Genomic DNA, 114919 nt, shown 5'->3' with positions numbered 1-114919 from the left:
TTATGAAGAAACAGAATCAGCTAAAATAAATTAGGCCAAAAGTAGTGCCCTGCTAGTGGGAGACTGGGCCGGAGTAAGTCCACTTCAGCTTAAAGGGGGTCTGCAGTGGAGCACTGGAGGATTGGTGTACCTTGGCGTTGGCAATTTGTGCATATGCACTGGGATCTATTATTGCTGACAGTACAAACTCAACTAGCACAATGGTGTTGGACCCTCCCCCAGATGTCTTATAGGGGCAGGACGCTGGTCGTAAATAATCTGGTGACCTCCAGCCTGTGATAGAAGTGCATCGGTTTGGAGCCATCACAGCTGCTCAAGCAGGTACAAGGGGCCATTGTGAACGTCTTTTGGGATGGTATGAACTGGCCGAGACGTAGTGGGCTTTACTTACCACTGGATTGGGGGTTGATGTCAAGGACTTGTGGATTTTGCGAGTCAGGTTGCTGCTTTCCATTCACAAACAATACAGAAACTGTTATATTCACATGGACAGCACCAATGGACATTTTTAGCTCATTTTTTTCTTAACCAAGTTGGATAGACAGGGCTGGAGAAAAACATAGTGCGAAGTGTCAACATTTCAAAGTTACCAAACTTTTACAAAACTTTACAAAGTGCTGTGTTTGCTGTTGGTCAAAAGGGATTTTGAAAATACTTCCGTGATTTGGGTATTGGAAGAACCTTTGCTATTAAAATCCTCACATCAGCTCTTCTTGGGGATTATCACAGCATGTTGCTTACAATCTTGTATGGTGGGTGCCACTTTACCAAAATGAGGCATTTACTTGATTTGGACAGATTTGTTTGGAAGGATGCAGCAAAGATAGCAGAGGAGACAGGAAAAAATCCATTTGAAACAAAAGATTTGCCCTTCCAGTGACTTCATTGTCCTTACACTTGTGGTGTCTGCAGCAGGTGAATGGCTTACTGTCCATAAGTAACCTGTTGGACCTGCAAGTGCAGTTTGTGACGGAAGGGGCAGCTGTACAGAATATGACAGTCAACCATCAGACTCAACTGAAGACGTTTCCAGATACACCTTGGAGAGACAAACTTACTGTTCCAGAGAGAGCAAAGCCGGCCTGGAGGTCTCGATACAGGCCACCATTGGCGCACTTGGTGGGGGGATCTGCAGTGGAGGCTGTTGCATGGCATTTTAGCGGTGAACTCCATTTTAGTCCTGGGGTTGCTGAATAATTGTTCCTTTTGTGGTGTGAGGCAGACTGTGTTTCATTGCTTTATGTTTTGAATGAGGCCTCAGCCTCTTTTTTTCAATCAGAAAGATTGGGGGTTGAATATAATGAGGGGGGTTCTTGTTTGGGCGAAAGGTAATAAAAAAGAAAAGGGAACAATGTGCACCTCGTATTATGGACAAACCCGCAATAATCAGATCAGTGGGTCTGGTCACCAGGATACAGTTGGATTCTTCAAAAAGCTACGTGAAAGCAGAATCACAGTAGATTTTAATTTTTATAAATCTACAAAGGATATGGAAAAGTTTAGGTATGTTTGGTGTGTAAATAATGTATTATGTGAATGTGATGATGATGAGTTACACTTGATGTTATAATATATATACAGCGGGAGAAATAAGTATTGAATGCGTCAACATTTTTCTCAGTAAATATATTACTAATGGGGCTATTGACATGAACTTTTCACCAGATGTCGATTACAACCCAAGAAATCCACACATACAAAGAAATCAGAACAAACAAGTCCATAAATTACGTGCAATAAAGTGGAATGACACAGGGAATAAGTATTGAACATGCTTACTTAAATGTATTTATTTAATACTTGGCAGAAAAGCCTTTGTTGGTAGCGACAGCTTCAAGACACCTCCTGTATGGAGAAACGAGTTGCTTGCATTGCTCAGGTGTGATTTTGGCCCATTCTTCCACACAAACTGTCATCAAATCTTGAAGGGTCCGGAGGCCTCTTCTATGAACACTGACCTTCAGTTGTTTCCATAGATTTTCATTTGGATTCAAGTCGGGTGATTGACTGGGCCATTCCAGCAGTTTTTTTTTTTTCTCTGAAACCAACTGTAAGTTTGCTTGGCTGTGTGTTTGGGATCCTTGTCTTGTTGAAATGTCCACCCTCGTTTCATCTTCTGAATCCTGGTAGATGGCAGGAGATTCTTATCAAGAATGTCCCGGTACATTTCTCCATTCATCCTTTCTTCAGTTCTACACTGTTGGTATGGTATTTTTGGGGTGATGCGCAGTGCCACTTCTCCTCCAAACATGGTGTGTGCAATGACATCCAACAAGTTCAATTTTGGTCTCATCTGACCAGACTCTCTTCACCCAGTATTTCATTGGCTTGTTCCAAATGTTGTGCAGCAAACTTTAAATGAGCTTCAACATGCTGATTCTTCAGCAGTGGAGTCTGGCGCTGCGAGCGTGCATAGAGGCCATGGCGGTTGAGTGTATTGTTTGTTTTCTTTGAAACTGTACCTGCTAATTGCAGGTCTTTCTGAAGCTCTCCATGAAAGGTCCTTGGCTCTTGGATGACTCTTCTGATTGTTCCTTTGACTCCTCTGTCAAAAATCTTGCGAGGAGCACTTGGTCGTGGCCGTTTTATGGTAAACTGATGTTCTTTCCATTTCTGGATTATGGTCCCAACGGTGCTCACTGGAAAATTCAGAAGTTTAGAAATACGTCTGTAACCAAAGCCATCAATATGTTTCGCAACAGTAAGGTTGCGAGGCTCTTGAGAGGGCTCTTTGTTTTTACTCAGCATGAGATGCTTCTTGTGTACACCTTGGTAATGAGAAACCTTTTTACAGCCCATCATTTAGGACTAAACCAACTGATATTCATTTGCGCTGATAGGGGGATATCAGGATTGCTTTCTAAACACTACTGGCAGATCTCTACTGCTTTCTTGGCTTTCCATTCCTTTTTCCACCTCCTTTCCTTTATGTGTTCAATACTTATTCCCTGTGTCATTCCACTTTATTACACATAATTTATGGGCTTATTTGTTTTGCTTTCTTTGTATATGAGGATTACTTGGGTTGTTAGTGACATCTGGAGAAAATTTCAGGTCAATAGCCCATTTAGTAATATATTTACTGAGAAACACGTTGACACGTTCAATACTTATTTTCCCTGCTGTATATTTTTTTTTCTTCCCCGACTAATGCTTAATTAATTAGAGTACTTTAGGGCATGTTTTTCTTGAAAATGGAAAATTGAAAGAGACTATTTTTGTGTTTTCTGTCAAAAACATTAACACAGCTTTTACGAATCCCACCCCAAATCACATATGACAGAGACATGTGCATGGCATGGTTGCTTAAATTTCAACTGGTCTTAGGTGGGGAAGTCTAACCTAGTGCTTGAATAAAAGTGTAAACACTCCACTCTCTTCTGCTTTTCTTTTTTTGGTGCTTCACTTTGTCACCTGGTGTTACATACATAAGAGGAATGGGAGAAGACAACCTCTGTCAGTGACCATAGGGTGCAGATGCAGATTGCAGCATCGTCTTTGTAACACGTTGGTTAAGCGTAAACTGGAGATCTGGGCCACTCTTTTCAGGTCAATGTCATAAAGACACTGAAAGTGAGAAAATGATTCACTTTAGGAAACTGCCAGTTGACAGGGACCACTCATGTATTTGGCCAGGAGCAAATTTTAGCAAATGGCCTATTACTAGCAAAGTGCAGAATGGCCAATTTTAAATAAGTGAGGTCTGGAACAGCAAGTTAACTAAAGCACAATGGAGAGGCTGTCCAGATGGGTACAACACAGTGCTGCATAAACAGCCTGTACTGGCAGGCAGCAGAATGGCCCATTTGTAATGGGGGGCACCAACCGACCAACCCATAATTAAAGAGCCTTACTGAGCCACTTGTAACAACTAATTGCTAATCAGTTTATCCAGGCAATCCGCACAATGTCCATTTTGTAATGACTAATTGCAATACTGAGGCTCTGATAAACTTTGTTTTGGCAGAGTACTGACTGACCACCTTGCCCCAACGATAAGTAAGCACAGCAAACAGTTTGCAATAGCAGTGTCCTAACATGAGGCTGAAAGGTTGGGAGGAACAAGATGCTGGAGGAAATCTAAAGTAGAGTGCTGACCAGTGGAAAAGCTCCTCCTAAGACAAGTGAAATGAGATCAAGACCACTACTGCAGACCTTTAAGGCCTTCAGACTTCAAAAACGAGGCTGCTGTGCCATGCCAGGACCAGGGCTTGACCGGATTTTGAATTTGATTTGAATTTATTTATTACAAATAAAATACAAGGGGGAGTCATGTTAAAGTTAGAAAATGGGATTTATTAGAAAATGGAACAAACCTTCTCAATGTCATCTCCATCCTTCTCAACACACTTGTGCCACCTGCCTGGAAGTGCCAGAACATAAAAGGTTCGGCCTTGTCCTCACAATCACTCATGCACCCGAGGTATTACATGCCAAGGGGTACCACAGTCAATAGGGCAAGTTACAGGGACTTGCTGGAGACCAATGTGAAGCCTGCTATTCGATCCAGGCGGTGGGGACTGCTGTCTCAAGGAGACCTTTTGCTGCAAGACAATGAACACAAACTGCTAAGAACACCAAGGCCTGTCTGGAGAAACTGAAGTTTGAGGCATTGCCACATTCTCCTTATTCGCCAGATCTGGCACCGTGTGATTTCCATCTTTTTGGACCTCTAGAAATACATCTGGGTGGTCGCGGGGACAAGACAAAACCTTTTATTCTGCAGGAATCCAGGCAGGTGGTGCAAGTGCATTGAGAAGGGTGGAGACATCAGTTCTGTTAAGGTTTGTTCCTTTTTCTAATAAATCCCATTTTCTAACTTTAGCTTGACTCCCCCCTCCCTTGTACTAGTCTAAAACTGTGGTTTTGCTGTAACAAAATAAACAAAAAAAGAAAAGGAGTATGAGCATCACTCCCATAAAACCCTGACTGCTTCCATCAACAAATTTGCAGCTACTCCGCCCAGTGCATTGTGTCCATTTTAAAATAAGCTTCCCTTCACAGTTACAAATACTGGAGCCTCCAGCGCATCATCACACATTCCGAAAGTGCTTCATAAGAAATCTGAAAGGAAATTAGAAAGAATTCATAGTTATACTCAGGGAAGACCAGTAGATGGCACATCTGGTTAGGAGAATATCAGATAGACAGAGCACAGAATAAATCTGGTTAAGAAGCTGTCAAGAAGCATCAGAACAGGGCATGTTTGGCTAAGAGGCTATTAGACTACCAGAACAAGGTTTCCTCTTATTAAGGGGTTCTTAGGAAGTACCAGCAGAGGGCACATCTGGTTAAGGAGCCTTCAAGAAGCATCAGTACAGGGAATATCAGAGTAAGAGCAGGTGTAGCCTCTGGCTAGGAGGATATCACAAAGGACATGCAAAGGGGAAATTTAGTTACAGGGCTATCGGTTAGCATCATGTGGAGTGTGTGCCTATCAGATACCAGCAGAGGATTCGACTGGTTAACAGCCTATCAGTGAGAAGCAGTACAGGGTGTCTTCTGGTTAAGAAACAATCAAAGAGCAACAGGAAAGGGGCTGTCATGAAATACTACTACAGGGTATGTCTAGTTAAGGAGCTATTGAGAACCATCAATCAAAGTGGTAATCAAAGTACCAGTAGAGGGCACCTCTGGTTAAGGGGTTATTATCTAATACCAGTAGAGGGTGTCACTGGTGAAGAGGCTTAACAGAGCACCAGTAGAAGGCAGCTTTAGTTAAGGGGCTATCAGGGAGTACCATCAGTGGGCATTCTCTGGTTAAGGAGCTATCAAGAAGCATCAGTAGAAGGCTTATCTAATTAAGAGGAAAACAAAGTACTAATAGAGGGCACCCCTGTTTAAGGGGTTATAATGGAGTACCAGTAGAGGGGATTTCTGGTTAAGAGGCTATCAAAGAGTACCACCAGAGGGTATCTCTGGTTAAGAAGCTATTATGAAGCATCAGTAGAGGGCTTTTCTTGTTACGCAGCTATCAGAGAGTACCAGTAGAGGGAACCTCTGGTTAAGGGGCTATTATCCAATACCAATAGAGGGCGCCACTGGTGCAAAGGCTTAATAGAGTACCAGGAGAGGGCAACTTTAGTTAAGGGGCTATCAGGGAGTACCATCAGAGGACATCTCTGGTTTGGAGCTATCAAGAAGCATCAGTAGAGGGCTTATCTAGTTAAGAGGCAAACAAAGTACTAATAGAGGGCATCTCTGGTTAAGGGGTTATAATGGAGTACCAGTAGAGGGCGTCTCCAGTTAAGAGGCTATCAAAGAGGGTGTCTCTGGTTAATGAGCTATGATGAAGCAGCAGTACAGGGCTTGTCTTGTTAAGCAGCTATTAGAGAGTACCAGCAGAGGGCGTCTCTGGTTAAGGAGCTATCAAGCAACATAAGTAGAGGGTTTATCTAATTAAGAGGCAAACAAAGTACTAATAGAGGGTACCTCTGGTTAAGGGGTTATAATGAGAGTACCAGTAGAGGGCACCTCCAGTTAAGAGGCTATCAAGGGTGTCTCTGGTTAGTGTAAGGGGTTATTATGAAATACCAGTAAGAGGATGTCTATGTTTATGGGACAAGGCCACTTGGTGGGTTGTCAGAAGGGGCTATCAAAGAGCACCAGCAGAGTGCAGCTTTAGTTGAGGTGCTTTCAGGGAGTACCACCTGAGGACACCCCTAGTTAAGGAGCTATCAAGAAGTACCAGAAGCTGGAATGTGTAGTTAACATGCTCAAGGAGTACCAGGTAAGGGCTTATTACGGAGTACCAGCAGAGGGTACCTTTGGTTAACGGACTAGGCTCCTCGGCAGCTTGTCACATAAAGTAGCCTGAAGCCTTTTGTTAATTTGCAGTTCACTAGCGCTTTACCTTTCTGTTAGCAAATGGCCTCGTCTCTTCATAATGAGGCCTACAGTCCGCTATCGCTTGTTGTCCCTGCAAGACTGAGCCGCACAAGACTGCAGCTTGATAAGTCGTTGGTTCATGGCCTGCAAAAAGGTGGGGTCCACTTTCTTCACAATGTTGTCTATCTGATGTGGGTCAGAGGTCACGTTATACACCTCCACAAAGTCCTGTGCGCAAAAAAAGAAGAGGATGTGTTAAGGTTGTAATTCTAGCAAGACACAAGCAGGCGCAGAAAAAAAGAGACCAAATTGCAGTCACCAAGCCTACACCTGAGCATCAAGATCTCTGCAGACAGAGTGGCAGAGTGGGGTGGTTTCCTAAAATGCATTGAAAACATATTGGGCACTGACTAGATCATCTTATTCAGACAATTACCTCTTGATCAGCAAACTCACAGTACTGCAGGCTGGCTTCGGCCAAGGTGCGCACACAGGCATACGTGTTGTTGAAGGCGTCTTCGCACACACAGTCTGGGAAGCATTGCTAAACAGAACAGAAAAAGACCAGGTGAGCAACACCTCAAAATATCACATCCAAGGGCAATGGCCCCCTACACCACCACTGGACTAAAGCCATCTCTTCAACTGAGTTTTTTCGCAAGCCCAATTCAAGTGGTGAAGCTCCCTCACCTTCTACCATCCATCCATTCATTATTACATACCTATTTATCTAAATCAGGGTCGTTCTGACATTAAGGAGCTAACCATGAACAGAATATGACGGTTCAACACATGGCACACCTCCACACTTCTGCACGTCTGTTTAATCCTGGTATGAGATGCCAGCCCAAGGTGGTCTCTTTGTTATGGAAGGCCTGTGTGAATGGGAGAGCACAGCCAGCTGCCTTGGTAGGTGGGAGCTGGCATTCTTTAAGCCGGAGTGGCCAGACTTAAATGCAGGAGAGAGAAAAATCTTTGGAGATCTAGCATGATAACTAATGTTGGGTCATTACAGTATTAACACCAGGCCAACCAAGCTTAGAACTGTATAAAGTACAATTGTTTCATTTACTAAAACTCTTCTTATCAAAGTAAAACCATCTTCCATAATTATGAGGTGTTTTTCATTAACTATCCTGTGGTGAGGTTGATGCATGACACTGTAGATCTTGCGATAACAAACTAGTCCATAATTACTTGGGCACAATTACAAGTCAGCACACTGTATGTTCCGGTGGCTTCCCCATTTTGACTCAATTGTCTTCATCAGCTGCTGCTTGGAACTGCAAAACTGGTTTAGCAATCACAAGCTCCTGTGCAATTAAGTGAGCTGTGAAGCCTTTCACTTTAGTCTTCCTTATTTCACTTTTAGATGGAAAGTCAAGATTGCATGAATTATATCGTGCATGTCACTTAATTCCCCTTCTTCAACAGAGCAATACTAACATGGAAAAAATGGAAAAGCTAAATCACATTCCCACTTTTTGTCAAAGAGTAATAATCATAAACCAAACTTTATAACACAGTTTAGTAGAATCACAGTAATATAAGCATAACTTTACACTCACTTAACCATTATGTACGCACCTGCAGGGCACTGCGCATTAGCATGCTATTGTGAAGTTTTATTTGTACTGACATGACAAATACATTTTGACAGAAATGAAAAAAAAAATGGCAGCGACCAATCAAACAATTGGCTGGTATGCCATAATCAACCAGGCACTTTTGCTATAAGCAGCTGGAGGCATCATGGGGACAAAAAAAAAAAAAATCAGAGAGTATTCTAGGTAAATGCCACATGTTCTGCACTGCCACCTCCAAGAGGCAAACATCTTTTCTTCATTTCATATAAGACCTTTCTATAGTGGATACCACTGTATATTAAAATCACTTATAGTTAGAGTTCTGGCAAGTGAAGTGATTTGCTAAGGATCACAAAGTGAGACTGAAGTGGAAACTAAACCGGCAACTATGTGCTTCAAAGTAAGCCGCATCACCTACTTGACCACACTTGATTACTCCTATCCATCCATTATCCAACCCACGTAGCCCATTTCAAAGATGTGGGGGTCAGTGCTTGTCCAGGCAACAAGCCAGAAACAAAATCCTGAATAGGATGTCAGTCCATTCTGGTGCCCACCCACAAACACTCAAAGGGGGCAAAATTAGAGCTGCCAATCAACCTGACATGGGATGCAAACCAGACATTCCTGGAGGAGCCCAAGTGGGCATGGAGAAATTAGGGACCAGATTGGGAACTGAACCCAGAACTTTTGTGTTGTTAGGCACAAGTATTAACTACTGTGGCCAAAACATGTGGGACACTGCAGAAACCAGGTGGGGGAACAACACACCCCCTGTGGGATGTGCTCTATAAAAACTGTAGCCCTTCTGAAAGCATCACCAGACAACATGCCCACAGTGGACAGATAAGATAAGGGAGCACTGGAATCATCAGATGGAAAGATTCTCTCATCTGCTTGGACAACAGCACAGAGCTCACTGCCCAGGAGAGGGCAGACGGCCAGTAGGCCGAGGTCTCCAGGACTGTGGCTTTGTTTTCGACTTTCTCTTTTACAATTTGTTGTCAGTGGGCCATAGTTCATCAGCTAAGTATAGGAACAGATCTTGTTGGTTTCTGTTTATGTTTAATAGGTTTCTTAATTTTTGTTCTTCATGTGTTTTAACAAATCTGCATTTCTATGTGTACCACTTCTGTAATTTTATAACCATATACTTGTATTTTAAATGAGAATTATTCCCAGGTTTTTGTGCCAGCAATCAGTGAAGAGCGCGATACAAAAAATAAGTTGTATTGTATTGTAGAAGAGTTTACTTGATAAATTCTGTTTGGTCCAAAACTTGGTGAGGTGGACTACCAGAACACAAAGAGTGAATGTTAATGGCTGTTTTTTGATGGGCTTCACACATCCATGGGGTCACCCCAGGGCTGCCGTCTGTCTCCTCTTCTGCATATGCTATACGTAACTGACTGCAGGGATTCACACAAGGACAGACAGTTCCTGAAATCTGCATTCAGTACGTTAACACGCACACACATAATCAGGTCAAGGTGAATAATCCGATTAAGGCAGAAACCTGGCTTCTTCCATAATCTGCATTTACATGTGCAGGTTACCTTCTGGAATTCTCCTTTGTCAAAATGCGCCAATGTCATTAAACTGTGCAAAAAGGCGTTAAACCTCATCATCGGCCACCCTGAATTCGAAAATAAGTATGACACCTGTGATTGTTCAACTCAAGAATTTTAGATCTCAGCCTATCCCAGTCACTAGTGGTGCTCCCCGAAGGCTCTGTTTTGGGCCCTCTTTTGTTTATCATCTATCTTCTACTCCTTGGCAATATCTTTAGGAAATCTGGCATTCAGTTTCATTGCTATGCAGATGCCTCCCGACTATATTTATCTACCAAGTCCAATTCTGCCCTTCCTCCCCTAATTCTTTCTGGCTGCCTTTCTGAAATAAAAACCTGGTTCTCTTCTAATTTTTTCAAACTGAACACTTAGAAAACGGAGCTTCTCCTCATTGGCACTAAATCTGCTCTCGCCAAACTTGAGAGGTTTTTCCTTGACAATTGATGGTTCTTTAGTTTTTCCTTCCCCTCAGGTTAAGAACTTGGGGGTCATCCTCGACAGTACTCTGTCTTTTAATGCTCATATCAACTAGAAGTCAAGCAAAATGATACCTTTTATTGGCTAACTAAAAACATTACAATATGCAAGCTTTCGAGGCAACTCAGGCCCCTGAGCTGTACATCTTACCTTTATAACCTCTTGTGTTCTTTTATGTCAGATAAGTCACCTAGTAACAGAGTGAGCCACACGCACATACTGTACCTATACACTCTGAAAGAAACTCCTCACTATCCGAGGATTCAGTTCCCACAGATTCACTTATCCACTATTATAAAAGTGTCACCCATTTTATGACACCGTTTTTGTGTCTATTTGAGGCCATGTGGAGTAAAAAAAAAAAAAAATTCAGTGAGGACAGCCATGCAGCAGCGACATGTGAGATTGAGCAATAACAGGTCCGAGATGCACTAAGATGTCCAGGGCAGCACGTGTGCCAAGTTGAAAGGATCAAAGAGTGTCTAACCCGGTACCAAGAGATGTGAACAAACCGTTGAACCCCATTCGTGAAGGGGACCAGATCATGCCAGTTAAGTGTGGGTCATTAAGTTAAGTTCACACTGATGAAGTCCCTGCCCATTGTACAAACGGGATGATTTAGTGTGGTGGCCTCTGCAGAGCGTCAAGAAGACGACTGAACTTGACTATCTAGAGAAGTAAACGTTTTAAAAAGGGTATTTGCAAGCTGAAGAAAGGTCATTACTGAGCCTTGAGGGTGCAATAGCAGAGGAGCGGCATGCCCTCCCTTACCCTGTCTCCCTGTCCTAGTCATGACCCGGCTCGCTGGGGAGGGTCAACGAGATGGGACCCAAGGTAGGTCATGTTTTGATGAGCTTAGTTGATTTTCGGTACTACTTGTGGTAACGGGTAGCAAAAGTGCATTGTGTATAGGGTCCATGAGAACTGAACCGTTGTTTTCCAATAGGATCAATGCTTCAGTATTTACAGTTTCTGTTTCCACTGGTATGCAGACCCTACAGATAAGAAGACTTCCCTCTGTGCATACAAATGCACTGATGACCATCAGTTTAGGCTCACAAACCACAGTAGCATGCTGATTATTAGCTATTACTACTGGACTGGATGAATGGAGTTGACAGCAGGGTCTAATGGTCAGCTTCAAGTCATTTAGTAACCCACCATTACCCACAGAAGTTACCATGGATGAGTCAGTGGTTTTGTTTAGTGGTCATGAATCAAAATCATCTTGTTCTAAGAATCAGGTGCTGATTGCATGGCAGGAGGCCAGTTTCTCTGGTGGTGGAGAATCAAAGCCATCTTGCGTTTAGGTCAAGTACTCATCAGATGGCATTAGGTCAACCTGGGCTGTATTGATCATGAATTCCTTTATATTATGCTTTTCATTTGCACAATATGTGCAACAAGGAAGCTAGGCAGGCGGCAAGACCATTTTGAAAGGATGTTGTAAAAAATGAGTTCCATCCTTTTATCCATTTTTAGAGTTGCTCAGTGTCATGGGGGGACCTATCCCAACAAATTAAAGGCAGGAACTGACAATGGATGAGACGCGTCTTCATCACTGAGCTCACTCACACACACACACGCAGCTACTGTAAGTTCCCACTCATATAGGGCTAACCCAATTTACCTGACATGCAAGTTGTTATGATTGCTGGGCTCACATGAAACTCAAAATAGGGTTTCTCCAAAACCAGGCCTCAAGCATTTCTAACTTGTTTAGCGCTATGGGAGCTCACCCATATTTAAAAAAGCTGTCATAATACTCACAGAGACCCCAGGACCAAGTGCAGGGCAGTCAGGATCCTTCTCTTCATTCCCTTCACCAGAGTACTCCACCAAGAAGTCAGACCGCCATGTGTTGTTTGTTTGGGGTGCAGTCTGTTGGGAAACAAGACTTCAGGCTTATGGAACTAGAAGAGTGGACATTTACAGTTAGAGGCATAACATAACAAGTGAGAAATAGCACTGCGGCCCCTTTACTCCTTCATTAATTTGAAAGTGCAATCAAAGAGGACAGTGTAATAAAATTCAATGGAGTCACTAATTTGACATTATTCTTTAAATGAAAAAAAACTACAGTTATGTGAAAAAATAAGTACACCCCTTTGAAACGGATGACTTTTCAAAATATTTGAACAAGCAAATAGTAGATCTTCACCTTTTCAATAAAATATTCAACAAAAATACCTATGGATGTAAATACTCCCTTGGTCTCACAAGCTGGCTTGGAAGCATTTAGCAGAAATGACTTCTTGTAGACCCTTTGCATAATTGCCCACCACTCCCTGACGTCAACTCTACATATGCAAAACCCCTTCAGCTGTAAGGTGTTTGTGGGTTTTCTTGTACATACTGCCCATTTCAAATCCCACCACATTTAAATGGTAGTCAAATCAGGGCTTTGACTACACCAGTTCATCACCCGCTGTTTCTTTTTTATTTTTGGAGCAATTCCATGGTGGATTTGCTAGTGTAGTTCATATCATTATGGTGTTGAAAATTCTCTTTCCGGTTTAACTTCAACTTTCAGAAAGATGGCCTCACATTCTGCTCAAGCACACTTTGATATGATGCACAGTTTGATCAGCAAAGCAACTCCAAACAAGAACATTTTGACCATCATGCTTCACTGTTAGCATGAGGTTCTTCTTTTGAAATTCTGTCTTTGATTTGTCCCAAACATTTCCACTACTACTGTGGCCAAACAGCTCTATCTTTGATTCATCTGTCCATAGCAAATTGTCCCAGAAGGTCCGGCCTTCAATCAAAACTGCAGTCTTGTTCTGATGATCTTTTTGGACAGCAAAGGTTTTTTCCTAACACACCTCACATGCAGGTCACATTTGTGAAATCTCTTTCCAATTGTAGATCCATGCACTTTAATAACCAACGTGTGCAGCTCTTGCAATGAAATTCTGGGGTTCTTGGAAACTTCTTTAGTATTAAACTAACAGTTCTTGGGCTAAATTTGCTGGGACAGCCAATCCTGAACAAATTAGCAGTTACCTGAAATCTACGTCACTTGAAGATGATGTTCTTTACAGTGGGATGATTGATTTCAAATAAATTAGTGGCCTTTTTAATTCCTCTGCCAGACTCATAGGCTTCCACAACCTTCTTTCTGAAGGCCTTAGAGAGCTCTTCTGATTTTGGAATGAGGACAGAACACACATCAATAGCAAAAAGAACACCAGACACTCGATATATGTGGTTTAATTAAGACATATTCCCTAAGGGGGTTCTAATCATTGGCACCGATTCTCATTTTATGAATCTGACTTAATTTTTCCACATGACAATTATGAGAAAACACACCCATAGCAATTTTATGTTTCATTTGTTCTAGTATATGATCTTTATCTGTAGGCACTGTTTGCATGACAATATATGGTCTGCCAGTTGAAATACAGTAGAGTCTCGCTTATCCGACATAAACGGGCCGACAGAATGTCGGATAAGCGAAAATGTTGGATAATGCCAGGTGTTAAGAAAAAGCCTATTAAACGTCAAACTGTGTTATAATTTTACACAACCTAATAATCATGTTTTACAACAAAACAACTGTTAACTGAAAAAATGCACTTACAGTTACAGAATTGTCTGAAGTTAAATACAGTATATACTGTACTTAAAAAGTTCAGTCCTGTGATGATTTAAAGACATTTTTGATCGTAGTCTGCTTTCCTCACGAGTGCCGTTTCTTCACTGTCAAGTCTCGCCATCTTTGCAGCATCATTACGTTGATTCCTGTAGCTTCTTCTTGTTGCTAAATTTAATTAATTTCAGTTTCTAGAGCCTTAACTCTGTCACTCATATAGTCAACATCCGTACGAGCGTATACTGTTTACTACAGCATTGTGACTGCGCGTGTGTGTGTTTGTGCTGTGACGTGCGAGTCCCCGTCTTGCACCCGAAAACTCGAAGCTCAGTACTTTTAGCAACACCAGCTTTATTAAGCTTGAAACAGCAACAGCGCGGTTATTTATTGTAGCGGGATCTTTCATTCTCCTATACACAGACACAGCAGTCAGACAGGGTCGGGGGGAACGTAATACTGTGGCCTGCGTATTTATGTTCCTTGTATCACCCATCGACGGCAGGCACTTATCGCATGTCCGCGATCTTTTCGGATTGGATTTTAAGGCGAACTTCTACAGCGCTGGGAGACTGCGATTGCTTTGGGACACTCTTCCGTGTGTTGTCCCGTTGGGTGGAATCCCACAAGAGTTTAGAAACTCATTTACACCAGCCATGATTCTTTTCAAAGGTAAAGTGCAGGTTAATTTGCTTTATGTATTTTTACTTTATATTTTGTATTAATCATTATTATATGAATAGTTTTGGGTTGTGGAACGAATCATCCGAGTTTCCATTATTTCTTATGGGGAAATTCGCATTGATATACTGTACGAGTGCTTTGGACTGCGAGCATACTGTATTTCCAGAACAAATTATGCTCACAAACCGAGGTTCCACTGTAATTAGCTGTGGTAGAGTAGGGAGCAACAAAAAATAGACTACGCGCACGCTCGCAACTTGCAATTCTTGTTGCTGATTAATTCATTTTTTTATTTTTGTTTTTGCGGTGGGACGTTGGATAATACGGAATGTTGGATAAGCGAGACTCTACTGTATGTTTAAAAAAACGTACTTTTTCACGAGACCATATGTAGCAATTTTGACTTTTGCTGTCTTTTTCTGACCACATTTCTACTATATCTCGTTCACGCAGATTCACGCTGTACATCTGCAAGATCACACCTTATCTGACAGAGTATGCAACACAACTTCTGATCCAGGCTTTGGTCTTGTCACTTCTACGCCACTGCAACTCACTTCTGGCAGGAGTACCCCCATGTGCTATCACATCACTACAGAGGGTCATTGATGCAGTGGTCCGTCTTGTATTTACCCAGCCGAGATGGACACATGTCACTACTCGCTTCAGGTCGCTACATTGTAGCAACATACATTAAGTTCAAATCCCTGATGCTTGCCTATATGGTAGTCAATGGGTCAGCACCGGAGTATATGGAGACAATGGTGAGGTGGTATACTCAGGTCTGCCAAGGAATAGCGTCTGGTGATGCATGGTATCAAGTCCCAATCCAGAATCTTTTTTCCAGTGTTTTTCCTAGTTGGTGGAATGGGCTGCACACCTCCATCTGTACTGCTGACTCCATCAATGTATTTAAGAATCAAATCAAAACCCATCTGTTCTAAGAATATCTGTCTAACTCAGTGAAAGGCAACCTTTTTCGAGTTGTGGCGCACTAAGTCCAAATATTTTCTTATGCGCCGCACCTGAGGGACTGCCCATAACTAAAGTCGTGACGACACAATCTATGGACAATCGACAATAAAAACAGTTAATTTTACAAGTTTGAAAGACATTTTATTAATAAAGGAATCAAAGGATAAATCTTAAATTTAATTAATGTGAACGTTGAGATTTAATTAATGTGAACGTTGAGATTGCTTTTCAGCACATATGAGATTGAAATGCGAGGATCAATTTTCGAAAGACAGATGCGCATTTCCTTGTCGATCATTTGAAGTCTCTGGCGTTTCTTAGACTTCATTTCAGAAACACTAGCAATTTTAAATGTTTTACAAAGGTTTTTGCGGCGCACTGGTGGCGCACCGGTTGCCTGACTCTTGTCTAACTGAAAAGAAGAAGAAAAAAAAAAAAAAAACCTGCTCTGTGATCTTTCATATTGTTGGCTGATTTGTGGTTACATTACTTTTATTGACTTTATCGAGTGTTAATCTAGGATTGTAAATTTAGTGTCAATCATCTTTAGTTAACTGTTCTACCACAACTGCTGAACAAACAGGTCTTAGCCTAATGTTCCTCTTTTCTTCTTCAATCATTAAAATATTCTCCTGCCAAAGAGAAAAGTTAAGCTTTTTATCTTCTGTAATGCTCACCAGCAGTGGTAGGAATGACTGGCCATCCATGGTGGTGTTAGAAACAGCCAGACCAGCTATTTCCAGGAAAGTAGGTCCGAGGTCAATGTTGAGGATTGGTTGCTGGAAAGAGAAATAAAAAAACAATTACAAAAATAAGTTAGGGTAATAAATAGTTATGGGTTCTTGATCAGCTTAGATGAGGATGACCATAAGCATGAAGGAAAGCTGCGAACACAACAGCAAATCCAACACAAGCAACAAGGCTGTGAACACCTGCACCAAAAAAGCTAAAACTGGCCACCATAAGAGCACATCATATTTGACAAATGGGAAGTGGTTTGCTCACACATGCTACCCCACGTGGGTTCATTAGCTGTCATCATTTGTGTCCTTGTTTCATAGTTTTTACCATGTGTTGGTTTATTATTTATTTTCAAACGATTCACCGTTAGCTTTGTTTACTTCTGGCTGCAGCTAGTTCACACCACTGCATGGCAGCAGTTGCCGCAGAAAGTGGTCCCAGATGTTATGTGTGCCAAGTCATTTCTGCGACGGTATAAAGATCGGTGCGACAGAATCATTTGATCGATTCTGAATAACCACCTTGTTTGCTTTCTTTCTTTCTTTCCTTCTTTGATTTCATGGCTCCTGATGGTTTGCTTTTATTATTTGATTATAATTCTTGGCTATAAATTGGTTTTGAAGCTCTCCTATCGAGGTCTTCTGGTTACAGTCCCTTGCCTGTTTTAACGACTCCTCTTCTGGTCATTCCATTCAGTGCTATCTTAACACAAGCGACTTGGCCCTGCCTGAGTGTGTGTGTGTGTGTGTGTGTGTGTGTACTCTCTGTGGTGAACTGGCATCCTGTCCAAGGTGGATTCCTGTCTTGTGCCCGATGTTACTTATTAACTATGTTGACAGAAATAAAGGAAGCAGACGGGCATACAATTGAAATAAATGAAGCAGAAATGACAAAGTTAACTAATAATTACTTAGTCAGGGGGACATGGTGGTAGCTGTGCCTGATGTTACTTGTTAACTATAGGCCTGAACCAAATTAACTTCATTCTGGACCAAAATCTTTAAATGCCTTTCAGACAGCCTTGGTGTCACAATCCCTCCTAATCCACTAACAGCTGTGTTTGGTGGGCTCACAGAGGGGCTTAAAGTGGAGAAGTACAAACAAACTGTAATTGTCTTTACTTCACTATTGTCACATAGACTTATCTTGCTCAACTTGAGAAATCCTAACTCACCTATTCTAAGTCAGTGGGTAATTGATGTTATATACTATTTGAAACTGGAAAAAATGCAATTCGCACTTACAGGACCTGTACAAAACTTTTTTAAAACCTGGCAAGATCTAATCAATAACATTTTAGAATAAGCATTTAAATTGAAGAGGCAGGTTCTCTCCCCTCTTTTTACTCCATTCATCTTTATTCATTTATTAATTTATGTATTCACTTATTTTTACAAGCTTTAAGTTTTACTCTGCTGGCCTAGCTCTCTTTCTCAGGGATGGGGATTGATTTGTTTCAAACATTTTTTTTGTTAAACTTGAGTTATTTGTATGGAATGCTATTTGATTTTAATCTTCTTCTTTCAGCTGCTACTGTTAGGGGTTGCCACAGCAGATCATCTTCTTCCATATCTTTCTGTCCTCTGCATCTTGTTCTGTTACACCCATCACCTGCATGTCCTCTCTCACCACATCCACAAACCTTCTCTTAGGTCTTCCTCTTTCCCTCTTCGCTGGCAGCTCTATCCTTAGCATTCTTCTCCCAATATACCCAGCATCTCTCCTCTTCACATGACCAAACCAACGCAATCTCGCCTCTCTGACTTTGTCTCCCAACCGTCCAACTTGAGCTGACCCTCTAATGTACTCATTTCTAATCCTATCCATCCTTGTCACACCTAGTGAAAATCTGGGCACCTTTAACTCTGCCACCTCCAGCTCTAACTCCTGCTCTCTGGTCAGTGCCACCGTCTCCAACCCATATAATATAGCTGGTCTCACTACGTCCAGTAGACTTTCCCTTTCACTCTTGCTGATAGGAAGCAGATGGGCATACAATTGAAATAAATGAAGCAAAAATGACAAGATTAGCTAATAAGTACTCAGGCAGGGGGGTGTGGTGGTCACTGGCATTGGACTTAAAACCCCATGCATGCAGGTTCAGTTCTAGCATGTATATGCAGGTCACTTCCACAATACATGCCATCTTCTAACATGCATAATCCAGAGCAGGGTCAAATAGGATTGAGATATTCCCAGCTAGCAATGGGAGCAAGGAAGGAACAAACCCTGAACACGGCACCAGTCCATCATGGGGCAAACAGTCACACCCGCACTAGGACCAATTTAGCATTATCAATTCACCTAACCTGCAAGCCAGTGGGAGGAAACCAGAGCAACCAGAAGAAACCCATGCAGCCATGGGGAGAACATGCAAATTCCACACAGGGAGGACTCAGGATGTGAACCCTGGTCTCCCTACTGCAAGGCAATACAAATCAACTTATTTTTTTTTTCTATGGCGCTTTTCACTGAGTGCAGGCGCAGAGCAATGTGAACACTTCTCAGCTAAGCTACAGATTATGCCAATTACTAAATGCAGAACTGGTAAACATACAGTCATGGCCGAAATTATTGACACTCCTGGAATTTTCCCAGAAAATGCACCATTTTCCCAGAAAATTGTTGCAATTACAAATGTTTTGGTATACACATGTTTATTTCCTTTATGTGCATTGGAACAACACAAAAAAACAGAGAAAAAAAGCCAAATCTGACATCATTTCATAGAAAACTCAAAAACCGGGCTGGACAAAATTATTGGCACCCTCAACTTAACATTTGCTGGCACGCCCTTTGGAAAAAATAAAAATCAAGCGCTGCTTATAACCATCAACAAGCTTGTTACACTTCTCAACTGGAATTTCCGACCACTCTTCTTTTGCAAACTGCTCAAGGTCTCTCAGATTTGGAAAACGCCTTCTCTCAACAGCTATTTTGAGATCTCTCCATAAGCGTTCAATCGGATTTAGAACCGGACTCATTACTGGCCACTTCAGAACTCTCCAGTGCTTTGTCTTCAACCATTTCTGACAATCTGATGATTGTCCAGCCTGCGTTCCATCCATGGCCTGCCATCTAGGCCGGCAGTTTTCACTTCAGTAACTCTATGCTACCTTTCAGCTTGTATTTAATTCCTTAAAAGCAGCTGCACCATGATTAGGGTGGTCTGGGGACATTATGACTACTGCATATAGTGGAAGACTTTCAAACATTGCTTTCAGCTTGTCGTTAATGGTGGGGAATCCAGTCGATAAACAAGGGCCGAAAATAAATAAGCTGGGATCTACTAATGAAAAAACAACTGTAAAGAGTACCGACACCCCTTCAGCCGTCACGCTGCAATGACAAACGCTAGGAGCTTCATACTTGTTTTGATTTGTGACAGGTTTCATTATGCAGTGCATTTCAATTCAAATAAACCAAAATTTCACGATGAAGTCTGTGATGGACTGGCACTGGCTTTTTACCATGTGTTAGAAATTATTACTTTAGAAGAGAATAATTTCCCACCTTAACTTATTTATGTATGGATTTATTTGTAATAGGACGTGAGCTTTTCATATTATTTGCTTGTTGTACTTGCACCATTTACAGATATTGCTTTTACAATTTCATTGTAATGGTACAAGACAATAAAGGCTCCGGAGCACTAAACTAGATCAAATGGGTTTGACAATGGATAAATAAATGAAGACCAGCGGCAATAATGTTCTGGCACAATTATGACTGAAAAGTACGAGGGGGAGTCAAGCTAAAGTTATAAAATGAGATTTATCAGAAGATGGACCGAACCTTAACAAAACTGATAAGTGTCATTTCTCAATGCCGCTGTGCCACCTTCCTGGAAGTGCCTGGATTCCAGCAGAATAAAAGGTTTTGTCTTTTCCTCACAACCACTTGTGCACTGCTTTCTTCATGTTGTCATCTATCTTGAAAAGATGACCATCCAGATGTTTTACAGTGGCCCAAAGAGATGGAAATCACATGGTACCAAATCTGATGAATAAGAAGGATGTGGCAAAATCTCAAACTTCAGTTTCTCCATACAGGCCTTGGTGTTCTTAGCAGTGTGTCATTGTCGTGCAGCAAAAGGACTCCTTGAGACAGCAGTCCCCACCTCTTGGATCAAACAGCAGGCTTCACATTGGTCTCCAGCAAGTCACAGCAACTTGCCCTAATGACTGCAGTACCCATCAGCATGTAATAACTCAGATGCACAAGTAGTTGCGAGGACAAGACAAAACCTTTTATTCTGCTGGCACTTCCAGGCAGGTGGTGCAAGTGCATTGTGAAGGGTGGAGGCCACATTGAGAAATGACATGATCAGTTTTGGTAAGGTTCGTTCCATTTTCTAACTTTAGCTTGAATCCCCCTCGTACTTTCTTGGGACATCCACCATACAGGGCCAAGCATTCCATTTGTTTGATCTGCCATTTTGGACACATTTTTATTATGTCAAAGTGTGTTAAACAGGACCAAGTGCATTGAGATGTGAGTTCGCTAGAAAATTCTGTAATGTTGTATGTTTAATTCATCATTTGCTTAGAAGCTTAACTTTTCCATTGTATCTTGTGATTAAATTATTATATAAATAAATACATTTTCTTCTTCCCACTTTAAAAGTACCCATGAAAGATAATCCCAAAAAAAAAAAAAAACCATTAATGACTGAATGAACATGTCATACCTGGAGCTTTTGCTTGGGTTTGATCCCAGGGCCACGCACTAGCAAAGGAATTCGAATGTCAAACTCGTACAATTGCCGTTTATCAATGGGGAGAGAGAACTGACCTGAAGCAACAAAGAAGAGGTTAATTGAACAGGAGGTGTGCAGCTCAGCAGTTCCTCAACACCTCAGGCAGATGTGCTGTAACTTCACTTTTCATGGAAGGTAATGCTCACCCTAGCTCCAACCCACCTAGTGTCCACATACCTGTGTGATAGCCATTGTCAGAGGTATAAAAAATGTAGGTGTCATCCAGCTCTTTTGTGTCATTCAGTTTCATGACAATCTTCTCAACCAGGTCATCCACTGAGAGCAAAGTCTGCCACCTAAAGAAAGGGAGACCAGAGTATCATCTGATGAGGACAACTACAACAGATTGAAATATCAACATAGAAGACAGAATAAGAACGTAATTGCATCACCATTTATTAGTACTAACCAGCAAATGTAATTCAGTTATCTAAGTCTATCCGCCTCACTGAATTCAGCCTTACAAGTCACTTGAGCCTCTTTTCCATCTAGCACAATATACTGTAAGAATCCATCCTGGATACTGAATACATTCCAGCAAAACCAATGGTGTCATTTTCTTTATTCTCACTCGAGCTCCTACTAGTCATGATTTGGCTGGCAACTTTAATTTTTTCTGTTTGTTCTGTGGTCTATCATTTTTTTATATTACCTTCAGAGTTTCAAAGACCAAGGAATTCTTTAGGTAAATCTATTTTTTATTTTAATGATACTGAAATGAATTACTTTCACCAGTCTGTTGTTTTCTTATGGGTGCTGGCATTTATTTTGACGGTGGCTATGCACTTATCAGGCAAGATGATCAGGAGTGTGTGACATGTGATATTAGTCATGTGACTGTTCAAAGATCTGTCCAACTTTGAGATTTCAGATTCCTCTTAAGAAAAACTTTTAACAATCATTCTTATTAGATTATTCTGGTTCTGAGTTTGACTACATGCAACACCTACTCAATTTGGCTCTGTTTACGTGCCCCCTTTAAACTATGAAATCACGCATGGGATCCCGACTTCAATATTTGATTCGCATCCTGTACTATATGTATTTTATGTCTTCACAGTTTCGGCCTTTGGCTGGTCATTTTGACTTCTGATTTCTTTTTCATTTAAAACTGTTTTAACCCAGTGCAGGTAGCACACTGCTCTGCCCAGCTATAGGCAAAGGTTTTAAGTGTGCCACTGTGATCTGTGAGGTTTACTGCAACCACATTATTTTATATAAGATTTTTTTTATTCCAAAGAATAGCTACATATACCAGCTGACAGGGTGAAACTGGCTTGGAAAATGGACAGAAACAAGTGCAAGACAATCCAGGCAGGTTATTTTAAAATGCTGACATTTTCTGATATATGGCCACAGAGACCAATGGCTATTGTCTGTAGAAGCCATGAGAACGGATGAAGATGTTATTTGGGCACAGACCAAAAGTAACATGTATGGCTCTGCTGGCAGTTGCACAAATCTGACAAGAATTCTATGCATATGTAAATATGTGAGTGGTTATAACGAAGAGGATCCATCATGAAGCCAGAAGCCAACCAATGATGCTCCCCACCTTGCTAGACCGACTCGTATAGCTGTCATTATCCCCCACTGAAGACTGACTCTACATTTCATTGACTTCTCTCTGGCCTAAATATGTATGTATAAATTAATTATACACTGTAATCTTTGGTGCGGGAATTACAATTTAAAGCAATTTAAATACATCCTGCATATCTCATTTTGTACTCGTACCATATTTCTCTTGTCTGCTTATTGATTACAAAAGGGATGGGTACTGCCTCTAGTCTGTTCTGCATCAAGAAAGAGTGCCCCCTGCTGGATACACCTGTAGGGGAAATTTCCTGAGAAATCCCATTACAAAATTATTGGTATACACAATTTACAGATGTCAATTGACTACATGTCTCTTTCAGGAGCCCCCAGATAAGCTGCAAGTTGATGGTTGTGGAGACGCTAAAAGGTTGTGCCTGGTTTGATTGCGCAGAGTTCTTGTGTTATTTTAGGTTTTGTTTTGCATTTTTTCAAAATGGCGAATATAAAGTTTCCAGTTCGGTGCTTATTTGTTACTTCTAAATTCATTTTGGCATAATTCAAAAATATTCATGACTCATATTTATCACAATGTGCAACCATTTTGTTTTTTCATGGAGACATTTTAGGAGACTTTGTTTGCAGTTGCTGACTTGGTTGCTATCATGTGACAACCAGAATTGTGTGACTTGTGACATCACCTCTGTCACAATCTGACTTGTGATATAAATTTTTTCTAAATGGCCTTTGCCCTCAAAAAATGATCTGATTATGGTTTTTGGAATCTCTGAGGCCTAGGAACATACTGGTTATGTTTATTTCTTGACTTCATTTGTGTTTTTAGAAATGATTCACATTCTCGCAAGGCACTATCTTGTTTTCCTTTTGGGTGTCACCACTTTGGGGTAGTTTTGTTGACACATGATACAACAATGTTAGTCTGGGCAACCAGGGGTGTGCAATGTTTGACCTTATTATAGTGACAGGATAGCACTGTACACTACTTAGTCACTCAAGACTGGATTCACGAAAGAACGGAACCTTTAGTGTCATTTCTTATTATTAGTTTTAAGTTTAGTAGTTACAACAACTTTTTCTGCTCTGTGATTACGATTTCTGTCTCGTGTTTCTGGGCTCTAATTATGTCTTCCATTTTTTGGCTTACAACTTACAGCTCTGTACTTTGACTACAGTTCTGACCACATCTTCAGAGCTTAGTTTAATTATTGTCTTCCTGGTTATTTACAGCCCTTGCTTGAATTCTGGCTATTCCATGCTATGTTCTGATTCCGTCCTCTCTCAAAACTGCGATTGCCTTGCACAAACAGTACAATCATTTCAACAACAGCATTGTACATTTCCAGGTTGTTTGTGAATGTGGATACTTAAAAAAAGTATGTGTTTGTAGAAGAATTGAGGGATTAGACTATTGTTAGTACCAATGGATTCTGAATTTGGATTAGTGTTTCTACTGCCTTGAAGCAGACGTGTCTGTGAAGAACCGGGGGTTAAACGTAAGTGAAAATTTCTGACAAGTTTATTAACCAGAGATCAAACTGAACTTTGGGCAACACCCAACACAAAACCTGAAAATCAAAGTTTGAGAAAACAATACTTAACTAGCGAAGCCGCCGTAGCATACGGCGGTGTAAGAATAGGACCGGAAAAATGGTGAGAAAGGAATTCAGTATAACAAAGGCTTAGGAAACCATCGTCGCAGTATAACGAAAATAGCCAGGAGCGAAACCAATGCCAATGGTCGAGAGAGTACCTTCCTGTAGCAGGCTATGGAAAACATAGACATATATAGATAGACGCCGCATTCACAGTGTTGCCCAGTCGACATGATAAGTCAGCACGTCCGTTATATTGCGAGTGGTTAAAAGTGCCATTTAAACTAATACAGGTAGACGTGGAAACCGGGTACATACAACAGATTTTGCCGAATTGTTTACATGCAATTATTTATATTCATTTATACACTAATAATGTCAATTATTAAATAATAATAATTATTATTATTAAATAGTTCCTCCCGTATAAGTAAAATTTCTCGGACTGCTTTCTTCCATCTCCAAAACATTTCCAGACTTTGTCCTGTTCTTACGCAACACAGTACTAAAGTATTGGTTAATACCCCATTCACCGGCTCTTTTATCTGGAACATGTTGTAAATCTTTGTGCCAGCCAATGTCTCTGTAAGGAAATAAAAGTGGGTAAACCATAGGATTGTAATTCATATTGAGTGTGGAAATCAGTCTACAGGAGTTGGCTATGGGACAGATGCAAATGTTCCTTTCGCAGGTGGTTCGCCATCTTCTCCGACGAAAATCGCTGCAACATTGGTGTGACATGTCAGGGCATTGTAGCGTTGTAAATTCCGGCCAGGGTTTTCCTCGAAAAGCTTTCGTACAGCTGCTGTTGGATTGGACTGAGAGATTTAAGCTTGCTGCAGATGCTTGGCGAGAAATGCCGTGTCGGCAGCGTGTGGGCGGGACCAGTTTTGAGGGTGGATATGGGAGGAGAGCTAAAGTTGGCGGGCGGGGCTCTGTCATGCGTATCCCATGACTTGGTAGGAGGGCTAGAGTTGTTGGGCGGGGCTCTGTCGAGCATATCCCATGGTCTTAGAGTTGGCGGGAGTGGCTCTGCCCTTAGTGAATTATATTATATTATATTATATATATATATATATATATATATATATATATATATATATATATATATATATGACTAGCAAAACACCCGCGTTTCGCAGTGGCGAAGTACTGCATTAAAATTTTTATTAAGAAGAAAAGTAAACCTTTTTAAACTGAGGGAAAATATGCTAATAATTATTTGTGATCTCTTTGTATACCATGTTGTCAGTTCGGCTCTCCGGTTGTATCATGACCAAGCTGTGCACTGAACTTATTCTTAAGGATGCAATGTACAGTTGGCCATGTGAACAGTAATCTTGTCTCAAATCTCACAGCTTGGATTGCTGCTGTCATAATCGGTTTGAGTTTCACGGTTTGTTTCAATTACAACAGTATTTGCAGGATTTGTTGTGTTGAAGTGACATTTGGCATCTGTCAAGGGTTGTAAGCAGACAACCGGTTTCATCGATAAAATCACATCCAGCTTTTGAGAGTTTAAACATTCATAAACATCAAAATGTCCACTACTGAAATCGTCACCTGTGAATCTAAGATGTTTAAGAGGCATTGGTGGTTGTCGAAAGGTGTAAAATATTTGGCCATTTCGGTACACTTGAATAGCAACAACCGAAAAATTCAGTGGCAGCCATCAACTCACATGCAGAACTATAGGTGAAGGGCTTAAGCATTTCACTCTTATAGTGCTCCTGTGTAGTATAATTATCTCCTGTACTGTCATCAGTCCACACCTTAAACCTGTCCCAGTCATTCAATACATAAGACACAATGTTCCTCCAGATATCAAGAGTGAGCCTGATATGGCCGTGCAATATGATCATCTCATTAGACATGGTAATGGGGATTGGAATGATAAAGGAAATGGGTACCTGAACAATGTAAAGTAAGTGTAAAATACCTACACAATAACTATAATTGTAATAAACAAACAATAAAACAGCGGAGAAGCGGTGGATTAAACAAAAAGGCTGTAGTTATCAGTAGGGAGACGTGAATCCCGTGGCGAAGCAAGGAAGGGAATGTAGAGACCGGAGTGACGGACGGTCTTATATAGGCAGGTAGCCAACAACGTGGGAGGCGTTGGGATGGGGGACCCAACGCCACCTCACACGGCGACCGAGCTGCAGGCTATGGACGTATATATGTACCTAAGTAGGATTCAGTTAGCGTTGGGAAACCCATGTACCAAATTTCTTGAAAATGGGCTCATAAGTAACAAAGACTATTGAAAAGTTCAATATGGCGACCGAAAGTGGCAACATACCACCGAAATAAGTACTACATTGGTTTCGGTTAGCTCATGGAAGCCGCCTACCAAATTTCGAGAAGATGGGGCCATAAATAAGAAAGTTCAACATGGCAAACATTGTCAACCGTTATGACCGTTACGTGTAGAATTTCGAAATGAAACCTGCTTAACTTTTGTAAGTAAGCTGTAAGGAATGAGCATGCCAAATTTCAGTCTTCTACCTACACGGGAAGTTGGAGAATTAGTGATGTTGGAAAATTCAATATGGCGGCTGACAGTGGCATCATACCACCGAAATAAGTACGTACATCGTTTTTTGTTAGCGCAGGGAAGCCACCTACCAAATTTCATGAAGATGGGGTCAGCCTTCTACCTTCACGGGAAGTTTGAAAATTGGTGACGTTGGAAAGTTCAATATGGCGGCCGACAGTGGCGTCATACCATCGAAATAAGTAAGTACAGCGGTTTCGTTTAGCGCAGGGAAGCCGCCTACCAAATTTCGTGAAGATGGTGCCATAAATAAGAAAGTTCAACATGGCGGACGTTGTCGACCGTTATTACCGTTACGTGTAGAATTTCGAAATGAAACCTGCTTAACTTTTGTAAATATGCTGTAAGGAATAAGCCTGCCAAATTTCAGCTTTCTACCTAAATGGGAAGTTGGAGAATTAGTGATGAGTCAGTGAGTGAGTGAGTGAGTGAGTCAGTGAGGGCTTTGCCTTTTATTATTATAGATTGTGTTGTCAGGAACACTACCACAGAAATTTGTTTTGTTACTTGGTTGATTAGTATGCACAAAAATGTACCTTTATATTGTCTATAAAGTAAAAATGAAAGTGCAGGGGCTATGATAAACAAACAATGTTGAAATGATGCAAAAAGAATTCGCCTATAGCAAATACATTTTTCTTTATGAAATTGTTAAGAAATTAAGGTGAGTGAAGGATCTCTGTTTTACCTTCCAGCCGAGATACCAGAACTATGAACAGATCTGTACAACTGATTAATATAATTTTAACTTTCTCTGTTTGTAGTTCAGATCTGGTGGTGGATTATTTTTCAACAATAACCCAAACACGCTTACTGCAACTAAATAATACAATTTATTCATAACATAATGATAACAGATGGCGGACAAATTCAAGTATATATAGATATCTTCTTCTTTTGGCTGCTCCCATTAGGGGTCACCACATCTTTTTCCATATCTTCCTGTCCTCTAAATCTTCCTTTTTTATACCAATCACCTGCATCCATAAACCTTCTCTTAGGCCTTCCTCTTTTTCTCTTACCTGGCAGCTCTATCTTTAGTATCCTTTTACCAATACACCCAGCATCTCTCCTCTGCACATGTCCAAACCAAAGCAATCTTGCCTCGCTGACTTTGTCTTCCTACTGTCCAACTTGAGCTGACCCTCTAATGTACTCATTTCTAATCCTGTCTATCCTCATCACACCCAATGCAAATCTTAGCATCTTTAACTCTGCCACCTCCAGCTCTGTCTCCTGTGCCACCGTCTCCAACCCATATAACAAAGCAGGCCTCACTACCGTCCTGTAGACCTTCCCTTTCACTCTTGCCGATATCCATCTGTCACAAATCACTCCTGACACTCTTCTCCACCCATTCCACCCTGCCGGCACTCTCTTTTTCACCTCTCTTCTACAATCCCCATTACTCTGTACTGTTGATACCAAGTATTTAAACTCATCTGCCTTCGCTAATTCTACTCCCTGCATCCTCACCATTCCACTGACCTTCCTCTAATTCACACACGTATTCTGTATTGTTTCTACTGACCTTCATTCCTCTCCTCTCTAGAGCTATATATAGATATCTATGTACTGCATATAGATAAATATACAGACAACACAAAACATAACACTAGCTTATTCTCTCCTACAGAAAAAGACACATAACTTATGAATTGTGATCTTTCAATCCTTGTGGTCAAGATGGATACGTTCTGTAGTTATTAAGGTTGTAGTGTCTGTACCATAATTGTAGCACTGATTTGCTAAGTGCACGTCTACACTGGTTTAAACCGCATCACCAGCTCCTGTGTATGTGTAGAATATGCTGCTCTGAACCTTCCTACTACATTTAGGATGAGAAACTTATAACAGCTAAAAATGAATTCTTCACAAAGGTTATTACTTTTCAGTTACAGTGATACCAATAGCATAACACATTAGCTGTCTTTATGCTAACTACTAAATTACAATTAATAGTGCATGGAATCAAAGTAGGAGTACTTATGGATTGGCTCCTGTTGATTCTGTGAGTAGGTAATGCTTTGTTCCTTCCAAGTCGGCTTTCTGCAGCACACATGGAAGGACGCTCAGTGCGCTTTTTCATCCTTTCTTTGCCTAGTCACACCTTGTGCTTGTGGGCAGTACTGCAGTTTTCTCTTTGAGGTTTTACACATATTGTCCTCTTTTGCTAGCTTACAATTTATGTCTGCTGGGTAGTCAATGGTCAGTCAACTCCCATCTTTAGCAAGATCAATGTGTGGCATTTACGTACAATCCCTCTCTTTTGCTTGTGCAACTTGCTACACGTAAGTAAGGTTTGGACATGTGGCACCCTCATCTAAGTCCAATACAGACAAGTCTGCTACTCTTTCAGTAAAGCACCAAGTTACCCTTTGGTGTAAAAAGAATCGCTCCAGCCTTTGTTATGACGACACCCCAGGCAATGGGGTTCCTGCTAATGAGAAGAAGTTACAGCCAGGCTGAGAGCATCGAGCATGTCGAGAGAGCACAGATCCGGTGTTGGCAATGGATGATAAAGGAAAGAATGAACATCTTGCCATTAGTCTCTTGAGTGCACATTAATTCCAACTTTTGGTTGATAACTGGTGCATAGTTTTGTCCTACAATTTTGCCAATTATTGGGTTATGGCTCTTTATTTACTGACCAAGTGTTTTGATGGTGCATCACTGTGACTTATTTGTGTGTCACTTTGTCTGTGATTGATGAATCTTAGCTGATGAGAGCCAGAAACTGCATTCCAAGGAGGTCCAGTGGAAAGAAACTTGACACTTGAGTTGATGTGACACTTGAGTGTCTGGCAGCTGCTTTTTAAACAAAAGTCTTGTGTGTCAAACCAAACCAAAATGGGTAATGGCAGTCTGTCCTACAGCTCTAAAACCTAATTTGGGAATCAAAAAGCACCCCAAAACATGCTTGAAAATAACAATAAATTTAATTTGAAACATGAAAGTGTTATGGCGAAGGTGCACATTTGCTTGACTTTCTGTTTTTAATCTTTTGATTCGGCTAACTATTATGATTTTGCCTTTCCCATCCCTTAGTCCTTTTCCATTTATTATATAAAATAAAAAAAAAAAATAGTACAGAAAGGTGAAGAGTGCTGTATCCCAGGTGGGCATTTTGGGCAGAGTATGTAACTTCCATACAAAACAAAGCCCAGGTTTGGACTGCAACTTTAATAATAATAATACATTTTATTTATATAGCACCTTTCCCATGCTCAAGGTGCTTCACTGAGTCAAAAAAAAAAATATCAGCAGGGTAAATGTAACATTGGATATGTTTTCCTGAATAGAACAATGAAACAAATAAAAAAAATGAAACAGCATTAAATAGAATAAAGAACAATAAACCAGAGTAAAATACTAAATTCAATAGTAAAAGAAAAACTTAACAAATAACGTAATTTGTGATATAACAGACACATAAATTATCCTGAGCACCTGGACAGAGAGATAAACTGAAAGAAAGGGCAGAATGTTAAGTTAAATTAAAAGCCTTCCTAAATAGATGAGTTTTAAGTTGTTTTTTTACAACAATGAACGGAGTCAGCTGATCTAATTAATTTCGAGATGTCATTCCAAAGTCTGGGTGCTATGGAGCTGAAGGCCCTGTCACCCATAGAGTGCTGGTGAGTGTGAGGCACAACAAGATTGCCAGAATCAGAGGACCTTAGTGGGCGAACAGGAGCCTAGTGATTTAGAAGGTCACTGATGTAGTCCAGTGCAAGGCCATTTAAAACTTTGTAGATTATTAATTGAATTTTATATTCAATCCTGAAAGACACAGGGAACCAATGAAGGCGAAGCAGGATGCGTGTGATGTGCTCGCTGCTGCTGGTTCGAGTAAGGACTCTTGCAGCAGAGTTTTGAATCAACTGGAGCTGTGATATAAGATTAGAAGGGGCACCTGCCAGCAGCGAGTTACAATAATCAATGCAGGATGTGATAAAAGCATGGACAAGTTTCTCAGCATTAAAAAAGGAGATATGTTACGGGATATGTTATGGAGGTAAAAGTAAGAAAGTTTCTTAATGCGGTTTATGTGGGCGGAATAAGAAAGGGAAGAATCAAAAATGACACCAAGATTCCTTGCATCAGAAGAAGGTCTGATGAGATCACCGTCAAGAGTGACTGAAAAGGAGCTAATTTTTGTTAAATTTTAATTTTAAAGAGTTTGGCTCCATCCAGGTTTTAATTTCACTGAGGCAAGTTGTGAACTGAGAAAACTCTGATGAAGTTACACTTTTGACACTGAAATAGAGTTGAATGCCATCTGCATAAAAATGATAACCCAGTCCATAACTACGAAATAATATGACCAAGGGGAAGCATAAATACAGAAGAGAAGAGGGCCGAGGACAGAGCCCTGTGGAACTCCTTGTGTGACTGGCGCTGAACTGGATCTGCTGTTGCCAAGACTAACAAACTCTATCAGTCAGATAGGACTTGAACTGGAGGGCAGTGCCAGAGATACCCAGCGTGTTCTCCATTCTGGACAGTAGAATGTCATGTCTGACAGTGTCAAATGCTGCACTGAGTTCTAACAGAATTAATATGCTGGTTTGCCCAGAGTCTGCTGCCATAAGCAAATCATCGGTTACACGAAGAAGAGCAGTCTCACAGCTGTGCTGCACACCCTGAAACCAGACTGAAAGGGTTCCATCAAGTTATTAGTGGCTAAGTAATTGGTGAGCTGGGAGACTACAACACGCTCAAAAGCTTTTGACAGAAAAGGTAAGTAGGAAATAGGCCAAAAATTGCTAAGATCGTCACCATCAAGACCAGACTTTTTTTAACATGCAGGTTACAGAAGCGATTTAAAAAGTGGCTGGCACAAACCCAGCGTCAATGGATATATTGATTATTGTCGTAACAGGAATAAGGCATGAAGGCAGGATTTAAGAAGTATGGTGGGGATGGGGTCCAATACACAAGTAGCTGGCCTCATCTTACAAAGTAGGTCATTAACAAGCAGGTCTTTCACCCATTTGTTGTAGAGGGGGTATTGCCACCGTTGTACAAGTCAGATACCTGTCTTGACACAACATGTCTCAGATGAGCAGGTGCACTCGTAACCCACTGGTGTGCAGTAAAAGTCTCCGACACCTGAAAGACGGTGGCAGAAGGCAGCAGCAGTAATACTGTCAGAAAGAGCGACTCCTTTTGCAGGAACAAGTAAAAACTAATTTAGTTACTAGTCATTGATAAATTCAGCATCCATGCATGCCACTTACACTGGCATTTGTTCAAATCGTTTGGGTTAAATAGTTTATCTAATTATGAAACAACATTGTGTTTGGGTTTCTTTTCTGTTAGTGTGTGTGATGCTGCTGTTTTTCAGGTGAAGCGTTTTTAGGACCTCTGAGAAGAATGCATACGACACATTTGTGTGGAAGCTTTGTTATTACCTGAACTTACCAGCAGGTGTCAGCATATGCATGATAAGCAGTATGGGACATTTTACATTTAGAATTTTAGTGGATATAACAGATATTCTAATTTGTTTGTTCAAATTTATGGATTTATTAAAGTATCTAGATAATTTTTTTTGGTTTTAAGATGATTGGTTAATTGCATTTCATTAAAAAGCCTCTCTCTTTATACACAGTATATACATGAGGGGTGTTCAGTTATAAACAGGAATTTTCATACGAGAGAGCAAGGTAGACGTAACTCATTGGACAAACACATGCATTTTTTAACTTGTCGTTAGTAGTGCTAGCTGCTCTTTCCCCCTTTCCTGTTAGTTGTAATCAACATACCGGAGCAGGAGGTACACAGTAGTGTTGTGCAGCAAATTATTATTACATTTTTGACAAATAAAGGTGTCATTTCATCTCAGATTTATTCAAGACTTAAAAATCAGTTTGGGGATGAGTGTTGCTCTCAGTCTAGAGCAAGTCATTCAGAGGGAGACTATCATCTCTTTGGTCCACTTGAGGAATTTTTAGAAGGGAATAAATTCAAGTTGATTGAGGAGGTTATTGACACTGTGCAAGAATGGGTCAACATGCAGTCAAAAGACTTCTACTCTTCTGGGATTAAGAAGCTTTCTGAGTGCTGGAACAAGTGGATTGCAGTGGCTGGAGACTACATAGAAAACTAGTGTGTAAGTCACTACATTGTATTCAATAAGTAAAGTGTAACTTATAAATTCCTGTTTATATTTGAATGCCCCTCATGTATATGCAGGAGTGATATATTTACACTAATCCGAGACAGAGGCTGTGGGCTGAGGGGTGGGGGAAGCGTGATGTCAGAAGTAGTGAGCCGGGCAGGGCCCTCCTCACTGTTCCGTTTCATTATTACATGGGCGAGGCCGTGGGGGGAGGCTAGTATGTAATATTTTGGGGAGACTTCAATTTATTATCCTTTTCTTTTACATTTTGTTGGTTTTCAAACCTTAATTAGACATCAATAAATTTATTGTCAAACTTGTGAGGCACAAAGCCTATACTGACTGAACTGGTCAGAGGCAGGAAACAACCCAGGACAGGGTTCAAGTCTAATGCAGTGCACACATATGCACTCACCCCTACACACTCACACTGGGGCCGACTTTGGATTGCTAATTAATTAAACAGGCACTTCTATGAAATGTGCGAGAAAAGCCCACACAGACATGACTAGAACATGCAGCCTCCATATAGTCAATAGTCAGGGTGGAATTCAGACACTTTAAACAGTAGTCTTTTTTCTTAGAGAAATGAATGGTTTTGTTCAGTTTTGAACAGGGGGCTAATAATTATGACCTTAATTGTATAATCTAGTGTAATCTAAAATATAAAACTTTTCAAAGAAGTAGCCAGATTTAATGGAGATTTAAAATTTGTGCTGAAGTCTCAAACTGAAACTGTTGGAAGCATTTGAAAATGATTATTCTCAATAGGCTAATTCACAGTTGAAGCTTCACAGAATTTTTCTCTACCTAAGGATTCACGAGTTTGCAAATTCACCAATGCTTTTCAATGGGAGATTTTAAAATTTCAAAAACTGTGTACAGTGCGCTGTTTTTGAAATTTTGAAATATCTCATTAAAAATGTAACTGTTTCGACACATTTCCCTGAAAACAAAATGTGCCAAGTTAAAAAAAAAAAAATTAGCCCACTGGTAGTCAAGTTGTTTCATATGGACAGACGGATATGGCTATTGCAGTACAGTACATGCTTTGTGCATTATATATGAATTCACCTAAAATTGAGTAACACAGGTAAAATATGTACACATAGCATTAAAGTGGCCACTTCCATCAACTTCTATGTTTTTGATAAATTTATTGTCTTTATTTTCACTTTGATTTCATTAGTGTTCATGTTTTTATCATTATGCTAATGATGTCTTTGCCATTACCACAGAGTATATGGATTAAATTCTTCCATTCTTTATATTAAATTCCGTGCTATTTTTGTGACAATGGGTGTACTGACATTTTGCTGCCCTTCTGCGTTTTTCACAATGTTGTCGTTGTCAATCTGCAGTGACGCATTTGGGTGACCAAAACTACAAAAAATGATGGCTCCCAAATTAATTTATCCTAATGCTGGATTAAATAGTGTTAAAAACAGGAAAAATTCTTATTAGTACTAATTTGACTTTAACTTCCTTTTGTGAATTACCCTCCTTTAAGTATGGTTTTTGGCTGTCTCTTTAGTTTTGTCACTTGTTTCTGAATTTCCCTTTTTGAACCAAGCCAGTTTTTTGTGACTACATCTATGTCTCTTCTCTTTCTCAGTTTCATTTCCCTGCCAATTTTTTTCTCACAATTCAGTGTCACCTCACAGTGTAAACAACAATTGGCTCAGAGGAATTGTGATAACAAAGCACTGATTAAACCACATCTCATACCCGATTTCTGCCTGAAGCACAGCTAAAAGTAGCCATGTTGTCCTTCTCTGCTTTCTTTCACATGTAGCACTTCCTACAGCTTAAGCGATTTGCATACTTTTTAAAAGCTGAGATATTTCACCTGCTCAGAGTACGCTTGAATGAAATGCAAATAGTACAACCACACCTACACAGCTTGTACCACCCTGTTACTCAGTTCACACCGCATTTTCTTTTTATGACTTATATTTCATTCCTGCAGTATTGGGGCTATTACTGTGAAACAAGAACAGCTGCCAGTGGAATACTAAAGTACATGTTTTTAACAGAGGTCAGGCAATAGCATATTAGTCTTAACTTATTTACTTGTTTAATGGGGAATAGGGAGGGTGTCACTGCTGTATTTATACTCTTATTATTTAAGTGACTGATGTCTCATACAAGTTAACGATACAGCACCATTGTTTATGATAGATAGATAGATAGATAGATAGATAGATAGAGGCACTATATAATAGAAAGAAAGAATGAAAGAAAGAAATAAATTAACTTTTTTACCTGACTGAGAAAAGGTTCAACCAGGCATATTGATCTGATCCCCAGGGCTGCCGCTAGGTGGGCAGGGGTGTGCCAGCACCTCATGTTTGTATCAATCAAATGACTTATTTTCAAAATTTTTTGTTTAAATAAAATTGATACAAAAGATTTGGAAAGCAATAATGGACAGTCTAAAAGAGGATTCCAGACTAAAGGTTCTTCCATGAATCAAAAAAATAGATAGATAAGGCACTATATAATAGATAGATAAGATAGTGTGAAAGGCACGATATAGTGTCCTATCTATCTATTTATTATATAGTGCCTTTCACACCATCTATCTATCTATTTATTATATAGTGCCTTTCACACCATCTATCTATCTATTTATTATATAGTGCCTTTCACACCATCTATCTATCACCAAATAGTACAAGAACCTAAAACTTTCAGACTCCTGGGTTTTTCGTATCACACCTTTAAATGCATATATATCATCGGAATTGTAATTATTTATTAATTTCACAAAAAATTACAACTCAGGTTCCCCAATTTAACTCCAGGAGTAGGCGCTCTTTAGTCGGTGTGGAGTTTCCATGTTCTTCTTGTATTCAGATGGGCTTTTCTCTACTCTTCCTCCTACATTAAGTTTAATTGTCAGCTTTAAATTAGCCTGTTGTGAGTGTGTGTGTGTGTGTGTGTACACATGTGTTAGTGTGCCGTTTTCTTTATAAGTTCCTCACTTGTGCTCAATGTGATCCTGAACTGGATTATGCAGTTGACATAATGGATGGCTAAAAATCACAAATTACTTGTTTGCCATTTTGCCTGTGAACTTGGCAGAGTGAGCACTTACAACACTCTTACCATGTACATTAACACACCTTATAGTATACAGTTATGTGGGTGGCCTTTTTATAATACAGAGGCCACTGAAATGCTGCTCTCACAAATTTGTGTATTACTCTCGTTAGTTAATGAAAATTTTGAGCATAAACTGTAATAGCTTAAAATAATTATGCCCCTGAATTCTTTTATGTGTGGTTTGTACAGAAACAGATACATTTTTGTTTTTATTTCTGTCAGGATCACATTTGTTCAAAATCACCTAGCTCTATGTTAGTTAAAAAAAAGAATATGGAAGAATGCTTGCCCACCTCTTTCTGAAGGCATTGTCCAGAAAATCCACTGAGGTGCTGGACATAGGGCTTTTAGCTTGACGAAGCAGCCAGTGTTTATTCTGGAAGAGAAGCAGGTGTCAGAAAATTACTCTTCAACAGCACAACTGATGGATGTCTCCTATTGGTTACTGAAATAGTTTTATAATCAGACTGCCTGCAACTCCTGTGATGCACACCAGGGGTCAGCAGTGCACTGTATTAAATCCATCATACCGGTATCAGCATATCTGTACCATACACAAGAGTTTACCTTGCCAGATTGGTTGAAACTGCCGTCACGGGGAGCCTGGACATTGCTGAAGAAGCCAGCATACTGTGGGGCAGATGTCCAAGGTGAGTGGGGAGATGGAGGAGCCAGCATGATGAAGAATGGCTTTCCAGGTTTCTTGTTGTTAAGGAATTCAACTGACCGGTTAGTCTAAAATAAAAGAATCACGTAATGTATAGACTTAAAAAATTACCATCACTCTACATTTGGCATGTGTCTTTAGACAAGGTGACACATTTTACTGTTTTACACACTTCTTTGTACAATTTAGGCACAGATGGGTCATGCGACTCACTCAGGGTCGCACAGTGGGCTGAACCAGCAACTATGTGGTTTAAAAACCACTGCCTTACCCACTACACCCCACTGAAAATAAAAACATACACCTATACAGCAGCCGGAATAGCTAAGCATCACGTACAATCAGGTCAGTCAGATAGTCCTTCTCATACTGGTCACCATGCTTCTCCTCCTTGCCATCTGCTGACAGACTGTAGTTATAATACTGAGAGTTGCCAACCTGAGGAGGAACAAAAGAAAGCAGAGCTGTAACAGCTGACAGAAGCAAATTAGTTATGCTCCGAGGAACAAGGTCAAAGTCCATTTATAAAAGGCAGCTGCCATCAGCAACACAAAAAAAGGGAACCTAAAAGGAGTGACCATCCATGTTCTCTTAGCATATCCTTGTTTTCATTAGATAGGCTATGACACCATTTACAGATTGTTCCCTTCTTACTATCTAAAAAGCAATCAGAGTTTTCCGTGAAATAAGCATAAGCTGACAAAAGTAACTGCTTCTACAGAGCAGACACTTTGTTTTTGATTTAGGATTTAACATATCATATAACATATAAAACCTGGAAACCAGATGGACACATTTCCTTACAGTAAACTAGGTTCAAATTTAAGGGAAGAGAAAGGGAGAATGGATAGGAAGCCAGGAAATATTAAATTATTCTTGATGCTGCACTCGGGTCCTAATCGAGATCCTGTGGTGGTTCATCATGTGGTAGGTGCAGCAACGCACTGTATTTTAGAAACCAAGAGGGGCTGTTTGAGGGGAAGGTAATCCAGTAGCAAAATGGATGAAGAGCAAGTGCCCAGTTTGAACACTCCAAGACAGAAAGCAACAACCCTACCTCACACTTTTCCTGAATCAGGGTCACACATTTGATGGAAGGTCCATCAGAGTTCCTGACCAAAGAAGAAAGGAGGGCTGGAACTTAAGTTTAGAATTTTCGGAGGTGGAGAGGTAGCAGGGTCAGGTACTAATAAAATTAAAATGGGGAACAGCATCCATTTTAATAATTGCAAGAGATGAACAGTCTGAGAGTTGAGGGAGTTGCTCAATGGTTGGGTTATTTAGAAATTAACATTCTGAGGCTGTCCACAGGCAGTATAACATTCATCGAAGTCAGCTCTTTCTGTGAATAAGAATTATCTATTGGTCCTCAGCTTCTGACATGATTTTTACAAGAAATATGAGGTAAGTGCATAGGGAGCACCCTTCAAAACACATTACCTGAGTCACAGTGAACAAAACTAAGAACACAAGAAATTTGACAAGTGAGAAGAGACCATTCAGTTCATCAGGCTTGTATCTATAGCTAATAGCTAAGCTGTCCTACCTCATCTCATCCAGATACTCCTTAAAGGTCACCAAAGTTTCTGTTCAACTCCATGTCTCAAGAGTTTTTTCCAGATTCTGACAACTGCTTGGTAAAAAAGTGCTTACTGGCTTCGGTCCTAAGTATACATCTCCTTCATTTATACAATTGGCAGACAGCAGTAAACAGAAAGACAACACATGCACAATACAATACAATGAATTTTTGTATAGCCCAAAAAGGAATGCCGCAATTGGCTTTAGCAAGCCCTGTCTTATGACAGCCCCCCGACCTTAACTCTCTAAGATGACATGAAAAAACCCTTGTAGGGGAAAAAAATGGAAGAAACCTCAGGAAAGGCAATTCAGAGGGAGACCCCTTACCAGGCAGGTTGGGCATGCAGCATGTGTCAAAAAACAAAAGGGAGTAAATACAATACACAGAACAGAGCACAGAAATCCTCAATAAAATAGTGCAATAGTAACATTACAAGTGCTGAGTAGGTGATATCACATATAAGGATTCTGATTTGTTCAGAGTCCTGGAGACTTCGACCATCAAGCTATAAACCCCCCCATACTCCCCCACCCCAATGGTCATTCCATACCAATGTCAGTGCTGGGCCAGCCAATGTGATGAAAGGAGTCTTCAACCCGCTGATTCCAGTGCTCCTTCCTCAAACGAGGGTAGGCAAATACTAACTGGACAAATAGGCAATGGTGGTGGTTTGGTGTGAGAGGCTTTAATCATGCAAAAAAATGCTAGTATTCAAGCAGAAAGGCCATATTTTTTAAACGCCACTTCATGTAGCCAGCCTTTTGGGGGGTATTTAGAATGTGATGATAATTCAAAAATTCTAACCTTATGCTCACTTACAGTACATAATGGGAAGCGTTTCATCTAGATAGGATAGTGGGGTAAACGTAACCTAAATACGGGGTGGAAAAGATGACAGGCAGAAGTTCAGCTGTAAAACGTATGCTTTGCTCCACAGACTGACCAGCACAGACTCTACTGTAGAATGTCCAGGACGAGGCGAGGGGCCAGTTGGCTGACGTCTACAAGACTCTGACTGTGTCTGATTTCATCTTCTGCCTTTGCCCATTATAACTGACTGTGGATGCCCCCAGCGGTTTATTTTGTCCAGGGCTGCTGCTGATTGGAGGTTTTGTTTAATTCTCCTCTGGTGGTCAACTGGCCCCTAGGTCAACAATTAATACTGTTAGGTTCCATTTATATTAATTTATATTAATCAGTTTGGAGTGACTTACTGTGTATTTAAACAAATCAGTAGTTTTATGCGTATGCATTGTGTAATTAGTAAATTGTAACGTTTGTAATTGTATTTTACTTATAAACTTGTCCCAGCTCTCAGAGCCTGCACTCAGTGAAGGAGCCATATAAAAAAACAAACTCAACTGAATACAGCAGCCACTCCACCACCTCACTGGGCTCTCACCGAGTTCACTTCCTGCCTTAGTAGCTCCAGGTCCAGTTGGATAATAATTTGGGTGAATATGGTGGTCCGCTTGAATTTTGTGACCCAGAAAGGGTGTTATGTTGAAATAAAAGTATAACAGAATGCAAAGTAAAGCCATCAGATAACTGCATAAACCATCTTTTGTGGTTCTGTAGCATTCACACCAGGGTCCCACATGCTTATACGTTTCCAGACAGCCAAAGATGATGCAGCTCAACTGTCTATTTACAGTATTTCAGATAGTGCCTCTACGCTGTAATTTTTATAAAATGTCCAAAAGGTTTATTTAAGCTGCAGTCGAGCCACAGACATCAAGCTGCACTCCAAGTCAGATGCTGTTTAACCGTGGGCCTCAAATTGTAGTCTAACCACAGCTTTGCACCTACTGCACTTCAGACATATAAGGTGTTAGTCAGATGATACATCCCATCCTCCACCTACCCAGCCCTTCCGAAACTGGCTCAATCCAGTTCAGGGTTGCAAGATTTAACAATAGTCAGGTGAAAAAGTAAGTACACCCCATGATATTCTTTTTGTTTTTTAATGACAGTATCTTTAGATAAATGTGGTATAAATGTAAATAAAAAATGGAAACTTGACTTTTCAATAATTTACTCAATAAAAAATGAACAACTATGCCATTTTAATCTGTGTAAAAAAGTAAGTCTGCCTTCAGCTCTATTAGCTACTATTGCCCCCTCAAGTAAGCATTTCCTAAAGCTGAGTCTCTGACATCAACTGGGAGAAAGCTGATCCTATTCATCCATGCAAAATTCTTCCAGCTGTGTGATGTATAAGGGGTATCTTAATTGTGCATCTGTTTCAAATCCCCCCACAAGTACCTCAATTTGGATTCAAATCTGGGGTTTGATGTGGCCATTCCAGAACTCTTCATTTCTTTCTTTTCAGCTATTCCTTGAGGTATTTACAGGTATGTTTAGGGTCATGGTCATGTTGCAAGGTCCACTTTCAGATGAGTTTCAATCTTTTGACCGATGGTCTCACATTGTTCTCAAGCACCCTATAGTATAACAAAGAATACTTAGTGGATTGTATGATGGTGAACTGCCCAGGCCCTGAAACAGCAAAGCAGCCACAAATCAGAATATTCCCGCTACCATCCTTAACAACTGTTATCTGAATCTTCTGGTCAAATGCTGTATTTGGCTTTCACCAAACATGTCTTCTGGTATTGTGCCCAAATAACTTCATCTTTGACCTGTCTGTCCAGTGCACAATGTTTCAGATGTCCTGGTCTTTGACTAGATGTTCACTGGCAAACTTTAGTCTTGCCCTGATGTTCTTTCTGGACAGCAAAGGTTTCCTTCTGACACACCTCACATGTAGATCTAATTTGTGGGACCTCTGTCTAATGTTTAATTCGATATAAAGACTGGCAAGAGCCACTTGCTGAAATTCTGGGACACTTTGAGAATTCTTTCATCATCTTGCATTCTGCTCTCAGGCTGAACGTCCTGGAGTGGCCTAGTTTGGACAAATTAACAGTTTTTTGAAATCTTCTCCACTTGTAGATGATCTGCCAGACAGTGGAATGGTTGATTTCCAGTTTTTTGGAGATCATTTTAAATATCCCTTCCCAGACTCATAGGCATCTCTAACCTTTGTAATGAAGGCCTTAGAGAGCTCTGTTGATCTTAGCATGGTGATAACACACACTTGAACAACAAAGAGCAAACCAAACTAAATGTCTGAGACTTAAATAATTGCACAAAGTCATGCAAGATCATCTCTAATGGTGTTCTGATCATGTACGCCTGATCTGACACCCCTGATTCTAATTTTAGGAATATGAAGTAAACATAAATGTAGGGGTGGACTTACTTTTTCCACACACAGTCAAAATGTGCATTTATGTTTATTTAAATTACACCATGGACTACAAAATTAAAAGTGGCATGACGTTGGTTATATTACATCACCTTTAACCTATAAGTACTGCTTACATGATAATCAAACCTTGATACATCCACATACAGTATGTTAAAATAAGCATTTCATTGGGTATACCCTCTTTTTTCTCATGACTGTAGGTATTTACGTCAGCAGGGATGTTGTAGGGAGGATCAGAAGGTTTAATTTCCTAGGAGTCACCATCATTGATGACTCAAAATGAGTACATCACATCTTGGCTATTGTCAAGAGGGCTCACCAGAGCCTTTACTTCTTGAGATGTCTATCCTTATGCATTTGATCCTAAAACAGCAGAATTATTATTGGCACACAGCCACTTCTCTTATATAACACACTGCGCACAATTTTATAAAAGACCTCCTCATACTTCCACAGATGCTTCCCTACCATCTCTGTTCAGGAACTTTACCAGGTCCAGGGACAGCTTTATCCTCAGGTCATAAGGCTACTCAACTGACAGTTGCATGAAAGGTTGTGAGATGTATTATTTTCTGTATACAGTGCCCACAAAAAGTATTCACCCCTTGGAATGAATAACTTGTAATTAATTTAGACCACTTGGCAGATATTTGTTTTCACCTTGATGTTAAAGAGTCTTTTTCTGCTGATCAATGCCAAAAAAGCCAACTTAAATTCGCTGGGATTCAACGTTGTACAACAAAATGTGAAAATTTTTGAACATTTGAAAATTGAACACTTATTACAGGCACTGAAAGTATCATCTGATGTTGCATCGAACATGTCTATATATGTGACTACTCTATGGAAGACATACAAATACAAATCTCACTGTACTGTGTACACATGACAATAAACTTGAATCATTTTTATTTCAGCTCTATTCTTTCCAAAAGTCTCATACTCTTGCCTAGCCAGAGCTTTCTATTAACCATCCATTCACATTTTTGAAGCTGTAGTTCAACAGTGAACTTAACAGTGCAGTCGAGATATCACCCCTCAGCTGTAGTCTAAGCCGAGGACAATGAAGAAGTCCAAATGCAGACTATCAGTCAACTTCAGATCTCATACTGTGAGTTATTTTGGCTGTCTTCTTGCTGTTTAAAGGAAAGATTTTCAGGGAAACTCTATTAAGATGTGCCTGTCTAAAGATCTCAAGCTGTACCTCTAGTCCAACAGATGCTAATCTGTGTTTTGACAGTTTCCTTTCACAGGATGGACTTGAATTTTGAGTTAAGACAGGGTTTGGGTGGCAGCGTCTGATTTATGACAAATCTCCCCTCACCATCCAGTACAGTAGGTAGTGATAATGAAGCATGTCACCATGAATACAAAGATGAAGAAGACAGGCAGCAGTTTAGTGCTCAGCTTTAAGATGTGGTCTAACAGCACTCCCTTGTGCATAGTCACTCGGTTGTCAGTTTATTAGGTACAACGTCACCTTCACACAAAATCCAAATTCCATTACGACACACATGATTGTGGTGTGTGGTACAAATCAGGCAATGCAAGTTTTCTAGCATCAGTTATTGCTTAATTGAGTGTTTGAATAGGCAAACTGAGTGACCTTAGTGACTTTGAACTTGGCATGATAGTAGGCTTGTTGGTTTTAGTATCTACTGTACAGATGACATCATGGACTTTTCATGCACAACAATTTCAAGTGCTTACTGAGAATGGTGAAGGAGAATTGAAGGATCACACACACACAAATATACTTGCAACAACCAGACAAACGGCATTTAAATTCAACAGCCTGTCACATCACAATGCAATACTTACAGACTTTTTCTCAAACAGGCTACATTTGCTGAAGACCAAGGTGGGTGCCGATGTTGGTGGAGAAAAATGACTTGGTCAGAAGAACCTAAGTTAATGTGCTATCAAGCTGATGGAAGAATCAGAATTTGGCAAAAGCAACATGAATTCATGGAGATATCCTGTTTTGTGTCAACAGTGCTGGCTGGTGGTAGCAGTGTGATGCTGTGGCACACATGAGGGTCCCAATACCTACTACAAATCTTCTAAACAACAAGGTGCATCTCAACTTTGTTGCTGATCAAGTTCATCCATTCATGACTACAGCTTATCCACAGGCACACTTCCAGAATGAAAATGTATGTACAAGACACAAACTGTCACCAAATGGCTCTAGGAATTTGACAATGAGTCCCCAAACCTTAGTCTTTGGCATGAGGCGGCAAGGGATACGTGCAGCAAGACAGGGGAAGATAAACAAGTTACACCAACTGTGCAATTCTGCAAGGTACAAATGCATCAAGCATCTTGTGGAACGCATGCTGAATTCATACTGTTCTTAAGGTCAAAGGAGGTATAAAATATTACTAAATATGTCATCCTAATACATTGGCAACTCAGTTTATTATTCTAGGTTGCTTTAGTACCTCAAATATTTATGCCAACAGAGGAAAAATAAAAAGCTTTTCACATACCAGTGCATTCCATACATTCCATCCTAGGGGCTTATGGGCAACTCCACCAGCATCTTTTTTGCCATACTGTAAAGAAAGCATAAATGATTATTATACAGCACAACAATGTGTATCCAGACTAGCTGCAATCAGCCAATTACAAGAGAAACACATTGAGGGTGGCACTCAGTATTACAAAAATAATTCCTTGTATTTGAGACAGTCAAAGCTGATCAATTGTTTACAGTGCCTAATGGAGTATGCTAGTGACAAGCAACTCAATTCTGGTACCACACACTCAATTTTGTTTTTGCACAGTGCTGGCTAAATTAAAAATTAATCTTTTTATTAGTGTTGATTGATTTTTGTTCTTCTCCTACGGCAGAATGGCTCCACAATGGCTAGACTCAGTGCCCGGTATTCAAATTCAGCTTCCAGTTATTGTCTATGGGGAATTTGCACCCTCTTATATGTTTAGGTTAAATGGTGACTCTAAACTGACCAGTGTGTTGGATCTGCTAGAATCTCCACAAGCCTCAGTGATACTGCAACCTGGATGAAGGAGCACCACTTCCAGCTCAACCTGGCAAAGACAGACCTTCTTGTTATGCCAGCTCAGATGTTCATGTAATGCTACTTTCAAATCACAGGGGTGCTGGAGTCTAACTCAGCTAGCAAAGGGCACTAGGTAGGAGCAAACACTGGACAGGGCACCAGTCCATCGCAGGGCTGCCTCTGTTCAGCTCAGCTCATTATCACTAACAAACACCAAGTCTGTTCATAGCCAGGGGATGGTGATTGACAACCAACTGTCCCTCACTGACCATGTTGCAACAGTCTCTTGGTCTTGCACATTCACTCAATGCAACATTTGAACAGGATTTAGTCTGAGAACCAAAAGAATGCATCTCTGTTGTTTACAGATGTTGTTGTCCTCTTGTCCTTATTTGGTTGTGACCTCCAGTGCACACTGTTTGGAGCCGAGTGTGATCCTTTTGGGAGGAGAGTCGGCACCTCCAAATCAGAGAGGTAGTGGGCCTGCACATAAAGGTTGAGCAACTGCTCAAGTGGTGGAGTTTTTTTAAAACTAAGTGTGCAAACACAACTCTCATTCCGCAAAAACAAGAAATCAGATGGCAGGTAGCAGGAGAATCCCAGTACCTTAAACAAAAAAAATACTATGAGGTGCACAGTCGTAAACTTGGTCAACTGTAGACCAGATTGGGCAAATTCAGATAACCGTACAAGGACTAAGAGTTGATTAACAGGTAGGCCGAGTAGTGTGACCTTTGGAAAATGAATACATTCACTTGCATCCCCTTTTTAACAATGGTGACCACCACTCAAGTTTGTCATTTCTGTGTGGTTCCTTCAGGTTATGCACTTGTGTCAGATGCATACAGTAAGATGGTAAACCATAAAACCACAGCAAGGAACCTGACCCTGGTACAGTCAGGCCAAGGCAAGCAGCCAGGTTTAACTTACTGTTCAATCTCCTCTGATGCTTTGTTTCCCTTTCATTCCTCATTCCTTGTGTTTTGTTCGAATAATCCACAAATCTGAATACATTACGGAGTCCAGCTGCATAAGGTTGATGTGTGATTTATTACCACTAGACTGGGCATGGAATCAGATATTTCCAATTAGCCCTACCCAATACTCAGATTTTTGACCACACGTATCACCTTTATTTGCACAACAGCTAACTACCTGTAGATGGTGTCCTATATGCCGGTCTACAGGTGTACCTGCTGACCACACATTCTACTTCTAATCTGTGTCTTTAGAAATGGCCGGCAGCAAGCAAGCAATGACAAGCTGTCTTACCTGATTAAGATATTTGCCCGCATAAAAGGTCTGGTAGTCCTGCTTCTGCAGGTAAACTGGGAAGGCCTGTGGTTCCTCTATTTTCTGCCATAGTATGCTGCTGCAGTTTCCACTCAGGGAATTATTCCTGACCATGTGATTATGGGGATACTTCCCTGACAGCAGGCTGCTGCGGCTCGGACAACACAGTGGTGCCACCGTAAACTAGACATACAAGGGAAGAAAAAAAAATTAAAACAACTGAATGGAAGTTCATCGCAAGGCCAATAACGCAAAGCTGGCTACTCACCGCATTTAGAAACGTGACCCCTGCATCACCAATGAGGCTGTTGACCTTCTTCATTGGAGTCTGGAAAGAAGAGGAAAAAGATTCAGATAACTGATAACATTTACCAAAGGGTGGCCAAATTGTTTGTGCTACCTGCTCCCAGCTCCAGAGTCCTAGATTTGAATCCTGTCCCAGTCAGTGTTTGTGTAGAGTTTGCAAATTCAAGCCTTGTCAATGTGGCTTCCTCCCACATCAAAGAGACATGAATGCTGGAGTAGTTTGTGACTCTGCAATGGACTGGAGTTATTGTCATTCGTCTTGCTATTGCTTTGTTTACTTTTGATTTTTTTCCCCTGAATTAAATGAGGCTTTGATGCCTCAACACATTATCACTCTGTGGTCTTTCACTTTAATATATGGGCCACGAAAAAGTCTTTGTACCCTTCCTGATTTCCTCTATTTTTGCTTATTTATAACACTTTGTTTCTTATCTCCACACAAATATAGTAAAATACAAGACAACCTGAGGAAACACAAATGACCATTTGATTTATTGAAGAAAAATGTTCACCAACATGTATATCCTTCATGTGAAGTATTGGCCCCCTCAATCAACCAAAGAACCAAATGTAAAAGATAACAGGTTCAGTTAGACTCCACACGCACAAGCTGCTAGTCGTATTGATTGTAAACATCATTTTAAATGTAGTAGAATGATGTTGGCTAAAAGGTCTCAACAAGCAGCACACCAACACTTGATCAAAAGAACTTCCACAAGACCTGAGAAAGAAAAAGTTACTAACATTTATCAGTCAGGAAAGGGTTATAAAGCATCTCTAGAACCCTGGGATTCCAGCAAACCACAGGGAGAGCAGAAGGGTAAACCACAACTCCCAACTGTGTAATATCCAAATGGAGAAAACAGAGGTAGTAAATCTGCATAGGAGTGTCTGGCCTAGCAAAATATAACTATAAAAAAAAAAATGCTTAGAAAACTCCTCTGGGAAGTCACAGAAGAATCCAGATGAACATCTAAAGAAACTGCAGGTATCCCTCAGCTTAGATCAGCCAGCTTTCAATATTCCACCATTAGAAAGATACTGAACACACACACACACATATATATATATATATATATATATATATATATATATATATATATATATATATATATATATATATATATATATATATATATATATATATATATATATATATATATATATATATATATATATATATACATATATATATATATATATATATATATATATATATATATATATATATATTATATATGTTATATACTAAGTGGCTTTGCCCCCTGCTTGCTTCACTCGCCAACCCCCGTGCGTGCCCTACGCTAGTTATTTCCCAGATCTGATCATCATACTGTGCTTTTGGATAAACACGAAAATCAACTCTGTCTTTTGATATCTCCGTCTTTCGAAACTATATTCACTGAAAATTCGTCACATGTTGGTTTATTATATATGCAAGCGTGATTTTTCAGATTCATATAGAAATCCAAGAAAACTTCTTTGTCCGTGTTTTTCAGACAAATTTTGTGTAACGTTGGATACTTTTGGACGTATGGATTTGTATCCATTATTATTATAAATATAAACTTCTTTGAAATTAAACTTGTAGTAGCTCTGCCATATTTCACCTACGCCCATATATTCAATCTCTTTTCGCTGTTCCGTTATTTCACCAAATAATAATTTGCGTTTGTTAGCGCTAATACATGCAAGCCACTTTCCTGCAAAGATGAGTGTGCATGTAGAAAACATACTGACCTTAAGTATTTTGATACTCTTGATAAACGTTAACTTTATACAAAGTTATTGTCTGTTTTACCTGCATTTTTATCACTCTTTAATTTAATATTGTTTTTTATCACTATTCAGCTGAAGTATGTGAATTTTCCCTTGGGATTAATAAAGTATCTATCTATCTATACTTCTGCTGTGAAACATTCTGACCTGTCATTGTTTACACATGTCTTAAACAACTATTATCATACACTGATAATTTCTGTATTATCTATATCTATTACTTATTTATCATATTACATATCAATTGACTATATTTATGTATCTAGATTGCAAATACCATACATTACCTCAATGCTCATATTGCTAGCTACACGTCAATATTGCTGCTACTTCTTTGTGTTGTCTTTGCACAATGTCTTGGCTTTTTTGTGTTTTAATTTTAAATTTAAATTTTAATTCTATTTTTAATTTATTATTTGCATGTCATGTGGACCCTGAGCTTCGCAATTTCGTCTATTTGTATACTTGTATATGGTTGAGATGACAATGAAGTTCACTTTGACTTTGGCTAATGCAATCTTTACTATCAGCTTTTTGAGACTTTAGAATTTTAGTAATGCACTTTCATAATCACTAAGCTACTCTGCATGTGTATTGTGCCAATGTTTCTGAACCTCTTTACGACATTCTACTTTGTCTTCTACTCTTTGTCTTTTCTTCTTCTACTGTTTGTTTTTAATTTCCACCCCTGCTTGTATTAAGATTTTGCTGGACATATGTGACTAAAAATCAAATTGTGGAGCTCCCATAAAAGAATTAATGTAATTCAATGAAAATGCATGAAATTTCTAACCAGCTTAACTATGGAAAGAGAATGACACATCATATAAAAGTTGATGGTGGCACAGTGGCACAATGGTAGTGCTGCTGCCTCGCAGTGAGGAGATCTGGGTTTGCTTCCCAAGTCCTCTCTGCGCGGAGTTTGCATGTTTTCCCCGTGTTTGCGTGGGTTTCCTCCTGGTCTCCGGTTTCCTCCCATAGTCCAAAGACATTCAAGTTAGGTGCATTGGTGATTCTAAATTGTCCCTAGTGTGTGTGCGTGCCCTGCGGTGGGCTGGCGCCCTGCCCGCGGTTTGATTCCTGCCTTACACCCTGTGTTAGCTGGGATTGGCTCCAGCAGAGCAGACCCCCGTGACCCTGTAGTTAGGCTAACAGGTTGGATAATGGATGGATGGATAAAAGTTGATTGATGTACTGTATGTAGGATAATAGAAATAATTGGACAATTTTTCAAATTCTAAGAGTTTTTTTTCTGGAATCATTTAAGAAATCTATACATTTTAATTGAATTAAATACATTTTTTGTGGGTGTCCTACAATTTTATTTTTAGTCACATATGACTAACAAAATCTTAGTATAAGAAAAAAATATTTTTTTTTACTTTTTAGTGCATTTTCGAATAAAATTGTGTCACTTAAAAATGTTTTTTTTAAATATATTTTTTTGCCACCCTAATGCCACAACAATCCTCGGCACGTTACAAAAACCTTGACTTGGGTGGGAAGGTGATTTGACAGAAATGACAGTAGCGAAAGGGTTGAATCAAACCTACAATGTTAAAGTGAAACGTAACATTTATTCATGTTCATTTTTTCATTTCAGGAAATCCTAACCACAGTGAAACCTTACAGGTGTGAAGTTCTGGAAATGTGTGTTTGTCTATCGGAGAATCGAGTCTTTCTTAGAAAAGCCCAACACTTCACCCACTGAGCCAATATTGGCAAATCATTGAAAAGAATATTTTGCCAAATTTACATTGGTAAAAAAAAAATAGCTTGTGTAAATGACTCGAACCTTTGACCATTTGTTTGAACGTCCAACACACTAACCACTTGACCAATGCTGCTGTCACTACTGAAGTAACTTGACAAAACTTCAATTAATCAAAATGATTTTGATTAGTCTACCAATTTGATCAAAAGTCCAACATGCTAACCACTTGCCTAACACCGATAATTTTTCATATATATGTGTGTTTTGGTTAAAAGTACAATACTGTATATATGTGCAATCGGTAAAACTACAATATAAAGAAATAAGAAATTTAAATTTGATGTAATTAATGTATAGAAGTTTGAAGGAAATCGGTTAGTTAAAAGTGGGTAAAAAATTTATAGCAAAATTTAAACCAGACAAACAGAGAGGGCAATTTGAATAATATTCTGCAAACTTCTAACACGCTAAGCACTTGACCAAAACTGCTTAATTTTCATATTGAAGTAATTTCAGAAAACTTCAATATCAATTGATCAAAATGATTTATTTTAATTGGTCTTGAAGCTTCAACCGTTTGATTGAAATACCAACATGCTAACCACTTGACCAACACTGCTAATTCAAATATACAAATATATGTGTGTTGGCTAAAAGCACTATATATATGTGTGTATTCTCTAAAAGAATAATAGAAGGAAATGAAAAGTTTAAATTTGACGTAATTAACGTACAGATCCCAGGTCGAAACTGATGTAATATTGCATTGTCACTGAAGATGAGCATGCATGCAAAGTTTGATGGAAATCAGTTCGGTAAAGGTGGGTAAAAAACGAATTGTAAAATTTGACCCAGTGAAATAAGGTATGATTAGGTGAATAAAACTGTGTAATAATAATAAAAAAAATATTGTTTAAAAATTGTATCCATGAGAGAGTTGCATGGTGAAAATCACTGCTAAACAAAAGAGGAACATTGGTTAAAATTTGACTACCCCAAAACATTCGGGATAATGTTCTGTGGACTAATGAGTCAAAAGTGGAACTTTTTGTAAGACATGGGTTTGGTTACATCTGGAGTAAAGCTAACACAGCTTTCACAGTAAGAACATCATCTCCACATTCAAACATGGCGGTGGAGACAGTGTGATGGCGTAGATATGTTTTGCTTTTTCCGGACCTGTGTGACTTGACATAATTGACAGAAGCATAAATTCAGCTCTCTACCAGAAAGTATTGAAAGAGAATGTCTGGTCATGAGTTCATGATCTAAAGCTAGAGATCAAACGGCTTATGCAGTGGGTCAATGATCCGAGCCACAAGAGCAAACCCACCTCTGAATTGCTGAAAAAAACAAAAAGTTAAGGTTTTGGAGTGGCCTAGTCAAAGTCCTAAGTTGAACCCTATTGAGATGTTGCTGCGAGACCTTAAATGGAAAGTTTGTAGTCAAAAACCTGTGGCTAAATTATAACAATTCTGTAGAGAACAGCCAGCCAGAGTTTCTCCACAGCGATGCACGAAGACTAATCTCAGGTTAATGGAAAATTTTGATTGAAGTTGTTGTTGCTAAAGGTGGCAGAACTGAGTATTAAATTCAGTGGGGTAATTACTTTGTTACATAAGTGATACAGGTGTTGGTGAACATTTTCCTTCAATAAATTAAATGATCATTTAAAAACCATGCACTGTGTTTACTCAGGAGATCAAAAACAAGAGTTAAGAATACCCAAAAACAGTGGAAACCAGGAAACGGGCAAATGCTTTTTCACACCACTGAATATAAAGGTTGTAGATATTTCCCCCTTTAATATACACAACGGAAGGATAATATTTACAAAAGCAGGTGATGTTCTGTGTCTTCCCTCTCCCTGGTGCAGCACCACTCTGTTGCAGAAAGCAAATAATGAGAACGGAAACGAGGTACAGGTAAGCATGCTTGGGCACAGTCATGGAGGTGAGCAGAAGGGTAAACCACAACACCTAACTGTGCAGTTGGTCCTGATTTGGGTTGGCAGCCAGGGTTTAATTTCTGCTCAGCTTCCTTTGGAGTGTTATTTCCTTTTGATTACCTGTCACAAATGCATTCTATTTTAATAAATCACCATTTTGGATAAATTATGAACTGCTATGCTCTCCTGGTCTGGGCTACAGCATCCCAGAAAGGCACTTCTGGGATCATCCATACTATTGGGTACACTACGATGGTCTGCTGATGCTAAACACATTACAATGGTGATTAACATTGAATAGGGACTCGAGAAACCCAAGATAAAAAAATGTGGAAACTAACACTGCCACAGATGAATTATCCAAATTTACTTTACCATATAAATGTGTAAAGCTTAATTGATAATAATGAACTAACTTAAGTAAGCACAAACTGTAATAATGAAATTTCCATTTACAATTCTAATACTTCAAACCAGCCTCTGGATTTCACAATTAACAAAATAATACATTACCATAAAACTAAAATGATATTTCATAGTTTACCGCCATTTCATTGCCTAACAATCAGGCTGTGGGCACCACATAACAATGTCCTTAAACCCGGATAACCGAAGTCAGTGTCACAAGGGGTTCAAGTTCATGCTGGCAGCACTGAGTGCAAGACAGGAAACAGCACTTGAAGTGGGCACAAACACACACATTGGGGCCGATTTGGGGTCTTAACAGCACATACCTAGACAGGAGTGAGCAGGTGAATTAATGCCACTTAAGATCACAGTGTGGTACTAATAAACTTTATTCTGCTCTATAAAATGAGCAACCCAAAAATGCTAAGATTTTAGTTATTTTATTATTGTTTGGTTTGAAACAGTAACAAAACACATGAATTAAGTTGCTTTGAATTCTAAAACCAGTTGCTGTCATTTTGTGAAAATTAAGATTAAAGGAATTTCATTACAAATTGCGGTAAATGCAGCATTTTAATTTTTAAAACCACAGATGTGGAAAGATCATCCATTGAGTGTCCCATGCCGTTTTAAAACCCAACTTTAGAACAACACTACTTGTCCTACCATCTAGCACGCTCACACATAGACTTTCATTTCAGAATCCCTTCTACTCCAAAATGCTAAATATACTCTCAGCTAATCAGTGCCTTTCAACCTGAAAGTACAATATAGTTATTACACCCTGCAAGCACTTGCCCATTGCTCTCCACCCACATGTTGGTTTGCATCACAGCAATGCTTTTGGATCATGTCTGCTGCAAGACTTGTTTGTGCATTATGTCTGTTGAGGTCTAAAAGAGGCAGGTTGTTACAGATGAGTGGCACATTCAGTATATATATATGGATACACATGCTGTACACTGCACTGGCTGGCACATCCACCGTACATGTACTGTACACTACATACACTGGCACATTCAATGCACAGAGAGACACATATTGTTCATAAGAAGGCACATTCACTGTGTATTGACTGAAAAACATACACTACATACAGTAGGCAGGCATTTTCCCTGTACAGTGAAACACAAACATTGTATCGTGAGATTTTCCCTGTACACTGTGGACATTCATAAGTGATCCTTTACTGAATGAACTGTAACAGCATTGTAATGTGCTGAAAAGTACGTAATTGGCCAGGTACTGGCACAAGCAGCAGCTTCAGAACTGTGGAGATTGTGACTGAGTGTCCACTGCTCTGAGTTTTGTGAACAGTGTACGTATCGTACGTATCGTCAAGTAGAATGTACTGTGTGTCTTTACTGGGGCCTCATACGTGCGTTCCTGACATTTCTGTTGCGTTTCTTGACGTTGTCTTCGTTGATGTTCTTTACTCCAAGTTCTTTCTACATTATTTTACTGTTTGCTTGGGTCTCTTGCTCATCTTTTGTCTTCAGGTTACCTTATATTTTGCCTTAAATGCATCCTTCTTAGTCTTATTACTATTACATTTGCTTTCATTTTTTTAATATGCTTATTTTAATTTTAAATTCACATTGCTTATGAGGATATGAAACATTGTTAATAAACTTTTACTGAAAATGTTTTGTTGTGATAAAAAATTACACACTTTTTCTGAAAAATTACATATTTAAGATTTACAGAAATGTTCATTAAAATTTTGAAATAGTTTATGTTGTTAGCATTTTTTGCTACATATTGTCACAACAAAAAAAGTCACTTTTTTTCTCAGATTGGCTTCATTTTGGGATGAAACTCTTCATTTAAAATTAGTTACTGTCAGGTTCCCTGCAATCATTATATGGAAAAAGCATCTGCCAAAAACAGACGAACAATGTATACCTGATGTTGTCCAAACAGCCACATACTTATGCCAAGGGTTCACCCTGCCTCGTTCAGGGGTGCCACTATGGCTGCATGTTTCCTCTCCAACCAACTTCATAACTGAAAGAGACTCCTTGCCATTAGTGGACCTGTCATTTAGTTGAGTCTTGTTAGTGCTCTGCCCTGTTAGCTATTTCTAATACCGTGGTGTGTTTCTTTTCTATGAATATCCCCTACATTAGTGGTTCTCAAGTTCAGTCTGGGGGCCCACTATAATTTCAGGATTTTGTCCAAACCAACTCCTGCTTTTAGTTGAACTCCTGTCTTAAGTAGTCAAACTGTTATTTCCTAGTTTTAAGGTTTTGCTGTCATTGAAGAAATGATAAAAATAGGTTTGTTAAATTGTTATCTATATACTGTATATAAAATTCTTTTCGTGTTTGAAACAGAAATTACGTATGACCACAACAGTCAGGTTACACAGAGAAAGTGAGACAGAAGCAGATCGAGAGAGAAGGCTTGCTGATCAGCGTATACGACAATCACAATTGACGGCCTCACAAACAACTTAACAACGTGCTCAACAGAATCGAATTCGACAGATGCAGTATTCACAGGCTACCGCGTCACACAGGCGTCAGGGTCTGTATATGGAGGGATTCAATTATAACATTGAAAAAGATTATTGCTTACATCCAAAAGTCACAAAAGGAGAAATGGACATCATGTGTGAGTACTGCCAAGCACAGAGGGTTACATTTGAATTACGTGGGATGTGTTGTTCAGACGGCAAGGTGAAAGTAACACCTTTAAGCCATCCAGCTGAACCGTTGTTGTCTCTTATTTCTGGCGCAAATCCACCCATTAACTCATTTTCTACAGAACATTAGGAAATACAATTCGTGTTTTCGGATGACATCGTTTGGCACCACGGCTGCTACCGAGGAGTCTATCATTATGCCGACATTTAAAAATGCAGGGGCAAATCTATCATAGAATTGGGTCATTAATGCCATTGCCTCATGAGAGCCACACATTTTCCCTTCCACTCAGTGAGTGAAGCCACTGGGTAATCTGCTAGTTGGAATATAAAAAGCATTTATGTATATTAAATGTAGATAATTTTGGGTGTTTTTTCCTGGTTTGTAAAGAGGAATATTCTGAAAAAAATTAACTAAATAAAAACAAATGCAAATAAATAGAGGTATTGTGAAATGTGACAATAATCAAATATGAGCATAAATAATTAAATATGTCTATAACTTATTTTGTTGCCTGCTTGTTTATGTATACATTTAATCATTTCATCATTTATGCATTTCAGTGACAATGCAAACTTGTCATTTTTACTTGTCAACATGCAGAGGGTGGGCTCTAACGAGTGCTGTGTTTTGACTGATCATTCAGAGGGGACATAAACCTTTGACCCACAACAGCAACATTTACAGCAGACACTTCAGATGCAGACTTCAGAGCTTCCTGAATTAAAGCAGCCGCTCAGAGCAGTAATGCTGGGCGATTCTTTCACATACTCATATCTACCACAGACGCACACAGTCACAACTTTAAGCACGTGCTTCACCCACAATTCACAAGTCAGAAAACAGTGTTTGCTTGAGGACACCCTCACATGTTTGATGGATGAAAATGATAGTCTTCATTTCAAGACATATTTCATTTTAGATGCAATGTCAGAGAAACAAATAAATGAAGAACTAATGAAATAAGTACACAAATAAATAAGCAGCAAAAACAAATTTCATAACATATTTGATTATTTATGATCACATACCATTTTGTATAATTTGTTAATTGACATCCATTTTATTTTGCATATTTTATTTAAATTAGTTGGAAATACTCCTTAGGTTTTAAGGGTTATCATCATCATCATCATTTCCATTCTGTTTTTACAGGTTTCCTTGTTATTTAAACCACCATTTACTAATGAGTACTATTTTTGTTTAAACACACAGACATTAGACGCAGTTTTCATCTTGTGTCTACGCTACCCTGGGGTTTAACTCCCTAAAATGGAGATGTGGAAATACCTGGCAGAGCTGTATCCATCTGAAAATGGCATCTCAACTGTACAATGTCTTCTTCTTCTTTTGGCTGCTCTGTTAATGGGTTGCCACAGCAAATCATCTTTTTCCATATCTTTCCGTCCTCTGCATATTGTTCTGTTACACCCATCACCTGCATGTCCTCTCTCACCACATCCATAAATTTTCTCTTAGGCCTTCCTCTTTTTCTCTTCCCTGGCAGCTCTGTCCTTAGCATCCTTCTCCCAATATACTCAGCATCTCTTCTCTGCACATGTCCAAACCAACGCAATCTCACCTCTCCAGACTGTCCAACCTGAGCTGACACTCTAATGTACTCATTTCTAATCCTGTCCATCCTTGTCACACCCAAGGAAAATCTTGGCATCTTTTTTTTTTTTTTAATTTTAGCGTCTTTAACTCTGCTACCTCCAACTCTGCCTCCTGCTTTCTGGTCAGTGCCACCATCTCCAACCCATATAACATAGCTGGTCTCACTACCATCCTGTAGACCTTCCCTTTCACTCTTGCTGATATCAGTCTGTCACAAATCACTCCTGACACTCTACTCCACCCATTCCACCCTGCCTGCACTCTCTTTTTCAACTCTCTTCCACAATCCCCATTACTCTGTAATGTTGATCCCAAGTAAATAAACTCATCCACCTTCGCCAACTCTACTCCCTGCATCCTTACCATTCCACTGACCTCCCTCTTATTCACACACATGTATTCCATCTACGATGGTACAATCTCCATGGTACAATGTCAACAGGTGAAAATGCGGACTCGAATTACGGTCCGATTTGCTCATGCTTATTACATAGCCTTTTCCCGATTGGATAATGCTCATTACAAAGTCTTATTCCCTGACCGGTCACGCAAAATGGAACAAAGTGGACATGGGGGAGCTGCCAAGATTATTTGAAAACACTAGAGTGGACGGATATGTGGGTGTAGCCTGAAGAAGCCTCGGCCCTTCATCATTCAGTACCTTTTACACTGGAGTCTACTCTGTTTATTATAAAGGGTTATCATTAAAATCAAATTAGGGGAATAAACTCTACAGAAATAAAAGGCAAACAAATAAAGAGTAAAATGACAAAAAGAGAAGATACTGTGAAAATACATTTCTAAATGTAAATCTCTTAACACTGCGCTTTTCTACATTCAAAATTAGGTAAGAAATAACGACGAGTTGATTGGATAATTAAATCAGTTAGAGAAAAGATGATTTGCTGATTTTAGAAGTGGTTGAGTCATTTAGAGAAAAGATAACTTACTGATTTTGGACGTGGCTGGAGACCTGTAGCCACATAAAGGGGTCTCAGCACAGAGTATGAGAGCTGATTAGTATGTCTCACTCCTTTACTTTTATTCCCTTTATTTTTTTATCTGACAGGTTTATAGAAGGTCACATATACAGACAAATATTGAAAGAAATTTATTATGATGTACACAAACAAGTACAAACGGAACCAAGTTAGCTCAATAGAGGTTCTTTCCATTATTATCTGCATCGCATTGCTATTTGGTAGGCAGTTAAAAAAATGAAAACAAGCAAATATGTCTGAAACTAAAAGAAGCAACACGGGATGTGAATCTTAACAAGGAAGAAAACTAAAAGTATGCTACAAAAGAATATTTCTTTATCAGCAATAGTGGTCCCCAAATTTGAGAACTGAGTGTAAAGAGAACCTGCAGACAGTCAGAAACTGACCACACCTGTCTGGTGCCTAAATAAAGACACACTATGTTGTCTAACACTGTTAAATAATTCAGTTATAAGTAAAATAAAAAAAGAAACAAAAGACAATAAGAATAAGTGTATTTTAGGCTTTTCATTATTTGTTAATTCACAAAACCCCTTAAAAGCTGCCATCCATTTACTGTTTGTTTGGAATCTTCTTTTACCTTTGAAGTTATATGCGTGCTATGGGTCATTTTTTTATTTTATAAAAGGTTACATGGTGGACGAGTCAGATATCTCTATAATAAGGTGTCAGGGTGCCATAGCCTATCCTAGCAGCAATGGGCTAAGAGTGGGACATCAGTATATGGCAGGGCACACTTCAGCACACGACTATGCAAGGCTAACTTTTTTAGAACATTAGAACTCATTCAGCTCATCAAAGGTCATCAGTCTTATTCACTTCATTCTTCTAAAATAGCATCAAATCGAGTTTTGAAAGTCCCTAAAGTCCTACTGTGTACCACAATGCTTGGTAACTTATTCCAAGTGTCTATGGATTTCTGTGTAAAGAAAAACTTCCTGTTTGTGTGAAATTTACCCTTAAGAAGTTTCAAACTGTGTCCCCATGTTCTTGATGAACATTTTACAGTAACAGTCTCGATCCACTGGACTAGTTTCCTACATATTTTTAAACACTTTAATCATGTCACCTCTTCAACATTTTTATGCTTAAAGTGAAAGGGCTCAGGTCTTTTAATCTTTCCTTATAACTCATTCTCGGCAGTCCTAAAAATCAGCCAAGTTGCTCTTCTCTGGACTGTTCTTCTTGAAGCCTGGAGACAAAAACTACACACAGTGCTTAAGATGAGGCCTCACCAATGTGTATTAAAGCTTGAGCAGAACCTCCTTGGACTTGTACTCCACACATCATGGCGCTATATAACCTACAATTCTTTATGACTTCTAAACACTGTCTGGAAACTGAGAGTGTAGAGTCCACTACGACTCCTAAATCCTTGACAATCTTTGCCAATCAACCTAACAGCAGAAGCATGCAAAGGGAGTCCATACTAAACTCACCCAACCTGCAGTCTAAGAAACAATTAAAAGAAGTGCCAATGTACAAATACTGTGAAGTACCATTCCTAAATGCTGCGCCACGGTACTGTCCTCGGTCTATATCCATAAATATAAAATGTTCATTATCTGATTCAGTTTCTTCTTACTTTTTAGGAAATGCTTCACTTTATTGCCTCTCTTTCCATAATCTGATGACATGTCTTTACTCTCATTTTTTGCAATCATAAAAGATATATAGATTAATAAACTTTACTGATGTCAAAGAGCAAACTCATATCTCTCGCAGCCCCAATAAAAACAAATCCATACTAATCTAGTTAAAGATAATAACCACAAGAGAACACACTAATGCACACATGCAAAATATGCAGTTTAAGTTCCTGCTCAAATGCATGGTCAATTGTACACAGCATATGTCAACACGCTCCATTTTGATTGGGCATGCAAGTAAGTATTTTACTGAACTCTGAACCTGTGACAATACTTCTGCTACAATAAAATATTTACTTGCATGTCTCCCAACGAATCAATAAATACAAACCCAGTCCTAGAATCTAACAGTGTGAGGGGCCAATAGAAAACACCACACCTGTACTTAGAGTATTAAAAAAAAAAAATTAGCCATTTAGTCCAACAGCTCGCCAATCCAATCACCTAATTCGTTCAAAATGACATTAAGTTTTGAAGGACAATCATACGGTCTAACACACTATAATGTATTAATATGTGCTTATGATCCCTGCGTGAAGACATTTGTGTGAAACTTACCTTTAAGAAGTTTCCAACTGTGTCTGAGTGTTCTTGTTGAACTCCCTTTAAAGCAGCAGTCTCGCTCCACTGTATTAATTCCTTTAATCATTTTAAACACTTCAATCACGTAACATCTTAATCTCTGCTTGTTTAAACCTAAGGGTTCAATTCCTTCAAGTTCATACCTCTTAGTCCCAGAATCAGTCTAGTTGCTCTTTTCTGAACTTTCTCTACACCTGCTATGTCTTTATTTGTGCCATGGAGACCAAAACATGTACAATACTGCAGTAAAGTCATCAGTGTGTTAAATAACTGAAGAAGACCCTCACTTGAATTGTACTCCACACATCATGATTAATAACTAATATCCTGTTAGCCTTCTTGATTGCTTTTCTATAGGGATAAAGATAGATTTTTACTTGATTTGCCCCTCTGCTCCAAAGTTTAAAGTTACAAATCAAACAATTCAGACGTGACTTAAGTGTACACTGCAGACTTTCATATATGGTTACTTGAACATACTTTGGTCACACCATGCATGTATATTAAAGCATATTTAGTAGATTGTTGCATATCCCTTGCATGTAATGACTGCTTGAAGTATTAGATTCATAGATATCTCCAGCTGCTCTTCTCTGGTGAGTCTCTGCCAAGCCTCTAATACAGCTCCTGCTTGTTTTGAGTTTCTTGTCTCCTCAAGTTTTCTCTTCAGCATATGGAATGCACGCTCAATTGGATTTAAATTGGGTGTCTCACTTGGCCAGTCAAGAATTTTCCATTTTTTAGCTTTAAAAAAATCCTGTGTTGACTTAGCAGTAAGTTTGGAATCATTATCTTGTAGAATGAAGCACCGCCTATTGAGTTTGTACGCATTTGCCAGAACTTGAGCAGATCAAATGTTTCCATACACCTCAAAATTCATTGTCCCACTGCCATCAGCAGTTCCATCATTAGTGAAGATAAGTCTGCCAGTACCTTTGGCATCCATGCCCAAGTCATAACACTCCCACTACCACATTTAACAGAGGTGGTCTGCTTTGGATCTTGGGCAGTTTTTTTTTTTCCTCTCTAAACTTTGCCCTTGCCATCACTCTTATGTAGGTTCATCTTTGTCTTGTCTGTCCACAAGACTTTTTTCCAGAATTCTGCAGGCTCTATTAAGTCCTTTTTTCACAAACTGTATTCTGGCCATCCTGTTTTTGTGGCTAACTAGTGGTTTGCAGTGTGGCCTCTATATTTCTGTTCATGAAGTCTTCGGCTGATAGTCATCTCTGACACATCCACATCTGCCTCCTGAAGATTATTTCTGATCCGTAGGGCAGGCATTGAGAGCTTTTTCTTCACCATATTGAGGATTCTTCTGTCATGAACAGCGGAGGTCTTCCTTGGCCTTGCAGTGCCTTTGTGATTATTAAGCTCACCAGTGCATTATTTCTTCTTATGGATATTCCAGACAGTTGATTTAGGTAATCCTAAGGTTTTATCAATGTCTCTAATGGTTTTGTTTTGTGCTTTTCAGCCTCATAATGGCCTTTTGGACTTTCATTGGTACAGCTCTTGTCCTCATGTGGAACAATGGAAAACTACAGAATCCCAAGGTGGTCTGTAGGTAGAAGAAAGCTTAGGTATCTTATGCCTTCACTAATAAAGCAATGAAACCCACCTGAGTAATCAAAAATACCTGTAATGCCAATTGTCCCAAACATTATGGTGCCCTAAAATGGAGAGACCATGTATAAAAGGTGTCATTTCTACATTTTGTGACCAAAATGTACGGAAATACCGTTAAATTAAAGCCTGTAATGTGCTCTTTAGTCATGTTTGAATTGTCTGATGTGTAATTTTAAACCATGTAGAAGACGGGTAAATCAAGGAAAAACGTCTTTCTCCCATACATTATGGAGGGCACTGTAGATAGTGATGAGTCAACAATGACTCCTTGATCCTTCTCAAACACTGTCTTAGAATCAAGCAGTGTGCGAGGCTAACAGAGAATGAATTACTGCATTTTTCTTTCGAAAATAAAAAAAATGGTGAAAATTGGCCATTCAGCAAAATAAACCTTTCTAATCCTATCCATTCCTTCAAAATAAACTCAAATTGAGTTCTGTAGGTTACTATATAGTCTGTAAAGTACTGCCCAAACACACTACTTGGTAACTTATTAACACGTGATTAATGCTCTTAGTGTGAATAAATACGTGTGTGATATTTACCCCAAAGAATTTTCCAAAAATGTCCCTGTGTTCTTGTTGAAGAGTTACTTTTAAAGTAACAGCCTGGATGCAATGTACTAATTCAGTAGTCTTTTATGAAGAAGAAGCTGTGCTGCATTAGGCATGTAGGTTAGGTGGACTGGCAGTGTTAAATTGGCCTATGTGTGTGTTCACCCTGTGATGGGCTTGCAACTTGTCCAGGGATTATTTCTGCCTTGCGCCATATGCTTGCTGGGAAAGGCTCCAGCTCCTCAGCGACCCTGCTCAAGATAAATTGGGCTTAGAAAATGGATGCATGAATGTAATATACAAGGATGGTCCAGATCTAATTATGCAGATCCAGATCGTCTGGATGACTTTGATTCATGCGAGGATGATTCCAGTTCGGCGCAAAAACGATTCTTCATGTTGTCAGTCCACACACTTCTCGATGGTCTGGGATTTTTCAGGTGATTTTCTATGTAATAAACTTATGTTATAGCATAATGAAAATTGCATAATTAGATCTGGACCACCCTTATACAATGTATACACATGTACAGTACAGTACATAATATACACAGTATACATATTAAATACATATGCATTATAATCATCACCATAAAAAAACAGAAAATGTACCTTGGAGATAAAATAACAATGAATATATCTGGGAACACCTGAGTGGGCAAACACACAAAGGCATACAACATACCAAAAGGCAAAGGGGAAATATGATCTTCTGTTTTATCAGCGGTTAGTCCACCTGGTTATTATTTAGAAAAGACCAGAGCTCGCATTTTGGGCCGATTTTTTCATTCGCTAACGTTTATAATCGGGACGGCATCTACTATCAAATATGAATGAGTAAGAGATAACACTCTTTTATTGAAAGTATAATGTAAAAGCAAGTACTGATCAAACGGTTTAACTTTAAATAAGCAACCTGAACATGAGAACGCCTATAAAATGCGTGCAGGTCAGAGGAAGGTACGTGTGTACTGCGGTCGACCACTTGCCCTCTCTGCGACATGGCTCTTCGTGATAAAGGCAACACGCAATGTACAGCTATAACAGCTCCCCGATTCCACTCACCATGCCACCCAACTCCACGTCCTGGTCGTCGCTGAGGATCAGCACCATGTTGGGTCGTTTTACGGCTGTAGTGCACCTCGGCACCCAGGTGAGCACCGCGAGCAAGACGAATCGCCCGAGTCCCAAATACTTTGTCGCAGGCACCATGGTTCCTTACACAGTCCTCGCTGCCGAAAGCTTGAGGGATGAAGGACTGTGGGAGGGGAAAGTGTTTCTAAGTTTAAGGAAGTAGCAGAAAGTCCCGCACCGGCCGCGAGTTTTCGATCATATGATTCCTAAAGCAAACTTTTCTTTGCTTGAGTGGGCAGCTGACTCATCATCAGCTGAGCAGAAGGATGTGTAATCTACTTGAATGCGCGATATACGAAATATAAAAAAAATGCATGACTCCGAGAATAGAATTGCAAAAAAAATCTGATAGGGTAAAGCTGGGTAAATGTAAAATGGGCTATATTAATATAGTGTTTGGCAGGTTGTTCTGAATGTGTGACTATGACGGACTCAGATATGGACGCAGTTTCGTTTTCTTTCTGCGCATGTGGCCCGTGAAAAAGACGACATTCCATCTCTTTCAGCACATTGTTTTTTTTCGGCAGCGCATGTTCAATTCACGTGTAAGACTTTGGAAACACGAAGAAACCTGTTGAATAATTCAGAGGATTAACTCTAGTTGCAGAACAAAATACAAGCGTGTTAACAGTTTGCGACTGTACCGTCCTGCACATATTAGCCTACCAAGTAAATATCTATTTTATATTCAAACTTTTGGTCAGTTGAATAAAACGTTTAACTTCTAGGAACTTAACATTACGACTTATTAAAACCGATAATAATCCAAGTTTCTTTTTTTCCCAACGTTTGGAATAATTGGTCTAACACACGCCCCTGTTTCACTTGAGCCAATGGACTTCACAAACGCAATCATCAATGTTACAATAATTACGCCCTCGATGTGAGAAGGCCAATCCAAGTGCTTGGCCTGTACAACGGACGCTAACCTGAAGATCATTGCTTGTTGCTTTGTGGACGGAGCACCCGCCAATCATTTTTAACCAACCAATCATAACCGTCCCGCTATAGCAAACAGGAAACCGGATATTTTAAACCACTTCGGCGGAACTGTTCAGGAAATGAAGATGTTGCCTGGTTCCGTGTTATTTTGATAGTTTGGTGCAAAACAAGATTGGTATAGGATTCCTCGTTGGGTGGGTTTTTAAATCTCTCTCTCTGTTTAAACTTAAATCAGTTATGCGTATTTGATAAACGTTCATTTTACCGTCCGAAACGGTAGCTATATTGCTTTTTAAGACTGTAATCAGTAAAACGCTATAGGTCTTACAGTGCAAATGCTATTTAGGAAGTGTGCATTTTTGACTGGTTTAAAGATCTAGTAATAATAATAATTTCCCTTTAACCTTTAAAATAAGAGTGAACTTGCATTTCAAAGACTCTGTGCAATTAGATTAGTTTTTCATTATTAATCCCCAAGGGGAATATCAAATGCATACCGCAGGGGAAAAAAGTCATACATCTGTCCAATTCAGAGAAGTAGGCAAACCAACGCGGTTAATTCGAGAAAAAGAACTGAAGTAACGCGGTTTCAAACCCTCTTGGCATACGCGACTTAAACAGACTCAACCAATTTAGCGCTTGCATTTCTATTCAAGGGATTCGGCTGCCTGTCACTTTGAGTTTGGAATGAAGTGTTGATGGCTGTCACTGTAATACATTTTAAGGGTCTGGTAAACGAGCTGTTTTTAAAAGGGCTTGCCGTAGTGAACATTCCATAGTAAATCGCACATTAAAACAAACTGTTAATATGACACTATGATTATTTACATTACATAGCGAGTAGATTTCTCAGAACAACATAAAGTTGATATTTCTGTGCCATTATTTGTACTCAACATTTGGCCGAGCAGAGTATGAAATCCTTGTCTGTTTCCTTAGAATGTGTGTCTGGCATGCACTTACCTTGCTGGGTGGAGTGCAACATTCCCATTGGTCCCTCTAATGCAGAGATTCCCAGGTTCAGGCCTAGAGTACTACTATTGCTATAGGGATTCATTCCAACACACTCATATGTCTCATCAGTCTAATTGTTTATCCATCCGTGTCCTGGGTCTTCCCGAGGCCTCCTCCCAGTTGGACGTGCCGGAACACCTCACCAGGGAGGCGTCCAGGAGGCATCCTGATCAGATGCCCTAGCCACCTCATCTGACTCCTCTCGATGTGGAGGAGTAGCGGCTCTACTCTGAGCCCCTCCCGGATGACTGAGCTTCTCACCCTATCTTTAAGGGAAAGCCCAGACACCCTGCGGAGGAAACTCATTTCAGCTGCTTGTATTCGCGATCTCGTTCTTTCGCTCACTACCCATAGCTCATGACCATAGGTGAGGGTAGGAATGTAGATCAAATAGTAAACTGAGAGCTTTGTCTTATGGCTCAGCTCTTTTTTCACCACGACAGACCGATGCAGAGCCCGCATCACTGCAGATGGTAATTGTTTAGCTGTCCTTTTTTTCCTTTCTTGTACTGCATTCTGAAATGTTGCCCTGAAGAAAGATGTTGCCTGGTGTGATCAGTATCATTGTACACGTGCATCCTCGGGGACTTTCTTTTACAGTTAGTGAGGAATGCATTAAGGAAGTGCATAGTGTGCAATCAAGTGACAAAATTGGAAAAAGACATAAGTATACATTTAATCTTGCATTTGCTGAAGGGTAATTTTAACTAGCCCAGTTTAAGGTTACAGTAGCTACTGATTATCCCAGCAGAACATCATGTAAGGCTAGAAGTAACTTTGGTGGATGAACAGCTTGTCGCTTGGAGGGCTGAATCACACATCCTAGCACAAATAGAATATCTGTTTAGTATTAAATCAATGTTCATGGCCTCAGTTTTGGGATATAAAAAGGGAATAGATGTTATTTATTTCACAGCATATGAAAGACTAAACTTTTTTATTTTTTATTGGAGAAGTATTCCTGACAAATTTCTAGTATTCAAAGATCTTGTCTGCTGTTTCCAGTAACATCGGGCACATGTCTTTTGATTGCATGCTACACATGTTCAAGGAGAACATGCAAAGCCTGACACAGTGAGTCAGGAATGCTAGCGCTGCGCTACCACTCTGCCTTTGTAAAAACATCTGTATTAAACTTTAATATGCTTACAATTAAATATGTTCCTGTAACTTTTGTTCAGTTCTTGTCACTTGATTGCAAGCTATGTGTGTACTTAACCTCTCCTTCTTGTGTATGGCCGATGTTACTGGCAGTAGGTTCTTTCTTACCTTAACCCAGTGCTGCTGCAATTATCGGAGGCTTACTTTGACCCTAAAGTAAATGGATTAAATTTATCCCTTGGCCTATGCAGGATTAAATGCTTACCTATGACTTTTGCTCAGTTCTTGCTTCTCAACTGCATGCTATGCACGTCCTTAATCTGCGTCTCACTGGCCAGCTGGAACACACATGTGCAAGATAATACTGACCACACCGGGCTCAACTTTTGGGAAGTAATACTATGCTTTATACTTTTAGAGTGGTGGGAATAAGCTTCTCTACTCTAGTATGATATTTCTATTTAAAAGAAACTCAGAAAAATGTTTTCCTTATCATAAACGCTTAACATTCTTTTATCAGTTTTATTTTAATTCACCTTATTTCAGTGGAGTGTGATCCTTAAATTGTACCCAGTAACTGACCATCAGTGATGAGCAGTGTAGACATGGTGCTAATGACACTGAATGTTTAAACAGAGTAGCTACTTCAATGTTGCATTCATTTGTGTGCTAATTAGCAATAAAAGGCTTAACCAAGTGTTCCTTGCGTTCAGTGCTGTGAACCAACTTAACTGCAGGCGTTCTCCACCATCTTTGTGTCTTTATTAAACAGCCTGTTATTTCCATGTCTCTACCTTTTTATGTCAATCCATCAGCTACAGAATGGACTTGTTACATTTTTAGGAAAATGCAATAAGTATTTCTGTGTGTACCAATAATTATTGTTCTTTTTTTTTTTTTCTTGCATTTCTTAAAGATTGGGTGAGAAGCTCAGTCAGGAGGAGCTCAGAGTAAAGCCACTGCTTTACTCTCCATATTGAGAGGAGTCAGATTAGGTGCCGCGGCATCTGATCAGGATGCCTCCCTGGTGAGGTGTTCCGGGCATGTCTAACCGGGAGGAGGCCCTGGGAAAGACCCAGGACACACTGGAGGGACTATGTCTCTTGACTGGCTTGGGAACGCCTGGGGATTCCCCAGGAAGAGCTAGTAGAAGTGGCCGGGGAAAGGGAAATCTGGGCATCTCTGCTCAAGCTGCTGCCCCCGCGACCCGATCTCGGATAAGACGGAAGGGGATGGATGCTTTTTAAGATTTTCCTCTTTTTTTATATTCTGGTTGTTTGCAATGTTTCTTATTAATTATAACTCGCAAGTGAATTTTATACTGGAAAAGCTGCTTCCCTTTAATATTCAGTGTCATCTGACTCATGTGTCTTTCTGCTTATCACTGTCAATATCTGAATTCCATTAAGAGAGTAAACACCATAGAAAAAAAGTTAAGAACTTTTTATGAAGAGTGAGCCATTTATTTGTGAAATTGGTTGTTATGAAAGCCTACCGCCACAATGGTACCCCACGACTGAACTTGGGAACGTCTACTTAATTCTCTTCCTAATGACATTGTCCCATTCTCCTAACTGTTGGCATAGTGTAGTGAAAGCATGTGTTCATTTTTGTTTTCTACTGAATGTTTCAGCCACATTTCCAATAGAACTATTTCCACAGCTGGTGGCAGAACGTGCTGTAAACCACAACTATTTTGCACGTAACGACAGTGGTTTTTCCTCTGTGAATAGGAAGTTGAGGCCTCAAAGTAAAGCCCTTTAACTTCAAAGGCAGGGTTCCTCAATTACATCCTGGAGGGCTGCATGTTTTTTGCTTTAACGAATTTCTTAATTAGAACCTGTTTATTTACAACTAAACTAATATTTTTTTTTTTGGGCTGAGTTTGAGTTAACTTGCTTGTTACAATTCTGAACCCTTTGTCTATTTTAATTTTAAACAGCTACATTAAGTTTTTAATAATATATAAAATTTATATTAGAAAAAGGAAAGCATTAACAAGTCATTTAAATAAATACCAAGTTTAATTATTGGCTAGGCCTAGCTACTAACTACAAAATTGGTTGGGACGAAAACCTGCAGCCACTGCGGCCTTCCAGGACTGTAATTGAGGACCCCTACTCTATCTGAATATCCATGCCCCCAGCAAATTAATGTTTTGCAGTTCAGACTTGTTTGGCTGATGCAGCTTCCATGCTAAGTTGACAAAAGTAACTTTATTCAACAAATATTAAATGATTTTATCTTCCTAGTGCCAGTTTTTCTAAAAAAAACTCTAGACACTGTGAAATTGTGTCTAGAAAGTAAAGTTTTCATTGCTCAGTGGGCTGATTCAACAAAGCTATGCTGATTACAAGAAACTCCTGAGGCATCAGTTGAGTAAACCTAAATAATCTACACTTGTAAAAGAACATTTGAGTGGAAAACGGTTAAAACTGTACAGCAATTAATAACTAATTACAGTATAGCTGTTAAAAACCCACCCTACATTTTGAGAACAGTGCCAACCTCAATCTTTTTCTGTTAAATAGTCATAGGGAGTAGAAGCTTACCCCAGTGGCACAGCACAGGGTGCCACTCCATGCCTCCTTACTTACAGTGGCAGTTTGCAATGCAGGCCACTGGGGCTCCACCCCCTCCCCAAATATTTAAAAAACTTAAATTAATCAGGTAATGAGAAATAATTTTGAAATAAATTTATTTGCACAAGATGCCTGATGTCAGCACATGTCAACATCCATTTAAAACTGGTTTCAACCTGTATTTGTTTAATTTCTGTGTCAATACCTATATTTTCTGAGTGAAGGGCACCAGCCAAATGAGAGTGTATGCAAGTCCTTGATCATTTGGCAAGCAGGTGACTTGTGGCTGCCCTTTAATTGGTTGCTTTAAGATTTTTCTGAGGATGCATCTCTCTCTGTCATGGACACTCCTATATTTATTGGCAGTGAAGTAGTATTCTTTTAGGTTTTTTTAATATAATTTGATTGGACAATTGTTAACACACTATTTCATGTTCCTGTCAATGGTTCACAATTCACACCCGCCATTAGCGTAACTACAGATGAGTAAACATGACTTTATGGAGATGGCATCTTCAAGTGGAACTTCAGAAATCAAAGAAAATTTTTTTTTTTCTTTAATGAAACACCCCTTTGTAAATCGTTCACCTGAAAAAAGTAACGGGCTGCCAGAATTCAGCAGCAGGCAAGTGATCAAGGACAAGCTTATGCACGGACTTTTTTGTCATGACATTCGCCATGTTAGAGCACTTTGGACATATCTCCTGACTGCTAGAGTCTAACTGCCCTGGGTGTGTAGTCACCAGTGAGCCTTACAGGACTGGTGGATAGTGGACATACAAGTTGCCTCTGAGGCAGAAGCAGGTTGGCGGTACCACCAAAGTGCTCACTAAGTGCTATGTCTGCGAATGCTGATCTTGGAGCTCCGTTTTTTACTGGCTTCTTCAGCAGTCTCGCACCTTTAGGCAGTTGAGCAAGTGTATGAAATATAGTGTATATATGTTTGTGGTTAATAAAATAGTGGTGTACCTAGGGATGATTTTGATTACAAAAGTGTGCCACTACAGAAAAAAGGTTGGGAAACCCTGCTTTAGACAGTAGTATTAGGCTAAGTTCTTTTGGCAGGCTTCGTGAAATGACTCCATTTAATCAGAAAGTAACTGAGAAATTTTCAGGCCTGAAGGAATGGGTGGCAAAATGTATGTTCAAGGAAGTATAAGTATCCTGATTGTAAAGGCAGAGTAAGATTTAGGTTGGAGTTTTCCTGTGGGTGTAGTACAAGACAGGTTGGGGAGCGAGTTATGTTTTAAGTTGTGGGGGTGTGTGGATCTTACAGTGTGAATTTCTGCTCAGGTGAGATAAGCCTGGCAAACGTGTATAGGATTTGGCAAACTGGCAGCAAGTGTAGAATAACATTTGGGTGTGGTAATTGATGCACTCAGATGCAAGACTTGAGAAAAACCAGAGGACTAGTGATTATATGATGTTGATTTATGGAATAAAGAGGAAATGGTCAAGAAGTGGGCCCTCTATTAGCAGAATAAGATTTGGATTGGACTTATATTATGAATGTGTTATAGCAAGGATGTCAAACTCACTACCATTGGTGGGCCACTTCAACTGCCATACGTGCGTCAGCGGGCTGCACTGTAACAAATACTTTTATACAAAGTTACTGTAGCTTTTTTTCCAACACTGAAAACTTTAAAAAATGTAACACTTAAAGTTTAAAATTTAAAGAAAATTTATTTCCGTACATTCTCCGTACAACAGCATACAATTAATGTCTTGGCCTCTTAGCTAGGTCCTTGTATAGGAGTCTTACAGTCTGAGATCTATTTCTTTTGTCCTGACACTTGGCATCTCTTGTTAGTAACCAGTTTGTCAATATCAGGCTTGAAATCTTGTGCAGCTGCAACTTTTATGAGGAATGAAAGGGGCTCGACAGTAAGTCTTGAGCGATGTGGGGTTTTGGTAGCTTTCATTAACGAAAACAATTGCTCACAAAGGTAAGTGCTTCCGAACATAGACAGTACTCTCAATGCCAACTTACGGATCTACACATACGAGGGTGGCAGGTAAGCATACAAGCCTGGCACACCAACTTCATTATATTTTGCCTTCAGAAGAGAATCTGACTGCAGTTCAGTCAATTCCATTTGGATATTCTCAAGTGCATTCTCAATGTTGTAAGAGAACAGCGCAAAGTCCAGTTCGTGTGAACTGAAATCACGAAAACGCTCACTGAATTCATTGCTCAGTAATTCAAGTTGTAAAACAAATCCTCCAAAATCAAATTTTACTTTACTAAATTTACTTCAAAGTTTACAGTATATTGTAAAATAAGCCGATATGCAAAAAGCTACCTGACCTACACTAATTTTACAAACTCGGAATCACAAAAATATGTTAATAAACAACTCGCCAACTTCAGATCTTCAGCTGTAGTCTGCACTAACTGTTCGTTACAATACTAGCACAAAATTACATAAAACTAGAGCAAAAAAAGTGAAAATATGCAAGCTATTACTACTCGTGATGGTCAGTTCTGCTCAATGGCCAGTCTCAGCAGCCCAGCCAGTAGTGTAGCCTAGTAGGTGCAGCTCTAGGCTCGTGGCGGCCCTGGGCAGAGAAAGAATCGGTGGCCCTTTCGCCCGCCAATGTCAATATGGTATCTTATGCACGGCACATGTTTTTCGGCCACATTGCCATCAGCTGTTTCGTTATTTTCTCTTTCAGTTTTAAATTCAATATATATTGGCGTGACGGCCCTGTGCAGGTGCACAATTTGCATATGCCTAAGGCTGCGCCTGCTGCCCGCTGCTGCAGCCTAGCACTTCAGTTGTGACGTTGCGGCTCATTAACTTTGTTCAAGGCTTGTGACTATACTAGCAGATGACGTTTCTGGTACCGTAATGCCATGGGAAAACACTCTTTTGTCAGAAGGCAGAAGTAAGAAAAGTCAATAAGTAACGCCAAAGATGCAGAATGATTCAATTACAAACGATAGTAATCATTTTGTACAAGTTCAGTGCTAACTAGGATCTGTCATGTGGGCCGCACAGATTTCTGTTGCGGGCCGCGTGTTTGACATGCCTGTGTTATAGAACAACAGAAGTGCTCGTTATTGGATGATTACTGAGGTGGGACTGCGGACATTATGGTGTGGATTCTGGCAGAACGGGGAACTGGACGAGTTGGCAGAGGATTTGGAAATTTGGAGACTTTGGGTGGCAGGTGCACCTGTTCTTTCCACATCTATAGGGCAATATATGGGAAGAATAAGGGGACTGTGGGTGTTACGGACTGAAGTTTTGGAGCAGCAGAAATGGGAAAGCTGGCATTAGATTGAGCTGCATGGTGGAAAGGGTATAATGCAGTGGTTCCCAAACTCGGTCCTGGGGACCCACTGTGGCTGCAGGGTTTTGTTCCCACCAGATTCATAATCAGTGATAATTATCGATTACAACTGATCTCATTTAATTAGCTGGTCTTTTTTATTCTTCTCTTATTCTGAATTCAGAAAAACACAACAGTATGGTTTTTACATTTATAAGACACTTAGAAATATTCCTATTTTTTTCTAAAGCTATAAATGCTTAACTCTCTATTGTTGTTTTCCTATTTTTTCCCCTTTTCCTGTGTAGTTTGTTCCCTTCTTTTAACCCTAATAGTGTCAATTAACAACCAGCATAGCAGACACCTGGGATGATGAAAGCTGCAATGACCCACTAATTAGTAAATAATCAATTAAATAACCAGAGCACCTGGAAAAGCGGAATGAAAATTAGGTTGAAAATACTGTTAACAACTTTAAAAAATTACATATTCCCCATAAAACTGCTTAGTCCATTTTAATAAAAAAATCTACCAACCTTAGTTTTGTAATTTCTACATTGATTCCAAAACACAGAAACTGGGAAATAACGACTCACTTAATTAGGCTAAGAGTCCAATGAAAAACGGATGTTGGTTGGAACAAAAACCAGCAGCCACAGTGGGTCCCCAGGACCGAGTTTGGGAACCACTGGTATAATGCATTTTAGCCTGAATTTGTCCTATGGGTCTGGTACTGGACAGGCCAATATGTTCATTTGAAAATCATAATGAAGACCATGAGAGTATGTGGAATGACCTGATAGGTGTGAAAGTAAGATATAAAAGGTTCCATATAATAGATAAGTGCTGCTTCACTTTGTCCGCCCAAAAATTGTACCTCCGGCTAAATTTTTTTTCACCAGCCACTTACTTGTTACGTGTTACTTACGTACACCTCCGCACAAGGCAAATTTAGAGTTGTCACTCTAGTTGATATGCATATCATTGAGATATGGGAGGAAACTTGAATACTCAGAGAACACGCTCTACTGGAAATCAGATCTGAGTCCTTGTACCTGGGAGGCAGAAGTGCAAAATGCTGCATCAAAGCTTCATTTTCGGAAAAGCGTGCCTAAACTGAATATTGATTTACACCAGTGGTCTTAAACTACAGTCCTGTAGGGCCACAGTCGCTGCAGGTTTTCATTCTAACCCTTTTCTTAATTGGTAACCAGTTTTTGCTACTAATTATCTCCTTTTCCTGTCATTTCAATGTACTTGTGTTTTAAGATTTAATAATAATAATAAAACATTTTATTTATAGGCGCCTTTCAAACACTCAAGGACACCGTACACTTTACACAACACCCAACACACAATACAGTACAGTGTTTACATAGAGAAGGCAATTTTAAAAAGATGAGTTTTAACTGAAGACTTAAACAGAGAGAATGAATTAATGTTTCTAATCTCAGGAGGCTGTGCATTCCAAAGTCGGGGGGCAGAACGACTGAAAGCTCTGTTCCCCATTGTGGAAAGACGAGCGGAAGGAACAGTCAATTTAATTGAGGAGGATGATCTAAGAGTACGGGAAGGGGTGACGATGTGGAGAAGGTTAGACAGGTATGGGGGGGGCTAAATCATGAATAGCTTTAAAGGTTAGCAGAAGGATTTTAAACTCGATGCGGAACTTGACAAGGGAGCCAGTGAAGTTGATGCAGAACAGGAGTGATGTGTTGAGTAGAAGGAGATCTCGTGATAATACGGGCGGCTGAGTTCTGGACTAATTGAAGTTTGTGAAGAGTTTTTGAGGGAGACCAAAAAGAAGAGAGTTACAATAGTCAAGGCGAGAGGTGACAAGGCTATGAACAAGAACTGCAGCAGAGTGAGGGGTGAGAGAGGGGCGGAGACGGTTGATATTACGTAGGTGGAAGTAGGCAGATCGTGTAATAGTATTGATGTGTGAAAGAAAGGAGAGGTTATTATCCAAGATGACACCAAGACTTTTGGCCTGAGAGGAGGGGATAGAGTACAGTTATCAATTATAATAGGGAAGTTATGGGATTTGGATAATGTGGATTTTGTACCAATAAGAAGGATCTCGGTTTTATCACTGTTGAGTTTAAGAAAATTAAATGTAAACCAGTTTTTGATTTCGGCCAGACAGTCAGTAAGGGTGGTAGGTGGGAGGGTGAAGTTGAAAAATAAAGCTGGGTGTCATCTGCATAACAGTGGAAATGGATATTATATTTCCTGAAAATATTGCCCAGAGGAAGGAGATAGACGGTGAACAGAAGGGGCTCCCAGGACAGAGCCTTGAGGCACTCCTGAGGTAACGGATACAGAGTGAGATGAAAATGATTTGAGCTGTATGAATTGGGAGCGCCAGAAAGGTAGGATGTGAACCAGTTATAGACATTGTGGGTGACACCAATGGAAGATAGTCTATTGAGAAGAATGGAATGAGAAATGGAGTCAAAAACCGCACTCAAATCAAGTAGTATGAGGATAGAGAGTAAGCCGGAGTCTGCTGCCATGAGAAGATCGTTAGTTATTTTGATTAATGCAGTTTCTGTACTATGGAGTGGGTGGAAACCAGACTGGAATTGTTCATACAGGTTATTCAGGGATAAGTGAGAGTGGAGCTGTTTGGCTACTACTTTTTCTAGGATTTTGGATAAGAAAGGTAGGTTAGAGATCGGACGAGGTTGTTAAAATTAGATGGATCGGCCGATTTTTTAAAATTGGGGTTACTACAGCAGTTTTGAATGAAGCAGGAACAATTCCAGTTGAAAGAGAAGAATGGATAATAGCAGATATAATATGGAGCAGAGATTGAAGGCAGGCTTTGACAAGTGATGTAGGTAAGGGGTCAAGCAGACAGGTGGATGACTTAGAATGAAGGATTATATCTGATATTTCTAAGGTGGAGGGAAGTTGAAAGAAAGAAAAGGGTGAGTAGATGGGAAGAATTCAGAAGGAGTAGTGTGAGCGGATTGCAAAGCAAGGTAGTGGTGGATACTCTCGATTTTGTTCATAAAAAATGACATCAGAGAATTACAAAAGGCATAAGAGTAGAGATGTGATGGCCACAAATCAGGGGGTTGGGTGACACGTTTGAGGAGTGAGAACAATGATTTAGTGTTGCCTTCATTCATGCTGATTATATTAGAATAGTAGGCAGATTTATTTTGATTAATACAATCCTTATAATGTGAAAGATGGTGGAAATACATATCTTTGTGAACCGCGAGCCCAGTTTTTTTATAAAGTCGCTCTAATTGCGGCCTTTCGCTTTCATGAGACGAAGTTCAGCGTAAACCAGGGGCAGAGAGGGAAAATGAAACAGACTTTGTTTTAAAAGGGCAAGAGAATCCAGAATATGATGAAGGCTGGTGTTATAATGCAAAATCAACTCATCAGCGGTAGTTAAATTAGGAGTGGCAATATGTGATTCAATACTGGATCGAACAGAGTCCAAATTAATGTTCTTGATATTGTGAAAAGTTATTGTGCGGGGTAGCTTCGGGATAGATATTGAGAGTTGAAGATTAAAAGAGAGGAGAGAGTGGTCAGAGAAAGGCAGTTCATCAGTTGTATGATCGAGAGAAGAGACACCAGAGCAACAAATTTAAGTCCAAAATGTGTCCTTTTGAATGAGTGGGGACCTTGGTGAACTGTTGGAGCCCAAAGTTCTCCAGGCAGGACATAAAGTCTCTAGTAAGAGGGTTATTTACATTGTCCATATGAATATTGAAGTCACCCAGCAAAATAATATTAGGGAGACAATGACAAGCTGAGCAAGGAAAGCAGCAAAGTCATTTAAAAAGTCACTATTCGGTTTAGGTGGACGATAAACAGCAGCGATGACGGTAGGCGAAGATCCAGGTTACTTGCATACAGTACATTCAAACGAGTTGAAAGCAGGGACAGACATCGGCAAAACGTTCCACTTCTCGCGAGACCTCCTCCGCGGCCAGTGCCGCGAGGTTGACAGATGTAAACAAATCCCGGCGGAGTGGATTCATTGAGTTCAGAAAAGTCATTAGGTTTTTGCCAAGTCTCAACTAAACAGAGGAAATCAAACTTACGATCAACGAGGAGATCCTGAACAAGAGACCCCTTGTTCGTAAGTGAGCAAATGTTCAGTAGTCCGAAGTTGAAGGTGGTAGTCCCATGGGTAGTAGAGGTGTTAGCCGATCTAGTTAGGCTGGCAAGCACACTATGGTCGACAGCCCGATCAGCGTGGCGAGGAGGACGGCGAGAGTTGGACCAGAAAGACTTTATTGCAGACGAGGGATCCTGGTGGACCGTTCGTCGAGATCCACGATGAATGTATCTCCGACGTGGTTGGAAGATGATGTCCGGATGGAGATGCAGAGAAGCAGGAGAAGGCGTTGACATGGAGGGACGCAGCCGGAGAAGTTCAACAGCAGAATACTGGAGCAATCCCAACGCAAACCGATGTACAGGCAGTAGGAAAGCCCAGATGATCACAAACCAGGCAGTAGTCCACATATTTGTCGGCGTCAGGGTAAGCAGACCCAAGACGATCAAACAGAGTTGCAAACAAACAAAGTTTTACCGGTGAGCAGCGGCAGCCAAACGCGCCAGCGTCCACTCAACCGGAAGTCAGATTTGTTCCGCTGAATTTCTTCATTGTTCCACTGAATTGATTCATTTCTTTCCTTAAATTGCAGCCAAACAGAAATGAAATGAGCGAACTAACAGAAAGCCAACTAATCCAGGGCCTCAGACTCAAACCAATTTCACTCCAATCAGTTGCTTAATTAGGCGCCGATTCTTGTTGTTAATTAAACTCATTCTTTAATTCCATGGTTTGTTGCTGCTCTCATTTTGCAATATAATACATTTCTGAAATTGTTGATTTTTCTCTTTTCTAAGAGCACTGTGAAAATGGTATGAGGACCTGAGCAGATCAACATTCCTGAAACCGTCATCTTTTTTATTTTCGGATATTATATGATGGACCTAGTATGCTGGTCCTGTTTTGGCTCATTTTGTGTCTAATTATTGTGTGGCTGCTAATTAAGGAAAAAAACAATTAGGGGGTCTGAGTCTTCAAGAGCAAATCAATTAAAATGAATTCAAAAAAGTTAATTTGCAGCAAAACAGGTCACTAATTAAGAAAAGTTTTAGAATTAAAACCGTCAGCCTCTGTGGCCTTCCAGGACCAATGATTTACACTGTTATACATTTCCTTCATGGTTTATAATTCCTAGCATTTATATTTGGTGTATTCTGAAAGTAATCTTTTTTAAAATTGCAGCATGGCACTTTCAAATAAATCAGATTCTCAGCTTCTTCGGTTAACATCTTCAGGTTGGAAATCATTTCAGATATATACACATAGACAAAGGGATTCTGAGATGTGTACATTTTTACCAAAACCTTTATGTGGAAGATCAGTGATGATAACTGTCATTTCCAAAATAGTTGAAATAAAAAAAAAAAGGCTGGGCAAATATAAAGCAAACAGAATAGGATACATTAAAGCAAGCATATACACACTAGTATGTACAAATTGAGAAGGCAAACAACATGACAGTGCAGCACCAACAATGGCACGATTGCTAGAAAGAAAATGTGTTAAGGTAAGAGATGTGCATATTCATATGTTTTAGAGTTTCTGTCTACACTTTGCCTTGCTTATATATATATATATATATATATTATATTTAAGTGAATTCTGTTAGTATTCTTGTGTATATGACAAATGGTATTTGTCTAAGGAAACTTCAAAATCAGTATACAGTACAGTTGTCTATTTATACATTATTATTTTTTTACAGATGGATCACAGACTAGTTGTGTCCAGTAGAGACTATTAGTTCCATGAATGACCAGGAAACCACCTTGGAAAGGCCAATCCACTTGCCACCACAAATGCACAACACCAGCAAAATAACGAAAACAATGCCAAAAACCAATCATGACAATAATAACAATTATATGCTTAACTTGTGTTAAGAACCAATCATTGTGCAGTCCATTTCTGGCACTGCCAGAGAAAGTTCACTGAAATTCAGAGAGGTGAATTCAGTTGCAGTGATTAGGACTCTTGCTCTTGTTTAGCTCAGGTGCTCTGGATCTGTAGAAACATGCATAAGATCGGAGTGCAGAAAGTTTTGGAAAAGAGGCAACTCAATAGTTAAAGAGTTGAGCAGGGTAGCTGTTGTGATGCTTCAGTGCGTCCTGCGTTCAGTCTTATAATAATATTATTGAAAACAGAAAAGTAAGGCTGTATGATTTATCTAATTATTTAATAACAAGGGGGGCTCCACCCCCTGCTCGCTTCGCTCACCCACCCCCGGGTTTGCTGTACCGATTATACAATTTAAAGAGATTGTTATGTATGCATTATTTTCACTTTTACTTTAAAGCTTTTGTATACATTCACACGTATATTAATGGTTTTTTTCACAGCAGGTAATGGGAGCCTGTCTACCATAGGTTCAAAGTCATAAAGCTGACGAGAGGCAATTGACATGCCCTGAAGTGACAGAATCTGAAAAACAGGTTTTACAGGAATGCAGTTGAGAAAGAAAGCACCGACCAACACAGGTTGAGACACATGATGATACTAAAGAAAGGTGTAGGACGAATGCCTGAGGTACATGTAAGGCAAAAGATATGAAATATTTAAAAAAAAAAATTTCTAGTAACACACCTTATAAAATATAAAAAAGGAAAAGCAAAAATTACACAAATAGAATACATTACACAAACAGAAGCAGCATTTCATGAATTACAGTTATTCTTCTTGCATGTAGAAATCTACCCCACTAAGGCTAATTTAGTAGTGGCATATGTATTTTTTAAGAGGGATTGGGGCTCAAAGGCTGTGAGAGTCTTGGTTATGTTTAATAGATAAAAATACTTTTACTAGTTCATTTCCGTTCCTCAGTTCTTCACTAAAGAGATTTGTCTCGGTGCTTTTAAAGTTTGGGGTGCCTTCTTCTCCATTAAACAACAGTACATTTAGCACATATACTGTATGTGTGTTGCATTTGAGTGCTCTTATTAATGTTTGTTTTTTTTCAGATCTAAACTTGTTTTTGCTGTATATTTGGAACAACCCTCAACATTACTAGTACAACCAGTAATTGCATTCTAAACTGATACCTTTTTTATCAAGACACCATTAAAGTGATTTAAAAAATATAGGCAAGACATTTCTAATGGGCATTACTGTTTGAAGTGACAGATTTGTAATTTATTATTCATATATGATGACACCGCCTCATTTTCAGCCACCTTTCCTTCAGTGTTCTAATGGTCCTCCCTAATGGTCTTTTATAAATGTTAATTGATTATTAGAGAGTTCTTGTAATTGCCTTATCAACATTGAAACCTGTTATTCTGTTCACTTGGGTTGCAAGATACTGGCATTCCTAAAGTTTAGTACTGGGTTTAAAAATAGCCAAAATGAAGCAGCTTTTGAAAGAATTTCAGAATGAAGGTCATCTTCATGTGACCGATTGCCAAGAAACTGAAAATTTCATAGAATGGTATCTATTACTACCTTGAGGGAAGAGGGAGAAATGTAAATAACCAGGACAGAAAAAGAAAGGGAAGGCCCAGAGACACCGCTGCATAAGAGAATAAAGGCATCAGTGTCTGTACTTTGAGAAACAAACACCTTAAAGGCCTTCAGTTGGCTTCTTCCTTAAAAACACTCCAAATATCAGTGTTCTTTTCTGTGACCCAACATTTGCGCGATAGACATATGAGCGCAGTTTAGAACGCGGCGACAAAATCGTGAAAGTTTCATTAAATATGAATTACTAGTTTAAAGCATATATAATAATTTTTATTTTAGAAGTCAATATTATGAGACACGACACACAGATAGTCCTTAAGATCACGCCCTTCATATGTAGAAAGAATTGCAGTAAGACGTCTTGATAGTTGAGCATATTTAGACTTGCTGGCTGCCTGACTGCTGGTAATTCCGCTTTGTATATACGACAAGTTATGCCAACCCTCGACTGAGTTATTTGTTCGTGGCATGCCATCAGCAGTTATAACAGTTATAACCTAGCATATAATGTGTACATGATGTGCACGTACGCGTCCCACTCTCTTGGCCTCTCTCGCGATTTTGTCGGTGCGCATTTGTCGAAAACCAGTTAGTGGGTTTGTTGGCGGTCATTTGTCCATCACGGTTTTATCTGCGCTCATATGTCTATCGCGCTTTTGTTGGTGAACCATGTTTTCAGCATTGGACAACCATGTGAACAGAATGACTAGTTTCAGCAGCGCTAATGCATTTACAAAGGTTTCTGCAATAACAAATTGCCATTTATAACTAACTTGTTGTCCCCTGCAGCTCTGCCTGTATAGTAGTGAAACGGAACAGTGAGGAGGGCCCTGCCTGCTCCCCACTCCTGATGTCACACTTCCCTCGGCCCGCAGCCTCTGTCTCGGATTAGCGCAAATATATCGCTCCTGCAAGTGAACTATGATACTTAGCGCAGTGAGAGAAGTTGCAAAATCAACCTGAATGTTCAAGCTTAATCAAATAAAAAAAACAGATCTGTTAAGTAGTTCTCTCGTGAAAAACGGACAGACGTTAGATTTTATATAGGTTATTAATAAGCTATGGAAGTTTATCATTAGGACACTGAAGGAATAGCTGCTGATAGTGGGACGTTGCAGACTTCATTAATAATAAATTTAAAAATAAGCCATTTCAAGCAGAAACAGTAATTAGAAGCACTAATAGCCAGTAATGTCTTGTCTGTGTTTTTAAATCAGTTGAATTGTATCTTTGTTAAATAAAGATAAAACTTTCATGTCTTTCTAATACACACACACAATTTCTGGGTATGTCCAGACTTTTGCCCAGTACTGGAAGTGTTTGTCAAAACAAATAGTAAGAATGTATAATGTCTTTTGAACAGCTGTGTACTTTGAAGTCAGTAGTTTTTATAACTAGTTTTAATCAGAATTAAAGAGGGCAAGTAGAGTATAACCAATTTCTGGTTTTTTGATCATGAAACAAAAATTTGTTACTTTAAATAACATTAAATTAGCCAATTGTGAGGAAGAGTATGGATTGTGAGTGTGTTGAGAGTGGACTCTTGGTTTGTGTCTGGTGCTGCCATGTTAAGCTTTGGCTCCGGGGTTAGTGAATGGACCCCTGTTACTAGTGCTGTATAAAATGAAAGTAAGAAATTCAATTCTCTACATGTGTCAATAGTGACCAAATAAGCCTGTAAACATTTTTCATTAACTAAGCATGTTGCAAGAACAGACTTTGGATTGGGTGCTAGTCCATCACGGGTACTTTAATATGCATATCTGAAAAGCAGGCAGAAAACAAGAGGTCCAGTAGAAAAATCCACCCAGAAATGAGGAACACCTGTAGACTCCACATAACTAGATAGCAACCGGCTCAAGATTTAAACTCCCACCACTGGATTTGTAAAGTGCTATCCACTGTGCTTCCCTAGAAAAATTCCAAAGGTTTAATTCCTTGTTTATCTTAAATGATTAACTCAGAGCTTAAGTCAATATACTAGCATTTTTGGTACTGAAGATCAAAAATAGCTCAGTGAGAATACACCATACATGGAACTAAACTTTAAAAGCAAAGTAGTAGATGGATAGATACATATTGGAGATAAAGGATGACCAACTATTACATAGGCCAACAGACATTTTATTTTTAAGCTAAGCCATTAGGTCTCCTTCACATTGACAAATACCTTCATATAGACTTTTATATGCAGTGATTAGCAGTGATAATATACTTCGTGGACCCTGACTGAACAAGGTCATACTAAGAGTTTTAAATCAGGTAAAGTGCATTGTGTCATTCAGATCCTTTAAATCCCCTTTTATAGATTTGCCAACTTTAATTTCAGTACTTAACAGTGATAATGCACTTATTGAGATCTGACTGGACAGGTTAATACTAAAAATTATTACTTACTCAACAGGTCTGTACCAAAGATGGACCCTCCTAAAAGGCGCAGGAAGGAATACAGCCATCAAGGCACTGAAGTCAGTCAACCTGTAAAATTTCCTCACATTGTCTTGTTCTTGCTAGAACGAAAAATGGGGGCCTCCCGAAAGTCCTTCCTTACCCAGCTTGCAAGAAGAAAGGGTTTTTGTGTGGAGAATAAGTTCTGGTAAGATTTGTAGGCAGCTTGCACTTTATTTGATCTTATTCTTCTTTTGACCTTGAAACAGCATTTTTTTTCTCTTCCACAGCAACACAGTGACGCATGTTGTGTCAGAGAATAATACTGGAGATGAAGTATGGGAATGGCTTGAAAAACAGGATTCAGGGAATGGAAATGGGAATCTCAGTACATTAGCTCTGCTTGACATGAGCTGGTTCGTAGAGAGCATGAGTGCAAATAAACCTGTAGACATTCAAGATAGACACAGACTGAAGGTAAGTGTGATTGTAGTCTAATTAAATAACTCTGCAGGTCCAACACCTAAACTTTAGGAATTTGACACACAAGATGTATGGATTACACATTTTGGACAGTTGTTAGTGCTGCTGTGGTATATATCCGAGACCCTGAGTTTAAATTCTGTGCCTGCCTGTTTGTGTTTTTCACTCTAAGCACTTCAGTGTTTATCCCAAAGACCTGAAGATTAGTTTCCTATTCTAAATTTGCTCATTGCCAGAGTAATTGAAAAGTGTGTATGTGTGAGAGAGCCCTGTGTTGGACTAACATCCTTTACAGGGAAGACTGCTTCTTTGCACCTAGTTGTGTCTGGCCTGGGTATCCCCTGGTTTGAGAATGCTACATTGCTATTTAACATTCTGTGCCAGTTAGATATAAAAAGGTGGCCAGCAACATTCATTTAAATTGTGAAGACACATGCTATATAAAACTCTGATGCAATATTTGCAAAGGTTGGAAAAGCTTAGTTTAAAGAAAGAAAAGTATAAACAACAAACAAAAACAAATTTCAGAGAAGGCATTACATGAATAGTTGTTTCTGATTCAGTTTTGGATTTATGTTGTACATACTGATATTTTCAGCTTTGAATCTCTGTAGGATTTGGGTCTCTGTCAGACGTTTGTGTTTTTTTTCTAAATTTTTAACATGTAAGGAAGGCAACCTGGACTAGAGTGTAATATCACCATTCACACAGTTTCTATATTCATATGTCTATTATAAGGGGTAGTGTGTGTCTCAGTCCAGTGACCCTGCTCAGGGTAAACAGGTTGGATGGATGGATTAAATTTAAACTGGCAGTAGAACACAATACATTTTTTAAAACATATTCTTCTTGTACTTTTGAATGTCTTTATTTACCACATACATTGTAAATTTTCACTTGGGGATCTCAAGCTTTTTTTCTGGCCCATTAAGAAATAGAATTTATTCAACCTGTTCTTTTGGTGCAGGCCTGGTACACTCTCACAACCATGAAACACACTCTGCTTAAATTTCCTCTACATGCTCTTTTTGAGCTGGAAATATAATAGCTCTGTCTCAGGTTCTTCAATTATGGCTGAGCTCCTCTCTGTACAGTATTACAAAGAGTGTACCAAGTGACTATATTCAGGAATACTTGTTATCTTTTGTTTTGGTCACTACCCAAAGCTCATTTAGAATTGGGGTATGCTAAATAGAAGATTGGCAGCTTCAACCAAGAACTCCGCTTGCACTTCACTACCTTGGTCCAGTACAGCATTGTCTGAATTGTTACCACTGCACCAACTGATGATCAATCTCATGGTTACTTATTTACTCACTTGTGAAGAAGTACTAGATATACTTGGAATTCATGACTTAAGATTTAGAGGTTTTATGTATCTATGAATCATTTCAGTACACATTGGAGATCATACAAACAGGACAGGAGATAGTGCATCCTATGAGTGCTTATACATTTCTTTATTTTTTGGAACCTTTGATTCTTTAAAAAATGATTTCATTGTAATCTGGAAATCAGATGTGCAGTTAATTTGTGACACCATTATAGGGCTATAAACATTTTTATTTTTTCTGGTTCAGATTCATGTGGAGTCAGTTTTCCCACCAGTACAAGGCAGAAACCAGCAAAAGATCAGACCATCACAATACAAATTCATACACATGTCCAGGCTGACCAACAGCAAACTGCCAAGTTAGAATTGCAAATTAGAGTAACATGCTCATCTTTTTTATCTGGTTGATGATTAAAATCTTGGTGTTTTGAACATGCCGTGCCTTGTGTGTTATGTAAAGAAAGAAAAACTTGAAGGAAGTGTTGTACTGTTGGTTTTGAGGACATTACAAGATGGTATTGCAGTCTAGTGTATTATACCATTTAAGTGGTGGCCTAATATGTTTACTTTAAGCAATGCCATCCTCACTTCTCAATTATGTTTTGAATGTTTGTTATTAAAATTTGGTTGAAAATTAGTTTCAGGTCATGAGGACTGCTGAGGCAGTGTCATCTGTGAAGATAAGTTGGTGCTTACTGTATCATGTATTTGTCTATTAAAACAAGAACTGTATTTTATTTTTGAAACTTTCTCTGTACAAAAGCTTCAATGAGTCTCAAACATCTCTCTTGCTTACAGGAAAGACTTACGGAACCTATGTTCCACTGACACAGAGGAGGGTTTGACAAAATGTTAAGAAAGTTCCATTTGTAACACTAGTCGATTTGCATAATGGCTCATTCCACAGCACACACGTCACTTTCCTATTTCAGTCTTTAAGGACTTTTTGAATTATATGGAATCAATTATGGTGTTCACCTGTGAAATCTACTTGGGAAGATGAAGTTGTCTTCTCCTGTGTGAACAGTAACACAATGCAAAAAGTTAAATCTTAATTACAATACTAGCTGTGTTACCTGTCTAAGATGAGTTGAAATGTAAATAATCGGCATAATCCCTAGCATATGCAGTATTAATGTTTGCAATGCATTTTTCATTCCAACAGATGGCACTTCAGAAACATTAACCCTGCTTTTACAAATGCCATACCAAATAGAATTTAACTAATACATAGTATCTGTGCTGATATACAAACAATTGTCTTTTTATTAAGGTGATTTTTTTTTTTTTTGTCATCCACAAGTATTTTGGCTCTGAGGTCTAAATTGCTATTTTTGATATTTAAGTAATTCAGGTGAAAGATAAAAAAAAAATTATGAGACAAAAGAATAGAATATCACTCTTTTTATTCCTCACATACTGGGCTTACTTCACATTATTGTGCCTTACCATTTCAAGTAAAATGGAGTGTAGTGGAGCATTAGTACCAATAGGTAATATATAGCATACTATATGGCTATATGTTCTTTACAAGCATAAGCTTTACTAAGCCTCTAACCTGCTGACAATCACAAAACACATACACTCTCTCTCTCTCACCGCCCACTTTATTAGGTACCTCTGTTCAACTGCTTGTTACTACAAATGTTTAATCAGCCAACTCTAAATATCTGGCAGCAACTCAATGCTTTTGAGCATGAAGACATTGTCAAGATGACCTGTTAATGTTCAAACCAAGCATCAGAATGGGGAGCAAAGATGATTTAAGCGATTATGAATGTGGCATGGATGTAGGTGGGGTCATAATTGGCTGTCAAAAACATGGATCCATCCTGTCTTGTATCAGTGGTTCAGGCTGGTGGTTGTGGGGTAATGGTGTGAGGGAAATTCCATTTTCCTGTCACACTTTGTGCTCCTTAGTACCAGTTTAAATGTCACAGCCTAGCTGAGTATTGTTGCTGACCTTGTCCATCCCTTTATGACCAAAGTGTAACCATTTTCTGATGACTACTTCCAGCAGGATAATACACCATGTCACAAAGCTCAGATCATCTCAGACTGGTTTCTTGATTATGACAATGAGTTTACAGTACTCAAATGGCCTCCACAGTCACCAGATCTCTATCCAATAGAGCACCTTTAGGATGTGGTGGAATAGGAGATTCACATCATGGATATGCAGCCAAAATACAGTGGGATGCAAAAGTTTGGGCAACCTTTTTAATAGTCATTATTTTCCTGTATAAATCGTTGGTTGTTACGATAAAAAATGTCAGTTAAATATATCATATAGGAGACGCACACAGTGATATTTGAGAAGTGAAATGAAGTTTATTGGATTTACAGAAAGTGTGCAATAATTGTTCAAACAAAATCAGGCAGGTGCATAAATTTGGGCACCACAAAAAAGAAATGAAATCAATATTTAGTAGATCCGCCTTTTGCAGAAATTACAGCCTCTAAACGCTTCCTGTAGGTTCCAATGAGAGTCTGAATTGTGGTTGAAGGTATTTTGGACCATTCCTCTTTACAAAACATCTCTAGTTCATTCAGGTTTGATGGCTTCCGAGCATGGACAGCTCTCTTTAACTCACACCACAGATTTTCAATTATATTCAGGTCTGAGGACTGAGATGGCCATTCCAGAACGTTGTACTTGTTCCTCTGCATGAATGCCTTAGTGGATTTTGAGCAGTGTTTCGGGTCGTTGTCTTGTTGAAAGATCCAGCCCCAGCGCAGCTTCAGCTTTGTCACTGATTCCTGGACATTGGTCTCCAGAATCTGCTGATACTGCGTGGAATCCATGCGTCCCTCAACTTTGACAAGATTCCCAGTCCCTGCACTGGCCACACAGCCCCACAGCATGATGGAACCACCACCATATTTTACTGTAGGTAGCAGGTGTTTATCTTGGAATGCTGTGTTCTTTTTCCTCCATGCATAACGCCCCTTGTTATGCCCAAATAACTCAATTTTAGTTTCATCAGTCCACAGCGCCTTATTCCAAAATGAAGCTGGCTTGTCCAAATGTGCTTGAGCATACCTCAAGCGGCTCTGTTTGTGCTGTGGCGGAGAAAAGGCTTCCTCTGCATCACTCTCGCATACAGCATCTCCTTGTGTAAAGTGCGCCGAATGGTTGAACGATGCACAGTGACTCCATCTGCTGCAAGATGATGTTGTAGGTCTTTGGTGCTGGTCTGTGGGTTGACTCTGACTGTTCTCCTCATTCGTCGCTTCTGTCTATCCGAAATCTTTCTTGGTCTGCCACTTCGAGCCTTAACTTGAACTGAGCCTGTGGTCTTCCATTTCCTCAATATGTTCCTAACTGTGGAAACAGACAGCTTAAATCTCTGGGACAGCTTTCTGTATCCTTCCCCTAAACCATGATGGTGAACAATCTTTGTCTTCAGGTCATTTGAGAGTTGTTTTGTGACCCCCATGTTGCTACTCTTCAGAGAAAATTAAAGGAGGAGGGAAACTTACAATTGACCCCCTTAAATACTCTTTCTCATTATAGGATTCACCTGTGTATGTAGGTCAGGGGTCACTAAGCTTACCAAGCCAATTTGAGTTCCAATAATTAGTTCTAAAAGTTTTGGAATCAATAAAATGACAACGGTGCCCAAATTTATGCACCTGCCTGATTTTGTTTGAACAATTATTGCACACTTTCTGTAAATCCAATAAACTTCATTTCACTTCTCAAATATCACTGTGTGTGTCTCCTATATGATATATTTAACTGACATTTTTTATCGTAACAACCAACGATTTATACAGAAAAATAATGACTATTAACAAGGTTGCCCAAACTTTTGCATACCACTGTATCTACAGCAACTGCGTGATGTGGTCATGTCAATATTGACCAAAATCCTTGAGTAATGTTTCCAGCACCTTGTTCAATCTATGCTGCGAAGAATTTTGGCAGTTCTGAAGGCAAAGAAAATTATGTATGTATGTATGTATGTATGTATGTATGTATGTATGTATGTATGTATGTATGTATGTATGTAATCAATCATTGTTATATTTAATTGCATGGCTCCTGGTAAAATTTCAACTCTCTAACTTAATGTAAACATAAATCTATCCATTGCTTAAACCAATATATACTGCTCAAAAAATGAAAGGTTCACTTTGAAAACACATCAGATGTCAATTGGAAAATAATCCTGCAGGATATCTCTACTGATATGAACTGGGTAATGTGTTAGGAACGAAAGGATGCCACATCGTTTGATGGAAATGAAAATGATCAACCTACAGAGGGCTGAATTCAAAGACACCCTGAAAATCAAAGTGAAAAAATGATGCGGCAGGCTAGTCCATTTTGCTTAAATTTCATTGCAGCAACTCCAAATTGTACTCAGTAGTTTGTATAACCTCCACTTACTTGTATGCATAACCTGACAATGTTGCGTTGGGTGGTGTTGGGGCATGCTCCTAATGAGACGACGGATGGTGTCCTGGGATATCTTCTCCCAGACCTGGACCGGGGCATAACCCACCACCAAACCGGTCATGCTGAATGATGTTACAGGCAGCATAATGTTCTCCACGGCTTCTCTAGACCCTTTCACATCTGTCACAAGTGCTCAGGGTGAATCTGCTCTCATCTGTGAAAAGCACAGGGTGCCACTGGTGGACCTGACAATTCTGGTATTCTATGGCAAATGCCCATTGAGCTTTATGGTGACGGGCAGTGAGTACAGGGCCCACTACAGGATGTTGGGCCCTCAGGCCACCCTAATGAAGTCTGTTTTTGATTGTTTGGTTAGAGGCATTCACAGTGGCCTGCAGGAGGTCATCTTGTAGGGCTGTGGCAGTACTCATTCTGTTCCTCCTTGCCCAAAGGAGCAGATACCGGTCCTGCTGATAGGTTAAGGACCTTCTACAGCCCTGTCCAGCTCTCTTAGAGTAACTGCCTGTCTCCTGGAATCTCCTCCATGCCCATGAGACTGTGCTGGGAGACACAGCAAACCACCTTGCAATGGCAAGTATTGATGTGCCATCCTGGAGAAATTGGACTACCTGTGCAATGTCTCCTACCAGTAGTTACACTGACCGTAGCCAAATACAAAAGTAGTGAAAAAATAGTCCAAAAGATGAGGAGGGAAAAATGTCAATGGCCTCCATCTGTTAAACCATTTCTGTTTTGGGGGTCATCTCATTGTTGCCCCTCTAGTGCACCTGTTGTTAATTTTATTAACACCAGAGCAGCTGAAATTGATTGCCAACCCCCTCTGCTACTTAACTGACCATATCAATAGCCCAGAAGTTTCATTGACTTGATACTATACTCTGATTAAAAAGTGTTCCTTTATTTATTTATTTTTTTTTTTTTGAGCAGTGTACTGTATATTACTATGAGCAGAAGGTAGGAACCATCACTAGATGGGAGCACACTTAGTCTAAGGACAGACAAACGTGCAACACATACACAAATACAGGGCAATTTAGGATTTCAAGTCAAGCTAACATGCACAGGTAAAAATAAAAACAGCATCTGGATAAAACCAATGCAGATAAGCATTGGTCATGAAAACATCAGAGATGGGTGCTAGGTTGGGATTCAAATTCAGCCTTGTGGAGATGTTAGGCAACAAGAGCAATGACTGTATCACAGTTCCACCATCCCATAAACCCTCCTATTTCTAGGGTATGTGTAATTCATGCTTAAGAATGAAGAATTCATTTCTTAGTTTTTTAATAGCAAGGGAATATGTTCAAGTGGAGTCCACATTTACTCATCTTGATCAACAAGCTCTACCATATGTTTGCCTAAGTAAAGGAACTGCAGAGTTGGTCCTGGAGGGCCGTAGGGGCTTAAAGTATTTGTTTCAACCCATTTGCTTAATTAGAAACCTTTCCTTGCCAATAACAACTTATTTTATTTTATAGCTTGTGTTTTTATTCTGCCATCCCAGGTCATTCTTATTTTGTAGTTTTTCTTTTCTTTTCCATTGATGTCAACCAAGTGATTTGTAGCCAGAAACAGATGAGCAATTCTCAGACAAAAGTAAGCAATCAGTGTGGCATAATCTTAACAAGTGAAATATGTAAAATGAAATGTAAAAATTTTTCTTTACCATTAAGTGCATTAATGGACTTCTCATTAGGAAACTGGATCTACATCAAAGCTCCCTGAACTTCTGAAGAGACATGGACTCTGTGGCTTTAAATATATAAACAAAAACACACTTTGTGGTCTGAGAAGTTTACTTTGTTACCTGTGTATGGAATTAAAGCAAGAAACATAAACTGACCATCTATATTTGTTATGAGACGTGTAACTTGCTCAGTTCTTCTTAAGTTTAACGCTTACTGTGTTTCAGGTGAAAGCATCTTGTGCCTCATTAAATCCTGATTATACGGTGCCTGTCTATGCCTGCCAAAGACGGACTCCTATGCAACATCCAAACAGAATTTTTACGGTGACTTCCTTTTGATGGAATGCATTTTAAAACTCATTTTGTAAATGTAGCCCTTCTACGTTTAAGTATTTGTGCAAATGGTATTAAGAGGGTTTGATAATGGATGGTGGAAATGCTATACTAAAATCATTGTTAAATATTACCTACTATGAATTAGTGTTGAATTACAATATATTAACACACCCATATATGTTGTAAATGTGTATTTTTGATTTCTAATATGCTTATTTCTTTAGAGCAGATTTAAAGCACATCACTCATTAAAAGAACATTATCTTCCCAGGACGCTTTAGAGATTTTGTCTGAAAATGCAGAATTCTTTGAAAGTGAAGGGCGAAGCTTAGCATTCTACAAAGCTAGCTCTGTCCTGAAAGCTCTTCCAGTCCGCCTGACCAGCACCGTTGACTTGTGTGATCTGCCTTGTATTGGAGAACATTCTCAGAGAGTCATTAAGGTTAGTAAGTGTTACTGGTTTAACCCTTTTGGCACAGTTGTAATGCTCTTTAGATATGTATGACCATTCATGTTTGGACTGATTTGGTGATCACATTTTTTAGCACATTCTGTTCATGTTAAGTTCCAACTTTTTCCAGGAGATCCTTGAAGATGGAGTTTCAAGTGAAGTTGAGGGAGTGCTGCAGTCTGAAAGATATCAGGCAATGAAGGTACAAAGTGTTTTAATCCCTTCCTTCGACAAATAGCATTGACTTAGAAATGCATTTTTTTTTAGCATTTTGTTCGGACATACAAGTAAGGATGGCATTGCATTCTGTACATGTGACTATGCTACTACCACTACTATTAATATTTTGCATATTTACAGGTATTTGCTTAACAGATGCTTTTATTGACAGCGATTTAAAAAAAAAAAAGAGGTTGAACATAATCGGGTAGAAATCAGTTTGGTGGACTGTTTAGGAACAAGTGTTGCAGGGCAAGGTTATAAAATTGATCATTACAAGTGAATGGCTTTAAACCAAACAGAACACAAAACTTGTTAATATTTCCTTAATTACAAGAACCTGTCAAAGCCATTGCCAATTTAAAAGATATTTCATAGAAAAATAGTTTTTAAATGCTTCTTAAACACATGTAGTGAATCAGCAGTTCAAATGGAGGTGCACCGCTTTTTCCATCAGCTTGGAGCTACATATGAAAAGAGTGGCCAAGAAAACTTCTTAATCTCATGTTTTCATAAAGAATGAAGAGAAAAAGAGTTAGATATAATTGAAGCAAATAGTGACCTATGCTGCACAATAGCAAACGATGTGAAAAAGGTTGATGGGGGATTTTTACATATCATTTATCCAGATATATGCTCAAAAGGTGTAAAGTGCACACTTTTTTGCTAAAATAATGTTAAATGCATAATTACAGAATAATTGGCACATATCGCAAATAGGAAACTTCATTCATTGGTCAAGAGTCCAGAAGTGACTAGACCAAAGACCGACCTGAAGTTGTGCTGTGTACTCCGTCAGGTACAGTCTGGTCTTGTGAGGGTTATACAGAATGAATCTGCAAGTACAAGAGTAATAATTTTCCCATGAGTTATAGCTGGTCATTGACCAATACTCCAAAGCTGTGTACTAACTTGACTGGTGTTAGTGATAATGAGTATACCTAAACAGAGAGAGAACGTTGTAGAGATGAATAAACTGTTACAATAGAAATTTTCCAGAGTTACCCTTTACTGACAGCAGGGGTCATTGTAATGCATGCAGAGCATCAAAGGTGCTTTGCTTCGAAGTTCGTTTTCTGGCACTGATGCATTCTGTGTGAATTTTGCACATTCTGTAAAACTGTGCTTGGTTTCCTGCCCATTGCTGGCCCTGCTATTTTATTCATTACTTCTGGTGTTGTTTCTTGCATACTGCTGCTGTTCTCAAAGCATGTTTTCAGGAACTGGGTATTCACTAGGTGTGTGTTTTTCAAATTATAAATGAAGTACTAGGGTGTTGTACCATGTTAGCCATTATGAATGTAGTGAGAAGTCTAGCAAAATGACACCTTTTATTGGCTAACTAAAAAGTTTACAATATGCAAGCTTTCGTGGCTCCTTCAGGCAAGATGTAATATAGACATTAGGACAGATACAACATTGGAAAACCTTTAAGTGAGACATCTTAAATGTAAAAAATTAATAGACCTCTTCAGGCTAAGATTCATTTAGCAAGAGAGGAGAACAATGTATGGTTGAGATATTTGGATAAGATAACTGTCCCACAAAGTCTTTTGAAGTTTATGATGTGTTTTCAATACAATGTAGATCTGTAAACGGGTTGTCTGTATCAGTCCAAGAGATGCAAACAATCCTAGCCAATAAAAGATGTAATTTTGCTTGACTTCTCACTAAATTTCAAATGATAAAAGTACTTTGTCTGTAGCCAGTTTTATTGACAAACAAGTTAAACTTAAATTATTATTTTGTGTTCTTGCATAGGTATTGACAAGTATCTTTGGAGTAGGTGTGAAGACAGCTGATCGTTGGTATAGAGAAGGGATTCGAAATCTTGGAGATTTATTGTCTTCTGGGCAAAAATTAACTAAAGAGCAGGAAGCAGGTATGCAGTTCATTTAGGTTAATAGGGACCTTTAAACAATCTGATCTGTCAATTGTGTTTTTATTGGAATAGATCTTCCTGGTCTGTAATAATTTTGTTTGACAGATATATCATAGTGGAGTAGGAACTTGTGTATTAAACCTTATTAAAGCAAATGCACTGTTTGCGATTCATGTTTTCAGTGTTTCTGGTTGATTGCAGGTGTAAAATACTTCAAGGATCTTAGCAGTCCTGTAACTGAAGAAGAGGCCAATAGCATCACTGATATTGTCAGAAAAGCAATTGCAAGCATCGACACAAGAGCAAAGATGACTATCACAGGAGGATTCAGAAGGTAATTTCACTGTTTCACGATTCATTTTTTTAAATCTATCTTACAAAGATGACAATGGAATGTTTAGTTTTCTTTTATTGAGTAGGTTTAGGCTGCTATTAGTTAAAGCTACTGGGCCACATTGGTGGTGGTGTTTCTTTTTTTGTGTTGTGCTTCAGGTACAAGCTGGGACTATACGTGGGTTCTGATTTTCTTCTCTTACAAATCTTGTTTGCGTAATCTTTTGACACCTCAGTTCATGCTTAACTAATTGTATCATTTACTGTACAAATCAAGATATACTGATCAAGAATATTTGGTTGCTTTATTTGACACATGTCACTAGGACATCAGAATTCTTGTTCACATGGTCTTAGTAAAATCACACACAGATTGTGATATATACAGTAAGGTATTTTTTATATATATGTAATCTACCTGAAGTCCATTCACATCTGGATGATAGTGTAAATGCCTGAAGCCTACATCATGTGATACTGGGCTTTGAAGAAAAATGTTTTTTTTAATATATGATTTATGTTATAGCGCTTAGAAGTTTTTTTCTTTGATTTTTGCTTATTTCCAGGATGTATAGAAGTTCAGATCTAGAAATTAGTTTTGTTTTAGTCTGTGTTAAGCAGAACTAGCATTAACTACACAGCAATGTAACCAATAGCCTACCATTTTTATTTATTTCTTGTTTTGTGAAGAAAAAAAATGTTATCTTAACTACTACTTTTATTTTCCTCTTAAGATTTTTTTTCTAACATAAAGCAATGTCACATTAAACGCTAATTTCAGATTTCAGTGTTTAAAATTAAAATATCACAGAGAACAAAATTTCATATTAGGAGAGCTGGTGAAGGTACTGCAGCCTATGTGGCAACCCATCACAAACATTTCCCCATGCTTTAAGAAACATTTGTGTAAGGCAAACTGCTGAAATTTGTCAGATCGAAAAATATTCCTCAATCTGGTTTCAGACCAGTTCTGTACCAATTTTCACACTGCCCTTTGAAAGCCTTTTTTAATTTATAATTTGCTCATAACATTAAATATGAAAAGCTGTTAAATTTCACTTCAGTGCAATATGGAACATTTCTCTGAAAATGATCCTTAATCTATACTAATACAGTGGGATGCAAATGTTTGGGCAACCTTGTTAATAGTCATTATTTTCCTGTATAAATCGTTGGTTGTTACGATAAAAAATGTCAGTTAAATATATCATATAGGAGACACACACAGTGATATTTGAGAAGTGAAATGAAGTTTATTGGATTTACAGAAAGTGTGCAATAATTGTTCAAACAAAATCAGGCAGGTGCATAAATTTGGGCACCACAAAAAAGAAATGAAATCAATATTTAGTAGATCCGCCTTTTGCAGAAATTACAGCCTCTAAACGCTTCCTGTAGGTTCCAATGAGAGTCTGGATTGTGGTTGAAGGTATTTTGGACCATTCCTCTTTACAAAACATCTCTAGTTCATTCAGGTTTGATGGCTTCCGAGCATGGACAGCTCTCTTTAACTCACACCACAGATTTTCAATTATATTCAGGTCTGAGGACTGAGATGGCCATTCCAGAACATTGTACTTGTTCCTCTGCATGAATGCCTTAGTGGATTTTGAGCAGTGTTTCGGGTCGTTGTCTTGTTGAAAGATCCAGCCCCAGCGCAGCTTCAGCTTTGTCACTGATTCCTGGAAATTGGTCTCCAGAATCTGCTGATACTGCGTGGAATCCATGCGTCCCTCAACTTTGACAAGATTCCCAGTCCCTGCACTGGCCACACAGCCCCACAGTATGATGGAACCACCACCATATTTTACTGTAGGTAGCAGGTGCTTATCTTGGAATGCTGTGTTCTTTTTCCTCCATGCATAACGCCCCTTGTTATGCCCAAATAACTCAATTTTAGTTTCATCAGTCCACAGCGCCTTATTCCAAAATGAAGCTGGCTTGTCCAAATGTGCTTGAGCATACCTCAAGCGGCTCTGTTTGTGCTGTAGGCGGAGAAAAGGCTTCCTCTGCATCACTCTCGCATACAGCATCTCCTTGGTCTGTCACTTCGAGCCTTAACTTGAACTGAGCCTGTGGTCTTCCATTTCCTCAATATGTTCCTAACTGTGGAAACAGACAGCTTAAATCTCTGGGACAGCTTTCTGTATCCTTCCCCTAAACCATGATGGTGAACAATCTTTGTCTTCAGGTCATTTGAGAGTTGTTTTGTGACCCCCATGTTGCTACTCTTCAGAGAAAATTAAGGAGGAGGGAAACTTAAAATTGACCCCCTTAAATACTCTTTCTCATTATAGGATTCACCTGTGTATGTAGGTCAGGGGTCACTGAGCTTACCAAGCCAACTTGAGTTCAAATAATTAGTTCTAAAAGTTTTGGAATCAATAAAATGACAACGGTGCCCAAATGTATGCACCTGCCTTGTTTGAACAATTATTGCACACTTTCTGTAAATCCAATAAACTTCATTTCACTTCTCAAATATCTCCTATATGATATGTGATATATTTAACTGACATTTTTGATCGTAACAACCAACGATTTATACAGGAAAATAATGACTATTAACAAGGTTGCCCAAACTTTTGCATTCCACTGTAAAAGGCAAAGCCCTCACTCACTCACTCACTCATCACTAATTCTCCAACTTCCTGTGTAGGTAGAAGTCTGAAATTTGGCAGGCTTATTCCTTACAGCTTACTTACAAAAGTTAAGCAGGTTTCATTTCGAAATTCTACACGTAATGGTCGACAACGTCCGCCATGTTGAACTTTCTTATTTATGGCCTCATCTTCACGAAATTTGATAGGTGGCTTCCCTGCACTAACCAAAACCGATGTACGTACTTATTTCAGTGGTATGATGCCACTGTCGGCTGCCATATTGAACTTTTCAACGGTCTTTGTTACTTATGGGCCCATCTTCAAGAAATTTGGTACGCGGGTTCCCAAAGCTAACTGAATCCTACTTGCGTACATATATACGTCCATAGCCTGCAGCTTGGTCACCGTGTGAAGCGACGTTGGGTCCCCCATCCTAACGCCTCACACGTTGTTGGCTGCCTGCCTATATAAGGCCATCCATCGCTCCAGTCTCTACATTCCCTTCCTTAATACGCCACGGGATTCACGTCTCCCTGATGATAACTACAGCCTTTTAATTTAATCCACGGCTTCTCCACTGTTTTATTGTTCATTTATTACGATTATAGTTATTGTGTAGGTGTTTTAGACTTGCTTTACATTGTTCATGTACCCATTTCCTTTATCATTCCAACCGTACCCCCATTAACATTTTTATCAAGGTGATCACCATCGATCAAAGAACTGTCACTTACTGAGTGGTTTCCATGCCCGGAGATGGCACCTGCCTTTTACATTCTCTTTGTTACATATTGCACGGCCGTATCAGGCTCACTCTTGATATCTGGAGGAACATTGTGTCTTATGTATTGAATGACTGGGACAGGTTCAAGGTGTGGACTGATGACGGTACAAGAGATAATTATACTACACAGGAGCACTATAAGAGGGAAATGCTTAAGCCCTTCACCTATGGATCTGCATGTGAGTTGATGGCTGCCGCTGAATTGTTCGGTTGTCGCTTTCACGTGTACCGAAATGGCCAAATATTTTACAACTTTCGACACCCCAAAAACCCCAAACACAGTCCTGGCCACACAATGCCTTGTCTTCGGGCCGCCTCCACAGCTCTCCTGAGCTTCGTCCTTCCTCCTCCTGACTCCAGCCTCGAATGAAGGGAGACGGCCCCTTTTATACAGGACCCGGATGAGCCCCAGGTGTTCCCGGCATTCCTCCTCTAGCCACGCCCCAGCGTGGCGTAAGTGCCGGCTGTCCTCCCGGCAGCTCTCCGGGCGCCGTCCTAATTCTTCAGGTCCCTAAGGCATTGGGGCGCCTCCTGGCGGTGACCACGGGCCCCTACAGGGTGGAGCTTCCATGCCTTGTACCTGTGGCCCCCAGAGCAACCAGGAAGGCGACCCCCACGTGATCCAGGGTGGGCGCAGACCCACATCCGGTCCCTCATGGCGTCCCGGCCGGGTCATGGCCCCTGGCATCCCTGACTATATATATATATATATATATATATGTGTGTGTGTGTGTGTATACAGTGGTGTGAAAAACTATTTGCCCCCTTCCTGATTTCTTATTCTTTTGCATGTTGGTCACACAACATGTTTCTGATCATCAAACACATTTAACCATTAGTCAAATATAGCACAAGTAAACACAAAATGCAGTTTTTAAATGATGGTTTTTATTATTTAGGGATTATAGTATTATATACTAGCAAAATACCCACGCTTCGCAGTGGCGAAGTACTGCCTTAACTTTTTTTTTTATTATTTATTAATTTTATTACAATTTATACAAAGCAATCAAGTTTTTACAAAAAGAAAAATTGAGTTAAGAACAGATCGATCCCCACCCCTGAGAGAGAGAGAGAGCAAGTCAAGCCGCGTTAAATTTATTTTAAAATATTACTGATTAGATCCTGCCATGTTTTGAAAAAAGTCTGTACGGATCCTCTAAATGAGTATTTGATTTTTTCCAATTTCAAATAACACATCGGTTTCCCACTGACTTAAAAGAGGAGAGTTTGGGTTCTTCCAGTTTATCAGAATGAGTCTGCGTGCCCAAGGTGTAGTGAGTGCAATCACAATTTGTTTGTCTTTCTCCACTTTAAGCCCCTCTGGAATAACCCCAAACACAGCTGTTAATGGGTTAGGAGGGATTGTGAGTCCAAGGCTATCTGAAAGGGAAGTAAAAATTTTTGTCCAGAATAATGTTAATTTGGTGCAGGCCCAGAACATGTGACCTAGTGAAGCTGGGGCTTGGTTGCAACGTTCACAGGTTGAATCATGCCCTGGAAACATTTTGGAGAGTTTTAGTCTTTTTATTAAGAAGAAAATTAAACCTTTTTAAACTGAGGGAAAATATACCAATAATTATTTGTTAAGGATCTCTTTCTATACCACATTGTGAGTTCGGCCCTCCGGTTCTAATATGACCAAGCTGTGCGCTGAGCTTACTCTTGATCATGCAACGTACAGTTGGCCATGTGAACAGTAATCTTGTTTCAAATCTCACAGCTTGGATTGCTGCTGTCATAATAAGTTTGAGTTTCATGGTTTGTTTCAATTACGACACGAGTTGTGTTGAAGTGACATTTGGCACCTGTCCAGCGTTTTAAGCATACAACCAGTTTCATCGATAACTTCACATCCAGCTTTTGAGAGTTTAAACATTCATAAACATCAAAGTGTCCACTACTGAAATTGTCACCTGTGAGTCTAAGATGTTTAAGAGGCACTGGCAATTGTCGAAAGGTGTAAAATATTTGGCCATTTCGGTACACTTGAAAGCGACAACCAAACAATTCAGCGGCAGCCATCAACTCACATGCAGAACCATAGGTGGAGGGCTTAAGCATTTCACTCTTATAGTGCTCCTGTGTAGTATAATTATCTCCTGTACCATCATCTGTCCACACCTTGAATCTGTCATTCAATACATAAGACACAATGTTCCTCCAGATATCAAGAGTGAGCCTGATATGGCCGTGCAATATGTAACACAGAGAATGGAAAAGGTAGGTGCCATCTCCGGGTATGGAAACCACTCAGTAAGTGAGAGTTCTTTGATCGATGGTGATCACCTCGATAGACATGTTAATGGGGGGACCCAACGCCGCCTCACACGGTGACCGAGCTGCAGGCTATGGACGTATATAAGTACGTAAGTAGGCAATTAGTTAGCATTGGGAACCAATGGCCATAAATAAGAAAGTTCAACATGGCGAACATTGTCAACCGTTATGACCATTACGCGTAGAATTTCGAAATGAAACCTGCTTAATTTTTGTAAGTAAGCTGTAAGGAATGAGCATGCCAAATTTCTACCTACACGGGAAGTCGGAGAATTAGTGATGTTGGAAAGTTCAATATGGCGGCCGACAGTGGCGTCATGCCATCAAAATAAGTATGTACATCGGTTTCGGTTAGCGCAGGGAAGCCGCCTACCAAATTTCGTGAAGATGGGGCCATAAATAAGAAAGTTCAACATGGCGGATGTTGTCAACCGTTATCGACCGTTATGACCGTTCCGTAGAATTTCGAAATGAAACCTGCTTATATATATATATATATATATATATATATATATATATACTAGCAGAATACCAGCCGCAGTGGAGAAGTAGTGTTTTAAAGAAGGTACGAAAAGAAAAGGAAAAATTTTAAAAATAACGTAACATGATTGTTAATGTAATTGTTTTGTCATTGATATGAGTGTTGTTCTCATATCTATCTATCTATCTATATCTCTATATCTCTATATCTCTATATCTCTATATCTATATATATATATATATATATATATATATATATATATATATATATATAGCAAAATACCCGCTTGGCAGCAGAGAAGTAGTGTGTTAAAGAAGGAAAGAGAAAGAAAAGGAAACATTTTGAAAATAACGTAACATGATTGTCAATGTAATTTTTTGTCACTGTTATGAGTGTCGCTGTGATATATATATATATATATATATATATAAAAATAACCAGCTTAGCGATGTCATGTGTTAAAGAAGTTATGAAAAGAAAAGGAAACATTTTAAAAATAATGTAACATGATTGTCAAAGTAATTGTTTTGTGTATTTGGTGGCAGCGTCACAAAGTTGTTTTCGTAGCTGCATCAGAAAATGTACCACGACGTCTGACACGCCTCCTTTTTACTGTTTTCTCACAGCTTGGATTGCTGCTGTCATATATATATACACATACACACACATACACACATACATACATATATATATAATATATATATATATATATATCTACACACACAAATTATATATGTGTGTGTGTGTGTATATATATATATATATATATATATATATATATATATATATATATATACATACATACACACACACCCCTATCTAGATTATGATTATATATATACACATACATATACTTGTGTGTATGTTTGTATGTGTCTATATGTGTGTGTATAGCTTTGGTCACTGAGTGCAAGGGAAAAATAATGAAATATAGTCTATAAGTTATTAAACAGTAAAACATTAACGTTTTAAGAAGTACAGGTACATTGAGTACTACTGGAGTGGTTGCGGTAAACTACATTTTAAAGACTGTGTAACACAACAGGTAAGTAACTAACAGCAGCTAAAATGTATATGGATCATCTCTCGGTAGTAGATCCCTTTTGAAAGGCGCTACACGACGGCTGTGGTATAGAAATTACATTTTCTATGTGAGCGTTCAAATTTGTGCCTCTGGTAATGTGCCTTACCGGCAATTAAAGAAAATTATTTTTGTGTCCTCTGCAGTGTTAAGAGAGAAAGGCTTTGGTTTGGGATAAAAGGAAAAAAGGTGTAAAGAAAGGAAAGTTGCCTTTTTCTTTTATATAGTATAGAGAGATGTGTTCGCTGGCGTTATGATCGCCTTTTGGGGACAGTCGCGTGGGTCTTGTGTAGACTGGTGAGGCGTCCCGCCATTAATCGGCTGTGATGGCACTGTCAGTCCTCCACTCGTATGCGTGTGTTCATAATCCGAGCTGAGGACCTGATAATCGTATATGCAAAAGAAAGTGTGAATCGTTTTAATATTATTTTGCCGTGGTGTTGAAAAGGGGTCCCGTGTTTGCACTTGTCTGGGCTATAGCTCAGGGGGCAGATGAAAAAAATTAAAAGTGCTCACTTTGACTTAAGGCAGAAGCGCAGTCAGCGTCTCAAAGGCCGGCACAGCTATGCACGCGCTGGCTGCTCGACTTTTGCTGGGCAGGAGACCCCAGTTTTTGCAGACACGTTCATGATATCAAAAGTCTCAGCGCTCTTTGGAGGTCATTCATATATTATATATATAGCAAAATACCCGCCTACAGCGGAGAAGTAGTGTGTTAAAGAAGTAATGAAAAGAAAAGGAAACATTTTAATAATAACGTAACATGATTGACATTGTCATGAGTGTTGCTATCATATATATTCCTGCCTAAATAAGTCACCCGCTTGCTCTTACTTTTTACCGTTCATTTAATCATGGCTAGTGGCGGAAAAATTATAAAATGGAAGGAGGATGGCTTTACCAAAACAATTATTGATGGCGAATCGATTATTCATAAAGCTTGAATTGGTGATCTGTTTTTCTGTGTTAACCTCATATTTTTTCATACTTCTTCTCAAACTAAGGTGGTGCGAGGGTAAAATGAATCGGGATGTGCTGATCAATGTAATCGTGTACCAGGAAATCATGCATTGACAAAAGCTCCCTTTGCTTGTAATGCAAAGTGTGATTAAATGCATTATTTTTAGCGTTATGGAGCACATGCATGAAGCTTCTCAGCTGTGCTTGTGCTAAGAAAAGGAAAGATTTTAAAAATAGCGTAACACGATTGTCAATGTGACCTTTTGTAAGTAGTGCCTGGAGGATTCAGTGTGTTGAAACTCTAGAGACAGCGTGTGTATTAACTTGTGGATTTTTCTGTGAGTATTTGGTGGCAGTCTGACGAAGTTGCTTCGGATGACGGCGTTAGCCGCGGAGCTCAGCTCAGAGCGAAATGAGGTGGGAGGGGAGATGATGACGTGACTCCCCCACCCGCCTTAACTGTCAATCCCCACAAACACAGTCTCGGAATTTGCATAAGCACACCCCTTCACCTACAATTTTAACTTAGTTACAAAGTGATCAAAACTCTCGTTTATATCCTCGTCCTCTCATTAAACTTGTATCCCGCATTACCTGTGGGCATGTGAAACGCCAGCGTAGCCTGTCTATGAACTTAATTTAAAGTTTAGGTTTACACCTTGCTTTCTTTCCGAGGTAGCAGCACTCATGAATATGGTAGTATATGCCACTCGCTCGCTTCTTATTGTTTCGCTGCCTTCTCAATTATATAATGCATGTTTTCTTAAGCGCTTTTTGGAGGTCTTCCTGGTTTTCTACGCACTGTGTTGACAGTCAGTTCACGTGATTACGTGGGAGGCGTGATGATGTCACACTAAACTCCGCCACGTCTTTGCAGCTCAACTCCATTACAGTTAATGGAGAAAAATACCTTCCAGTTATGACCATTAGGCGTAGAATTTCGAAATGAAACCTGTCCAACTTTTGTAAGTAAGCTGTAAGGAATGAGCCTGCCAAATTTCAGCCTTCTACCTACACGGGAAGTTGGAGAATTAGTGATGAGTGAGTGAGTGAGTGAGGGCTTTGCCTTTTATATATATATATATATATATATATATATATATATATATATATATATATATATATATATATATATATATATATATATATATATATATATATATATATATATATATATATGTATATATATATATATATATTGTGAGCTGGAGTGCTGATCGCACCCCAAATAGACTACAGACGCCCCTGGGAAAACCACAAACCCTGAAACACTGACTACCCTCACATTGCTCCTTATCCTTGCACTATAACGCGTAATACAAGCCTCATGTACTCCGCCGACTTATAAGGCTTGCGCAGCGCCTGTCAGTTTTGGAATTGATTGTTTGCTTTTATCTCTCTCTGCTCCTAGCCGATCTGTCATCTCTGACTTGTCATGGAGTACGTTAAAAATATATATATATTTATTTGTTTGTATAAGCTGCTTGTGTTGGCTTTTTCTTCTGTTTTTGCTAAATGTAATTCAATTTGGTACCATTCATTCATCCATTTTCTCTAAAAGCTACAAAGCACTTTCTTAATAGAATATTCTCATTTAAGTTTGTAGTCTTTTATAGTACTGCAATCATTGTAGCAAGTGATTTGACAATCTTTTCTTCTGTCTCTTTTCATAAAGAGGTAAACAGAGAGGACATGACGTTGATTTGCTCATCACCCATCCAGAAGAGGGCAAAGAGGCAGGACTTTTAGCTCAGATCATCAACATACTGGACAGCCAGGTGAGAAATCATCTGAGGTAGACGTAATGCTTTGCTATTTGTGTAAGTGGCTCATTTAAGTCCTATAGTATTTTCTTGTTTCCCTTTTATAGTAGAGTGAGAAGGAGACTCTTTTAAGAACTTTTAATGATAAACAATCATTTTCATGTTCTTTACAGTGCCCATTTAATCTGCTTTCACTTGTACCATTAAATTGTAGAATACCGATACCCTGTTTTTCTTTTTCTTTTTCCCCCCCATATTTGTGAAATGTTCTAGGTAGGGATGTCATAATGCTAGAATTTATATATAGAATTTGATATCAATATCGGTGAAATTTCACAATGCTCAATGCCTATTTGATACCGTGGCAAAAACTGAAATTCCATTCAACCATTTTTGTTAAAAGTACTTTCATTATTAAAAGAATATAAGATTTATAAATATTAATGTTTAGGTGACACCTTCATCCAATGTGACTTAAAACATTTGAGATACAACTTGTTTGTTGTTTTTCCAGTTTGGAGCACAGACAGGTGAAGTGACCTGCTCATGTACCCATAACTTCAGGGATTGAAGTCAAAACCACTACACCACTCTGCCTCAAAACAAATATGCCACTTTGACACATTAATAACAGAAGCTTTCAAATACTGGTATACACATCAAGTAGTTGCCTAATTGTTATTTAAGTAAACTTGTAGCAGTCAGGTGCCGCTAAGATTCACACAGTCAAGCTGACGGTGATTTATTTATTTTTTAAAGAGGATCCCAGGGATGCCCCCAGCCTTGGCCTGCCTGCACACACTCACAAACGGAGACAAAATACAGCTTGCTGGGAAATAGGAACAATTAAGACTTAATAATAAGACTAAATAATATAAATGAAACAATAATACCATCCCTGTACCTCTACTGCGATATTGCATTAAACATATAAACACAAACACCACACAGCAAAGTCCATGGAATACCAAACCAGATGTAACGAGAGATGATGAGAGTAAGTCCAGAGATTTGTAATTTGAAAGGGAAGGAAAAAATAGTCCTACCGGTAGACACTGTAAGGATGAAGACGGATGGATGGTTCAAGAGTGCTCCTTTTCTTGCGGGGAAGCCAATGAATCCAAAATCAGTCCTCAGCACACAGGAGACAGACAATTCAGACCCCAACAACGAATACAATCCAGGACACAGTGATTAAAAATGATTTAATTAACAGAAGGCAATCCGACAGGTAAACGACACACAAAATACAACAAAACACACTTTTTTCTTCTTTGGACACCTGCCCTCCTTTTAAACCCCTCTGACCACCTTTTACCCCAACAGCCTCTGCAGGGACTGCAGTTTTAATTCAAAGTAGCATTGCTACAAACTAGTATTGGTTTTCATAAATATCAAAATACAGTGCTCTGCTTGAATTTTAATGTGGGATGGACATAGGGTTCTCTCAAATGTAACAGCAAACAGAGGAAATTTTATAATCTTGAGGGGTTTTCAGTAGAGGGTTTATAAAGGATGACACCATCGTGGACTACTTGAGTTATCTTTCCATGTGCACATTACAAATGTATTGTGTTACATTTTTCTCTCAAGTAACTGAAAAATACCACTTCAAATCAGTAATGAAATTATAAATTCCATTGTTTCTGAAGTCCTGTAAAACACTCTTTGTTGTGCTGTTTTCACAGTATCTTATATGGCTGATCAGGCTTTTTTATTTATTAGCCTGTGTACTTGGAGATTGTCTTGACCAGGACCACACCCCTAAATGCATTGAAGCAACTGCCATGTGATTGGTTGATTAGCTAATTGCATTAATGAGAAATTGAACAGATGTTCCTAATTAATCCTTGAGTGTAAGTACATGCGACATTTCACCCCATGACTGAACTGTTTAAACCACATAGAAGAAGGATGGATGTTTAATCGCACATCTATGAATGTGTTCAATGCAATCAGAATGGATGCAAAGCCTCTGTGACTTATTAGGGACTATGTAAGACACGGTATTAAAAAAACGATTAATTACGCCATCCTTTTGTCATCTGTTACAACTTTGTTATACTGCATATTGAATGATTACAAGTCACATCTGATCAGTCACATTATTGTGCTCACAAAGCATGCATGAAACACTATCTGAATAAATTAATTAAAGGGAGAAGTGTGGTAATAGTTTGGCCTTTTCAGCATGCGTTGATGCAGTGCTGTATCATCACCGTGATGAGTCATTTTTATAGTTAGTTTTGAATTCATGTTTTTCTCACATATTACTGTGCCCTCTGGAGTAAGTCGTCTACTTGCAGTCAAGCATGAGTATGGTACAGACTGTCATTCGGTACTACTAAAAGTGTAATGAAGCCAGGACAGTTATATCTCAGGAAGTTTGGCATCGACTGGTACCGAAAGTATTAGTTCTTTAGACATCTGTTATTCTAGGTACTGAGTTTGCAGTAAGCACCTGGATTTTATCTGACGATTACTATCTATGCAAATCCTTCTTTTGTTCTCTTAAGTTTAGGCTGCTTTTATTATTCATTTTTATACATTCAGGGGTAATTTTGGCACATAGAGTAAGCAAGTTTTCTTTTGGCCCAAACATGCAATATGCATGAATTTCTTCACAGTTTTCCCACCACATTTCACTTCAGGTAAATGCAGTCATTAATGCAAGCCTTTATATTAAATCAAATGCTGAAACAAAATGCTGGCATTGTCTTTTTTTACTCCTTTCACACCTCATTCTTTGCTAATAAGATGCTAGCTTATTGTTGGCATCGAGCAAGCTGTGAAAGGGATACTGTTGTTTAAATGTTTACTTTCTACATAATTGACTCTATCACTTTCCATTTTTGTACCAATACTACTTCAGGTATTTCGAGGGTGTAGTTAGAATTCTGACACTCAATCCTGTGCATACTTCACTAAGCTTCTGTGGACCTTTCTTTTCTTTTGCTTAATTTTAAATTTATCAAAAAGTTAATAAATTGTAAGTTTTCTTTTGGAAATATTTCATTTTGTGAATGTGGCACACTTGTACTGCTGTAAGTGCTAAATCATAAGGTCTGTGTGGTCAGTTTTAGACTCTTATTCACTTGAAATGTTTTACATTTAGCACCTGTCAGTAATGTTTAATCACCTTCTGAAGACAGAATTTAATGAATGTGAGTTGGTTGGCACATCATGGCATTGTCTGTTTGAAAACTGTGTTACCACACTCCATCTGTTAGTATTTTAATTTTGAAAGAATTCAACAGCACTAAAAAGTACAATATGTGTATTCATTAAAAGAAAGAAGTTCACAAAGTCTACATCATGCTCAATTATCTATTCTTATCTGTGTGTAAGCCAGACTAAAGGTGAGACGTGGAAAAATATTTATAGATGTTCTAGGTGTTTTTAAGATCATATTTAAGTGAAGAAAGATATCTGTTACACGGATAATAATGTGAAGTAGTTTAATTTAAGCCACTGCCATGATGGTGGCAAAACAAAGGTGCATACAGAATTACTTTTGATATTGTTTATCAAAGAGAGAACAGTTGCCATTGGTATATTTTCTAAAACTGTATGCTTATCACCTAACAGGGCTTACTACTGTACTACAAAACGAAGGAAAACACCTACACTGCACCCAGAGAACCTCCAGTTAAACCTCTGAGTACTTTGGACCGCTTTGAAAGATGCTTTTCTATATTTAAACTGAACCTCCCACCATTCAGTGGGAATCAGGAACCTATGAGCTTGAGCACACCGTTGGACAAGACATGTATAGCGACTGACTGGAAGGCAGTGCGTGTGGATTTAGTGGTCTCTCCATGCAGTCAGTATGCCTATGCTTTGTTGGGCTGGACTGGATCTCAGGTGAGCCACAATAGGCTGTTTTCTGCACTTACTGGTTCTGCTTTTCTGCTTGAATTTATGAATATATTCTATCCCAATTATGGACAGTCAACAGTCAGTATGGTTGTTACTTGCAGGCATACATTTACAGACTTCAAGAGAGCCTTTTCCATTAAGTGCAATGACATTGCATCTACTTCTCATGATGAGTAACCTTAGTTAGCATCATGGACTGTAAAATGTACCCCAGGAGTATAGCAGGGTCAGTTACATGTGTTTCCATTGAATACGTTTTCATGCTTGTCATAAGTGATTAGTTTTGCGCTTATAGTTGCATGGGGAGATACAAAAAATATTTTATACCTAAAATAGCAATGTGTTTCCATGAAAGAAGTGTAAGAGTCTTCATTAAAAGACATTTTTTCTGAATTGTACCGATTATAGGTTTCCCCCACAAGCTTTTTTGATTAATTTAATTATCCATTTATGTACAGTATGTACCTTAACTAAACTTTGGACGTGTTGCGATATATTAAATCTGTTTTTGTGTTACCTATTTCATGCTGAACACTGTGCTGAAATCAATCGGTATGCATGGGAAAATGCTTTCCCTTAGGATAAAGTAGGCAAATTGTAAGTTTGTTATGATGTATGAACTTGCAGAATACTTGTTTCTGTTCCAACTCTTTGCACAATAGCGGACCCTGCCTATGAAATATCCTAACCTATATACAAAATAGTTTTTTACAAATTTTTTTTTGTTTTTAGCAGTTAGTAAATAACAAATGGGTTACATTTTTTAGGAAAACTGTTTTCATGTGTAAAAGCTTCATCACTTTTTTTATGCTTTTCCTGTAGCACTTTGAGAGAGAACTTCGTCGCTTTGCTGGCAATGAAAAACAGATGACTCTGAACAGCCATGCCCTATATGATAGAAAGCAGGTGAGCCTGTGAAACAAATAAATAGACTAGACTTCTTGTCTACAAACAGAGGCATACTTTCCACTTTATTAACAAAAAGTAAAGGCGATGTGGATGACTGTTGGGCTTCTATTAAGGTATTGCAGACATATACTAAAAGAGACATGTTGTTCTTCTGCACTCTTTAGGATAACAACATAGAATGCTCTGTAAATGTCTTAGGACATGTTTTTGTCTTCCTATGAATAATGGAGGTAATGTTTACGATATTGAAGAAAATGCCACTACTACCACCACTACTGTGTAAAATAATCACTGGTCAACAAGCATTTTGCTACTGGGAGTCATCTTTACCTTAACAGGTTTCACTTGCTGACTCCAAATCTTAAAACCGTTTTCGTCCAGCATGTCCTGTTTTTCAGTTATGATGGGTGACTGGACAGTAAAGGCGGATAACCATTTTGATAAATACCGGTAATTCCACTAGGGATGCATGCCATTGAGATAAAAGAATTTGCCACACTTTACTAAAAGCTGTGAGTTGTTTACCTTGTCATTATTAATTTTTAATTAGCAGAAAAAATATTTGTTACTGATTAACAGATCTTATATGACTCTAAAGCATAATGACACAACTCTGATATGATGGTGCAGCAGGTAGTGGTTTTACTGTTAAACATAAGATTGCATTTCAGGACATTTTGTTCGTTAGATTCACCATTACTTTGAAAATTTTGTCAAGGCGATGGACAGAAATGGTGATACTTTTCAGCATTTAACAAATACAGTAGGACCTCGGTTCACGACCATAATTCGTTCCAAAACTGTGGTCGTAAACCGATTTGGTCGTGAACCTAAGCAACTTCCCCCATAGGATTGTGTGTAAATACAATTAATCCGTTCCAGACCATATGAACTGTATGTAAATATATATTAAGTTTTTAAGCACAAATATAGTTAACTAAACCATAGAATGCACAGCATAATAGTAAACTAAATGTAAAAACATTGAATAACACTGAGAAAACCTTGAACAACAGAGAAAACTAACACTGCAATAGTTCGCACTATAGCGCTAATAACCGCCCGCTAAAAGCACTTTTTAAATTAATTTTAAGCACAGGGAAAAAATGAACATTGGAAAAAATCCATAATTTAATAAACCACCAAGAAAAATAACATTGCAACAATGCACGCTACGAACAGATCGCTGGAAACAGATGTGAAAACAAAATCAAGCCCAGTGCATTCTTTAACTGCCTTCCTACCTTAATGCGTCCAGCTCTCTCTCGCGCTGCCTGTGTGTCTGCATCTCTGTGTGTGTGTGTGTGTGCGTGTGCTCTCTCGCTCTCTCTCTTGCTGTCTCTCTCTCTCTCTTGCTCGCTGCACAGGGAGAGACTGAACATGTACAAACCGAAAGGGAAACTGGCTTGTTCGTATACCGAGTGTGTGGTCGTGAACCAAGGCAAAAGTTTGGCAAACGTTTTGGTCGTAAACCGAGTTGTACGTGTACCGAGACGTTCGTGGACTGAGGTTCCACTGTAAGTTTGGTCTCGAGGAAAGTGAAGCCAAAATTAAGGAAGGTGTTTTTGTTGAAATCTGTGAACTGATGCTTGATGATGAGTTCAAAAGGAAACTGAAGCCCACTGAGTTAGCAGCATGAGAAGCATTTGTGTGGGTTGTCCAGAAATTTCTTGGTAGTCACAGAGCAGAGAATAATGCTGAGCTTGTGGAGAACCTGCTGAAATCGTATCAGCTAATGGGAGCCAGAATGTCACTGAAGAAGCATTTTTTACATTCTCATCTCGACTTTTTTCCACCAAATCTGGGCACTGTCACAGATGAGTATAGGGAAAGATTTCATCAAGATATAAAGGTGATGGAAAACCGATATTGGGGAAAATTCACTCCGAACATGATGGGTGACTACTGTTTGTTCTTGCAAAGAGAGACAGATGTGCAGTACAAGCGCAAAAGTGAGTGCCTCCAACATTTTTGGGCATGCTGACTTCACTTTTATATTGAGGTAAATTGACATAAATATGTTTTAACATGTCTCTGGTATTGTCTTTTGGTTTGTTTTCAGAATAAAACATCAAAACAATTTTGGTGGGACCTAGTCAAAACTCCAGATATCGTGTTGATATGTTATATTGATATTCAAAAGTGTCAAAACGTCAATGATGTGTAGTTCAAAAACATGACGTGCTAGCTTAATTCTGATTTCATATATGGAATCGGTGTAAAAAACTTAATAAAGAGCTGCTCTGAAGTTCCCAGTAGCAAATCAAAAATATTTTTTTGCACACCAGTGTTAATTAAACCCATTTAGTTATTCCCATGTGTAACTGAGCCCAATTTAATTAATTAATTTGTTAGAATCTATCCTTTAATGGTAATAATTCACAAACTGAAATAAGGTGAGAGTTGCAGTATTTTTAGTAAATATTCAACTTTTTGTTTTTTGGTTGTGATATAAACAAAACTGCTACAATGTCTAAAAATGTATTTTGAGTCAAACAAATCATTCATGCTGCTGATTTTAAAAGTCAAGTCACGAGAGAGTGTTGGAGACTCTTAACAACAAGTATTGGATATTTGTGAAACACAAGTGTAAATAGAAAATTAAAGTAAGCTGATAATTCTCCGTTTAATCACTTTTTTGCAGAATGAATTTCTTCCTGCAAGCACAGAAGAAGACATTTTTGCACATCTTGGATTGGCATTCATCCCCCCTCACGAGAGAAATGCTTGAGGAGGGGAAGAAAGTGGGCTATCCGAGACCACCTAATGAAGAGGGGCACTCACTTGTGTGCATTGTGGCATGTTTTATAAATAAGCAGCAGCTGCCATCTGCCTGGCGCAGCTTAGGTGCCTGCTGTTTGTCACTAGTGCTAATTCTCATTTTCTGTTGAAGGTGTGATACAGCATGCCTTATTTTTAAGGCCTAAATAAAATCATTGCTTTTCTATTATACAAGAGGCAATTATTTTGTTTTCTTTGAGAATGTAAGTTATGGTACAATGAGAGAATTGAAAATCAAAGTGTTATTCCTAATTGAATATTTGTTGTGTTCTTCTCAGACATTTTCAGTACCCATATTGACATACAGTATGTGCATTAATGTTCGTGTAGATCCATTATATACTTGCAAGGCTATGTTAAAAAAGTGAAAACTGTACTGGAGATGTATGTGTTCTGCTTATTACAGAATGTTGAGGTAACTTATTACTCCTCCTTAAATTAACTGAACATTCTCATTCCAGGATAGATGTTCATCTCCTACAATAGTCCCAATTAAACACCATAGACCAAAGAAGACACCGATGCCTACAGAGGAAGGTGCTATCTGATGAAAGAAATAGAAGAATACCATAAGGTTTGGGTTAGTTAATAGTTCACAAATGGACAACATGAAAACACAGTGACATGTTCTAGTATTTGTAGCTGTTGGTGTAGTCACCTTCACAGATAAAGCTGCCTTTAAGTATATGAAAATTGGATCTAAAACTTAACTAAAAGATGGATATGTTTTCCAGTGTTTTGGCACATTATTTTGTGGCAGACGAACGCCTATTCTGTATATGGTCCCGCAGAACAGGCATGGACCAAGCAGTACTTCCCCTGGGGCGTTATAAAGCAGCCCCCCAGGTGGCAGTGGTTCCTTTGATTCCCACAGTGCTCCATGGGAGATGGAGTTCTCTACGACCCTGTTGGGATCCAGAGGTACCACCAGGGGGCACTGCAGTGGTTCCTGAGCACATGTGGGCGGTTCTTCCACTATACCCGAAAGTGCAGCCGGAAATGGGTCATCAAACACCTGGAGCACTTCCGGGTGGGCTATAAAAGGAGCGTAAAGCCACCACTCAGAGAGCCAAAGTCGGGAGGAGAAAGGACTAAGCTTGCCAGAGTAGTGGAGGAGAAAAAAAAGGAAAGTATTGTGTGCAGTGGTGCTTTGGACTGTGTTGTGTGCCTGTGGGAACAGGGAAGGCGGTGCCTACAGGCAAAGAAAAAATAAAAAAAAACACTTTAGTAGTGTGCCTCCTGTGTCTGTCTATGTCGGGTTAAGTGCTGGTATAGCGCCATCTACAGTCACAATGTTAACAAGTATGGTCAGAATACCAAATTTCTGACACATCTTTCATCCGATCTTCTTTTGCACCTTTCCTAGTGAGGATCATGTTGGCAGCAGGCCAAGCTTGTCAGCTCAGACTTCTTTGTCCCAAGCTACAGACTCTAGCTCTTTCTGGTGAATTCCAAGGCATTCCTAAGCCAGCCAAAAGATATAATCCCTCCAGCATGTCCTTAGTATACTGCAGGGTCTCTGTCAAATGGGGCATGCCTGGAGCAGCTCTAGTGATAGGTGGTGCCATTGCGACCCTCACTAGGAGAAGCGGTTTTAGACGATGAGATGAAATGAGACTTTCAATTCATCCTGTGTGTGTGAAAGGGCCACTTGCACTCGCAATCTCATCCTACTGTGATAGGTTCTAAACACCTGTAGCCCTGAATTTGGCTTATCAAGCTTGAGAATATTATATGTATATTAATTTGACATTAACCAGGTATAATTTCTGAAGTTAAATCCTTGATCATCTGCCCATTTATCTTGTGAAAACAAATGTAATGTAATTCAATACAGCATAAATCAAGTCTGGGGCAGCACGGTGGCGCAGTGGGTAGCGCTGCTGCGTCACGGTTAGGAGACCCGCGTTCGCTTCCCTGGTCCTCCCTGCGTGGAGTTTGCATGTTCTCCCCGTGTCTGCGTGGGTTTCCTTCCGGGTACTCTGGTTTCCTCCCACAGACCAAAGACATGCAAGTTAGGTGGATTGGCAATTCTAAATTGGCCCTAGTGTGTGCTTGGTGTGTGTGTGTGTGTGTGTGTGCGCCCTGCAGTGGGCTGGTGCCCTGCCCAGGGTTTGTTTCCTGCCTTGTGCCCTGTGTTGGCTGGGATTGGCTCCAGCAGACCCCCGTGACCCTGTAGTTTAGGATATAACGGGTTGGATAATGGATGAATGGATAAATCAAGTGTGAACAGGCAGACAATAATCGCCATATCCAAAGTGGATATTCAGGAACAGTTTAATGAGAACAAGGCCAAAGTCAACATGTTCTTGTCAATTTCCACATAAACACTACCTTGATTCATGACCAAGTACCGGTCCTGGTACTTCTCTACGACTTGTTTTCCAGTTTCTCATTATCCACTGCCTTCACCCACTTCTGCAACTTTTATTTTAGGGGGAGCTTGTAAAACACGCAAAGTCTGATTGCTGTGAGGAAGATGACAAAGTTGTGCTAAAGGATAAATCTAAACATTGATAGGCAGCCATGAAGTTCAATCAGTATCTGTGATTTTAGTAGGCTTGGCACTCTTATACATCACTTGTGAAAAACTATTCTTTTATAGAGAAAAACTAATTTCTGCTAATTAATATATTTTTCACTGTTGTGTTTCTGTTATATATTTGATAATCTTGCTTTTTGCTTTTACTATCGGTCTGTGAGAGTTATGCTGAGAAAGTTCCTTGCTTCCAGAGACTTCTAGCGAAAGGGGGCGACACTCCTAGTTATGTACTGCTTGGTTTATTTCACCAAAACAGAATTATTTTAAACATGTACAAAGCATTACCATGCCCTCTACCTCACAATTGCTGCAGCTTTCCGTTATCTTTCTCCATCCAAACATTTGCATTCCCCCAACAGCCAGAGGGCACAGTTAACACAGATAGAGAAAAAGCAAACCTCTCGTGTGCTACATCCTCTTCAACCCTGCTGAATTCCAAAGGGTTTTGCTAGCAGAACCTTATGTGAATTTTGCACTCAATCATTTTTAAATACAAGCTAAATATAAAACTTACTTGTGTTGTGATTAGTTTTGTTGTTGCAGTTGCTGATTTCCTTCCCTTCCACATTGCATTGCTTATCATTATTTTGAGTTGACAATAAGGATATCCCATGTACTGAGACCTGAACACCATTCCACATCATCAAAAATAGAATTGTTCCAATCTGTATGTTTGCTTGTATCCAGCACATTATGAAGAGTCTATATAAGACTGCAGACAGCATTCCTGGATAGACACTGGGCATGTGTGACCAGAGGGGATGAAAATGGAGAGATAGATAATGTAGTAGCAAAACGATAATTGCAAAACCTGGTCATCTGCCACAGATACAGAAGAGATGCGAGCAAGTATTTTGCAAATCAGACTGATCACTGACCAAAAACAAGGAGACAGAGCTGAAGGTGGCAGAGTTAAAAATGCTAAGATTTGCATTAAATGTGACAAGATGGACAGGATTAGAAATGAGAACATTAGAGGGTCAGCTCAAGTTGTACAGTTTGGAGACAGTCGGAGAGAAGCGAGATTTCGTTGGTTTGGACATGTGCAGTGGAGAGATGCTGCGTATATTGGGAGAAGGATGTTAAGGATAGAGCTGCCAGGGAAGAGGAAGGCCTAAAAGAAGGTTTATGGATGTGATGAGAGAGGACATGCAGATGATGGGTGTAACGGAACAAGATGTAGAGGACAGAAAGATATGGAAGAAGATGATCCACTGTGGCAACTCTAATGGGAGCAGCTGACAGAAGAAGAAGATTACATCTGAAAGAACAAGAACCTCTGTCTCCTTCCACTTCAACCTCTGTGAGCCTCCTTCACCTCCTCCCGATTCTCACGCTGGACTAGGGAGTACTTCATGCAGGTGATGGGTGTAACAGAACAAGATGCAGAGGACAGAAAGATATGGAAGAAGATGATCCACTGTGGCAACCCCTAACGGGAGCAGCCAAAAAAACAACGGCAGCATACTGGTGCTACTTCACTAAAAGGGAGTAACTCCTGGAATATTGAGAAATATCTCAACAGCATTTATTTCTATGGCACATTTTCAAAAGAATGTAGCTCAAAGTGCTTTACAAGAAAAAAAGGAAATGAAATTAGGTAAAATTATAATGAATAAGTAACAAAGAATAAACAAACTAATAAAATCAATCCATATGAGCTTCAACAACACAGACATAAGTAGCATCCTTATATACAGTAAGTCATTACAGTACAGTGATAAGGTCAGATGAACTGGAGGCCAGAAAAGGACTGTTGTGACATTAAGACAGGCATTTTACAAACACCTAGTGCATAATTCAATGAGCAGAAAACGTAACGCACAATTTAAGAACTATGTCGAAGTCACCAGGCTTTGCTGTCACACACCTACATGGCACCT

General features: G+C 39.2%; 2 protein-coding genes across 5 annotated transcripts; one reads left to right on the top strand and one right to left on the bottom strand.

The window, feature by feature from the left end:
• Positions 1-3097: 3097 nt before the first annotated feature.
• gnsb (glucosamine (N-acetyl)-6-sulfatase (Sanfilippo disease IIID), b) lies at positions 3098-63240 on the bottom strand. The gene is made up of 14 exons (XM_039768318.1): positions 62906-63240; positions 46274-46333; positions 45985-46188; positions 44179-44244; positions 37170-37268; positions 36731-36898; positions 36457-36539; positions 21397-21515; positions 21151-21254; positions 16397-16498; positions 12233-12343; positions 7265-7372; positions 6854-7056; positions 3098-5064 (listed from the first exon to the last, which is right to left on the bottom strand). The coding sequence occupies exons 1-13, from the start codon at positions 63050-63052 to the stop codon at positions 6904-6906; spliced, it is 1524 nt and encodes a 507-aa protein (XP_039624252.1). The 5' UTR covers positions 63053-63240; the 3' UTR covers positions 3098-5064; positions 6854-6903.
• polm (polymerase (DNA directed), mu) lies at positions 62804-110663 on the top strand. Of its 4 annotated transcripts, none has more exons than XM_039768320.1 (12): positions 62804-62993; positions 81840-82031; positions 82114-82300; positions 89978-90076; positions 90360-90530; positions 90670-90741; positions 92520-92640; positions 92842-92974; positions 102838-102940; positions 106514-106789; positions 107627-107710; positions 110358-110663. In XM_039768320.1, the coding sequence occupies exons 2-12, from the start codon at positions 81853-81855 to the stop codon at positions 110442-110444; spliced, it is 1512 nt and encodes a 503-aa protein (XP_039624254.1). In that variant the 5' UTR covers positions 62804-62993; positions 81840-81852; the 3' UTR covers positions 110445-110663. The 4 variants fall into 4 exon arrangements, with proteins under 4 accessions (XP_039624254.1, XP_039624253.1, XP_039624256.1 ...); XM_039768319.1 differs by lacking the exon at positions 62804-62993 and adding an exon at positions 64005-64110; XM_039768322.1 differs by lacking the exon at positions 62804-62993 and adding an exon at positions 75841-76405.
• Positions 110664-114919: the final 4256 nt, after the last annotated feature.

This window comes from Polypterus senegalus, chromosome 11 (genome assembly GCF_016835505.1).
Source record: "Polypterus senegalus isolate Bchr_013 chromosome 11, ASM1683550v1, whole genome shotgun sequence".
In the NCBI taxonomy this organism is placed as follows: domain Eukaryota; kingdom Metazoa; phylum Chordata; class Cladistia; order Polypteriformes; family Polypteridae; genus Polypterus; species Polypterus senegalus.
The sequence above is the reverse complement of the archived record's forward strand: the minus strand, read 5'-3'. Positions and strand labels throughout refer to the sequence as shown.

Excerpts from the sequence above, each read along its gene's own strand:
- gnsb (XM_039768318.1), bottom strand. The coding sequence starts at position 63,052 with ATGGTGCCTGCGACAAAGTATTTGGGACTCGGGCGATTCGTCTTGCTC. Across the intron at positions 37,269-44,178 it reads GGAATGTATGGAATGCACTG|GTTGGCAACTCTCAGTATTA; the intron begins GTATGTGAAAAG and ends GTTCCTCCTCAG. Across the intron at positions 12,344-16,396 it reads AGTCATTCCTACCACTGCTG|ACTGCACCCCAAACAAACAA; the intron begins GTGAGCATTACA and ends GTTTCCCAACAG.
- polm (XM_039768320.1), top strand. The coding sequence starts at position 81,853 with ATGGACCCTCCTAAAAGGCGCAGGAAGGAATACAGCCATCAAGGCACT. Across the intron at positions 92,641-92,841 it reads AACTAAAGAGCAGGAAGCAG|GTGTAAAATACTTCAAGGAT; the intron begins GTATGCAGTTCA and ends GGTTGATTGCAG. Across the intron at positions 106,790-107,626 it reads TGGGCTGGACTGGATCTCAG|CACTTTGAGAGAGAACTTCG; the intron begins GTGAGCCACAAT and ends CTTTTCCTGTAG.